The sequence below is a fragment of the Pieris napi genome, chromosome 18 (assembly GCF_905475465.1).
Source record: "Pieris napi chromosome 18, ilPieNapi1.2, whole genome shotgun sequence".
NCBI classification, from domain to species: domain Eukaryota; kingdom Metazoa; phylum Arthropoda; class Insecta; order Lepidoptera; family Pieridae; genus Pieris; species Pieris napi.
In genome coordinates this window covers 9,658,344-9,779,387 of record NC_062251.1, presented here as the reverse complement: position 1 = coordinate 9,779,387, position 121,044 = coordinate 9,658,344, and the positions used below count along the sequence as shown (strand labels likewise).

At 34.5% G+C, this 121,044-nt stretch overlaps 6 protein-coding genes and 1 long non-coding RNA gene across 14 annotated transcripts; 2 read left to right on the top strand and 5 right to left on the bottom strand.

Annotated features, from left to right (window-relative positions):
* Positions 1-3,310: 3,310 nt before the first annotated feature.
* LOC125058257 (charged multivesicular body protein 7) lies at positions 3,311-21,313 on the bottom strand. Of its 3 annotated transcripts, none has more exons than XM_047662291.1 (11): positions 20,846-21,313; positions 19,920-20,139; positions 18,521-18,692; positions 16,786-16,952; positions 14,468-14,604; positions 12,298-12,385; positions 9,934-10,075; positions 9,314-9,487; positions 8,359-8,499; positions 5,277-5,427; positions 3,311-3,689 (listed from the first exon to the last, which is right to left on the bottom strand). In XM_047662291.1, the coding sequence occupies exons 1-11, from the start codon at positions 21,115-21,117 to the stop codon at positions 3,500-3,502; spliced, it is 1,854 nt and encodes a 617-aa protein (XP_047518247.1). In that variant the 5' UTR covers positions 21,118-21,313; the 3' UTR covers positions 3,311-3,499. The 3 variants fall into 3 exon arrangements, with proteins under 3 accessions (XP_047518247.1, XP_047518248.1, XP_047518249.1); XM_047662292.1 differs by having other exon boundaries at positions 3,312-3,689; positions 9,323-9,487; positions 20,846-21,312; XM_047662293.1 differs by having other exon boundaries at positions 3,312-3,689; positions 9,314-9,475; positions 20,846-21,311.
* Positions 21,314-21,410: 97 nt separating this feature from the next.
* On the top strand, positions 21,411-55,177 carry LOC125058258 (pantothenate kinase 3). Of its 3 annotated transcripts, XM_047662295.1 has the most exons (12): positions 21,411-21,583; positions 22,381-22,472; positions 38,236-38,318; positions 39,977-40,086; positions 43,731-43,909; positions 46,221-46,394; positions 47,764-47,898; positions 48,878-49,029; positions 51,503-51,679; positions 52,932-53,067; positions 53,740-53,855; positions 54,373-55,177. In XM_047662295.1, exons 3-12 carry the CDS (start codon positions 38,236-38,238, stop codon positions 54,458-54,460), a joined length of 1,350 nt encoding a protein of 449 aa, XP_047518251.1. In that variant the 5' UTR covers positions 21,411-21,583; positions 22,381-22,472; the 3' UTR covers positions 54,461-55,177. The 3 variants fall into 3 exon arrangements, with proteins under 3 accessions (XP_047518251.1, XP_047518252.1, XP_047518250.1); XM_047662296.1 differs by lacking the exon at positions 38,236-38,318; XM_047662294.1 differs by lacking the exons at positions 21,411-21,583; positions 22,381-22,472 and adding an exon at positions 29,683-29,874.
* A 12,657-nt stretch (positions 55,178-67,834) lies between these two features.
* LOC125058664 (adrenodoxin) lies at positions 67,835-69,612 on the bottom strand. Its single transcript, XM_047662782.1, has 3 exons — positions 69,306-69,612; positions 68,564-68,743; positions 67,835-68,365 (listed from the first exon to the last, which is right to left on the bottom strand). The coding sequence occupies exons 1-3, from the start codon at positions 69,440-69,442 to the stop codon at positions 68,209-68,211; spliced, it is 474 nt and encodes a 157-aa protein (XP_047518738.1). The 5' UTR covers positions 69,443-69,612; the 3' UTR covers positions 67,835-68,208.
* A 626-nt stretch (positions 69,613-70,238) lies between these two features.
* On the bottom strand, positions 70,239-89,399 carry LOC125058433 (modular serine protease-like). Its single transcript, XM_047662505.1, has 15 exons — positions 89,234-89,399; positions 84,579-84,624; positions 83,861-83,971; positions 83,154-83,216; positions 82,185-82,301; positions 80,690-80,824; positions 79,481-79,661; positions 78,658-78,734; positions 78,208-78,410; positions 77,401-77,610; positions 73,778-73,939; positions 72,965-73,086; positions 72,093-72,269; positions 71,082-71,241; positions 70,239-70,444 (listed from the first exon to the last, which is right to left on the bottom strand). Exons 1-15 carry the CDS (start codon positions 89,265-89,267, stop codon positions 70,251-70,253), a joined length of 1,992 nt encoding a protein of 663 aa, XP_047518461.1. The 5' UTR covers positions 89,268-89,399; the 3' UTR covers positions 70,239-70,250.
* Positions 89,400-93,524: 4,125 nt separating this feature from the next.
* LOC125058773 (serine hydrolase-like protein 2) lies at positions 93,525-102,769 on the top strand. Of its 2 annotated transcripts, none has more exons than XM_047662929.1 (6): positions 93,525-93,850; positions 95,524-95,591; positions 97,592-97,861; positions 99,112-99,308; positions 101,364-101,461; positions 102,098-102,769. In XM_047662929.1, the coding sequence occupies exons 2-6, from the start codon at positions 95,528-95,530 to the stop codon at positions 102,387-102,389; spliced, it is 921 nt and encodes a 306-aa protein (XP_047518885.1). In that variant the 5' UTR covers positions 93,525-93,850; positions 95,524-95,527; the 3' UTR covers positions 102,390-102,769. The 2 variants fall into 2 exon arrangements, with proteins under 2 accessions (XP_047518885.1, XP_047518886.1); XM_047662930.1 differs by having other exon boundaries at positions 93,835-93,909.
* Positions 102,770-107,239: 4,470 nt separating this feature from the next.
* LOC125058771 (serine hydrolase-like protein) lies at positions 107,240-114,112 on the bottom strand. 3 transcript variants are annotated; one of them, XM_047662924.1, is made up of 5 exons: positions 113,750-114,109; positions 113,035-113,196; positions 111,191-111,298; positions 109,356-109,629; positions 107,240-107,565 (listed from the first exon to the last, which is right to left on the bottom strand). In XM_047662924.1, exons 1-5 carry the CDS (start codon positions 113,796-113,798, stop codon positions 107,259-107,261), a joined length of 900 nt encoding a protein of 299 aa, XP_047518880.1. In that variant the 5' UTR covers positions 113,799-114,109; the 3' UTR covers positions 107,240-107,258. The 3 variants fall into 3 exon arrangements, with proteins under 3 accessions (XP_047518880.1, XP_047518881.1, XP_047518883.1); XM_047662927.1 differs by having other exon boundaries at positions 107,411-107,565; positions 109,544-109,629; positions 113,750-114,111; XM_047662925.1 differs by lacking the exon at positions 111,191-111,298 and having other exon boundaries at positions 113,750-114,112.
* A 278-nt stretch (positions 114,113-114,390) lies between these two features.
* Positions 114,391-117,066, bottom strand: LOC125058825. The gene is made up of 3 exons (XR_007118536.1): positions 116,934-117,066; positions 115,024-115,114; positions 114,391-114,624 (listed from the first exon to the last, which is right to left on the bottom strand). It is a non-coding gene; the product is annotated as an uncharacterized LOC125058825 (long non-coding RNA).
* Positions 117,067-121,044: the final 3,978 nt, after the last annotated feature.

The following is a 121,044-nucleotide window of genomic DNA, read 5'->3' as shown; positions in this document are numbered from 1 at the left end:
ATTGTACACAGGTCAACGCAGGTTAATAATCACGTGAAGTCGGCCAGCGGTGTACCATGATGTAATGGAAAAACCCCAAAGTCTTAGGTTCGAACAGGCAAATGATCGAGAAAACTGAAGCTGAGAGCAAGGGTTGTAGCGCCAGTGTTAAGCTATTGCATAGATTTTATCGCGGACTTTGACCGCGGCGACCGAATCAAGAAATTCCGTAACGAAAATAAACCTAACACACGATGACGTAATATAGGTGCGGCCAATACGTGTTAGAGCGGGACAGAACGCATGCTGCGTCTCACATCGGTCTGGCGTGACCGGTGACGTAGCGCAGGTGCGTTAGAGTGGGACAGAACGCATACTGCGACAGTAGCCGAGAGCCACACGTTTTTTTTTATAAATATCGTGTGACGTCACATAGCAACACAATCCTAGGTCGAATATTTGTAGACGTCAGTACTATACTTTGACAGCTCTGACTTTCCATACAATTTGTAGTGTGTTTTAGTACCAAATACGCCTAGTGCTTCTGAAGTTAAACACATACAAAAATAACGTTTCGTTTCTATTATGATAGATATTTGATGTTTACGGTAAATTTAAACTAACACATTGTGACCATGCGCAGCAAAATAAGTGACCATGCATACTATTAAAATCAAGTACATATATTTGATGAGAGCTTCAGATTTTTATTGGAGCACCGTAACGCCCAAAAGATGCATTTGTTTCAAGATTATCAAGCCTTCTGTGGGACCAGTAATCAAACCTAGGACTTTAAGAGCCAATTAGCTACAAGGGATTCAATCTACCTTAAATTTATCACAAATAAGCTTTAAACATTACTATACCTCAAAATTAAAAGCTGCTTAAATTGTCAAATATAAGCAACTTTCAAATTTGACGAGTTCAGAGGCACTTACATCACTTTTTTTGTTATTTACATTTTTATACAAATTATACCTAAAATGATTATATAATTCCTTAACAAAATTCATCGTATTCGTATCAGCCGTAGATTATTATATAAACAATAGATGAATAAGATCCATTTAGATATCATAAACTTAATAAACCGATTAAAACGTGTCATCAAACATTTTTATTGTATATTAGCTAAGTTGCATCCGCTAATAATTTTAACAAAATCTCAAGTAGGTGTAAAATACTATATTCACTGAATTTAAAATGATTCATGACTTGCATTAGTGACCATGCAAAGAGCATGGTCATAAATGCACACACTTTTATTTAAAATTTGAAAGTAATTCATCAACCATTGGTAATTAATTAAATTAAATTAGATCATACAGGTTACATTGACACGATAAAGCAAAACTTAAACCCGTTTTAATCGGGTTAAAATTTTTGACTAAGATATTCTAGTTAATTAAATCACTAACATACTATAAGCGTCGAATACCTAATTAATAATTAACTATTTGAGGCCTATTAATTATATTTGCCTTGCACAGTCGTTCATTAAGCCCGCGTTTATTAACTATGTCAAAAATGTATTATTAGTAATTAACAACTATAATAACTAATGAACGACTGTGAGTATCCATTAACATTGTAACTACCTTAAAATTAAAGATTTTTTTATAGTTTTTTTCAAAATTTTCGCATATCTAAAAATACATTTTGTGCACCCACTAAGTTTAATAGCGAAATTATGTAATGTACATATATACATGAATCAAAAATTATCAAAAAACTGATCAAATTCAATAAAAAAAGAAATAAACAACGGAATAGACAAATATGTACACAACCACAGCGATGACGTCACACCTTAAAACGCGATAGCGAAGTAATTCTCGCTGAGTATATATATGTCACCGTAAAATTGTAAACACCGTCAGATTGTAATCTATCTCGCGAGATTGTAAACTGTCGAAAGATTGTGAACCTCAACGAACTGCTTACAATTTAACGTATTATTATTCGGTAGTTATATGAAATTGTTGGGAAGTAAAATTAATCTGTAATTGACCAAAGAAGTTTGAGTGATAACTAAGTTAGTGTAGTACAATCTACCGAATAATAATACGTTAAATTGTAAGCAGTAAGCTGAGGTTCACAATCTTTCGACAGTTTATAATCTCGCGAGATAGATTACAATCTAACGGTGTTTACAATTTTACGTTAACATATACAACCTCTTGACATCAGCCATTGAATCGACTCGCCACCGTCCCGGACAAGACCCTTCGGGAAGAGTAGGCTGCCACCATCCCTACGCTTCCTGGATTGAGAGGTGCCGTGGAAGACGCTGGTCACCTACTTAGGGGGTCACCATTGACCGGCGACTCTCCATGATGCACTACTTCTCTAGTAGGGAGAACCAAGTGGTATACCTATACCAAGGAAACCAACCTCCGAAGACAAAATACCACCTCACAGCGCATCGTGAAGAAAGCCATCATAGCGAGACCTGCAGATGGAGTACATCCAGGAGTTCTTCGCACGGCTCATGGCACTCCAGGCCTCCAGTACTAGCGTGAGCTATTCTCCGCGGGTAATAGCAACACCAGACTCCAAGGGCAAGAACCGTGGCTTCGTCAGCTGGCTGGCCTTCTTCTTTTCACCTTTCGGGGTTTGACCGCGAGCCGGGAGTCTACCCATTACCAGTCTCCGAGTCGAGCGTCACTCCTCGGTCCATACATCAATACCAGACTTCGGCTCCGAGTGGAGCCCTTGTGTCGTGCTGCAACCCTCACCAATGCCATCCTATATCAAACCCACCACCCGAAGGTCGCATAGCCCCGAACGGGCCTACACACATCCTTTGCGTGTGTGCACAAGACTGGTGTGACGTCATCTTGCAAATTATTAACATTTAACATCTTAATCTAAAATGGTTTTTAACTTGTCAAACAACCTATTAGTATTAGATCCCGATTAGATATACAACGACCTTCACCGAGATGCTTATTTAATGAAACGTATTTTATATTTAATTTAATATGTCAATAAATATAATCCATATGGGTTGCCTAGCAAATTTCAGTCATGAGTATGTTTAATTAATATTTAAAAAAAAAAAAATTCTTATAATTTGCATGTAGTAATTTTTTTAAATTTTTTTCAATCAATATTTTTAATGAGGGTAGTATTATACACACATAAAAAATATACACATAAATATTTAATTGATAAAAAACAACCTAACGTTTGCATATTCTATGGTCTTCATACTTTCGATTGGTATAGAATTTATCTAATAATCATACCGGTGAAATGTTTCAAAAAATATTTTTTTTTAAATATTAATTAAACATACTCTGGACTGAAATTTGCTAGGCAACCCATATGGATTATATTTATTGATATATTAAATTAAATATAAAATACGTTTCATTAAATAAGCATCTCGGTGAAGGTCGTTGTATATCGGGATCTTAGACCATATTGCAAATTGCCTCTTGCGGCACGCTTGCAGTGCCTACATCTTTTACCTATTCCGTGGTTTAGTATAGCATCGGGGATGATAAAAATTAAATTAAAAACCTCTTAAATTATTGAGCCGCTTCTGCAGATCTTGCATCTCGTCGGGACTATCCTTCGGGGGCGGGGGGCTATCTGAGGACTCTGGGGAGGTGGTGGGGGAGGGGGAGGAGCGGGAGGGAGGTCTCCTCTCCCCACCCACGGCCATCAGGAACGAACTCTCCGACTTGCCGGGGCTGGACGCGCTGAAATGTAAGTGTTTTTAATTATAACCATACTAGCTGGCCTGGCGAACATCGTACCGCCTAACAGTCGATTCTTTATTTGTTTAAAATACTTATTCTGCTATTCGGGACACCGGTCTAGCTAGTAAGATAAAAAAAAGAAAGTTGATAATACAACAAATACATTATGTCAAAAAATAAAAATTTACCTTCCCGGAACCCCTCCACTAACACAACTTTATGATAAGGTATTAAAGTTCAAATTGCCTTTAAATATTATTACGAATATTTTGTATGGGAATATAGAAAAGTGTTGTTTTTAGACTTAGACTTTTTATTTTTTCTCTCCGTAAGAACCATCCTCGTACTTCAAGGAATATTATTTTAAAAAAAATCAGACAAATCGGTCAAGCCGTTTTCATGTTATGTCGTGACAATGGAAAACGGGTTTCATTTTTATATATATAGATTAGTGGACCCGACAGACGTTGTCCTGCATGATATTTCAAGCAATTTGTAAAGCAAAGTATGAAAGTACCGACTGCAGCGCCATCTGGCGGGCTGTTTTATGTATCTAAACATCATTTCCAGATCCCCTTGAACACACACAAAAAATTTCATCAAAATCGGTCCAGTCGTTTGAGAGAAGTTCAGTGACATAGACACAATTATGCGAGCCGACCCCAATAGCGTTGACCTAGTGGCTTCAGCGTGCGACTCTCATCCCTGAGGTCGTAGGATCCCCGGGACACCAATAGACTTGAAATCCATCGTGAGGAAATGTGGCTTTAAACCCAAAAAGTCGACGTGTGTCAGTCACAGGAGGCTGATCACCTACTTGTCTATTAGATTGAAAAACACAATGTACACTTACGAATGTCAAAAAAAGAAATGTATACAACAAAACTCTAAATATATATCCTAAAACTAAAAAATGTGTAAAGCAAATAGTTCATAAATTTTTACTTACTTTGAACTATGACCAAACAGAAAACCTGCTAGATATATTAAAATAATTTTCACATATGTTCTCAGGCGTGTGCCTGACACACACCCTCTCCCACAATCAACATACACACACACTCACCTACACATACACAACACTCACATACACACACACACACCCTCACATTCAACTGTATTTGTGCTATATTGTATTAATTTGTTTGCCTACCCATAAATGTACGTTCCCTTTGTAAACACTGTGACTTTGCTGTGGAATGGAAGCCTGGTTATCCATATCACAGGTTCTTGCCTAGTTTGGAAACCAGTCTCCCAATACCTTTTCAATTCAATTGTTATCTTATTGTTTTTGGGAGAAAATAAAAATTGGGAGAAATATGAAATGCTTCTAACATACATTTACATTTAGTGCCAGTTCTCAAATCAAGGGCGTAGAACGGAAGAGATGAACTGGCAATAAACTCTCCAGCACTCTTTTTAATCACCATGTTAGCCAACGACATGCCTAAAAAAAGAAGTCATCGCAGCCCATGGACCCATTTTAGTGGGTGCGTTACCGGCCTTTTAGGGAGCCCCCCCCCCCCCGTCGATTCCACAGTTCTCAAAAGAAATTGTAAGACTTCCAGCCATAGCAATAATACTCACCGAGAATATTTGGTGCTGGTGGCGAGATCCGCCCTCCGCGAGTCCTCGCTGTTGAACAGCCACACGCCGGACTCACTTTTGTGGTCGCGCACTTGGAAATCGGACGCGAAATGCCGAGGGGACTGTGTAAAGTCAACTTTCAGCTCTTGGCCTATAAAATAAATATATTTATATATTAAACATATATAGAAACAGGTCACATAAGTTATTGGGAAACGGGCGGCCTTATCGCTAAAAAGCGAATTCAGGCCCAAGTATGAAAAAAAAGACATGTTAACGTAAAATTGTAATCACCGTTAGATTGTAATCTATCTCGCGAGATTGTAAACTGTCGAAAGATTGTGAACCTTAACGAACTGCTAACAAACAAATATGGTGGCGCGGGACATATTCCGTTCAACCAATCAGCGCGCGAGGTGCGATCCGTTTCACAATTTGACGGTTTCACTTCGATAGATTACAATCTACCGAATAATAATACGTTAAATTGTAAGCAGTACGCTGAGGTTCACAATCTTTCGACAGTTTATAATCTCGCGAGATAGATTACAATCTAACGGTGTTTACAATTTTACGTTAACAGACACACCAACTGAGGGTAAAGTATAAGAAGTGCATAAATAATTAACAAAAGAACATAAAATTACATGTAACACTATAAATATAACCAAAACTAAACTAAAAAAATATAATTATAATAATAAATCAATAATATATATGGAATTTTAATCAAGAATTATTTCAATATCACTTAGTTTGCGACAAATCTGTGAACATACATACATTAACCCCCTCAGCCCTAAGGGCATCATTCTGTCAAACTGTCCATCTAATGTCAACTGTCAACCGTCAAAAATCACAAAAAAGATATCTCAAAAGTCATAAGTCAAAAATCATTTAATCATATAGGTAACACATTGTACACTTATGAACGTCAAAAAAAGAAATGTATATGAGCATTTCTAATTTTACATTTAATGCCACTCAAATCAAGGGCAAATAAAAGGCCGGCAACGCACTCGCGAGCCCTCTGGCATTGAGAGTGTCCATGGGCGGCGGTATCACTTAACATCAGGTGAGCCTCCTGCCCGTTTGCCCTTCGTTCTATAAAAAAAGGGCGTAGAACGGAAAAGAAGAATTGGCATTTAAATCTCTGCCACTCTTTTTAATCGCCATGTTTTTGAAGTGAAACTTCTTTATCGGGGTTGGAAAAAAATTTACGCGTCACATGTTTCGGTTACGCGTCACATTTGACCGTTACGCGCGTCTTTTTCTCGTTCCTACCACGGTTGATTCGAAGAGATTCTAAACCATTAATAACAAAAATTTATAATAACTATAACAATGATACTAAAAATTCTATTACAATTTATGAAATTCTGTAATAATCTTAGTGGTAATAAGGTAAAATGAAATAATTGTATTTGTATTCAAGTCTGTGATATTAAAAGCCTTTTGTTAAACATTATCTAATTTAACTTTATTTAACCAATTTCTGTAAAGTTAGTTGCATATAGATAATTTTTCATAAAGGTCATAAAGAAGTTTCACTTCTAACGTGTGTACACTAGTACACGCACATTTTTATTTTGAAGTGAAACTTCTTTACCGGGGTTGGAAAAAAATTGAGTGTAACATTTTTTCGTTACGCGTCACATTTTTCCGTTACGCGCCATCTTTTGAAGTAAAACTTATCGACGTATGGGTGAAATTTTGTAGCAGGTTACGCGCCATGTTGCTTTTTGAAGTCAAACTTCTTTATCGGCGTTGGAAAAAAATTTACACACATTTGTCACCTTTTTCGGTTACGCGCCATCTTTTTCTTGTCCCTACCACGGTTGATCCGAAGAGATTCGAAGCCATTAGTAACAAAAATATATAATAACGATAACAATGACAGTAATACTAATAATTCTATTACAATTAATGAAATTCTGTAATAATCTTAGCACTACATAGTAGTACAGTAATAAGTTAAAATGAAATAATTGTATTTGTATTCGTGTCTATGATAATAAAAGCCTTTTGTTAAACTTTATCTAATTTAACTTTATTTAACTAATTTCTGTAAAGTTAGTTGCATATAGATAATTTTTCATAAAGGTCATAAAGAAGTTTCACTTCTAACGTGTGTACACTAGTACACGCACATTTTTTTTTAACACAACGTTTGTGAGTTCCATTCGCGTCATCTGTCATCTATATATATAAAAGAAAGTCGTGTTTGTTACAACACTTATAACTCGAGAACGGCTGGACCGATGTTAGGTATCTCTTTTTTAGTGGATTCTTCTCCACTCCGAATAGCAGAATAAGTAATAAAATATCGGATAAGTTATCAAATTAAAAAAAAATTAATTAATTTTACGAATGCAAACTGCATGTGGTGCCATCTGTTGACAAAATTACGCATATAAAAGAAACCAATCACATTGTTCTTGCGCCGGATAACAAAACAAAAAATGTTGTACGTAGAACCTCGTTAAGTCGAACCTCGATAAGTCAAAAACCTCCAAATCTCGAAAAAATGTTTTGTTCCCTTCCCTTAAAACACCAAAACCTCCATTACTTGAAATCTTGACCCTCTGTTAATCGAAATAATCACCGAGTCCCTCCAAGCCATTTTGGTACATATTGTCACTCTATAACTCGAAAAATTAAATTTGACCTCTGTATCTCGAACATAGGAACGTTTTATTTTACAACCTTTACAACTTGATCATTTTGAAATCCTCCATAAGTTGAAAACTCTATAACTCGATTACTCGACGATCGACGATCGACTCGCCATTTTTTGGCGTCTCCCTTGATATTCGACTTATAGAGGTTCTACTGTATATCAAAAAGTACTTTAACATGCAGTCTCGCAATATTAGCGCTAGAGAGAGGAGGCCTAATGTGTAAAACCGTCATTCTTTTTTCGCAATGGCAAGCAATAAAACATTTCTGTATTTGGAAAAAAGTTGTATTAATGTTATTACCTCAAATAAATCCTAAATTAAGTTTAACTAAAGTTAAAACGATATTATTAGAATGTTAAGCGGAACGAAGTTCGCTGGGTCCGCTAGTTTCAAATATATACCTGGATGCAGTCTCTCATCCAAGCGCACTTCGGCATACTCCTGACTTAGATCTTGAAGATTCGAGTCCAGCTTTTCACTCCAGTTCCCCTTTTCTTGCGACCATTTTGAGTCTTTACTCTTCCTTTTTGGACTGTGTGTTTCTGAAAAAATTACATTTTAAACTCATTATTCTGTGGGAATTCAGAATGTTCCAAGCCCCATTCGGTATATTTTTGAAGTTATACTTCTTTAGGCGCGTTATGAAAAATTTATGAGAGTGAAATTTTACGATGCGCGCGCAACGTGATACAAAATTATCAGTATGGGCGCCGAGCGTGCGCGAGCGAGATGGGAATAAGACAATCTACAAGTAAAAAGAAATAGAATATGCGTGAAGTTAGCAAAGAATTTTGAATGACCATAATGACATTTATCTTTTAAACAAATAAAGGGGTTTTTATTATTTTTTCAAAGAAATTTAGCAATTCTTTTTCACAAAGACCTATTGTTACTTAATTAAAAGGTTATGAAACATACCAAGTTATTAAATTGAATTATTAATATAATAAAATAATAATAATAATTGTTATTAATATTAATTAATAATTGAATAATATACTAAATATTAAATTGTTTACGTTTAATATTAATTAATTATATTTAAAAAAAATAAAGAAGGCCATAGAAGTATAACTTCTTACGCGCGTACATAAGTACACGCACCCTTTTTTTTAAATCATAATATACAGTGTAAATAACGAATTTGAAGGGATTATTAGTTTTTTTTTATAGAACAAGAGGCAAACGGTCAGGAGGCTCAGCTGATGTTAAGTGAAATCGCCAATGGACAATGCCTGGAGGCAACTGTAACCGTGCCATTTAGCAGCTGTCAACTGTCACCTGTCAGCTGTCAAAATTTTGACTAAGAATTCCTATTTATCTGTGTCCTGTTAAAACAGATGTTTGTGTATTAACCTCTCTCACCTCCTACGACCACGCCCACTCGGTCCTTCCGCGGAGTGTCGTCGAATCCCAACTGGTTGAGGTCGGCCAACATCTGCTCTTCGCCGTCGAACACGAACTCCCTCTCCGACGACCGCTTTGGCTTGACCGACGGCGGGGACGGGAGTTTGACGTCTGGGGAAAAATCTAAATTAATTCAAATTATTTTATTCTGATATTAGTAAAATAAATTTTAGGTAATTAATTAATTTATGTGTACTGTAATAAAAATGATGATAATTAAAAATAAAAACACATACTTTTATACATCTAACTCTGAAAATAGGGCAGAGAAATCTTAGTAAGTCATTACAGACAGTGCGTGTAAAGGAGTCATTATAGTCAATAAAGTTCAGTTTACATTTGAAAAATTAAATAAATAAATATTTATTATTATCTTACATTAAGTGTAACATAAATTCTATTATTATTCGAATATTGTTTTTAAATTATGTCCAATGCCGTAGCATCTTCCGTGGGCAACTTCATTCTGTTAATTTTGTGTCACGGTGCGCGCGCATCGTAAAATTTCACTCTCATAAATTTTTCATAACGCGCCAAAAGAAGTATAACTTCAAAAATATCTACCACACCTTTGTCCTTCTCGGGAGTACCACCGTCTCCTCCACCAGGTCCAGAGAGCAGTTCGTTCAGCTCCTCCTCCAACTCGTTCAGGTCTTCATCGTCGATGGTCCCACCCAAGGCTTTCCCCATTTCGTTGTATGCGTCCATGACCTGCAATTTACCATTTAGTACTCGGTCTGTGTGTATATACGTATATATATTAGATAATAATCAAAAGCGCAGACCATATTACTACGGTCTAACCAATTGCAACAACTTTTTTTAGATTCTACCCTCATTTAGTTTTATAAACAATAAAAATATAACCCGTATAAATATCTAATGACAAACAACCTAACCAATTTGTTAAAGACACTGGAAGGAACTAACGTTTAAGATACAGGCTAGGCCTAGTTTAATCGCTAGTGCACATAGAATTATTTTATGTACGAGGTTGACCAAAATTAATAGTGAAAACACAACGATTCGTTGCATATTGTATGTTTATAACCTTTAGAATGTTACTTACATTCTTAAGGTTATAAACATACAAATGTTTTTCGTCAAATAAAGTGTTTTTTTTTTTATATGTTAACAATCATCTTACACTGTAGCCAATCTATATATATAAAAGAAAGTCGTGTTTGTTACAACACTTATAACTAGAGAACGGCTGGACCGATTGCCATGGTTTTTGATTTGTTGGATTTGTTTCCGTCCCGAATAGCAGAATAAACAATAAAATATCGGATAAGTTAACGAATAACAATAAATTAATTAATTAATTTTACGAATGCAAAAACCATATGGTGCCATCTGTTGACAAAACTACGCATCATTTTACGTCGAATTCGTGTCAGTTCAAGAAATTCCGATCTTGAGGTGAATGAGGAGATGCATAACCATGCTTTGATCCTGATTAAAAGATGTTGGATATCAGAAAGTGCTTAACATGCAGTATCGCCATATTGACGCTAGAGAGAAGATGCCTGATGTGTAAAACTGCCATTCTTCTTTCGCAATGGCAAGTAATAAAACATTTCTGTATTTGCAAAAGAGTTGTATTAATGTAATACTTAACATTAATGAAGTCCTAAAATTAGTTAAATTAAAGTAACAACGATATTATAAGGTTGTAGGGCGGAACGAAGTTAGCCAGGTTACCTAGTAGATTATAAAACATTAGTTTTGGTAATAAATGAGCCCTTTAGTTTTTCATTCATAATATATATGTCGGCGAGGTTGCGTTAAAGCGTTCATAGATGTCGTTATTAGTTATTAAAAAGCGTTCATAGATGTCGTTATTAGTTATTAAAAAGCGTCCATAGATGTCGTTATTAGTTATTAAAAAGCGTTCATAGATGTCGTTATTAGTTATTAAAAAGCGTCCATAGATGTCGTTATTAGTTATTAAAAAGCGTCCATAGATGTCGTTATTAGTTATTAAAAAGCGTCCATAGATGTCGTTATTAGTTATTAAAAAGCGTCCATAGATGTCGTTATTAGTTATTAAAAAGCGTCCATAGATGTCGTTATTAGTTATTAAAAAGCGTCCATAGATGTCGTTATTAGTTATTAAAAAGCGTTCATAGATGTTCGTTATTAGTTATTAAAAAGCGTCCATAGATGTCGTTATTAGTTATTAAAAAGCGTCCATAGATGTCGTTATTAGTTATTAAAAAGCGTCCATAGATGTTCGTTATTAGTTATTAAAAAGCGTTCATAGATGTTCGTTATTAGTTATTAAAAAGCGTCCATAGATGTCGTTATTAGTTATTAAAAAGCGTCCATAGATGTCGTTATTAGTTATTAAAAAGCGTCCATAGATGTCGTTATTAGTTATTAAAAAGCGTTCATAGATGTTCGTTATTAGTTATTAAAAAGCGTCCATAGATGTCGTTATTAGTTATTAAAAAGCGTCCATAGATGTCGTTATTAGTTATTAAAAAGCGTCCATAGATGTCGTTATTAGTTATTAAAAAGCGTTCATAGATGTTCGTTATTAGTTATTAAAAAGCGTCCATAGATGTCGTTATTAGTTATTAAAAAGCGTCCATAGATGTTCGTTATTAGTTATTAAAACAAATGAACGGGTGGCGTAAATTTGACTTGCATAAGTGTACAAATTGTACCTAAATTAATAAATTACTTTTTTGAATTTTTGAACTAAGTATTAAGAAAGACTAAGATACATTAACCGCTAAGGCACGGAGACAATTTTTTTTTTTTTTACAGAACGGAGGGCAAACGGGCAGGAGGCTCACCTGATATTAAGTGATACCGCCGCCCATGGACACTCTCAATGCCAGAGGGCTCGCGAGTGCGTTGCCGGCCTTTTAAGCATTGAAATTATTAAGAAATTATTGTACTAATTTGAAATAAGGGAAATATACCTCTTTCAAATCGTCCATAGTATCGTGGACCAAATCCTCTTCGAGTCCGCCCTCCTTCATCGTACTCTTCATTGCTTTGGCACTCGTCCTGAAATATAATTCATATATGTATTGTCCATCTCAATGGGCAGAATAATAACGCCTTTAGATTGTACAAAAATTTCAAACAGATGGCGCTGATATACGTTACCTAATGCTACACATAGATGGCGCAATTTAAAAATATTTAAATTGGTTTAGAATCTGCGCCATTATGGTGCGGAATAGGCTGCCCGACTCTTTTTTTTAAAGACAATTCACACCAATTGACCTAGTCCCATGCTAAGCTGGTGAAGCTTGTGTTATGGGTGCTAGGCAACGGATATACATACATATTATAGATAGATATACATATAAATACATATTTAAACACCCAAGATTTTGGTGGTGCTCAGGGCACAACACCAAATGCTCATCACATCGATATTCGTCTCAGCCGGGGATCGAACCCGGGACCCATGGATTCGCAGTCAGGGGTACTAACTACTAGACCAATGAGTCGTCAAACTCACTCCATACGATTGACTACCTCCCTAACATCTTTTAAAACTCTTCTACATAAACACTTCTTAACCTTATCCTATCCTGCTCAATCGTGACCCTTGTAATTCTTGTATTTCATATTCTTTTGCATTGCGATGATATCTTAGTTTATTTATTATTGTTTTGGTATTATACTATAATTTTTAAGCTATTGCATTGATTTTATCGCGGGCTCTGAGCGCGGCGACCGAATCAAGAAATTCTGTAACGAAAATAAACCTAACACACGATGACGTAATATAGATGCGGCCAATACGCGTTAGATCGGGACAGAACGCATACTGCGTCTCACATCAGTCTGACGAGATCAGTGACGTAGCGCGGCCGGTGCAGCCGGTACGCGTTAGAGTGAGACAGACTATATAGGCGTGTCAGTCTGAATCTGGTAGAGTGGTAGATTGAATTAGTATCAAAGAAAAATAAATACTGCATAAATAAATAATTATAATTGCATAAGTTGATAAAAAAAATGCTACGCAATAGCTTTACCGCGGCAGTCCCCGCACCTATATTACGTCATCGTGTGTTAGGTTGAACCTTTTTGTATATATTATGTATTCTATATATATCTTTAGTATAATTATTTTTCGTTAGATATAATTTATATTTGCTGTAGGAATGCGAAATAAATCATAAATAACTAGTTTCCAAGCAACCGTATATGTATAGTGTTGACCTAGTGGCTTCAGCGTGCGACTCTCAAACCTGAGGTCGAAGGTTCGATCCCCGGCTGTGCACCAATGGACTTTCTTTATATGCGCATTTAACATTTGCTCGAACGGTGAAGGAAAACATCGTGAGGAAACCGACATCTCTTAGACCCAAAAAATCGACGGCGTGCGAGGCACTGGAGGCTGATCATCTACTTGCCTATTAGATTTAAAAATGATCATGAAACAGATTCAGAAATCTGAGGCCAAGATCTAAATCTAAAGAGGTTGTAGCGCCACTGATTTTTTTTTTATCTTAATATAATTAAATTACGTGTCACGTTGTTTGTCCGCTATGGACTCCAAAACTACCGAACCGATATCAATCAAATTTGCACACCGTGTGTAGTTTGATCTAACTTAAAAGATAGGATAGCTTACATCTCAATTTATACCCGCAATATTATTATATTGCAAAATATTTGTTAATTATTTAATAGTCACAATTCTAACAGATGGCGCTGTGTTGAAAGTACCAACGTTTCACATAAGCTACAATTTCATGGAATAAACACCAAAAAAGCATGGTGGTCCCCATGACTGGTGTTCTCCTACCGTTTCCCTTGAATAGTTTGCTACTATGTAATATAACAAAAACCTTAGCCACAGCAACGCTTGGCCGGTCTGCTAGTTTTATTATATGAATACTAGTGGACCCGACAGACGTTGTCCTGCATGATATTTCAAGCGATTAGTAAAGCAAAGTATGAAAGTACCGACTGCAGCGCCATCTGGCGGGCTGATTTGTGAATCTAAACCATTCCCAGATCCCCTTGAACACACACAAACAATTTCATCAAAATCGGTCCAGTCGTTTGAGAGAAGTTCAGTGACATACACACTCACAGAAGAATTATATATATAAAAATATATCTTACCTATATGTGTCAACAACAGCTGCATTGACATCGACGTCCCTCGCTTGTTCCAGCAGTTGCTTGACATTGTGCAACGCAGATTCGCATTTGTCAACCCGTTTTTGAGCTATGTGCTTCCGACGGAGATGATTCTTCGCCTGGAATAGTATTATATTATGTGGGTAACTCTCTTTCAATCTAATATATAAGATTCTCGTGTTTGTGGTTAAACTCCTACGAAACGGCTCGACAGATTCTCATGAAATTTTGTGTGCATATTCAGTAAGTCTGAGAATCGGACATCTATTTTTCATCCCCTTAAATTGTAAGGGTAGACCACCCCTAATATTTTTTTTTAAATTTTTAGACAAAACTTTTTGTTTTTATTTTTTTATGATACAGCATGCCAAAATACATACAACCCCTTATTTTCACCCCTCTACGATCAACCCCTATTTTTTATTATAAATGATATACAAGGCAAAACGACGTTTGCCCGGTCAGCTAGTAACATATAAATTGATCTAATCAGAGGAGAATTTTTCTTAGGTGCCTGTAATATACCTCAAAAACTACTAAACCGATTTTAATGAAACTTGGATTGTTCCTTTCACATGCTTTAAATTAAGAGAACCGAGATGTGAGTCAATTTTCGAGACATTTTTAAATACACCAAACATTTTTGAAGTGAAACTTCTTTAGGTGCATAAGGGTATAATTTTTACAGATGAAACGCAATAACAATAATAATAATATTAGCGTCACGAAGATGTGCAGCGTTTTTGTCAAAGAAAAGGGAGAGAGCGATTGAGTGAGAGTGAAAAGGGGAACGAAAGTGCTATGGAGCGAGAGGTGGGAAAGAGCTATAGTGAGAAAGATTGAGAAAGAGAGAGAGTAAAAATACACGCTCGATATGTTCCTTTAATAGTTAGAAATTCAGTTAGAAATTCCATATTACAACTTTAGATGGCAATTCTGTCTCATATATTATATTATCATAAGCATATAGCTTATATACAAATACATAGAGTGATCATATACTGGTACATGATCATCTATTGGGTCTTTTACCTTAGTAATAATTAATTTTTGACGTGATAACGTCTTTAAAATCGTTTTAGTCGGGTGACATGTTCAGAAACTTGTGTCACACCAAAACCTCACGAGCGCGATCGCAGGTATAACGAGAGAGAGACGGACCGATCTCCCGTCTCATCTCGAGCGCTGCCAGTCATTCCGTGAATGTATGAAGAAAAATGTATATCATAGTCGAATAAGTAAACTTGTCATTTTACACCCGAAATTTATCATCAAAAGTGTGAATAAAACGATAGATGTAATTTAAAATTTGAAAAAATTGTTATCTTCATTAATTCCTTACTTCCCAAAAACTTATATCACCAATAAGACGTTATCACGTAAACATCTCGATCGTAAACCTACTTTACAAACAACCAATATTTTTTTAAAGAAGTTTCACTTCTAACATGTGTGCGTGAGAATGTAAGTGCGTGCTCCAATTTCACCATGCCTCCTGCTGATAGGGGACAAGTCTTTGTTTTTAATTTATGTTATTATTATTAATTACTTAAGATGTCATGTGGAACATGGTGTAATGGTTGCAGCTCCTTACAAACGTTGTGTAAAAAAAACATGGCGATTGAAAAGAGTGACGGAGAGTTTATTGCCAGTTCTTCTCTTCCGTTCTACGCCCTTGAGAACTGGCACTAAATGTAAAGTTAGAAGCATTTCATATACATTTCTTTTTTTTGACGATCATAAGTGTACAATGTGTTACCTATATTATCAAATGATTTTTCAATTTGAATGACGGATCAAATTGTGTACTTCCATGGAGCATACTCTGATGATAATCAAATATCCTAATCCAAAATCACTTTCATTCTCACAGATAAAAAATAAATAATAGTTAAAAAAACCTAAAAAACACGCTTTTAAAGCACATCAAACTAAAAAGTGAAAAATAATTCCTAATTTAGGCTGAAAATGGTAATGAACAAAAAATACTGGTATTATTGTGAAAAAGCGTGGCGCGCTGTGCTATATTTTTCGTCTATTAGCAACCCACGCTTTTTCACAAATTTAACTATTAATTATTTTTGTTACATTTTTTTCATTTTTTTCGGATTATTGCATTGTCATCGATCTTTGACAGGTGCGCAAAGTTTGAATTAAATCTGTCCGTTAAAAGTGGGTCAATATCGAGTCCGAAGGAGTCGGTTACATACATACATACATACAGGTGAAGCTAATATAAAGCGTGTAAAAATATTAAATATTATTTAGTAATATGAGGGTAGAAGCAAAAATTCACTTACAGCCAGCCTATTCCCAAGCTTCAAAGCGGCTCTGACGTCATTGTCCACCATGAGCACTTCCTTTGTCAATCTGCTCATGTCTTCACACAACTTCTGTTCCGCAGTAATCAATTTCACCAACGCTACGTCCATTTCGGATACGGGAGCGGCTTTTTTGTTTGGCTCAGCTGAAATAATTATTCATAAATTTATATTTGCATAAACGGGCATAATTTCAGGAAGAGAAATGTGATTTAAATTGAACACTGTGTTAGGTGTTGTTCACTCCATCCTATAGTCCTCTATCTATGTTCTCATTTTCTCTCCTTACCGCACCCATTCCCAAAACACCACTCAATCTCTCTTTCTATATTCTAGTGTAGGAGGGGATAATTCTTCATGCTCCCCCGCTTCTTGTACTTCTTGTGCTTACACTTTTATTTGTGGTCTACTCCCACAGAGACAGATGAAGAGATAGAGGACTATCGGTGAGTGGTGTTTCCATATTTTTGCATTTCTTTAGCCCCTCGGTCTACTTTTCTTTGTCTTTGCCACTTTATGGATAGTATTTTATTTATAGGCTACTAGTAGACTCGGCCAAGCGTTGCTGTGGCTTAGGTTTTTGTTATATTACATAGTAGTAAACTATTCAAGGGAAACGGTAGGAGAACACCAGTCATGGGGACCACCATGCTTTTTTAGTGGTTATGCCATTAAATTGTAGATTATGTGAAACGTTGGTACTTTCAACACAGCGCCATCTGTTAGAATTGTGACTATCAAATAATAAACAAATATTTTGCAATAAAATAATATTGCGGGTATAAATTAAGATGTAAGCTATCCTATCTTTTAAGTTAGATCAAACCGCACATGGTGAGTAAATTTGATTGAAATCGGTTCAGTAGTTGAGGAGTCCATAGCGGACAAACAACGTGACACGTAATTTATAAAATTGGCTTTAAATTATTCGGTAAAAAAACACAAACAATTGCCTATTCCTCCACATTAGAGCAGTATTTGCACACTCTCATTCCTGAGGTCATAGGTTAGTTTCTCCACACTTTGCGTGGAAGCTTACACATAATGTATAGAAATACTAGAAATGTGCCCCGAATAAGATATGAACATTTCTTAAATATTTAGAAGATAGAAATTCATATAGATAATTAGGAAAATATAGTGCTACATTACTACTAACAAACAATAACAACTAAATTAATTTTTAAATTATCTAATAGTACATTAAATTTTGAAATATTTGACTACCTACTACTACTAATCTGAAGGTTAGACCTAAAAAGGATGTACATATCTCCACTGGTTTTTTTATACACGATTAGCGTGCTAAAATTCTCATTTGGGTCATAGATGGGCTGGTTTTAAATACAATGTGAACTAAGCAAGGGAACAAGTATTACGTCACGCAATTTTTTGGAGATTATTGACACCCCCCCCCCCATGTAACGCGCCGTAACGTTTTTCTGTACCCAAGTATAATAAAACGTTTTGTGACCACCTAGTGACTCATTATACCTAAAAGTTACCATTATATGGTGTAAAGTACTGGAAAGTCGAAAATAATATTAACAATAACGCGTAATTCAATCCCCGCCCCGCATAGAAACGTTTTACAAAAATATCCCCCCCCCCCTCAAATTCGTTACGTAATACTTGAACGCTCCCCAAGCTGTAAGAATAAAAATGATATGCAGAGTTCAAACAAACACAAGAAGACTTGGTTGGCAATAATTACCTAATTTAACCACATCTCCTTGCTTAACAGCAGCACCCTGAGACACCAAATAACCAAGGAGCAGTTCAAACGTCTCTCGGTTGGTGTTGCCAGTGTTCTTCATATGATGTTCAATGGTGCCTATTCTCTCCACACCTGGAGGGTATGAATTAAGCAATTCTGTAGCCAGCTTCTGGAAAATAAAAATATGTATATGAGTTAAATTTATAATTTACTAGCAGACCGGCCAAGCTTTGCTCTGGCTAAGGTTTTTGTTATATTACATAGTAGCAAACTATTCAAGGGAAATGGTAGGAGAACACCAGTTATGGGGACCAACATGCTTTTTTGGTGGTTATGCCATTAAATTGTAGCTTATATGAAAGGTTGGTACTTTCAACACAGCGCCATCTGTTAGAATTGTGACTATCAACTAATAAACCAATATTTTCAATAAAATAATATTGTGGGTATAAATTGAGATGTAAGCTATCCTATCTTTTAAGTTGAATCAAACTACACACGGTGTGCATATTTGATTGATAGCGGATAAGTAGTTTAGCAGTCCATCGCGGACGAACAAAATGAAACGTAATTTATATATATTAAGATTAAAAAAATTATATATTTTACATATACATATAGCATATCAATGTCAGTTCCATGCACATTTCCAAGAATGCTGCTGTGTAATGGCTTTCTAAAAATAACTTTTTGTATTGAGGGGAATGCCCTACCCACTAAACCACTCCCACCAATCATGTCACGGTTGGGGAAACTTGGGGGACGCTTGGGTTGCGTTAGTATTCTACCAAGAGTCTAACCATAACTTATTGATTGACTTATGAATTTCATTATTTGATTTAATCATCATGGTTATAATAATTTCAAAACGGCTGTAATAACTTTTATCTTTTGATTCTTATAATAGCATAAATTTAGCAACACAATATTATAAATATAAAAGAGATCATGTATTTTGTTCTAATAGATGAAATTTTATCAATTGAGTACATATTTCATACTAATATATAAATTTTTCGTGTTACAATGTTCGTTCCCACACTCCTCCTAAACAGCTTGACCGATTCTTATGAATTTTTTTATGCATATTCAGTACGTCAGAGAATCGGACAACATTTATTTTTCATCCCCCTAAATGTTAAGGGTAGTCACCCCTTAAATTTCAATTTTTTATTTTTAGACAAAAATTTTTGTTTTTATTTATAATACATCATACAAAAATACATATAACCCCTAGTTGTCACCCCTCTACGATCAACCCCTATTTTTTATTATAGTAGATAGTTATTTTTAATAAACTAAAAAAATGTTTCCAAGAAATATAATATGGCAAAACTATGTTTGCCGGGTCAGCTAGTATTATATAAAATTTGTAGACATCATAATATGAAAATACCTTAACAGCACTTTCGAGAACAAATCTCTGTGTGGCATCAATATTACTCTTGGGTAATCCATCATTGTCAATGGACTGTCTGGCTGGAAGCAGTGACGACACTGCAGTTAATGCTAATGCAGCTGGTTTGAAGGCAAGCTTAGCTCCCCACCACATCCATCCTTCTGTGCCGTTGTGAAGTATTTGCGGATACTTTGAGAGTGGACAGAGGTCTCCATTACTATAATTAAAATATATAATTAGTGTTTGTATTTAAGGAATGTCATTGGCTGCCTTATAATGATAGAAAGAGGTTAAATTTATAGTAGTATAAGTAAATAAGTGGTAACAAAAATGTATTAAGAATTTATTCTAAGGGAGAGGAAAGATGAAATTTAGAGCATAATACAGTCATGAGTATTACTCCGGGTTGGATTTAGAATTAGGTGTCTCGGGGGACCTTGATTTTAACATTATTTTTTATTAATCAATTATTGATTTTTCTTGCTAAAAAACAATTGATTAATTAAAAAACCGATTTTTTTATGCAGAATGTCACATCTCTAATTACCAATAGAAAAGTAGAAAATGTACGTTTTTTACGAATTTCAATACATTTCACAAAATTTTAAATCATTTTTTTAAATATTTAGACGCAACTCACTTGGAAAGGCAGCAAAAAATCACTTGGAAGTGTTCCAATCAAGGTTCTCCGAGACACCTACATAATAAGTATCATCAAGTCCAACCCAATCAATGAGCCCACAAAGGAAATGCTTCAAAAGATATCATAGCACTATATGTGTACATTATATGTGTGGTTAAATTTACATAGTTCACCTGTATAACTAGTTGTGTTTGTAAAACATGATAATATACCATAAGTTCAATACGTATACTGAGACTACAACTGCCTAAAATAGGCAAGCGGTCATTTGTTAACTTACCGAAACATTTCTTCAACAACAATGTCGATGCATGCAGCTGTACGACCTTTGCGCTGAAAAGCGCATTTTATATCGGACGCAGATATAATTGGATCCTTTTTATATTTACACCATTGTTGAACTATGTCACACCAAAACTTCATTTTCATCTCCCATGATTCAGGATTCACAGACTTCAAACGGAAGGGCGCAAATAAAGCATTCATTCGCACATCATCCGACCAACAATGTGGAAGTCGGTCTTGCGGTAGACCAATATCATGGAGCCCCATTGTATAATCTTTAATTCAAAAATAGTCACAACATCGCAAAGAGTAACTGCACAATTAGTTGAAACGTTGAATAAGAAAAATATTTATAAAATTATCTTCTTTCAAACACGAGGGATGACAAAAGCAAGAGCAAATACAGAATCACAATAACATATTATGCAAATGACAGAAACATTACCGCATTAGACATCACAATAATTAAAATTAGACAACGTCTATCGATATCCCTTTGACAGATAATTGGCTACTGTCTGTCAACAGTTTAAACTTCAATCTACTGTCTATTCAGGTTTCAGTGCTTTCTGTGGTTCACCTCTACATTCTATTTCTAAAAATAGACGTCATTAAATCGAGTTGGTTTATAATTTCTATTTTACGTTAATCTATTGCATTTATAATCGGCGATAAGTATTTATTTGTTGATCAAGGCTTTAATTCCGTAACGATAATCTCCACAAATTAAGAGGTAAGTAATTGTAAAAACAAGATAACCTTTGACATAGGTTTATGTGTTGACGATTTTATCACATAGCAAATGTGTACCATTTATTGCGAAATCGCTTTTTATATAAAAGTTGGTTAAATAAATACCTAGGTCGAATGTTTTCTTCAAATATGTAAGTATATAAAACTTTTACTAGATGCAATAAAACGCAAATATTGAATTACCCCAGTAACGTAGATGTTTATAATTTGTAAACCGGTTTCATTTAACCGTATATTTTAAGACATTGTAGTTAAACAGTTATTTTTGTGAAAGCACAGTCTTTTGGGTTACACGCAGCGTGTATAGTCATCTTAATTCATACTGATTGTATTATATCTTAATGAAATTGTGAGTAGAAAGTACCAACCATTATCTAATAAGTTCCTAAGCAAATATACTCTCGTATATTTTAAAGTAAATATTCTTTTGTATCTCGGTAAGAACTAAAAATATCTCAGTACAAAAGAAATGTATACAAGTGAGATCTAGATAAACACAGTCTTGTGATATTTAGATTTTTTATCTGAACAGTTTGAATTGAATGTCAAAAGAATAAATAATAAATGGAAGTACAGTTCAAATGATAATTTGGACAAGTTTTAAAGGTTTATAATGTCTGTTTTTAGTTTTTATTCTCACATCAACAGTCACCTAAGACTCATATTGAAATTAATGAGCTCTTTAAAAAAAAAAAGTGTCGGAGCCTGTCTTTGTAGCTGAGAAATTTCTTATCGTATTTTCTATTGCCATTATTGATACATACAAAATATTTTCAGAAATTATGGGGCAAAGGTGACATAAATCTCAGTAGCCGTACACATTTGGTTTTTAGAAGAAATTCTTCACAACTATTCAGATATGGTATTAGGTAAGTGTTTTCGATTATTTCTCATATGATATGTCAAGTTAAATATAAATTGGGACATTTTTAACAATCATATGAGAATTGTAACTAGGGATGCATCGATACGCCTTTTTGCGATACGATACCGATACCGATACTCTTATAGAAATATCGCCGATTCCGATACCGATACTAATGCTTATTGAATTCAAATTAAATTAAGGTAAAATATATCACGTTTGGTTAAAGTTTTTAATTTTTATTATAAAATATAAACAGTCACAAACTTTGAATAAGATTAAAGGTAAATAAAATTAAGAATTAAGAGTAATAGTTAAATTAAAATAAAATAAGTAACTGTTAATAATTAAAATTAACATTGATAAGGTTTTTGTAATTCTGTATTTTATTTAATTTGGTATTGAAAAAATACTACGCGCGATAGCAGTTACAAAAAAACTAAAGTGTCTAACGAAATGGAATACGCGGGGACTAAGCGGGACTAGGCGGAGGCATAGATAGTCCGTGCCTCGTTTCCCACGCCCCAGATCAAACAAGATGCGCGTTTACATTATACACATTACTTTTTTTAAAGCGCGAAATTTGAAAAGTATCGTTGTATCGGCAAGTAAAATATCGCCGATACCGATATATCGGCAAACTCAAAGTATCGCCGATATATCGGTATCGGTATCGGATGCATCCCTAATTGTAATATATAATATATAAAACATATTTGTTTGATTTTGTCAGTTCCTGTCCTTTCCTTCACCATTCAACTCTTGATTTGAGCGTTCCTGTTTGCTCACCATACTCTTACATAAATAATAATTTAAATGTATGTTTCTGTTTACCTCTAATTAAAAGTCAAGTTCTTTACAATTATCCATCTTAATATATATAAAATACGTATCACATTGTTTGTCCGCAATGGACTCCTAAACTACCGAACCAATATCAATCAAATTTGCACACCGTGTGTAGTTTGATCCAACTTAAAAGATAGGATAGCTTACATCTCAATTTATACCCGCAATATTATTTTATTGCAAAATATTTGTTTATTATTTGATACAATTCTAACAGATGGTGCTGTGTTGAAAGTACCAACGTTTCACATAAGCTACAATTTAATGGCAACAAAACAGCATGGTGGTCCCCATGACTGGTGTTCTCCTACCGTTTCCCTTGAATAGTTTGCTACTATGTAATATAACAAAAACCTTAGCCACAGCAACGGTTGGCTGGTCTGCTAGTAGTTACATAGTTTACTAATTGGATGTCTTGTTACAATTAATGAGAAGCACGATTTCCTGTTCCAGGATTCCTATCTCGCTTTCATCCCTTATGTTCCTGCACTCCTCTTGTCCATGTTCTGCAATTTGTAAGCTTTTTAGTTTCAGTTGTAATAACATTTAGCAGTATAAAATAGTTTAAGAAATAAGTAGTTACATTCTAGTTAATTCAAAGTTATTTAAACAGAAATATTTGTATCGCTATGATTGATTAACTGTTGACCAATTAAATTAATAGAGGCATTTTTATTGTCTTTGGTGTCATATTCTCACACACACATAGCATTTAAATTTTCTCACAACACTTATTGATTAATTTATTAAACACTAGCTGGCCTGGCGAACATCGTACCGCCTAACAGTCGCTTCTTTATTTTTTTAAATACTTATTCTGCTATTCGGGATACCGGTCTAGCTAAGATAAAAAAAGAAAGCTGATAAGACAACAAATACATTATGTCAAAAAATAAAAATTTACCTTCCCGGAACCCCTCCACTAACACTTGAACTTTATGATATGGTATTAAAGTTCAAATTGACTTTTAAGTATTATTACGAATATTATGTATGGGAATATAGAAAAGTGTTGTTTTTAGACTTTTTCACTCATTTTTTTTAATTTTTCTCTCCGTAAGAACCATCCTCGTACTTCAAAGAATATTATAAAAAAAGAATTTGCCAAATCGGTCAAGCCGTTTTCATGTTATGTCGTGACAACGGAAAACGGGTTTCATTTTTATATATATAGATTTGTCGCTTGTTTTGGTCGTATTCATTCTGACTGTTAAGGATATTGTTATTCGGACCTGTATACATTATCTTCTGATAATGTTGTCATTGAATTAAATTAGATAAGTTTCGTAAAAAATTCAATGTCATAAAGATTAAAATCGTTATACAAGTATTGTAGGTCCTCGGTCTTTGCACAGTATTATGTATTTTTGAAGTTATACTTATTTAGGCGCGTTATGAAAAATTGATGAGAGTGAAATTGTACGATGCGCGCGCACCGTGACACAAAATTAACAGAATGAAGTTGCCCACGGAAGATGCTACAGCATTGGACATAATTTAAAAACAACATTCGAATAATAATAGAATTTATGTTACATTTGTAAGAGAATAATAATTTATTTATTTTATTTTTCAAATGTAAACTGAACTTTATTGACTATAATGACTTCTTTTCTAGTTTTTATTTAATTGTAATGATTTATTTGCATGCAATAAAAAACTTTTTTTAATAATGCAAAAGAAGTATAATTTCTTACGCGCGTACATAAGTACACGCACCCTTTTTTCTATTACTTTTTATAATTTAGCGATGCCTACATACGACTTTGCGTTAACAAAGTATTTCTGGCTGAGTATATGCCTACCCTTCACGTCATCGCTGTGACTTTGTTAAACTCGTAAACATTGAGTGTTAATTTATTAAACAAACATACAAATGTGTAAGGCACACCTCTAACGCGAATACCCTTATGCAAAGAGGTCATTGCGTTATAAATATTAACGCTTTGATTAGCATTTTTAGGAGAATTATAGTCAATTAATACATATATGAACGTTATTAACAATGTTAAATTGTTATTAACGTTTGGCTTGATCCCTTGGCGCTGCGTAGAGATGTGGGATCTCTCTGCATCTTCTACCGCATTTACCATGGAGAGTGTTCAGAGGAGTTGTTCGGTCTAATACCTGCAGCTGAGTTTCATCAGCGGACGTCAAGGCAAAATACAAAATACCATCCGTATCACCTCGACGTCCGTCGTTCCACAACGGAGCATTTTCTAAGGCAGTTTTTGCCTCACACCACCACTATGTGGAACCAGCTGCCCACAGAAGTATTTCTGATCCAATTCGACTTAGGGTCCTTCAAGAAAAGAGCGTACCAATTCTTGAAAGGCCGGCAACGCACTTGCGAGTCTTCTGGCATTGTAAGTGTCCATGGACGGCGGTATCACTTAACATCAGGTGAGCCTCCTGCCCGTTTGCCTCCTATTACATAAAAAAAAAAAAAATTGGTTTAAAAACTTTTGCCCCATGATATCATGGATTCGTTATTATATATCACCAGCCACTCGCACTACTCTAAATAGGGATTTGTTCTCAGAGGTATCCATGTGATGGATGAACTCTAAAACGAATAATAAGAATACATTTTATTTCACATACTTTACATTTAAATACATTTATATCATCTTATTTTTTCTCATTTGTGTGCCCTTCTTTGGCAAAGGCCTCCTCCAAATGCCGCATTTCTGTCTATACTGTGCCATGTATCACCTGCTGTTTATATTGTGGTCTATGCACCTTCTAAATTGTCTTCCTCTTTTGCGTTTATTGTACCATGGGCACCAGTTTACTTTCTTGTTCCACTTTTATGTTCCTCTTGCCATGTCCGCCAATTTTTAGTTAAGTTTTTTTATTGTTATTGTAACATCTGCTACCTTAGTTGTGCTTTTTAATTATGTATTATTTATTTTATCTATTCTTCTCTTCCCCATACATCTTTCCATCGATCTCTGACACTTGTAGCGATGGATATGCTTTAGTGAGCGCCCAAGTTTGAGGGCCATATGTTAGTACAGGTAGTACACCAGTATTGAAAAGCCTAAATTATGTTATACATACGACAGGAGCGGAGTTTCAATGATTGATATTGGGACGAGAAAAGTATTTCTTTGAGAGCAGTTCAGTTTCGTTATCTTTTCTTTATTTATTTATTACAGCTAACATATATACTATAAAATAAAACCGATCGACAACATAGATAAACAATAAGTAAGTACATTAATAGACAAAAAGACAAAATAAATAAAAGAAAACAGAAAGTAACATTAAACAAACGACAATTAATACTAAATTTCTAAGGAAAAAGTAAATCGTTACTGCTAAACAAAGTCGAAGTTTTCCCGCCTCTTTAAATATTTGCTCACATCCTTTGTAGGGTGGAAAATATCCTGACATGCCGATTATTGTGTCTTGCTCACGATGTTTTTTACAATAGAGTGAATGTTAAATGCGCATATAGAAAGTGCTTGGCTGTCACTTGGTCTACCCTGCTCTTTAGGTTTTTATTAACATTACTAGCGACTCGCCCCGGATTCGCACGGGTATAAAATTAGATTTCCTGCTATCTTTAAATCATAACCTGTAAAGGGCCATGTAGATCTATATTAAATCAATAATGTATTTAAGGTATTTAATTGGATAAGGGTTAATGCTGTATTGGTTAAAATCGTAAAAAGTAAATGACAAAAAAATGATTTTGTGGGATATCTAAAAGAGATAGATATAGGAATACCATCGCGGAGTTTTCTGTAGACCTTTTCAATGTGTACAATACTTAGTACATTAGTTTGATAAATCTCGTAGGGTTCAGCCTGCATTTGGAATGTAAGCGGAAAAAATGTCTATATTTAAGACATCGCATTAGAAACCTCAAAAATAACAGTATTTCTCTACTAATATACATACATATAAACCTATGACTTATTATACATATAAACCTTCCTCTTCAATCACTCTATATATTAAAAAAACGCATCAAAATCCGTTTCGTAGTTTTAAAGATTTAAGCATACATAATAAAATAATATAAAAATAATGAGAATATTGAAGCCAGTTCTTCTCTTCCGTTATACTTGATTTGATAACTGGCAGTAAATGTAAAATCATTTGCATGCAAGCATTTGATATGTATTTATGTACTATTATATGTATTTCTTAATGACGTTCATAAGTGTACATTGTGCTACCTAAATTAATAAATGATTTTTTAATTTGAATTTGAATTGACCGTGTTATTTTGCTCTCCTAAAACATTTATAAGAGAGAAACATGAAACCTGTATAAGTCACAGTCATTTTTCACGCGTGAACCTCTATTTCTACTAATAAATAATATTACTACTAATTCTTAAATTTCAAGATACTCTTATTTTATTCAAACCAATGAACGTCTCTTATTGTTTTCTATACTTTTTTAGACCTCTATATGTGAGACCCTTCTGTATGTTAGAAACTCGGGTTAGTGAGAAACCTCTTTAAGAGAAAATCGCGCTCCATTGAGCCCACTTATCCAGGTTTGACTGTATATATATATATATATATTTAATACATAACATGCACATAACCTTTCCGTTCCAAAAATTATTAAAACCGCGGCGAACACATAATATTTACTAAGTTATATTAATTATTTAGTATTGCGCATTATTTTTTTTTGATTTATCAAAAATAATATTGACTTCCGCGCGCCTTGAGGCGCACATATCACAGTCCAGTGTTACGACCTTCTCATTTGTCTATATTAGAGAGTTTTGTGTACGTAACAAAGTCAAAATAGATTTTATTTAATTTTTTAATCCTTGGCATAAGGACATAGAGCGCGATTTTTTTGGACTCATAAATAGTCAAAGTCAAAATCATTTATTCATATAGGTTACACAATGTACACTTATGAAGGTCAAAAAAGTAATATACATTAAATGCTTCTAAATTTTACATTTACTGCCAGTTCTCAAATCAAGAGCGTAGAACGGAAGAGAAGAACTGGCTATAAACTCTCTGCCACTCTTTCATCGCCAAGTTTTAGTTTTACACAATGTTTGTAAAGAGCTGCAACCATGAAAATATGTTTATTATGGAACATAAGATACAGGTATCACTTATTCCACGTCATTAAATTTGAATCTGTAGGCATCCCTACTCATCGGCAAAGAAGACAGAAGGTGTAGGCCGAGTGAAAAAGCCGGCGTAAAAAACTCTCGGTACTCTTTTAAAATAGCAAATTATTAAACAACACTTATTTTAAAACAAATATCGCAAATTAATTAGAAGTAGCACTAGCACAAGTCCCAGGCCCTTTTATTACCTAGACATATAGGTTCATTTGTTTTAAAATAGCATTTATGGGGACTTATTGAAACGATATTTTTATGTATAAGAAAAACTAATGAGGCATTTGAATTGCGTCTGGTTTTGAATGTGATAATTAAGTATTTGTATACATATTTATGTTAAATATTCACCGAGTGACCCGTTTGGTTCACTTTCCTTATCAATGTGCGTGCGTAATATCTATTTCTGTGTTGCAACATGCCACGAAATGGCCAAATGTGAGCGAAATTATTTTTATTAATTTTGATTTTAATACTGTACGGTGTATTGAGAATTGCATTTCGGAAGCACGATTTGTTTGACGTTTTATATTCAAAACAATAGCGCTGCAAACTGCAGGTCTTGGCCTCAGATTGCTCTAGATAGACAAGTAGCCAAGTAGGTGATCAACCTTCTGTGCCTGACTGCCCCACAGCCTGACTCACGATGTTTTCCTTCAGCCTATATGCGAGTGTTGAAAGCGCACATTGAAAAGGCTATTGGTACCGTGGTCAAACGCTTTAGGGTTGAGAGGTTCAAGCAGGCTCAAGCACTTAAATTAAAGTAAGATTATACATATTTATTATATACAGTCGAAATCTGTTATAACGACGTCGAAGGGATTCATATTTGTTCTATAAAAAAACGACGGGTTGCACTCCGGGAGTACCGGCAGAAGTGAAAACTTGAATATTAACGTTGTGCATTTTTGGTATTTTGGAATAGTTAGGGAATAATTTTGTACAAATTGCTTTAATTATCAGTGTAAAAGTTTCATTTATGTAGTAAAATACAATATTTATTTATTGCGCTATTGTACACAAATATGACAATTTATATTACATTAAATACGCCGCGCCAGCTGTCTACTCTCCATCCGTCTTACGAATTTTCGATCAGGTCACGTGCCCTGACGCGAGTTTAACATTTTTTACCCTTTGCAAAAAAAAAATTGTTCGTTGAGTTTAATAAAAATGGCGGTTTGTTTACTTGTATCTGGCAACACGGTGAATTGTCATTCACAAAACGTTCGGCGCTCGCGTCGCGCGCTCCTGTATGTTAGATTTACGTGTAGTTATAGAAGTATGGTGTGTTCTAGTTTATTATAATTTATTTTTATGTTATATTATTGATTGTATATTAATTTATTTATTACGTAAACTTAGTGAATGCTGTGATATATAGTGATTATTATATCTGTGATACGAAATGGAAGAGAAGAGCGGCGTTATAGTTATTCATCAAGTAAGTGTGTATGTTTGTTTATTGCGTAAACATTTCCGTAATGAAAAGATTTTTACAATTGTCACCAGTATTGAGATGGTGATTAAATCAAAACGACGTATTCGCGGCGACCTTTCAATGATTTCTATTGATTTATATCTTACTTGATTTGAACTTTGTAAGTTAGATAATGCAAAGTACGTAATACTAATTATGTTTTCAATCAATGATGTTATAGGAAAATTGTCTTTGAGCAAGGTTACTCTGTAAACTATGATTTCACTGTCTTTGGAATCGCATAGCATATGTTAGACTAACCGAATACCAACGTAGAGCGTGTCATCTGTTAAAAGGCCGGCAACGCACTTGCAATGTAAGTGTGCATTTGCCCCGTGTTACATTAAAAAAAAGGAATCAGTCTAGCCATTCAAATGAGTATCAAAATACTGTAACACGATAATTTTTATATAGATAGTGAAAACGTTCTTTTCTCATATAAACAAGCTTATATTCCTATTTATAATAATAATTAAAATCCGTTTTAATTCCAATTATTACAGAAGTAAAGTATCTCTATCCATGGCTTCTTTCTTTTTTGAGAATCCCTCTTCTTCTTGCCCTTGCTCTTTTCCATAGTTGTCCAATATACTTAGTTAATAAGTAATAACTGTAGTTAAATATTATATTTAACGGTTAACAGTCTAAAGGTCACCTTGAGTTTATTATAATTCGCGTTTATATTAAACGAGAATATTTAACATAATTATTAAAATCTTCGATATTTTTGTAAAAATATTTACTTACTAGTGTCCGCGACTTCGTCTGCTGCATTAAAATAATATTTGTCCAAATGGTGTAGCCTGAAAGATATATTTTATCTACTTTAAATACCAGAAGCGATAAAAGTATCTATTTTCATTTAGGAATCAATTTATTACTACCAAATGTGCATTTGATATAAATTATCAATTTTTATTGTAGTTATTGTTCACTATTTTGGCTATAATGACTTACACATCTAATATATAAAATTCTCGTGTCACAGTTTTCGTTGCCATACTCCTCCGAAACGGCTCGACCGATTCTCATGAAATTTTGTTTACTTATTGGGTATGTCTGAGAATCGGACAAGATCTATGTTTCATCCCCCTAAATGTTAAGGGTAGTCCACCCCTAAATATTTTCTTTTTATTTTTAGATATTTTTTTCTGTTTTTTATGATACAGCATTAAAAAATACATACAACCTTTAATTTTCACCCCTCTACGATTAACCCCTATTTTTTTATTATAAATGATATACATGGCAAAACGACGTTTGCCCAGTCGGCTAGTAAGATATAGATATATGCTGTGGCGGGATTTTTTCTAGGACTATTTAAGATATACATTTCCATCATACATTACATATATTATGTAACTCTAGCGGTTTTGGCAGCGCACGCCAGAATAGCTCGCAGATGGTAGATTTTTTCCTACTTGATATTTTGGACAATTCACACAATATCTTTATAAATTGTAGCCTATGTGTTAGTCTGATATGTAAGCTATATTATTGTAAAGTTTCATTAAAATCCATTCAGTAGTTTTTACTTGAAAGAGTAACAGACATCCATCCATACTTACATTCGCGTTTAATGTTAGTAGGCTATAAAACATACAGTGTAAACTCTCTATAACGTAAAAATGAGTTAAATTTATTTGGTTTAACCTTATGCCCATACATTAATTCCTACCTTCCTATAACGCTACTTCTCTATAACGAATAAAAAAGGCTGCCTGTACTTATGTACGCGAGTAAGAAGTTATACTTCTTTGGCATTATTAAAAATAGGTTTTGATTGCATGCAAATAATTAATTACAATTAAATAATCAAAGACTGGAAAAGGAGTCATTATAGTCAATAAAGTTCAGTTTACATTTGAAAAATTAAGTAAATAAATATTTATTATTATTCTCTTACAAAGGTAACATAAATTCTATTATTATTCGAATGTTGTTTTTAAATTATGTCCAATGCCGTAGCATCTTCCGTGGGCAACTTCATTCTCTTAATTTTGTGTCACGGTGCGCGCGCATCGTAAAATTTCACTCTCATCAATTATTCATAACGCGCCTAAAGAAGTATTACTTCAAAAATCCCTTGAAATTCGTTTTAATGAGATTACACTGTATTTCAAACTATTTTAGATGAAAATTGACCGCTGCTGCTCTAAATGTTTCCAAGGAATTTGTAGACATACACTTAGGTTTTGACTACTCATTGGTCTAGTGGTTAGTACCCCTGACTGCGGATCCATGGGTCCCGGGTTCGATCCCCGGCTAAGACGAACATCGATGTGATGAGCATTTGGTGTTGTGCTTAGGTCTTGGGTGTTTAAATATGTATTTATATGTATATCTATCTATAATATGTATGTATATCCGTTGCCTAGTACCCATAACACAAGCTTCACCAGCTTAGCATGGGACTCGGTCAGTTGGTGTGAATTGTCTTTAAAAAAAAAAAACTTGAAGTTTAGCAGCAAATCTCTCTATCTCTCTTCATTCTGTAGCTCATGTTGTCATCGTGGTCGGCAATGAAATCTGTGTCAAACAAAATCTCTTTGTAGTAACTTTTTTACTTTTAAGAATTGGTTCGCTCCTTTCTTGAAGGGCACTCAGTCGAATTGGTTCGGAAGTTATTTATTTATTTACACTTTGTTGCATTATGATATAAAAATTTAACAAAATTACAAGTAAAGGAAAGGCAACTGGCGGCCTTATCGCTTTCGAGCGATCTCTTCCAGGCAACCACTGTGAGAAAAGAAAAAAGAAATGTATTAAATTACATGACGTAGGCAAAAAGTGTACATGTATTACATATACTTCTAAAGAAAGAGATACTAAACAGGAACAAGAAAAAAAGAAAAACAAACTAAACTAATAAAGGATACATTTCAAAAAAAACAAATTAACAAACAAGTTATTGACAAACCAAGTAAAACGTGAGTTTTCGATGTTTTAAAAGGTTTTATTCATTCAGTAATCATTTAATTATGTAATGTTTAATTGAATTAATTATGTATATGACGCAGAAACTAATTAAAGGTCGATTTAGATGTATTGGAAAATGTTTAATGCGAAATTCCTCTAACTAGTAATTTCTAATAATTATAAAATGTCCCTAGTGAACCAGAGACAAATAGATATCGTAATGAACAACTTGGAAATTATTTTATTTTATCAAATTCAATTTCGAGGTAACAAGATAACCATGGGCTCGGCTCTTATCATTGTTGATAACGATATTTTGCACTTCGGAACACTCTTTTATAAAAAATAAATAAATAATCAGTGTTTTTATTTATTTTGTAATAACAGCCTTTGTCTTCCTTTGTTTTGTCTTAAATCTATATATATAAAAATGAAACCCATTTTCCGTTGTCACGACATAACATGAAAACGGCTTGACCGATTTGTCTGATTTTTTTATATAATATTTCTTGAAGTACGAGGATGGTTCTTACGGAGAGAAAAATTTAAAAAATTGAGTGAAAAAGTCTAAAACGACACTTTTCTATTCCCATACAAAATAATAATATTTAAAGGCAATTTGAACTTTTATACCACATCATAAAGTTCAAGTGTTAGTGGAGGGGTTCCGGGAAGGTAAATTTTTATTTTTTGACATAATGTAGTTGTTGTATGTATTATCAACTTTTTTTTATATATTATTAGCTAGACCGGTGTCCCGAATAGCAAAATAAGTATTTAAAAAAAATAAAGAATCGGCTGTTAGGCGGTACGATGTTCGCCAGGCCAGCTAGTATTAAATAAATATACAGATATATAACAAAAAAAAACTGGCAACGCTCTCGCGAGCCCTCTGGCATTGCGAGTGTCCATGGGCGGCGGTATCAGTTAAGATCAGGTGAGCCGCCTGCCCGTTTGCCCCCAGTTCTTTAAAAAAACAAGTTAAAACTCTCTCTTTATTCACATTCATGACATTCCATGCTCGTCGACGGCGTGTATCAGCCACCGGAGGCTGATCACCTACTTGCCTATAATATTAACAAATGATCATGAAACAGATACAGAAATCTGAGGCCCAAACCTAAAAAGGTTGTAGCGCCACTGATTATTATTTATTTATTCACATTTCGTTGCAATAAAAATAAAAGAAACTCAAATAAAACAATACATAAAAATTATAAGGGATGCAACGGGCGGCCTTATCGCTAATAAGCGATCTCTTCCAGGCAACCCTAGTAAGAGAAAAACTAATAAAAGAAACATGATGAGTGCGAGAAGTGCAGAACCAAATGTTATATAAAAAAAATATTACCAACAAACTAAAAACTTAATGCTAATCTTACAGATTCATGAACAGCGAATAGTGATGCAATGCAAAAGAAAAGGAAACATTTTTTATGTAATAGAGGCAAACGGGCAGAAGGCTCACCTGATGTTAAGTGATACCGCCGCCCATGGACACTCACACTGCCAGAAGGCTCGCAAGTGCGTTGCCGGCCTGTCGAGAATTGGTACGCTCTTTTCTTGATGGACCCTAAGTCGAATTGGTTCGGAAATACTTCAATGGGCAGCTGGTTCCAACATTCTTTTATTATTGTTATTATTACAAGGCCTACTCAACCGCACTTCACCATCCATCACCACCATTGTATATCTCCTGGTTTGCTGCTTTTCATTCATCCACGGCCAAATCACCTATTATTTATAACATTGTAATTATTCTAACGTAGTACAATTGAAGTGACCTTCGACATGGGAATAATAAAAGGTTCATTATCACTTCCACTGACGTTTGAAGCGTACAGAATTTTATAAGTCCGTCTCCTGTGTCGTTAAGGGAATCGTGGGGTAAGGGGTCAAATGTGGAACATAAAGATCATATATTGGTACCCAAGAAATAAGAGAAGAAAACGAGGTAGACAGTTTCGAAGGTGGGAAGACGAAATAAAAACCGTAACTGGGAAAATATGGACAAGGAAAGAACAGAACAGAGTGGAAAGAAATGGAGGAGACCTGTGCCAAAATTGGGCAAACAGATCGGTGTCACCGACTCTCTAGAGACAATAGTGAAGATTAAAATTATGTAGAATTTCTGTCTGAATAAAGGCTTATATTATTATTAAGAGAAAATTGCTCACACATTAAAATGAGGACAGGTAAATGTTTATTAAAATATAAGTGTGTGTGAGAGAGAAAGAGAGTGTGTGAGTGTGAAAATGACAGCGCTAACCAAATCCATTCTCTTCCTCACAATCAAGTAGCCCGCAATGTCGCAGCACAACTCCTGAGGGAACTCTCTGTATCGAAGAATTCGCATTTCTCCGCCAAGCATCCGCGAATATACACTGTAAATTCATAGTTATGTTAGGATAAAGAAAATAATAGCCAGTATTTAATACAGCATGGTTGATAAACAGAACAAATCTAAGCGCTTATATGGAAATTGTATTCATTTTACAACAAATTCCCAAGCGAAATTAGAGAATTATCACTGATTATTTTTCCGACCCTAATGTCGGCCAATAGAATTGCACCATTCGACGTCACGTGGTACAACCTACATGGTATTATACTGAAAATTTTTTGTGAAAATTTTCTCTGGTCGTTGCTTCAAGAAAAGTATTAAGTAGTTGTTTTATTCATTATGAAATTCTTATTTGTTAACTGTACATTTCGTCTCATGGTGCAATTCTATTGGCCGACATTTGGGTCGGAAAAATAATCCCCCGAATACCACTCGAGCTTCAAAATTATCTGGTATTTCCCTCAAGGTTCGTTGCAAACAAATGTAGTCGTCATGACGACTGTCGTCGTCATGACAACTATATTAATTGTTTGCAACGAACCTATCGGGAAATACCCGATAATTTTGAAGCTCTTGTGGTATTACATATGAATAAATTCAAAACTCGTTAAAAGTACATTATCAATAAAGCTTTTTAAAAAATTTACGATTATTTAAATTATCCTAATCCTTGTGATTGATTTGCTCCAGTTCAAACAATTTGTATGAAACTTGGCGATTAAAAAGAGTGAATGATGAAAAATAACAACCCTCGATAGAAAAGAAAGAAGAGAAAATCAAATAAACCTCCCCAAATAGTGATTACGTAATACTTGAACGGCGGTGATAATATAAATAAATAAAATAAAAATATACACGTTATATTTGTATAATTTTTACGCTAAGAAAGAGATACTTTGAAGCGTGGCTAATGTGTTGACCCCGTTTGAATGAACGGCATATGAAAAGGCTTTTGGAGGTCGCGCGGATTCCATGTTAAAAAATATGTAAGGAAACCTCATAAATAGATTCCAAGTTTTGATTGGTCATGTCCCTCTTCATCACAGCGTTAAAACAATTTGTTAGAAAGAGACAAAAGGTCTACAACATGCATATATAATAAATTAAATAGGCTGCTTAATATCTACCCGCTAAGATATTAAAAAATCGTTAAGAGACTGGCTTAGGAATACATACACTATATGCAGAGTTGGAGATGCTCCTGAGACCTAACATGCACCCACACACTCACTCATTCTCCCACGTAATAGTTTTTTTATTAAAAAATTGGGAGATGTAATCTGTTTAAAAAAAACAAAATTGCAATCAGAAAAACAAGGAAGAGCTGGGAACCCTGACACATTTTTTACTTAAAAAGACTCGCATCTTATAATGAATTGTTTATAATTAATAAACACATTTTATTTTGGGTAACAAGGGTGCAATTAGACTCATTTTCGTTTTTAAAGCAATTCGCAAAGTTACTTACGAATATACAAGTACTTTCGCCCTAACCCAATAATCAATCTGAGATCAGACTGTGACGGTGGATCGATCTCCTTTCTGCATCCCAATAACCAAACTCTACGAAAACAATCAATTTTTGGCGACGGATAAATCATCACTCATATTTCTTAATCAATGTAAACCAATAAAGTAAATAAAACCGTACAAATAACATTAAAATATAAATATGTATGTTTAAAACATAACAAACAGTTTTTTAATTATTTAAAAAACTGGTGTAAGTTAGAATCTGTTAAAATAATTAACTGTTGAAATCGAACTTTCGTCAACATTTTCATACAAAGATCTATCCACAGACACCGATACGACCTCCAATGGATAGCTTGTATCGAAAGATGGCTATGACAATCCGTCGATTGGTTATTGGCACACTTGTAACAACATTTGGATTAAGATTACTATCTCAGATGGTGGATTATGGATTCAGATAGGTTATCAGGTTCGGGCGTTAGTAAAATCACATTTGATAGAAGTATGAGGCGCTAGTATAATAAAACTTCAAAATAAATTATAGTTTTCAGCTTATAATTTACTATTATATATAACGCCTTTTTTACGTATTAAGTCGGCCATTGACGATACGTCCATTTAGTAGACTTCCTTTTGGATGCACTCCAAATGGAAATTTATCGAGATATTCACGATACTTCCATTTGGATGCATGGCGTCACTTCGAACTTTGCAATCGTACGGAAAGGAAATAAATAATACTATGGATAACAACACTTTACTGGTGGCAGCAGTTGTGTGTATTTTATTAAAAAGACAAAAAAAACCTAAGAGAAGGTGGATGAAGGATTGGTTGAAACAAAGAAATACTTTTATTTTTTTGTATTACTTCCAACACAAAGTCACGCGCGGACAAAGACATAATAAAAAGAAAATGATAACGCTTGACAAATACACAGCACATGCACCACCATCGACATCAAAACATAAACTGAAACAAAAACCTCAAAAAAATGGACGCCGTTTCGCCCATTCACGGACAATTCGGACTGCTTCCATATGGCGTGGCGCACGTTTCTGCCATTGACGGACGGCCACGGATGACGTCCATTTGGCCTGGACGCATGGATTTCAATCCTTTTGGAAATCCAGAGCTGGCTGACGTCCATCCAAATGGAATACTTTTTTACCATTCATGGGACGATTTTGGACGACGACTACTCCATTCGGATTAATGGACGTATCGTCAGTGGCCGCTTTTAGAGGCATTTGGGCAGAAAGCTCACCTGATGTTAAGTGATACCGTCCATAGACAACTCACTTTACAAGAAGGCTCGCATGTGCTTTGCCTTTCGCCGGCCTTTAAAGAAGTACCCTCTTTTCATTAAGAACCCTAAGTCAAATTAGTTCGGAAATATTTCAGTGGGCAGTTGGTTCCACATAGTGGTGGTGCACAGAAAAATGCCTGTCCATAATTAATACGAAATTCATGAACTCCGCTGGCCCTGCGATCCAAAAGAGTCTCCGAAATAAGAAACTTCCAGCGCCAATTCCCGCCAATCAGCTGATGAAATTTCGTAGTTTATTAGATTTTATTTTGATTTCAGATGCGCCTACACCGGTGTGACGGTTGCCTCGCGGCTTGCCGACCGGAGCGCCGCGTCGCGCACAATAAACATATTATTACCAGGTAATCTTTATATATATAATTCTTCTGTGAGTGTGTATGTCACTGAACTTCTCTCAAACGACTGGACCGATTTTAATGAAATTTTTTGTGTGTGTTCAAGGGGATCTGGGAATGGTTTAGATTCACAAATCAGCCCGCCAGATGGCGCTGCAGTCGGTACTTTCATACTTTGCTTTACTAATCGCTTGAAATATCATGCAGGACAACGTCTGTCGGGTCCACTAGTCTATATATATAAAAATGAAACCCGTTTTCCGTTGTCACGACATAACATGAAAACGGCTTGACCGATTTGTCTGATTCTTTTTTTATAATATTCCTTGAAGTACGAGGATGGTTCTTACGGAGAGAAAAATTAAAAAAAATTGAGTGAAAAAGTCTAAAAACAACACTTTTCTATATTCCCATACAAAATATTCGTAATAATACTCAAGTCAATTTGAACTTTAATACCATATTATAAAGTTCAAGTGTTAGTGGAGGGGTTCCGGGAAGGTAAATTATTAATTTTTTGACATAATGTATTTGTTGTCTTATCAACTTTCTTTTTTTTATCTTACGAACTGGACCGGTGTCCCGAATAGCAGAATAAGTATTTAAAAAAAATAAACGATGTTCGCCAGGCCAGCTAGTTAGCAAAAAAATATATATTGATTTGGTCCCAAATGGAGCTTGACCTTTTTTCTACGACTATGCCAATTCGACTACGCACGATGGAGGAGGGTCTGCGCAGGATTAATATTTGTCCAAATGATGTAGCGTGAAAGACATTTTATCTACTTTTAATATCAGAAGCGATAAAAGTATCTATTTTCATGTAGGAATCAATTTATTACTACCAATGTGCAAATAAATTATCCATTTTTATTGTAGTAATTGTTCACTCTTTAGGCTATAATGGCTTACACATAAGATATAGATATATGCTGTGGGGGGCTTTTTGTAGGACTATTTAAGATATACATTGTCATCATACATTATATATGTGTAACTCTAGTGGTTTTGGTAGCGCACGCTAGAACAGCTCGCTGGTAGCTCACGATTTTGGGTGAGGCTCGGGTGTAAAATGACAAGTTTACTTATTCGACTATGATATACATTTTTCTTCATACATTCACGGAATGACTGGCAGCGCTCGAGATGAGACGGGAGATCGGTCCGTCTCTCTCTCGTTATACCTGCGATCGCGCTCGTGAGGTTTTGGTGTGACACAAGTTTCTGAACATCTCACCCGACTAAAACGATTTTAAAGACGTTATCACGTCAAAATCCATTCAGTAGTTTTTTCGTAAAAGAGTAACAAACATCCATCCATACTTACAAACTTTCGCGTTTATTTTTATTTATTTCAAAAAGACAATTATACTATATATATATATATATAGCCAAAGGTGGAATACATAATACAAAAAAGGTTCTAACATTTACAAAAGGAAAAAAATCAATAAAAATTATTTAACACTTACCTAATTCGGCTGTGTTGTGTGTTGGTGTGTGAAGTGAGTGTATGTATGTGGGGTGGGCTCATGATGCGGATGATTCACCGCTATGGATATTTTTAAGTCTCTTAAGCATATTCCGCGATAGCTTAAACAAGTCAAGGCAAATACGCAGAATTTATAATCTATGGTCTTAGTGAAAGTTTTCTCTACCCGCAGAAGTAATCACTTGAAGCGAGCGAGACGGGTACCATACAGCCCGCTGAAAGAAACCCACGTGATGGCAAACCTGCCAACACTCCCGACGCCGCCCGACCGCGATGCACCGCGTGAGTATACACACGAACATACATAAGTCCCTTTTTGAAGTGAAACTTCTTTAGGCGCATGAGGGTAAAATTTTACGGATGAAACGCAATAATAATAATATTAGCGTCACGAAGATGTGCAGCGTTTTTGTCGAAGAAAAAGGAGAGAACGATTGAGAGAGAGTGAGAAGGGCGAATTGCCTTATAGAAATTGTATTGAAGTCTCAAATGACGAATTGTAAATTAAAATGCCACGTATTTTTAATATCGGAGAAATAAAAGAATAAAAATTTATTATTTGCCTTTTCGACACTTTTAATATTTTAATGCCAATTAAATTAATTAAATTCCTAACATATCTTCCTTTTTCCGTCCCTCTAAGTCTCGGAAATCTAAAGTTCTAGATTTGTATAAATATAAACAAGACTTATGACTTGCCAAAGAAGTTTCACTTCTGACATGTGTACTTTGTACGTGCTTACGCAGGCCCGCGTCAAGGACGTTGAGCTTGACGCGGGTACTGTGGGGCTGGGCCTACACTCAAATCCCTCTGCTATTCAGAGAAGAGAGACCCCACCCACTAAAAACACCTCAGCTCTTCACACGCCCTTAAGACGGGCCCTCGGGGTTCGCCAGGCATTGTACACGGGCTTATATCAGATATAGAGAGCTCATTCCAGTACATAACTCCCTTAGAGGAAGTTGTCCCATTAATGGATTTTAAGTGCTAAAAAAGGATAATGCCCGGCATACATATTTGCGTCTTTGACACACCCCTGCCACGCCCCTTGCTCAGCAAGGCGAGACGTCACTTCACTCCACGCCACCGCTTGCAGCTCCATTACAGCCCCATATGGAGTACTGTTCTTACCTCTGGGCAGGAGCTCCCCAGTACCAGCTCCTTCCCCTTGACCGTATCCAACGAAACGCAAGCTTGATCTGGTGGCGTTGGCTAGAGATGTGGGGTCTCTCTGCAGCTGAGTTTTATCATCGGACTTCAAGGCAGAAAACGGGTTTTGCCGCGTACCACCATTTGTGGTAACAGCTGCCCATTGAAGTATTTCCGAAAATTGTTAAAAAACATTAACTAAACTATTGTTTTATTCCTGTGATTTGTATTTTTATTTGTCAGTTTTTTAATTATTCTTATTTTTAACTTTTAATTTTATTTTATTTACTATACGCCTTTACACAAGACTTCATAACTTACACTGCTAACTTTTACTAATTTTTTTGTTCTACTAAGTATTATTGCATTCCTTTTCTTTCTATTTTGCGACTGAGGCGCAAACTAGCTGCTGTGGTCTCTGACAGAATGACCAGAGCTTTGGAACATTCTGCTCCTCAGCATAATGCTGAGCCAGTGTCAATTACAACCACAGCACACACGCATTACACACTTGAAACGAACCAAATGGAAAAAGGGTTTTTTTTTATCTGTCTCATTCTATTTTTGACGTGACAACGTCTTTTAATTCGATGGAGCCGGCTGCACGCACGAAAATACATGACTCATGCGGCGTTACCTCTGAGGCGTTCCATTTAAGGCTTGAAGCACTTGTTCCGCGCTCTCGCTTGCACACAAAAATTGACATAATTGTATTTATGCGTACAAATAAATGTAACTCGATTAATTCAATTGTGATTTCCATTTACCTCCTCTATATCCATACAAAATATCTATCAAACAAATAAAATTAAAATTTTCTAATGAAAAATGCAACCATTCCATCAGTATTTTCTTATGACGTTGTCACGTTCAACTATCGTCAGTAAACCGACTTTACAGACAACCGATTTTTTTTCTTTGATTATTGTTATTTTGTGTGTTTAAGTGTGTGTGTTTTGTTAATATGTTATGTCTATATCTATGTATATGGTGGATTTCTATGACTTACTATTAGAAGGTCATAGACGTGATGATGTAATGGATACCGACCCGAGTTTGTCTTTGTCTTCGCGAACATCAAATAGCGTGTTATTAAATAATGAATTACGCAATTATTTCCTTAATATAATTTCCTTAATCGGTCAGTAGCATTCTCAATGTCGACTCGACTAGATTCAAATGAAAATTTTGTTATGACAGTGTAATTTAAATTCACATTAAACAGTGGTCATAACATCTATTGAAACGGTACGGTCTTAGATCAGGTTCTTTTCAGAGCACCAGTTAGTTTAGTTAGCTTTTAATATTTATTTAATTTAATTCTAAACATTTTATGAAACATATTCTTAAGAATTTTCCTACAAGTGCGTGTGTGCAATAGTTACTCATTTGACTCGGTCGGTTATTTACGAATTGACTCGTACAGCCCTGCGATTCTGTAACTCACTTTTCGAACTCACACAGCGGTTTTCGCATCGGCGGTCGCTCTCAAATCAGTCGTGAAGCAGTCATTTTATGATTTGGCATTCTGATAAACAATAAACTACAGGCTCCCACCTTTTCAGAATGCCAAATCATAAAATGACTGCTTCACGACTGATTTGAGAGCGACCGCCGATGCGAAAACCGCTGTGTGAGTTCGAAAAGTGAGTTACAGAATCGCAGGGCAGCTACCCGAAGTGGGATGGTCGAGTCGGAGTAGGGAATGGATTATAAAAGAGGTTGTAACACATGCGCACGGGCAATTCCTTTGTTCAAGTTTGAAGTTATACAGTTTACGTAATATCAGTGAAGTGAATCAAGTCATCATTCGAGTGTTTAATTTCCTACCCTAAGGGGGCGTCCATAAATTACGTGAGGTGTTTTTTTTAAATTTCCTGTGACTCCCTCCACCCCTGGTGAGATGTCTTGAGATTTTATTCAACTCCATCCCCCAACCCCCAATCTCACGTGAGTTTTTTCAAAATGTGGGTTTCTTATGTAAACGCGTTTAAAAAATGAAAAAAAATTGCTTCGTGCTTTTATTTACGACTAAAACAAAATAAGTGCAATGTTGAGCGTTTAGGTATGGAGTTAGCGGGAAGTTGCAGAGATGGCCTTTAGGGTCAAGCGTTTTCCTAATTTTTTTTTTTCAATCAGAAAAAAAATTGCGTGATATTTGCCGAGACCCCCCTCTCTCTCCAACGTAAGATTAAATGAGATTTGACTCGACCCCCTCCCCCCCTTAAACACCTCACGTAATTTATGGGCGCCCCCTAAGAACTAGATCAACTAGCCTTTACATTACACACACGTACGGTGAAGGGAAACTTGGACCCAAAAACATGTTCAGAATGCCGATCTACTATAAAAAAAGAGTGTGTGTACTTATGTACACGCGTTAGAAGTTATACTTCTTTGGCGTATGGAAAAAAAAATAACTAAAATGCAGTAGTAATTAATTAATATTAAAATTAATAAATAAAATTATTATTAGTAAATACTATCACCGTCGTATATGAAATTGATTTAATAAAAACACCAAAATAATATTTATTTATTCACACTGTTTAATTGTACTGTTACGAAACACGTGTTCTAAATATAAAAATACAAGAATATACAATTTGAACATAGTTATTATCGATTTTCATGCCACCTAGAACTAACTTCATACTGATAATTTTGTGTCACGGTGCGCGCGCATCTTAAAATTTCACTCTCATTAATTTTTCATAACCCGCCTAAAGAAGTATAACTTCAAAAACTACGTTTTAAGGTAAATTTCTTATTTCAGCCATGCCCTGGTTCGGTATGGACATTGGTGGGACGCTCACGAAATTGGTGTACTTCGAGCCCAGAGAGACAAACCGGCGGGAGATAGATAAAGAGACGGAGATATTGAAGAATATACGGCGGTACCTCACCAGGAATTCTGCGTATGGCAAGACTGGGAGGAGAGATGTGCATTTACAGGTGATTTAAAATAATAACTAGCTGATCCGGCAGACGTCGTTTTGCCATGTATATCATCTTATATATATATAAAAAGAAAATGGTGTTCGTTTGAGGCTCTTTCACGCTTAAACCACTGATCGTATCGACATGAAACTACCACCATTCGATGCGAAATTTTTCCTAGATGGTTTAATTAATTCCAACGTTCCTTCATTTTTTTATTTCTGTTTTACTTTTATGAAAATTTTTCCCGCTAATAAAAACAAAAGAGGCTTCCTAGAACCGCAAAACGTCAACATCTGTTAAAAACTCGATTTTCGAAATATTTCAATTTTCTTAGCGGGAAGTTAAAAAGAAGAATAATAAAAATATGAAAAAAAATAAAATAATGAAACATAAAATTTATTTTAATTCGTCCAGCAAAGCGGGCGCGAAACGGCTAGTTTATAATAAAATAGTGGTTGATTTTAGAGGGATGAAAATTAGGGAAAATTAATTGTATGTATTTTGAAGTGAAACTGCTTTAGAATCGTTGTGATTTCAAACCGGATGCAACGGAAAAAGCGACAGTAAAAAGAGACAGACGCATAAATTCGTAGGATTTAGCGTGGGAGAGAATGAGATGGGAAGAATTGTGCAGTGTATAAACTTTAAATTGGCGTGTATTTGATCATTTTCTGAATTAAAAAAAATAAGATATGCAAAAAATTTAATAAGTAATCATCGAATTTCAAACTTCCATTATTTTAGTTTTCATCAAATTAAAGATTGATATTGATATTAAACTTATAAATTAAAATTTAACATAGTCCTACATTTAGTTAGTGAAAAAAGTATAATTTACATATTATTCATTATAAAAACTTTGTTTTTGATGGTTTCACTTCTACCACATGTGAATTGCACAGTGCACACATGAGTTTTTTTTTTAATGCTGTATCATAAAAAAATAAAAAATTCTAGAAATTAAAAAAAAATTAGGGGTGGACATACCCTTAACATTTAGGGGTAAAAATATATGTTGTCCGATTCTCAGACATACCCAATATGCACACAAAATTTCATGAGAATCGGTCAAACCGTTTCGGAGGAGTTTAACCACAAACACCGCGACACGAGAATTTTATATATTAGACTAGCGACCCGCCCCGGCTTCGCACGGATGCAATGCTGATACTAAATTCAAAGTGCTATAAAGTATAGGGAGAACCGCGGCCTCCGACGCGCTGCGTCCCGCAATTTTTAAATTTGTAATATCTTCGAAATATTCATTTAAATCATATGCTGTAAAGGGCCATATAAATCTATATTAAATGAACAATGTATTCAAGGTATTTAATTGGTTAAGGATTAATGCTGTATTGGTTAAAATCGCTTCGAAAATTAGCCATTATTTGTCGTAAAAAGTAAATGACAAAAAAAGTTATTGTGGGTTATCCATAAGAGATAGACATATACCATCACGGACTTTTCTGTAGACCTTTTCAATGTATACAATACTTAGTACATTATTTTGATAAAACTCGTAGGGTTCAGCCTGCGTTTGCAATGTAAGCGGAAAAAATGTAATTATTTACGGCATCACATTAGAAACCTCAAAAATAACAGTACTTCTCCACTATTTAATGGATGTTATTATACATATAAACCTTCCTCTTGAATCACTCTATCTATTAAAACCGCATCAAAATCCGTGGTGTAGTTTCAAAGATTTAAGCATACAAAGGGACATAGGGACAGAGAAATCGACTTTGTTTTATACTATGTAGTGATAATTTATTTATTGCAAGAATATGGTACGAAAATGTTACGGTGGTACAGTCGTAAATCGTTCGCATATTTTGCCACACACACACACACAATGACACGCAAATTTGTCTTAAGGAATTTTACATTATATTGGTCAAAGTCAATTCTTATATTATCTGTTACGTACATATCATACTTTATTAAATTTATGTCAACTACAGTGATAATGATAATGCGCTGGAGTTTAATCATATCACTATATGCTATCAGAAGGCGCTTGAATTTTTTTGCGTGTTTACAAGCATGCTACGTCATAAGACTGGTGCGACGCCATCTTGTTTTGAGAAGCGTTTTGGTTTTCTTCAAATTAAGAATGTTTCATTTGGAATTTTTAAATTCTTCTCAAATTAAGTGAAATTTCACCTTGTATAGGTTCGTGGTCGTTGCTATGTTTACAACATTGTGACGTCATTATAGTTCGTTAGAACTCGATCAAAACTTATGTATTTATATTTTTTCGTAGACTGACTAAAAATATTCCATAAAGCGCGGTTAATAAATGTCTTTTTGACATTGTCAGATGGACAACGTGACAATCCGCGGCCGCCGCGGCACACTCCACTTCATCAGGTTCCCCACGAGCGAAGTCGGCTCTTTCCTGCAACTCGCTCGCTCCAAGGGAATGGCCACTCTCCTTAGCACCATTTACGCAACTGGTGGTGGCGCTTACAAGTTTGAGGAGGACTTTATTAAGGTATTTGTACTGCGGTTAAACCGCTGCTGGTTTTAAAGTGACTAAGATGTTTGGTGTGGGGAGCGTTCAAGTATTACATAATGAATTTTGGGGGTTGGGGAGGGGGGTCATTTTGTTAAACGTTACGATACGGGGCGGGGATTGAATTACGCGTTATTGTTAATATCATTTTCGACTTTCCAGTACTTTACACCACATAATGGTATAAAGAGTCACTTTGGTCGTCACGAAACGTTTTACTATTGGGTACAGAATAACGTTACGGCGCGTTACATGGGGGGGGGGGTTTAATAAGGATATTTCATTTTTCTCCGTGGATCGATCCAATGCGAAGCGTTACACGACGATTTCTTTCTTGACAAGTCTTCTTGCTTAGGATTCTTTTGTATCATTCCATCACGTTTCCGCGCGAATAGTTGTAGGTGAAGGAAAGGGATGGGAATAGTAAGAGTAGGATATTACGCGGCGCAACCAATGTTTATTTATCGATTCTGCTGTTACACCGCTGAGGCTAAATTACATTAAGAACATCCGGAAGTGACTTCAGATGAATTTTATTATTATATTTAATCGCACTGTGGTTTAACAGCTGCGGTTTTAAATGCAATGAAACATAAACTTTGCGTTCCAGAATATATTAGAAATAAATAGAAAGTTTATATCAAAACAATAACTGTGACCCTAACCGCTGCGGTTAATACGGAATGCGGTTAAACATAAGCATAAGCTTGTAAGAGAGGGTTGTACTTGTTTTAATAAAAAAAAAATGTGTGCGTGTACTAGGTGTACCTACACACGGAAGAAGTGAAACTTCTTTATGACCTTATTTTTCGAAAAATGATCTACTATATGCAACTTTACAGAAATTGGTTAAATAAAGTTAAATTAGATAAAGTTTAACAAAAGGCCTTTATTATCATAGACATAAATACAAATACAATTATTTCATTTTTACTAAGATTATTACAGAATTTCATTAATTGTAATAGAATTATTAGTTGTACTATCATTGTTATCGTTATTATATATTTTTGTTACGAATCTCTTCGGATCAACCGTGGTAGGGACAAGAAAAAGATGGCGCGTAACCGAAAAATGTGACAAATGTGTGTAAATTTTTTTCCAACGTCGATAAAGAAGTTTGACTTCAAAAAGCAACATGGCGCGTAACCTGCTACAAAATTTCTCCCATACGTCGATAAAGGAGTTTCACTTCAAAAGATGGCGCGTAACGGAAAAATGTGACGCGTAACGAAAAAATGTTACACTAAATTTTTTTCCAACCCCTATAAAGAAGTTTCACTTCAAAAATTATCGGAAATAAAATGATTTTCGTGTTACGTGCGTTAACCGCAATTTTTTTTTACAGGAAGTGAACATGCGACTGTCAAAATTGGACGAATTGGACGCGTTGATAGCGGGTGTTCAATTTGTCGACTCGATGAACCCGCACGAGTGTTATTACTGGGAACCGAACCCTGACACCACGACTGACAATGACTCGGTGTGTATTTGTGTGTGTGTGTTATGTATGTAAATTTATTAGGGCCTTGTGCCGTGAAAAATGATGCTAATTTTTGTACCTATATTAGTTATCAAACTTGAATAATGAGGGTAGTTAAAAAAATTGTGCTCAGTACATTTATTATACACGGAATATGGCATAGATAATAGAACACTGCACCTGGCAACAAACCATAATAGAAACATAATTAATTATATAATTTAAATGCATCTTGACTTCACTTGTCGATTTTTTTTTAAATACATTAGTACTACAATGGCATATAGTTACGATGTCATTTGTTTTATTAGAATGGCAACACCACACAATAACATAGACATCTTACAGGTTGTAAATTGCCAATCTGTCTGTCTCAACTTGAGTTCAGTTGCTCTCTGATCGGCTCCTAGTTTTTAAAATTAAACTAAAATTTCGCTAGTAAACTATTAACCGCTCCGTATCTGCGATATATATTATAATGACATTTTATATTTTTAAAACAAACTTATATAATATTAAAATAGCTTAAAACTGATTTGAACATGAAGTTTGATAGGTCACCTCATAATCAAAAGGCCTGGCCTAGTCTAGACATTTTACCATAGCAATAATTTTAAATCAAAATTATATTATTTAATAATATATATAGCAGGACAATTTATAATTAGTAAATATATAGCAGGACAATATATAATTGGTAGATATATAGCAGTACAATTTATAATTAGTAATATACAGCGGGACAATTTATGATTAGTAATATATAGCAGGACCATTTATAATTAGTAATATATAGCAGGACAATTTATAATTAGTAAATATATAGCAGTACAATTTATAATTAGTAATATACAGCGGGACAATTTATAATTAGTAATATATAGCAGGACCATTTATAATTAGAAATATATAGCGGTACAATTTATAATTTGGTAGCCAGGTTTTCTTCAATAATTGAGGTTTTATAATTTAATTGCAGCCGCCATACTTGGAGCCGTGCCTCAGCCAGTACGTGCGGAAACCCTTCGATTTCTCATCGCCATATCCATTCCTGCTGGTGAATATTGGGAGTGGGGTCTCCATGTTAGTCGTCAGTTCGCCCCTTGACTATAGCCGAGTCAGTGGGACCAGGTATGTTTTAAAAAAAGAGCTACCAATCTATCTCAAACTACTGAACATATTTATATGAAATTTGGATTGTTCAATTGAGATAATTTTGAATTAAATAAAAAAAAAAAAGGGTGCGTGTACTTATGTACGCGCGTAAGAAGTTATACTTCTTTGGCATTATTAAAAATAGTTTTTGATTGCATGCAAATAATTAATTACAATTAAATAATCAAAGACTGGAAAAGGAGTCATTAAAGTCAATAAAGTTCAGTTTACATTTGAAAAATTAATTAAATAAATATTTATTATTATTCTCTTACATTAAACAAATAAAACACTATTTATCTTTAAAACATTTTTATTTCATTATACTATTTATTTTTAAGTGACTGTCTTCATCAGAATTTCGGTTTGTAATTTTAAATTAATCATTACTTGGTTGTGCATCTACGAGGCTTCTCCAAAACTACTTGCTTTCTGCAACAAATAAGAGAATATTAATTTAAGCTCTGTCCATGCAAAACTTAATTTTTTTTATAATTCATATTATAAATTTTTTAACACATTTATATTAATATAATTATATAAATGTGTTAATAATATAATTTGTAGCACATGCTACAGACCTGGATAGCAACTTTCTTTTATTCTATTTAGAGATAGAGATAATTTAAATATAATACCGGTGTCTTCCTTGTAGGTTTCTTTGGAGTTGTTTGGGGATTCTTGTTGTTCAGTTCGACATGATTTTCTTTAACCTTTCTTTAATCCTACAAAATAATGAAATTGTTAAGTTATGTTGTCACTGTTGTGCACACCTTTGTTTGGCTTTTTTAGTATTCAAGTTATGTCAAAACTGATTTATTACCTTGTCATTGTTGGCTTTATTTGCTTTTGGGATATCAATTGTTTCCAAAATGATTTTATTTGTAATAACCTGAAATATATAAATAATATCTATTAATTTAAGTATCATGGTGAGTGGTTCGCACTCAGGTATTAAGGTGTATTATACCCACTGTCCATTATAAGTGGGAATGGGCTCACTTCTGGCTGGACAGAGTTTCGGTACTACAAGTGCAACATGGATGTTTTGAGGTATTACAATATCTCTAACTACCTGTAGGGGAATAAAGTACTGTTGTGAGCATATGCCTATGCTTGAAAGGTTGAACCTTGAACATTACCATACATCATATTTATAATTAACATTCCTACCTCGACACCATCACAATCAAATTCATTGAAATCTACTTCAAACCGTTGCGGTATCATCTCTGCCATATCCATTGTGTCTCGAGAAGGTGATGGTGGCTTTGTTCCACCTCCAGTTTTAGATGTTTCACGGCGATAAGATGACAACTCTTTTTTTGTATTCAATTTAGTGCACTTCCACTGATTCATCAATTGTTTTTTGTCTCTTGTCCTTATATTTGCTAGATTAAATCTGAAAAATTACATGTTTTGATTAAATAATGTGGTCATTTTTTTGAGATGCAGGTACTTATTAAAATGTTTACTTCTCTGTTATATCGCTCCAAGCCTTCATTTTCTCCTTATTAGTATTCGTGCTTAAATCTTTGTTCTCAATTATTGATATATAGAATATTTCTAAAACGTTGCTGTAACAAACGCAATAAACATAAGCAATGAATAATGGTTCATGTTTCAGTTTTAATCAACAATAATACTCGATAATACCTACGGATAGTTAACCTCAATTGTATTGAAGCACTCAGGAAGGTTGGCACAGTTTTTTCACAAATATTTTATCATATTAATTAGTTTTGATTTAGATATTAAATTTAAATCACTTCTGATTATAATTCAGACGCACATATAAAATTCGCACTTGTATAATGAAAATAACTAGATACATAGATAATCTTTTATTTTAAACAATAATTCAAACTCCTATATTTGTTTAAAAGGTAAATGTCAATGTCAGATGTCAATTGTCATGGATATTCAAAATTCTTGTTAAGCTGCTAAGCTAAGAAATAGAATATGCGTGAAGTTAGCTTATATTCTATTTCTTTTGTAGATTGCGCACGCTATAATCACACTCCGAATTTTGTGTCATAGGTGCGCGCGCATCGTAAAATTTCACTCTCATCAAATTTTCATAACGCGCCTAAAGAAGTATAACTTCAAAAACGTTTGGCACTCGGGGACTGCCGCGGTAAAGCTATCGCATAGCATTTTTTATCAACTTATGCAGTTATAATTATTTATTTATGCAGTATTTGTTTTTCTTTGATATTAATTCAATTTACCAGATTTAGATTAAAACGCCTATATAGTCTGTCCCGCTCTAACGCATATTGGCCGCTCCTACATTACGTCATCGTGTGTTAGGTTTTTTTCGTTACGGAATTTCTTAATTCGGTCGCCGCGCTCAAAGCCTTTAAAATCTATGCAATAGCTTTAAAAAAATCCGAGATATCTGTTTACCAACATATTAAATAAGTCTTAAATACTAAAATAATTTAAGCCTGGGTGGTGGGACATTCCTCGGTCTCTGTTGCCTGCTCACCGGCTGCAGCAGTTTCGAGGAAGCCATCGCGTTGGCTGCCTCCGGCGATAACACGACCGTCGACAAATTGGTTCGAGACATCTATGGAGGGGATTACGAGAGGTTCCATCTGAGAGGGGATTTAGTCGCGAGCAGGTATTTTTTATTATTTTCAGAAAAAAAAAAACTAACTTTGCATAGTACTTCTTTTTTCAACACAGTCGGATAGTTGGATAGTTCTTGACTCGCAATAATTTTATTAATAAACTAGCTGGCCTGGCGAACATCGTACCGCCTAACAGTCGATTCTTTATTTGTTTTTAATACTTATTCTATTAATGCTATTCGGAACACCGCCGGTCTAGCTAGTAAGATAAAAAAAGAAAGTTGATAAGACAACAAATACATTATGTCAAAAAATAAAAATTTACCTTCCCGGAACCCCTCCACTAACACTTGAACTTTATGATATGGTATTAAAGTTCAAATTGCCTTTAAATATTATTACGAATATTTTGTATGGGAATATAGAAAAGTGTTGTTTTTAGACTTTTTCACTCAATTTTTTTAAATTTTTCTCTCCGTAAGAACCATCCTCGTACTTCAAGGAATATTATTAAAAAAAAAATCAGACAAATCGGTCAAGCCGTTTTCATGTTATGTCGTGACAACGGAAAACGGGTTTCATTTTTATATATATAGATAATATATAGCATAGACATTAATTTTACATTCGTTATTTTAAGTATATACTTACGTAATAGAGTCAGGCTAATGACAGAAGATAACGAAAAAGCGCGGTAAATTACAGAAAAATTAGTATGGTATCCCAAAAGTTTGATATGATATATTTTGTGGATCAAACTTACTTGATACTTGTTTTTATTTTATTATTTTTTACATTGATAGTAACGTATTTCGTCTTTTACTATTGATACTTAAAATGACTATCATTACATGGAAAACTAAAACTATATTTATTATAAAACACAACTTTATTCGGAATAATCAAAATCAGAATCCAAAAAATCGATAAAACAAAGTTTAGGCTATTGTACCTGTTAACTATACTGAAAAAATATATAATAGAAATAAAAATGAGTAATTGCATGAAGTATCAAGACAATAAATCATACTAACCTAAGAAATTCAATGACATCTGTGTTGCCATCCGAAAGATTTCAAACAATTCAATTATCTTCTTTCATTAGCCAGACTCTAAGATATTGTAATAATAGTACGATATCATTTATTAGATTGGCAACACCACGCAATATCATAGACACATTACAGATTGTACATTGTCTATGTGTACGCACTGTCCAAGATCAAAATGGCGCCTCGACCTCTCTCGAGGCATTTGATTGGTCGAAACAATATTTTTACTTATTTTTTTTTAATCTTCTAGCTTCGGACAAATGTGTTCGGCTGATCGTCGTGCGAAGGTCTCCCGCGAAGACCTGGCTCGGGCCACCTTGGTCACCATCACCAACAACATCGGCTCCATTGCGCGGCTCTGCGCGTCCAACCAGAATATACAGCGGGTACCAATAAAATTCTCAGATTTTTGTATTTTTCGTGATCATTTCCTTTACAGAGTATGTGATCAGCCTTTTGTGACCGACACCAGTGATGCCAACTTCTGCAAAATGTTCCCCAACCAGGACTAACTTCAATTGCCCCTTAGTATTGATCAAATGATTAACCCTAAATTTAGGGGAAAACCAAGTTGGCATCACTGTCCCTTTTTGGGTCTAAGGCCAGTTTCCTCTTTTTTTTTTTAATAGAACGGGGGCAAACGGGCAGGTGGCTCACCTGATGTTAAGTGATACCGCTGCCCATGGACACTCTCAATGCCAGAGGGCTCGCGAGTGCGTTGCCGGCCTTTTAAGAATTGGTACGCTCTTTAAAAAGGTCTCCTTCACCGTGCGAGCGAGTTTAATTACCCACACGACCAAAGTAATATTTTGAAGTCCATATATGAATACAAGAGGCAAGACTCAAGTTCCACTAGTACAGGCCGGCAACGCACCCGTGACCCGGCACCTTTTGTAACACTTCTATCTATATGAGATTGCATAAGCCGCTTGTTCGAATAATTTTATATTGGTTATTGGGATATTATATAATTCTACATTTACTTCGGTACCGCGTTTTAGTATTTTTTAATAAATGTACAGCGCCATCTATCGGTTTAGTGATAATCAAAATTGCAGGTGGTGTTTTGCGGCAACTTCCTTCGAGTGAACCCCTTGTCGATGAAGCTGCTGAGCTACGCCATGTCTTACTGGTCCAAGGGGGCTTTGAAGGCGCTGTTCTTGGAACATGAAGGGTGAGTTCCAAGTGGACACAGAAGCCTGATCACTTGGCTATATGATGTTACCTGATTAAATCATGGTTTTTGAAGTTATACTTCTTTAGGCGCGTTATGAAAAATTTATGAGAGTGAAATTTTACGATGCGCGCGCACCGTGACACAAAGTTGTCAGTCAATGTGATTATAGCGTGCGCGAGCGAGATGGGAATAAGACAATCTACAAGTAAAAAGAAATAGAATATGCGTGAAGTTAGCAACAATTTTAAATGACCATAATGACCTTTGTAGTCACATAAATGAGTTTTAATTATTTTTTCAAAGAAATTTAGCAATGCTTTTTCACAAAGACCTATTGTTACTTAGTTAAAAGGTTATGAAACATACCTAGTTATTAATAATATAATAAAATAATAATTATTATTAATTATTTAATATTTAAAAAAATAAAGAAAGCCAAAGAAGTATAACTTCTTACGCGCGTACATAAGTACACGCAGCCTTTTTTTTTTAAATCTTAATCTGTATTTTTTAGGTACTTTGGCGCTGTGGGTTGTCTACTCCATTACGAAAGTAAAAGCGATAAACAAAATTGCACAGAGAACGCTCAGACGGATAGGTGAATCTGTAGCCTTATATAGGGTGTTTTGTTGAAAAGCTGAAAATATCAAATTTGTTAACACCTGTATAACAAAACACCTGTGAATAATGATATTATAATGTTGTAAATACTTAGAGAATCGTAATCGCCAAGCACGAGTTTTATCGTCTCCATAACGTTTTGATAACGTTGCTGAAAACAATCTATAATTAGATTGTCTAAAACCTTTTTAAATAGACAACTTGAGCAAATCAGATCATTTGATCACTCCATGGGCAGTGGTATCACTTCAGGTGAGCATTCTGCCTATTTGCCTCCTATAACATAAAGAAAATACATAGCAGGCATGAAGCTTGTGATAATTACGTCAAGTATTTGTCAGTGATTTCAGATTTTGACAGCTTGAAAGTATCGACTTTCGAGTATTCTATTTTTACTTTACGTATTAACAATACTATATGTATTCTATTAGAATTCTTTACTATATTTTCATACAAAAATGTATGTTTTCTTTTACACTGTTTGGAACGGACCGTAGTAGACGTTTAAAACGATAAATCTCGTGCTTGGCGTTATATCGTTTTTGTAAACCAGTATGCATTATGACGAATGAAGCCAATATTGCCACATTTAAAAATATAGGCGTTACTTTTTGTAATAATATATTATGAGAAATATATACAGGGTGTAACGAAATCTAGAAAGTTATTTTGGCTAAGAGTTTTATAGGAAACGGAAAACTATTCGTTTGTTTAATCTATGGTATTGAGCGCTGAACAGTGTATAGCAACTCATCATCGACGGCGTGTGTCAGGCACAGGAGGCCGATCACTGACTTGTCTATTAGATTGGCAGATCCAGAAATCTGAGGCCCAGACCTAAAAAGTTGCCATTGGTAAAATTTTTTTTTTTTAATTTTTATATATCTATATCTAAGCTATAAAATTTATTTTTAACTTTTTGTTGTGTTAAGTTAAGTAAAAGAAATATAATTATATATTAGGACAGCAGCGGGTGATCGTTTAAAAGCGTTCTCTTCAAGGCAAACCTAATTAAAGAAATACTATATAGTATTGTTAAAATTAATAAGAATAATTAAAAACCAGAATATGATATTTGTTACACCCTGTATAAGAGTAGTTAATTGTTTCGCCAAGAGTTTGGGTTTGAATCTTTGGAAAAAGTTAGAGAAAATGTTATGGGTATAGATTTATTCAATGTTTTAGAAATCATTATAATGTATGCACAAATATATTTTATAGTTAGGCTGTTTATACACGAGCGTTTATCATGCAGTTTTTTTTAAACAACTCAAATATTATGTTTGCCTAACCCATTATTTACGCAACGGAAAATAATAATAATTATTAATATTAATCCAGATATATAATTATTCCGTTAAGTTATTGACACTAAAGACTGGAGAAATCCAAGAATCTCGCTTTTCAGCGTGTTCAAAAAAAAACAACACTCCTTGTTGCGACTCCTCTTTTCGAAGACACTCTTCTTAAAGCCACAGCCAGCATCGGAATACTGGGTGTTAACATATTGAATGACGTTCAGTTTTGCGGTCATTTGGAGGGAAAGTCTAAATTAGCCTCCAAGAAGCTTGGTGTGCTCAGCCAGGCGAGACGGTGCTTCACCCCGTTTTACTGATCTCACTTCTGGCCGTATGCTCCCCAGTACCAGTTCTTTCCACTTTCCGAGCGGCTTGATCCCTTGACGCTGCGAAGATGAGACCACATTTCCCATGGAGAGTGTTCCGAGTTGTTCGGATTTATACTTGCAGTTGAGTTTCATCTAGGCAAAATACGAAATTCCACCCGTATCACCTCGACGGCCATTGTTCCACAACTGAGCGTTTTTTAAGGCATTTTTTGTCGTCCACCACTGTGGAACCAGCTGCCCACTGAAGTATTTCCGAACCCATTCGACTTAGGGTCCTTCAAGAAAAGAATGTACCAATTCTTAAAAGACACTTGCTTGGTATCACTATATGGTAATCTATATCTCAGGTGAGCCTTCTGCCAAAAAAAAAACATCCTAAAGCTGCTACAAACCCGTTCGTGTCTAAAAAGCCTAACAAACTGATTCTTCCTCGCTGTATTTACTAGATTAGTTTAATTTATTTTTGATATTTAGGGGCACGGTGATAAAGGGGGCTTATTTAAGTATTCACGAAGATAGAGATATACATGATGAATTGATTTTGATGAATATGCACAAAGTGTCTTTCTAGTTTCGTGAAGCGGTAATTGTTACTTACGTTTTTATTGGGTTAAAACTGGTGTTCATTGTATTTATTATATTTCTCAAAACTGTCATTCTACTTTGTTAAGATTAAACTATATTTATGCTATAAAATATATATATTTTTTTAATTAAAATGATATTTTTTAATGTATAATTTTTTTTTTTATGTATTAAAAGTACTTTTGTATAATGTTAAGTAACAATTAATCGCTAAAACATATAACTATGATGAATTGTATTGGTTTTAAGTTGTCCGAAATAAAAAATATTTGGTTTTTTAGTGTTTTATTTTTCCCCGCATTTGTGAAATATTTTTTTCATATAAAAATTAGTTGCTGTTCGGTTGTCTCGCTAAAACTCGAGTATATCTGGACTGATTTGGCTGAATATCTAGAAATATTTGTGGAAGTTCGGGGAAGGTTTAAACGGTGGGAAACAATAAGTAAAGGAAAATACTAAAAACAATTTTTCCGAGACGTTTAGAGGGAGGGAAAAACGAAGAAATGTTAGGAATTTAAAAAATTTAATTGTCATAACATTATTAAAAGTGTCGAAAATTAATATAATTTTTTTTTAGTTAAGTTCTTTGATACTAAAAACACGTGGCATTTAAATTTGAAATTTCAATATTAATTATTTTGCAATTTCTGTACAAAATCTTAATTTTAAAAATAGAATTTTTATAATATATTCACCCTTCTCACTCTCTCCTTTTACTTCGACAAAAACGCTGCACACCTTCGTGACGTTTTTTAAAAAATTTACCCTCATGCGCCTAAAGAAGTTTCCCTTCAAGAATACGAGGATGTCTTTATTCTACGGAAACAAGAATAAATAAAAGAATACTTTCGTAAAAAGTGTGCAGCTACGGAAGCGAATGACAGACGCTAGAACAGTACACATTATTTATTAACAAATTAATTAATAATTTCATCGTGTACAATGAGTTTTTGTATAGTAAGACTATCTTAAGGTAATTTCTGAATGAAACCAGGGTTGTTATTTAAAACTATATGAACTACAATACTAATTCGTTGAAATCAAATTCTATTCTTCCCATATCACGATTCTTTCTCAAATATTTATGAGATTTCAATTCAACAACATCATTGATTAACTTATTCAATATTCTGTCGGAGTTTTCCCTTGGTTTCGTTAAAAATAACATTTTATTCTCATCAAAAAGGTCGCCTCGTGGTGTGTTCTTCCGTATTTGCATATTTTCTAATGAAGTCGCGTGGTGGTATTTATTGTTCAGTTCAAGTGGGGAATGCCAATAGCCTTTGCGTAGTCTGTTCCGTTTGTGAATTGTGAGGCGATTGCTCAAGGTCAGTTCAACTGAAAATATATATCTTAATATATATAAATTACGTGTCACGTTGTTTGTCCGCTATGGACTCCTAAACTACCGAACCGATATCAATCAAATTTGCACACCGTGTGTAGTTTGATCTAACTTAAATATATATATATATATATGATATGATAGCTTACATCTCAATTTATACCCGTAATATTATTTTATTGCAAATTATGGTGTTCTCCTACCGTTTCCCTTGAATAGTTTACTACTATGTAATATAACAAAAACTTTAGCCACAACAAAGCTTGGCCGAGTCCGCTAGTAGATATATATTATTCTGGGAATAGCATTCTCTCTCTTTAAGTGCGCAAATTAAAGATTTAAGTTGGTGCCTGGAAGATAGTACCCGTGACCCGAGAGCTGGTGCTTTCCTCGCTAAACAATAAGTACAGATACCGGCAAACTTCTTGAACATTGTACAAGGGAGTGGGGAAAAGTTTGCGCATCTGGGACACAAACGTCGTCGCGCATCACCGCACCCCCTCCCAGTGATACCTAAAAATAGCTTCTGCGCAGGCAAGGACATTTGTTAAAGATGTTTGCCGGTAGCTGTATCACAATACAGCGTGAAAATGCTGCCAGCGTTAAAGGTATACTGCCATAGGGACCAAACTTGGTGAAGTTCCGTTGGAATCTTTGGTTAGAATGATGTCGTCGTGTTACGTTACAGAACTGAGAATTTTTAAGGCAGTTTTTGCCGCGCACCACCACTATATGGAACTGCCCACTCAAGTATTTCCGAACTAATTCGACTTAGAGTCTTCCTCTTAAATAAAAAAATACCGTACACAGTTCTTTCCTAGTTAAGAACCTTAAATTAGCGTTTTCATGCATTAGATATTTTTAATATATGTATTTAATGATTTAGGCATCTTCGTAAGACACATAAATTATTTTCATTTTCATAAACTATGGGCAAACGGGCAGAAAACCCACTCCGATGTTATTTATAGACAACTCATGGGTGACGTCACCCAACGTTACATTACGGCACCGCCTTTCTAGGAAACCTAAGCCTAACAACCGTAAAATGACGGCACCGCTTCTCTAGGAAACCTAAGCTTTACATTGCCAGAAGGCTCGCATGGGCTTAGGCCGGCCTTTAAATAAGTACTCTATTTTCTTTAAGGACCCTAAGTCGAATTGGTTCAGAAATCCTTCAGTGGGTAGCTAAATCTTAATTTTGTGTAAATATTTTTTTGTTAATGGCTCTTGAATTATTCTAATCCGCACTGTGTCAATTCCAATTGCACAAAAGGCTTTCTACATATATTTTTAGGAATTTTACATTTACATTATTAGTCAAAGACTATTGTAAAATGTAAAATTCCTTGTGTGTGGCAGAATATGCGAACTTACGATTGTACCACCTTACACATTTTTGTACCATATTTTTGCAATGAATAAATAAATTATTATTACATTAAAATGTACTTACAAAACAAAATTAACATCAAACATATCTTGTACATATTCGTAAAGTTAATGAAATAAGCCTTAAATCGTAAACCTTATCTTAATTATATTTAGTTAATTAATTTTAACTTCAGTTCACTTTGTATTTTACTTACGTTTTAATTTTAGTATTGTTTTTATTATACGTGTATATCTTAATATATATATTTCTTGTGTGCGTGTGTATGTGACTGAACTCCTCCTAAACGACTGGACCGATTTTGATGAAATTTTTTGTGTGTGTTCAAGGGGATCTGGGAATGGTTTAGATTCACAAATCAGCCCGCCAGATGTTAAGGGTAGTCCACCCCTAATTTTTATTTTTTATTTATAGATAAAAAAAAATTTTTCTTATGTTACAGAATTAAAAAATACATACAACCCCTAATTTTCAACCCTCTACGATCAACCCCTATTTTTTTATTATAAATGATATACATGGCAAAACGACGTTTGCCGGATCGGCTAGTAATATAAATAAAAAAAGGGTGCGTGTACTTATGTACGCGCGTAAGAAGTTATACTTCTTTGGCATTATTAAAAATAGTTTTTGATTGCATGCAAATAATTAATTACAATTAAATAATCAAAGACTGGAAAAGGAGTCATTAAAGTCAATAAAGTTCAGTTTACATTTGAAAAATTAATTAAATAAATATTTATTATTATTCTCTTACATTAAACAAATAAAACACTATTTATCTTTAAAACATTTTTATTTCATTATACTATTATTTTTAAGTGACTCTAATGTCTTCTTCAGAATTTCGGTTTGTAATTTTAAATTAATCATTACTTGGTTGTGCATCTACGAGGCTTCTCCAAAACTAAAACTACTACTTGCTTTCTGCAACAAATAAGAGAATATTAATTTAAGCTCTGTCCATGCAAAACTTAAATTTTTTTATAATTCATATTATAAATTTTTTAACACATTTATATTAATATAATTATATAAATGTGTTAATAATATAATTTGTAGCACATGCTACAGACCTGGATAGCAACTTTCTTTTATTCTATTTAGAGATAGAGATAATTTAAATATAATACCGGTGTCTTCCTTGTAGGTTTCTTTGGAGTTGTTTGGGGATTCTTGTTGTTCAGTTCGACATGATTTTCTTTAACCTTTCTTTAATCCTACAAAATAATGAAATTGTTAAGTTATGTTGTCACTGTTGTGCACACCTTTGTTTGGCTTTTTTAGTATTCAAGTTATGTCAAAACTGATTTATTACCTTGTCATTGTTGGCTTTTGGGATATCAATTGTTTCTAAAATGATTTTATTTGTAATATCCTGAAATATATAAATAACATCTATTAATTTAAGTATCATGGTGAGTGGTTCGCACTCAGGTATTAAGGTGTATTATACCCACTGTCCATTATAAGTGGGAATGGGCTCACTTCTGGCTGGACAGAGTTTCGGTACTACAAGTGCAACATGGATGTTTTGAGGTATTACAATATCTCTAACTACCTGTAGGGGAATAAAGTACTGTTGTGAGCATATGCCTATGCTTGAAAGGTTGAACCTTGAACATCACCATACATCATATTTATAATTAACATTCCTACCTCGACACCATCACAATCAAATTCATTGAAATCTACTTCAAACCGTTGCGGTATCATCTCTGCCATATCCATTGTGTCTCGAGAAGGTGATGGTGGCTTTGATCCACCTCCAGTTTTAGATGTTTCACGGCGATAAGATGACAACTCTTTTTTTGTATTCAATTTAGTGCACTTCCACTGATTCATCAATTGTTTTTTGTCTCTTGTCCTTATATTTGCTAGATTAAATCTGAAAAATTACATGTTTTGATTAAATAATGTGGTCATTTTTTTGAGATGCAGGTACTTATTAAAATGTTTACTTCTCTGTTATATCGCTCCAAGCCTTCATTTTCTCCTTATTAGTAAAAAAAATAAAATAAAATAAAATAAAATAGCCTTTATTGCTGAACTTATTTTTACAGTAATTTTTCTTACAAATACGTTTATAACTTTTAACAGTTTCTTTTCTTTTCATAAATCCGGTATCGGTAAACGGTCGTTTCTACATTTCAGCTTGTCTTTCGACATAGGCCTCCTCTAAAGATTTCCACTCTGTTCTATTTTTCGCTATGCGCGTCCATATTGGGCCCGCCACTTTTTTGATGTCGTCCTCCCATCTTCTAGTCTGTCTGCCTCTGTTTCTTTTACTATCTCGTGGTTGCCATTCTGTTATTATTCTCGTCCATTTCTCCTTCTTCTCTCTTATCATATGTCCAGCCCACCTCCACTTTAAGCACCTGTATGTTGTGTATGCATTCTTAAATTTTGTTTTGTTTTTGATACATTTTAGTTTAACTCGGTCTTTTCTTTTAATTCCTATTGTGCTTCTCTCCATTCCATTCTGACAAACTTTTATTTTCCTTGCTTGTTCTTCTGTCAATGCCCATGTTTGGCACCCATATAGTAAGCATGGTAAGATACACATATTGTATATTCTCCTCTTGTTCCTCATAGACATATCCTGGTTCTTCATGACTTCACTGAGTGACCAATATCTCTTCCAAGTATTAGTTATTCTTCTTTCTATTTCTTTTTGCATACATTCCTCAGTAGATATTAACTGTCCCAAATACACATACTCCTTTACATACTCTATTTCTTCATCATTTACTGTTATGGACTCTGTTTGTGAGGAGTTAGACATTACTTTTGTTTTCGTTAAGTTCATTGACAGGCCTGCCTTCTTACTTTCTTCCGCTAACTGTTGCAACATTTCCTTTAGGGTTTTCGGGTTTTCCGAAAATAAGATTAGGTCGTCTGCAAAGCGTAGGTGACTCAGATTTTCGCCATTTATATTTAGTCCTTTATTCGTCCAATCCAGATTTCTGAATATCATTTCCAGAACTGCTGCAAATATTTTTGGTGAAATTGGGTCTCCCTGGCGTACACCTCTCTCAACCGGAAATTCTTCGCCTATAGATTCTAGTTTTACTTGTGCGGTGCTTTTTGTGTATACGTTTTTCAGTATCCGTATGTATTTTGCATGTACGCCTTGATCTTTTAATGCGTCCCAGATAAATCTATGTTCAAGTGTGTCGAATGCTTTGTTGAAATCCACGAACCCTATGTAGTAAATTTTGTTATATTCTTTAAATTTCTGGAGTATTTGTCTAAGGGCGTGTATGTGGTCTATTGTTGAAAAATGTCTACGGAATCCAGCTTGTTCTTTGGGTTGATTTTCTTCAAGTGTGTTTGTGATTCTAGATAATATTATTTTTGAAAACACTTTGTAAATATTGGACATTAAACTGATTGGTCTGTAATTTGCTATATCTCCTTTGTCACCTTTTTTATGTAGTAGTATAATTGTAGATTTTGTCCAATCCTCTGGAATGTTTTCCGTTTTGATAATTTCATTAAATATATCTGTAAGTCTTGGAGCGATTACTGGTAACGTTGCTTTTAGAAGTTCGTTTGTAACAAGATCAGATCCAGGGGCTTTATCGAGTTTTTGTGTATTTATTGCTTTTATGGTTTCTTCCTTCATTATTTCCGGTATATATTCTTCATTAGTTATTTCGTCGTTTTCTTTTATAGTGTCTTTCTCTTTTTGACTTCGGTATAAGTTTCGGTAGAATTCTGTAGCGATTTTTAATATTTCGAGTCTTTTACCTGTATTATTGCCATCTTTCTTTCTCATACTTGGTATCCAGTCCTTTTTGTAGTTTAACTCCTTCAATGCCTTTTTTATTCCTCCTGTCTTTTCTATGTAACTTTTCATTGTATTAGATCTTTTAGTTTTTCTTTCTTTCCTAAGTTGTTCACTGATCTTTTTGCTTACTTCTGTTACTCTTTGGCGGTTTCCTTTAATTTCCTTTTGTCGTAAAAGTTCTTTTCGTTCTTGTAATAATTGTTTGATTGTAAGTGAGACTTCTTTCTTGATACTTTTGTTTGTTTTTCTGGTTACTGTTTTTAGTTGATTTAGTAATAGGTTGTATTTTTCTTGTATCGATGGATATTCTTTCTTCTCTAATTCCGCGGCATCTAGAGATGTTTGAAGATTATTAAGTAATAGTTTAGGGTCACCTGAGTATTGTACCGCTAATTGTTTATTTTGAAATCGTCTTGTTTTCTTGAACATTCCTGACATCGCAACTCGAACCATCCTATGGTCTGTGTGGAAGTTTAAATTGTTTATGATCGAAATGTTCTTGAAGGCTTTTCTATTATTAGACATAATAAAATCGATTTCATTCCTATATTGTCCATTGGGTGAGATCCATGTCCATTTTTTTGATGGTTTCCTTTTATAAAAACTGTTTAGAATACTTAATCTGTTTTCCAGTGCAAAGTTTACTAGTCTTGTTCCGTTTTTGCTTCTATTTCCATACCCATAGTTTCCTATGGTATTTTCTTCCCCACTATTTTGAATCCCAATTTGTCCATTAAAGTCTCCCATCACGATGACGTTTTTGTGTGCGTTATCAATAGCGTTTTGGAGATTTTCATAGAATTCCTCAATTGTTTTTACGTCCTCTTTTTTATCAGATTCAGTTGGTGAATATGCCTGTATAATAGACCATCTCTCTTCTTTATCTCCGTTCACGGGCAGTTTTATATTAAGGATTGCAATACGTTCCGAGAATCCACTAAGTTCTTCTATGTTGTTGACTAGATTTGCTTTCACCATGAATCCAACTCCATACAGCCCGGGCGTCTCCCCTTTATAATGTAGTACGTATTTGCCATGGTTTTCTATACCTTCTCCAAATCTGCGCATTTCGCTAATACCTATAATATCCCACTTTAACTCTTCTATTGCCAGCTCTAGTTCTTGGAGTTTTTCAGGTGTTCTAAGAGATCGACAGTTAATAGTTGCTATGTGGATGTCATTTACTTTGTTTTTCATGTTAGTGTTATTTTTCATGTTAGTGTTATTTTTTTCCTTTAGAGGGTCGTGGTCATTTTTCCCCACGATGACCAGTCGGCTTGGGGAAGTATTTTGTTTTGTTATTTTATGTTGGTTCATGTTGAGCTGTTTATTTTTCCGTTTACCGACAGTTAATTGTTATTCTTTGTTAGTTGTTGTCTTAGCGGGAAAAGACGAAAGAGAATTAGCTCTAATCCTCATTACGTCGAAAGCATTTGGTCTATTGTTAATCGGCGGCATTAGAGTTTGTTGTTTCCTTGGTTGAGCATTGTTTTGTGGGGATGATGACGTTTCTCTTTTGCGCTTTTCCTTATTTATGTTAGTATTTTTTTCTTTTACTACTAGTTTGTCAAATTTCAGGTACGCGATATTTCCCTTTTCTCTCTCCTCTTTTAGCTGCGCCTGCAACGTTTTCCTTTTCTCTATTACTTCCTTTGTGTAGTCTTCTGTAACATATACATTTTTGAAGTTTTTCTTCTTTCCCATAACTTCATTCTTCTTCCATTCGCTCGTAAAGGAAATCAGAATTGGTCTTGGTTTTCCAGAAGACTTTCCCTTTCCTAGACGATATATTTTGTTTATCTCATGTTCTTGTAATTGTATGTCAAGGTCAGTTTTGAAAATATGTATTGTATTTTGTATTAATTCTTGTGTAGACCTTTCGCCTTCATTTACTCCAAACATTATCAAATTGTTTTGCTTCTTTCCTCTTTTTAAACTTTCTACTTCCTTTTCGAGATTTTCTACTTTTATTTTTAAGTTTCTATTTTCTGTTATAATAGGTTGAAGTTTTTCGTCTAATCTCTCCATTATATTATTTGTTATCGAATCTTTCAATTCTATTGTTTGGTTCAAGATTTCATTCTTCATTTTATCAAACAATAGTTGAAACTGATCTTCCATTCTTGTAAACTAAATCTGCGTGTTATGGAACGTAATTAGTGGTAGTTTTTATTTACTTGCTCTGGCAACACTAGTTAGCTGTTGCTGTGACAAGTGTCAATGTCATTGATCTTTTGTCTATGCTCAATATGATTGGTGAATTTCTAACCTCTAATTATCACTTTTTGGAGATACTTTTGTTGAAATTCAAGAACTTACGTGATATTGTGTGAAATCGGTAGTTCCACTACACGGACGACACTTCGATTTGTGTTTTGTGACGTCGCAGTCTCAAGAACAGTGTACGAAATTATTTTTTAGCACTCAATATTACGGAGCTACACAATTACGATGCTTACAGTATGACAGCCCGTGTAACTTATTAGTATTCGTGCTTAAATCTTTGTTCTCAATTATTGATATATAGAATATTTCTAAAACGTTGCTGTAACAAACGCAATAAACATAAGCAATGAATAATGGTTCATGTTTCAGTTTTAATCAACAATAATACTCGATAATACCTACGGATAGTTAACCTCAATTGTATTGAAGCACTCAGGAAGGTTGGCACAGTTTTTTCACAAATATTTTATCATATTAATTAGTTTTGATTTAGATATTAAATTTAAATCACTTCTGATTATAATTCAGACGCACATATAAAATTCGCACTTGTATAATGAAAATAACTAGATACATAGATAATCTTTTATTTTAAACAATAATTCAAACTCCTATATTTGTTTAAAAGGTAAATGTCAATGTCAGATGTCAATTGTCATGGATATTCAAAATTCTTGTTAAGCTGCTAAGCTAAGAAATAGAATATGCGTGAAGTTAGCTTATATTCTATTTCTTTTGTAGATTGCGCACGCTATAATCACACTCCGAATTTTGTGTCATAGGTGCGCGCGCATCGTAAAATTTCACTCTCATCAAATTTTCATAACGCGCCTAAAGAAGTATAACTTCAAAAACCAATGGTGCTACAACCTTTTTAGGTCTGGGGCTCAGATCTGTATCTGTTTGATGATCATTTGTCAATCTAATAGACACGTAGGTGAGCAGCCTCATGTGCTTGACACGCCGTTGACTTTTAGGGTCTAAGCAAGCCGGTTTCCTCACGATGTTTTCCTTCACCATTCGAACGAATGTTAATTGCGCATAGAAAGTCAATTGGTGCACAACCTGGGATCGAACCTACGATCTCAGGAATGAGAGTCGCCACTAGGCCAAGAATCCTGGTGTGTATAATATTGTTAAAGAAAAATATATTTATTTATATTAACTATACACTGCGATATTCAAAGTCAAAACTACGCCCTAATTTTGACTCGTAGGTCAAGATCTAACACGTATTGAAATACGGGAGTTACACTTGTCTTGCTTCAGAATATTACCTCAAGTCTTCCGTAGATTATGTCATTTATATCATGGATTAACAAAACTTTTAGTTTCCGAGAAATCTGTGAATAACAAAATTTAATAAATGCTTGGAAGTTTAAATAGACCATACTCAAATCTTATCCAATTCCATCAATATCAGAGGTCATGATAACCGTCAGAGGACTTTGATGTCGGTAAAAAAAATTGCGACGAATTGAGCACCTTTTTTGGTGTCAGTTAAAAACATATGGTGCAATATACATTGGAAAGCCTAAAATGACCATTATAATCAAATATTATCCAATTGCTTCAATATTCAGGTAACATTTTTGAAGTCGGTAAATAAAAAATTTATTATGAAAAGTAATTTATTAAAATCTTCTAAATATTTCATATATTATTTTAACTAATAAATTATGCGCAATAACAAAGATTTTTGTGTTAGGAAGACAATTCAAAGAATAAATATCTCATACAATACTTGAAGTACTATAAAAATTACAGGTTATCATCGACGTCCAACAAAAATTTCAATAAAATACAAAAAAAGACTAAAAACAAATGAATAACGTTTATGAATATTAACTCTTATACTAACGACATCTTTACGTAACACTGGTAAACTGATCAGCGCCATCTAGTGGCCGACTTTTTAAACAAGTCAAGTTTGTGAAATTCCAAAGACAAAAGAATATGTCGTGGCCCAATCACAGAATAGTTCACTGAGATGTCTTATTTATAATGCTCAACTGAAATTGGCCTTTTATTGAAGATAAACAACTCCAAGATCAGTTCACGATATAAATATACATATATATAATACATAGGTAAAGAAAAAAAAATAAATTCTTGAAGAAAATCATCCATGTTTTACGATTTGTCAATTGATATCACAGGAATGAAAAATATAATGTTGCTAAGTGTCAATAATGATCATAATTATTATCAGAATTCAATATCCTGAAAGCTAATCACAGATTAAAAAATATTGTGTCAAAAGAAATTAATGATTTAATTTCAAGTATCTCAATAATAAAATTATTAGTTATGAAAATTGTGAACACATATTGGAGATTTTATTAATACATAAATAATTGGGAATTTTCATATAAAACTCGATTTCGAGATTTATAGTTTAGGAATGTTAATTTTCAATTAAACTTTAGTTTAATTTGTCCACTTAACATTCTCCTTACACTGAGACTGATTTGAGTTAAGTATCTAAGACAGTTTTTTTAAAGATGAATTCACACCGATAGTATAATAATGAATAATTCATTCTTCTTTGAAATGCCCTTCTCTAATTTGCTATTTAATAGGCATGAAACAGACACACTTCTGCACCTAATTTTTCAATTTCTTTTTAAAGAACAGATATGTTTAAACATAAATAAATTTTTGGGTTCGTCGGCACAGAAACTATCACCTACTTAGAATAAAAAATAAATACAACAGATGCAAATGTGCCCGCCACAGTCCCAATACAATCGTAATATATCAACTGCGTGCATCATATGTTCCTGCTGGGACTTTCACTACCAAACCGTCCAAATCTTTAGTTAAGGTAATCTGGCAGCCAAGTCTTGAAGTGTCTGTGAGACCATAGGCCAGATCAAGCATGTCACGTTCCTCATCACAAGCGTCGTCTGGTAGCCTGATAAATAAGAATAATAAGTGAGTTAAAATTCAATAATAGAACATTATTGTGTCTATTGAAAACCAGAAAAAATTAAATCCATAAAACGACTAATTTTGATGCAGGAAGATCCAATTACAATCAATTTCCTTAATATTTAAAAACAATTATCCACTAAAATTTAATATCAGAATGGGATTTATTAAATAAACATACTTGTCATAATCTTCTTGCTTAAGCACAACATGACATGTTGAGCAAGTCACAGTTCCCTCACATGCTCCATACCCATCAATATCAAGGTCATTGTTCACCACTACATCAAGAAGACTGTCGCCAACTTTACCATCAGCCTCCAGACTCCGTCCATCTGGCATTACAAATGTTACTTTTATCCTGAAAATGGTTTAATATAAAATACTTAATAATTGTACTTTAATGTTCCTATTATAATTTAAAAACTATTAATATAAATATTGTTTACTTAAAATCAAGCATCATGTTGGAAATTAGGATGACAAAAACGTTATTTACATGCAAACAATTTAAAGCCTAATTTATTTTAGATATTGCCATATTTCAATTATAAGACAACTATGTGCTATTTTCTCACATCTTCATTACAATTAATTTATCATTCTATAATATCTATATCATTTTAGAAGAGATCGCCCAGTTGCCCTCCTTTTCATTTAATTATGTCAATTGTATTGTTTCTGTATAAATATATCTTTGTGAAGTCTATTTGAAATAACCCCAATATTGCTCAGTGAATAACAAAAAATTTTGAAGAGGTACTACCATAACTTATATAAGTTAATAAGACAAGTAGCTCAGCAGGTTTCAGCAAGTGGTTTTGAAAATTTACATTACTTAAGTGTTGTGTTAAAATACAGCGACAGAGTGGAAGAGAAATTTGTAATATAATATAGGGACTTAAGATTATTTATCTACTTACTTATCTTCTTGCAAGTGAAGTCGAGTCGTTGATAAAGGCACAATACTTCTGTAATTGCCTAAACTTAATAATTTACCGTTAAATCTAGTCGAAACCACTTTCGACTTTGCCATAGTCCTTAATAAATGTCTAAACATTTTGAAATGTTTTTCGCTACAAATTCACTTAGACACAACAAGATACCGTTAGCTACACATTATATATTATAATTATCAAATCTCAAAATCGACTTGACCTTGAATTTATGAATCCTAATTTTTTATAACATTTGGCGATTCTTACTGCTGATAACGACATTGACAAATTACAGGTAAAGCATAAACAATGACACGTTTCGTAATGAGTGACAGTTGTGCCAATGGTCTGTGGTTAACTTTTAGTTTTTTATAATGTTTCTTTTATGTAATTTCATGTGTTGAGTCGTAAATTTTAAAATAAATCATAATAAATACAAGTACTATATCATACTAAATTCGTAAAAAATAGAATTTAAATTTTGACATTGCTATACTCTTACTGTGCTACCTAATCTGTGCGTAGTTAGGTTTTTAATACACTGTTTGTTTAAAAACCAAACATAATATAACCATAAATTAAATGTATTTTTGCGGATATTCATTATTTGCCGTATTTAACAAGTCAGTATTTATCCGCCACTCGATATCACTAGGTACAATTTCTGATTACAAGCTTTTGAACACTGTAGTTCTTAACTATGTGTTTTATTTGCATTATGGTATTCGTAAATTAAAAGAGAGAGATTTTTTATTTTTTTACCCAACCTGTGTACTTAAAAGTTAAAAACATGAGATTTCGAACATTTTGCCCATGAGTAATCACACTACATCGCGTGTGCTTTTCCACTGTTTAAAAATAGGACATACTGAATCGTTTTCATAGCCATATTGTCTGGCTGAATAAAAGAAAAACGTCATAAAAATAGATTTATTGTAAAAACTCCTTAATAAAATGTTCGTGTTTGATAATCTGTGTGAATGTGACGTAAGTGCGTGCGTTACAGAGGTCTTCGTTAGTCGGCGCAGTTGATACAATCCCTCGGAGATAAAACCGTTCAACTCCCATTTCCCAGTCGGGGAAGGCCAGTCCACCGCCACTGTCTCCCTTGCAGAGAGTAGTTCCTGCGTGAGAACAGAGACTATAGAATAGAAATTAAAAATCAATTAATCTATATCTACTATATAAAAATAAGTCGGGTTTTCCTTCCTGACGCTATAACTCCAGAACGCACGAACCGATTTCCACGGTTTTGCATTTTTTGGAAAGGTCTCAGGCTCCGTGAGGTTTATTAGAAAATTCAGGAAAAATCTCAACAGAAAAGCGGGATCACCAAACGAAATGTTACATAAAACGAAGCCATCTGGTGGCGAAACGGAGTTCGCCAGGTTTGCTAGTTCTATAATAATTCTATGGAATTCAACGGTCTCGTGCATAATGATGAATTATAGCATGAGGTATGGGCCATGGGGCAGAATTCAATCACATACGAGGAACAAAATTTGCAATGTAATCATAAGTAAAGCATTATTTATAAAGAACAATATAATTAGTGGGCCATGGGATAGAACTTAGAGCTCGAATCTTATACCAAAAACAAAACTTGCAATAGAAAATTACTACATCGCTATTTATGATATTAGTGGGGGCATGGGCCATGGGGCACAACTCGGTTAAAAACCATATATACAACATACAATGTCAGAAAACCCCTACATCAATATGTATGGAGAAACATGAATGGGCTATGGGCATACTCACCATTAGTATATCCGGCGCAGAATTTGTCACTGCTAATATACTCTCTAAATCCAGGCGGAGATGCAGCGATGCACCTATTCAAATCCACGTAAGGCAACTGTACCACCTGGAGGGTTGGGGATGGCTTGCCGTTTTCACCTGTGAGTCCCCAGCCAGCGATCTGAAGGAATAAGAAAAATATTTGCTAATGTCAATAAATCTATATATATAAATGAAAGTCGTGCTTATTACACTATTTTAAATCAAGAACGGCAGAACCGATTTGGCTGAATATTGGTGGGGAGGTAGCTTAGAACCAGGTGATACTTTTTATATGTGGGACGTAACATAAAAAACGTGGTATAATAAAACGCAACATACAGAAAAGCGAAAAATTTATCAGTCAAAACATTCATTTGTTAAAAATGGTATAACAAAACGCAACTGACAGCTAAACGTAATGTTATCTATGGTTAAGTATGATTGAAAATTTGACAATTAGAGGTTTTGAAATTGATTGGTTGATGTGTTTTTAACACGGCCAAGACGATTGAATCTTTTCCGACAAAGCAATAAATGGGTGGACCGATTTTGATGAGTTTTTAAGTGGATTCGAGAATTATTTACAAGTTTGAAATTTTGTAATTAACATGTGTACAGGGCAACGTCTGTCGGGTCCGCTAGTAACTAATATAACCTGTACCATATACTTTTTTTTTTTTTTTGATTGACCATTTCACACCAATTGACCTAGTCCCATGTTAAACTGGTGAAGCTTGTGTTATGGGTACTAGGCAACGGATATAAATACATATTATATTTTTACATAGTATAGATAGATAGACATATAAATACATATTTAAACACCCAAGACCTAAACACAACACCAAATGCTCATCACATCGATGTTCGTCTCAGCCGGGGATCGAACCCGGGACCCATGGATTCGCAGTCAGGGGTACCACTAGACCAATGAGCCGTCTAACATATATAGTATAGCATTATATTATGTGGTAAACTTTAATATATCACCTTTCCAAGTTTCCCGTCACTGAGCTGCCGCTTATCGAAATTATAGTCAAAACTTAGGCAGACAGGTCTCACGTAGGTCCTATACTGAATAGATACAGTCAGTATCACGATGGCAATGTCTTCTTGGAAGTTGGCAGCCGAACCCTGGAAGCGGACCGGTATTTCTATCGATCGGACCTGGAAATAAAAATATAGAACCTCTTCAACGGATATTATAGGAAACAATAAAAAAAACGTGTGTTTACTGTGTACTTATGTACACGCGTTAGAAGTTATACTTCTTTGGTGCAACAAGATAAAAATCTTTTGTATCCTACGTTTGTAGAAAAAACGACACTATCAATAGAAAAAAGGTATTTAATACAAAGTTGATAGTTTTATTATAACGCATTAACTAGTTAAATAAAGTATATTTAAATATCACAACAAAAAAATTCTACATAATTAAAGAAATTGACATTTTTTATCGGTACTTTGTGCGCGCTCATCGTAAAAATTTCTCTCTCAAATTTTCCCTAACACGCCAAAAGAAGTATAAATTCAAAACAAGCTTTCGTATTTTTTAAACTGTTGCCATGTACAAAATTATTATAAATGATTTTCGAAAATTATTGCAATGTAATGTGCTAACATTGTGTGACATAAAAATATGGCGCATTTAGTCTGAATTAGAAATATCGTGAGAAAACAAAAAGGAATAGTCTACAATCTTTGGGTTGGAGGCTGCGGTGACATATGTCAGATAAAAAGTGAGATAGTCAGTCTTCGAGAATGAGACCCATCGCCATTATTATTATTACAAACAAACCAAAATTAAATTATTTTTCTGGGGTTATCTAATCTAACAATAACTAACTCCTATAAATCCTTACATCAGATTTCTGGGCGTCTTTATCCATTTTATCATTCCATGGCCGATACAGCTTTCCAACTGCGACGGCGTATTTATTGGCTGGCTGCTTCTTTGACAGGTCGTCCCAGAAACAGTGAGCAGCTGAAATGACAATTAACATATCATAGATTTATTTATTTATTTTATTTTAACGGGCAGGACGATCACGTGATGTTAAAGTAATAGCGCCATCCATGGCCTCTCACATTTCCAGAAGGCTCGCAAGTGCGTTGCCGGCTTTTAAAGACGCTCTTTTCTTGAAGGACCCTAAGTGAAATTGGTTCGGAAATACTTCAGTGGGCAGCTGGTTCCACATAGTAGTGGTGCACGGAAAAAACTGCCTTAAAAACGCTCAGTTGTGGAACGACGGACGTCGAGGTGATACGGATGGTATTTTGTATTCTGCCTTGACGTCCGATGATGAAACTCAGCCGACATTCTTATATATTACTATGTATGTATTTCTAAATTCACAGATGTAACTGTAAATCTAAATTCTAATACAATATTTATATTTTATATTAATATGTAACACTAGGTGCATTCATATTACATAAAATATTAAACTTTATGGCTTCTAATAATGTTTGAAAATTAATCAAAATTTGGAATAGAAAAAATGTAAAATAGTTTTAAGTGACTCCTTATGTATCATAATCTATGAACTTATACATGAAATAAGAAAATCAGCTGTTAAACTAATATGCAGAGTGCATATTATTTTATATTACATATTATATTATATTGATAAGATAATAAAATAATATTTTCAGCTTCTATGGGCTTGACTTACCAGAAATAATAACGGTGGTGCTCACCAAGGAGCCACCGCAAATCTGCTTGTATGGAGTGTAGTGTTTGCTGAAAATGCCTGCATGCCACGGAAGCTCACCACGTTCAGCCGGCAAACCACCAATCGCCAATTCCACCCCAGTAGGAGTGGCAGTACCACACTCTGGAAGATTTTTTTTTTTTAAAGACAATTGACCTGGTCCCATGCTAAGCTGGTGAAGCTTGTGTTATGGGTACTAGGCAACGGATATACATACATATTATAGATATAGACATATAAATACATATTTAAACACCCAAGACCTAAGCACAACACCAAATGCTCATCACATCGATGTTCGTCTCAGCCGGGGATCGAACCCGGGACCCATGGTTTCGGAGTCAGGGGTATTAACCACTAGACCAATGAGTCGTCAATATTCATTCGTATTCAGCCAATTTACTCATTGAACTTTGATACTGTCTTTCACTTAATCCTGCGATATAATGAATTCTATCAAGCTGGCAAAACTGTCATAGTATATACATACTATTATATTATATATAGAATAAAAAATAAATAAATCAGTGGCACTACTTTTTTAGGTCTGGGCCTCATTTTTCTGAATCTGTTTCAAGATCATTTGTCAACCTAATAGACAAGTAAGTGATCAGCCTCCTGTGCCTAACACGCCGTCGACTTTTTGGGTCTATGGGCAAGCGTTAGATGTTTTCCTTCACCGTTCGAGCGAGTGTTAAATGTGCATATATGTAGAGAGAAAGTCCATTAATGCAGCCGGGAAGCAAACCGACGACATCAGGCATGAGAGTAAGACGCTGAAGCCACTAGGCCAACACATATATTGTTAGATTCATCGCGTTGACGTAATCTGTATTTTATAAGCGTTAAAAAATATGACAATTGACTTCTTTGTGAAAATGTTTTGAAGCTATTGCATAGATTTTATCGCGGGCTTTGAGCGCGGCGACCGATTCAAGAAATTCCGTAACGAAAATAAACCTAACACACGATGACGTAATATAGGTGCGGCCGATACGCGTTAAAGCGGGACAGAACGCATACTGCGTATTCACATCTCTCTGACGAGATCGGTGACGTAGCGTAAGCGCGGCCGGTGCAGCCGGTACGCGTTAGAGTGAGACAGACAATAATATAGGCGTGTCAGTCTGTGTCTGGTAGAGTGGTAGATTTAATTAATATCAAAGAAAAAAAATACTGCATAAATAAATAATTATAATTGCATAAGTTGATAAAAAATGCTATGCAATAGCTATACCGCGGCAGTCCCCGATTGCCACACGTTTTTTCGCTTTTGTAGCTATACATCTATTAATAGCATTAAGAGGATGGAGGATAGGGTAAATAAAACAAAAAATAAATAAATAAAAATATTTTATTATCATCCATCCTATTAATACATAAATTTTTGTCTTAAAGTATCATTATATACCTGGATTTTTCCAGAAGTGTTTGACAGAAGAAACTTGTTTTGCGTATATAAAGTTCAAAAATATTTTTTTACAAAATGTATATACAGTAGAAAACTTAATTAATTAATTGTCTCTTCTCAAAGCGTAATCACAATGAGAAGGAGACGAAAGAGTACTTTAGTTAAATTCAATTAGATTGTCCATTTTATGGATTTCTCTTTGGTATATGTATCTTAAAATGAGTAGATATTGCTAAATTTTGAATTTGGCGCCATAATTCTAATATGGAGCAAGATTACCAAATTGTCAAAGTTGACATTCGAAAATGACACGTCAATTTAAACTAAATCTATATTCTTGTAGTCTGTCGGAATGACAACCGCCATTGTTATGCGAAATAACAGTTGTTTATTATAGACATTTAATTGTCACCAATATGATTATATACTATATATAATTATTATATATCAAGATAATTGCTTAGGAACTATAACTATAAACCAGTGTTGTCAACTTAACAAAAAAGGTAATTTGGCATAGCTGCAACTTCTTAAGACTTATTTTCGAACATTCTGAGGTAGCATGTTTGGTAAAAAAAATGTCTGTCTGTAAAGTCGGTTTACGGACGATAGTTTAACGTGACAACGTCATAATTAAATGATTGCATACTTATATTAGTAAAATTGATTCATTTTTATTGAATTATCACTATTTTGTTTGGATACAAAGAAGGAATGAATCCTCGGACGCATAGACCAATCGAGTGGAAGAGAGATAGATGCGTACAATGAGTGTAACAGGACAATGAGTCATCCTTATTCGTGCCTGCCGCCGGTGTTCATCGTTTTGTTCGACGTTGTCAATAAAAAAATATTTAAATACATTTTTGAATATAAAACTAGTCAAGGTTCGATTTCTAGAAAAGATCCTATTTAGCTATTAACAAAAATGATGTGAGAGAAACGCAGATACGCTAAAGCTAAGATTCATAGTCAAGACCTCACGCTATGTCTGACTCCTACACGTCAAAAATTTTTAGGAATTTGATAAACGAGAGTTCTCGTTGTTTGGATTCTTAATCTTACCCGAAGTCGACATTTACTGTCCCCGTTAAACAGAGCACCAACTTAACAAAAATATTGTCTACGGTAAACGTTGTGTAGTTATGGCAAATCTTGGTTTACACAACTTTACAGATATCACAAAACCATGACAGGTGTCAAATGGAGAATTCCCGCCAAAACGTAAACGTAAATAAGGAAAGAGTATTAATTAGGAACACAGCAATCATTATAGGAACAAATAAGCTTACAGTATTTTCTTGTTTTACCCGTTTATTGTAAATTTATTTACTTTCCCATATTTGGCACCATCTATAGCGAAATCAGACATTACAGAAACTTTCGTACGTCAAAATCCAAAACAATTTTGACGTTGGCCACACTTCGGCTGTTTTTTAAAAATAATTATTTAGAAAATATATCATTTAATGTGTGAGTATTTATGTGTAGTACGTTATGTTTTCAGCTTGATTTTAAATAAACACAATTGCCGACTCCGGCGCATGTACATACACATCAGAATAATTTGAGCTCAAAGATATTTTAATTTTATTATTTTTATCTTTTTTTTTTGACGACCCCATTCTCCAATCAGCATAATCTATGTCATAATCCGGCCCTCGCTTTGTGCTTTCTAAGTCATTAGGTTTATTATTAGTGACTATACTGTTTTGCCCGTCATTTTGATTTGTAATATTTGTGTTACTTAACGTGTAACTTGTGTTTTGTATTGGGGTAATTACATCGGTCGGGAACGCCCAACTACTTTGTGAATTGTGACCACTATTCACTGCATTGTCAAGACTATTCACTGAATTGTGACCAGTATTCACTGAATAATGACCACTATTCACTGAATTAGTACCACTATTCACTGAATTGTGACCACTATTTATTGAATTAGGACCACTATTTACTGAATTGTCACCACTATTCAGTGAATTGTGACCAGTATTCACTGAATTATAACCACTATTCACTGAATTATGACCCATATTCAGTGAATTTTGACCACTATTCTGTGACTTATCCCCACTATTTTGAAACGCACTCGCATACAGAAAGCTCGAAACGTACAATTCGATCTTGTCCCCGATAATGACAGTGATATTAGTTCCATTTTTGGCCAAACCTGGTTGGCAGAGGACGATGGTGTCCCAGCTTCCTTCGATGCACCGCATGAGGGGCAAGACGGAGGGCGAATAGTAGTTTGGTTTCCGGCATTCGGGACGTACGACGGTGCCCGACGGTTCGTATAGGGTGCAGGGCTTGGTGCCCTCCTGCTCTCCAGATAATACGCAGCGATATTCCACGCTCTCGTGGGGGTTGAGACGGCAAAACTCTGAAATTAACAAGAAAATAATATTATTATTGTATTAAAAACTAAACAATCGAGAGACATTACCAAAAGTGGGGGATACATTTCTGTGTCTGTTTTTGATACATTTGTATAAAACCAAACAAATTATATACAATTTAACTGATTGTGCACTAAAAGTGATATTTTTGAAGTTATACTTCTTTAAGCGCGTTATGAAAAATTGATGAGAGTGAAATTTTACGATGCGCGCGCACCGTGACACAAAATTAACAGAATGAAGTTGCCCACGGAAGATGCTACGGCATTGGACATAATTTAAAAACAACATTCGAATAATAATAGAATTTATGTTACACTTAATGTAAGAGAATAATAATAAATATTTATTTATTTAATTATTCAAATGTAAACTGAACTTTATTGACTATAATGACTCCTTTTCCAGTCTTTGATTATTTAATTGTAATTAATTATTTGCATGCAATCAAAAACTATTTTTTATAATGCCAAAGAAGTATAACTTCTTACGCGGGTACATAAGTACACGCACCCTTTTTTTTTAAATTACTCAATTATAAAATTACAATAAATATAAAAATCCAAACATTTTCTACTTACGAATACACTCCGGGAGGTCATCAGCCCACGAACCATCGAAGCAGAGCACGGTGCTCTTCCCTTTGACCCGGAAGCCCCAATTGCAGGTAACGTTGAGGTTGAGAGCTTTGAACCGTTGGCCTGGACGAGCCGAAGGCTGCCCCACCACTGAGTATACCCCGTTAGGGGGGGAAGGTGGGACTATGCAATTTCCGGTACCCATCCTGAAATATTATATAAAAATCTACTTGAAAAAAAATGTGGGTATTTCAAAAAAAATTGCAGTAGTTGCTTCAGCGTGCGACCTCGTCCCTGAGGTCGTAGGTTCGATCCCCGACTATGCATCAATGTACTTTCTATGTGCGACCTATACCAACCAAGGGTTGTTACTTAACTAAGCAAGTGTATTTAATATTACTAATCAGAAATATTCTATTGTTACACTATTGCCTTAAAATTGTCTGTACGTACGGAGGTCTCGTTGTGGGAGCGGCGATTCTATTGCACAATTCATCCGATTCGTCAGAGCCGTCCGCACACTGCTGTACCTGTAATTTGGGCCTGATTATAAAATATTGCTCCAATAGTTTAAGATTTTCGTAAGAGATCATTTTTATATTTAGCGTTCGTGTCTTTTATTAAACTCCCCCAAACGGCTGGACCAATTTTGGTGGAATTGTGAGTATTAAAGTGGATTCGAGTATAATTGTATAGTAGACTGTCGGGTCCGCTAGTGTATTTAAACTCTTTCGAGAAGGCTTTAGAGCGATTTTAGGTATTTTTTATGTATTATGGTAGGTTTATTAAATGATTTGATATGAAAAAAATATTGAATAGAAAGAATTTATATGGTAAAGCAATGTTTACCTCAGGGTCAGGGTCAGCTTTTATATTTAGTAAAGAACCTCCCCTTAATAAACGACTATTATGATAATAGTTATGATTTATGCTTATTTACGGGATCTTAATAATTACCCTCTTAGCAAAAGTATCAAAATCCTTCATTCCAAATTCTACTAATCAATCTGTGAAACTTACTTTTAGTAAAAAAACTGTGATTCCTAATTTAAAGAACCTTTTCACTCAGTAACCAAAAATTTAATTGCAAGTATCAAAATCTTTAGGCACCCTAGAACGTTCACTCAAACTTTGACGCACTAACCTCTGGCCATAATTCACAGAACACTTTAAAAGAAATACAGGATTTTTGGGCGTTCCCGACCAATGTAAAATCCTTAGTCACTCAAAACTTTCACTTAAACCTTGATGCACTAAAAAGTATCAAAATCCTTACCCCGTCACAATTTGATCCCTCATCGACACAAGCGCCATACGCGCATTGAAAAGCGTACCCGGGGCACTTGTTACCCGCACAGCTGCGCACGGTCTCGTCCGAGCCGTCGTTGCAGTTGGCCGTGCCGTCGCAGTGATCAGCCGCGGGTATCAGCTGCCCGTCGTCGCATCGGAATTGGCCTCTGAAAGGTATATGGACACTTTTACATACAGAAGTACTCAACTGGTTCCCAATTTAGAAGATGGATAGACCAGATCAAGGAAACAGCTGACACATGGAAGAGAGTGGCAGAATGCAATAATGACATAAAAATATCAATGTGTTTAAGTGTAAAGTGATTTTATGAGCCATTGTTTCATGTATGTTGTAGGTGTTAGGGGAGCGTTCAAGTATTACGTCACGCAATTTTTGGAGATTATTACCCCCCCCCCCATGTAACGCGCCGTAACGCCTACCCAATAGTAAAACGTTTCGTGACCACCAAAGTGACTCTTTATACGTAAAAGTTACCATTATGTGGTGTAAAGTACTGGAAAGTCGAAAACATTATTAACAATAACGCGTAATTCAATCCCCGCCCCGCATCGTAACGTTTTACAAAAGGACCCCCCCCCCCCAAATTCGTTACGTAATACTTGAACGCTCTCTAGGGCGATATTATTATTACTAAACACAATTTGAGACAAAGGGACGATTACTTCAGTTAGGGTTGTTATCGTGGCCCCACCCACGCGAGCGATTCATATAATAAATAAGATTTCAATCCAAGTGGACCTATTTCTTTGTACACTAGAGTATACAAGAGCTGTTTGCTATGTTATTAGTTAAAAGATCTATAATAGGTAATATCTATCTTAATTGTATAATTATAGGTAGGTATTATTGGATGGATATTTAACATAATTATGTGGGAAATAAATAAAGAATTCAATTTTAGTGAAGATGGAGATGGAGGACCTGAGCGGAATCTAACATAATTGGGAAAGCCAAAGACCAGCCCTGCGATTCTGTAACTCACTTTTCGAACTCACACAGCGGTTTTCGCGTCGGCGGTAGCTCTCAAATCAGTCGTGAAGCAGTCATTTTATGATTTGGCATTCTGATAAACAATAAACTACAAGCTCCCACCTTTTCAGAAAAGTGAGTTACAGAATCGCAGGGCTGTCATCTTCAGAGAATAGAATATTAAGAAGTTCATCAAGTGCATACCGAATCTCTTCAGTCTCATTCCGACACCGTGGCAGCAGTTCGTCGGAGTCGTCTGCGCATTCCTTCACTCCGTTACACGGAGCTGTGCCGTCCACGCACGCGCCGTACGTACAACGGAACCAGTTGCTCTGACATCTGAAATTTTCATAGGAAATCTTGTAATTATTGAAGTGAAACTTCTTTATCGGGGTTGGAAACAAATTTAGTGTAACATTTTTTCGTTACGCGCCATCTTTTTCTTGTCCCTACCACGGTTGATCCAAAGAGATTCGAAACCTTTAGTAACAAAAATATATAATAACGATAACAATGATAGTAATACTAATAATTCTATTACAATTAATGAAATTTTGTAATAATCTTAGTACTACATAGTAGTACAGTAATAAGTTAAAATGAAATAATTGTATTTGTATTCATGTCTATGATAATAAAAGCCTTTTGTTAAACTTTATTTAACCAATTTCTGTAAAGTTGCATATAGTAGATCATTTTTCGAAAAATAAGGTCATAAAGAAGTTTCACTTCTTACGTGTGTACACCTAGTACACGCACACATTTTTTTTCTTCATTTATTTAACATATCATTTCATTTACATTCACACCATAACACAGTCGAATTAGGTATTACTTAGGTTTTTTATAGAAAAGGGGGCAAACGGGCAGGAGGCTCATCCGATGATAAGTGATACCGCCGCTCATGGACAACTCACATTGCCAGAAGGCTTTTTAAAAAACAGGTTACTGGTACACTGCCACAGAGTCCAAACTGTTTAAATTTGTTCTATTTATATTTTTTTAATTATTATTATTACTATATAGGTTAAGAAGATTGTAAATACTGTAAACAATATTAGTATTTTAATACAATAAATAAATTGTATATTATAAAAAAGTGTGTTTGTGTCAGCTACGACGCACGATTGGAGTTTACTCCTTACGAACGATAAAATGGCGATAATGTTCTGTGGCTGTCGACCATATTTTCATACTAAAGGTGGTAAGAATATATGTTTTTATAATATAAATGTTTGTAGTAGTAATAAAACGTACCTACATCATCTATGCCCAAATAGGATTTTCTTTCTGTGACCAAAGTTACCTTTATAGTAAGAGAAGAATAAGAATGAACAATCTTTTTAGTTTTAATTTCACTGACCATTACTATTGACAAAACTCTATGGCACGCTAGACAATCTACTTTTATTTTTTACACCTGTCAACACTGACAATGTTGTAACGTGGCTGTCAAAAGTTTCTACATAACGCCTCAACTTTTCGTGTTACACTTGATTTTACTCCTCATAAAATTTCCGTACCGGGCCTTATAACTCAAATCGTTTCTTAAGGAGTAAACTCCAAAAAACAAAAAAGGTATAAGGTGGTATCACTTAACCGTTTGCTTTCTATTACATTAAAAAAGCCATTGAAGACAGTTGACACTTAGCTTCGAACAAGGTGCATCGTTTCTTAGTCCAAAAACTTTAGTACTTACGGAGTATTCCTACACAGCGGGAAGGTCTCGTCGCTTCCATCTGGACAGTCGGTGACACCATCACACTTTCCATCCAGGCCTATACAGGTCCCGTCACGACACTGCCATTGATTCCGTCTGGAATTGTTTATTTTATTTATATTTCGTGTACGAGAAACTTTATGGGCTTATGGAGAATGACGTATTCCTCCTAGAGTTTTGATACACTCCAAAACTAATGTACTAACTCAACAATTCTTCTGTAAAACCGGTTTACGGATCGTCCGTTTAGTTTAACGTAACAAGGTCATAAAATAATCATTAATGAAATGATTCCATATTATATATTTTATTAATAAAATTAATTCATTCTTATTGAAATATCACTATTTTGTATGGATAGAAAGGAGTGAATCCTCGGACACATAGGCCAATCGAGTTGAAGAGAGATAGATGCAGCGCAAGCGTACAATGAGCGTAACGGGACAATGGGCGTAACGGGCATTGATTTATTAGACGTTGTCACGTTAAAGAATATGTCCCTTTGAGAGCCTCTGTTTAATTAAATTTCGGGGTCATTTTGTACAGGTTGAGACTGTCTTGCGGATGGGACCACAATTCACATAATTAATATATTTTCTTCAGTAATTATTAAAAAAAAACTCCAAATATCTTTATATATATAATTATACGGTACGTGTGTATGTCACTGAACTCCTCTTAAATCGCTGGACCGATTTGAATGATTTTTTTGTATGCGCTTGGGTGATGCTGCAGTCGGTGACTAGGTTATTTATCTAAACAGCAAATAAACAGCTGGTATAAATCTCCTATGCACTCCTAAACGGCTGGACAGATTTTGATTAAATTTTTCGGGTGTTCAAGTGGAAACAAGAATGTTTTACATTATTACATATTTTTTGTTGTATGTAAGACGTGTGAACAGGACATATATATATATATATATGTGTGTGACTGACGAAGACTCACCTACATGATGTCGACTGTCTCCGAGTGCGATGTAAAATTAAATCGTCAGCATTGAAGTCAGGTCTGGAATATACAATTATTTATATATTGGCTGCTAGACGACGTTTTTACTTAAAGCATTTCTCAAAGTGATGACTGTTTTGATGCTAAAGACAAATCAAAGACAAGACATACAGACAAATTGTAAGACCGCTATAATCGTTGTATAGCTCTCGGTGGCAACTATATTAAATAATGAAATCAAATGCTACCCATTACGGGGTAGGTAATGGGTAGCCAGGGTGGGTAGAAGCATCTGCCATCCTAGAGAATCTAGAAAAGCTTTTTTATAATTAATTTGTCAAATTTTTATTCCTTATACGGGTCACAGTTTTCTGAGTCCAGCCTTCTGGCAATGTAAGTGCCCATGGGCGGCGGTATCACTTAACATCGGATGAGCCTCCTGCCCGTTTGGCCTTGGTTCAAAAAAACGTGTGTGTACTTATGTACACGCGTTAGAAGTTATACTTCTTTGGCGTAACAACATAAAAATCTTTTCAAAATGTTTATACTACGTTTGTAGAAAAAACGACACTACCAATAAAAAATACTGAAATGTTAACTATAGCTTCAGGGTGTCGGTTTTTTGTGACGTTGTATCAAAAAATTTAATCATTTTTACCTAACGCGCCAAAAGAAGTATAACTTCAGCAGATTAAAATACATACGATAATCCATTACAGGCGATTTCGTCGCTGCCATCTAGACAATCCCATTTCCCGTCACACGCCTGATCATAGGTTATACACGCTCCATCACTGCACGAGAACTCGCCAATACTGAAATACCAATTTTGGCTTTTTATAGTATAGTGGATCAAACCAGCCCACGGGAGGCCCAAAATGGGTAGTTATCGCAGCCCATGGGCACCCATTTAGTGGATTCGATGCCGGCCTTTGAGGTAGTATGTTTTTTAAACAATAGGTCGATTTTACACAGTACCAACGGCAATTTCATTAAAAATAATAGCGGCCAAATTTTGATAGGCAACTGGTAGATATACATTCTCCTAATAATAAATATACAGAAAAATTGGGTTTTTAGCAAATAACCGATGAACGCACTAATCCTGCAGCCGGATCTCGTACTAACGGCTCGCAAAATAAAGTGTCTTGTGAAGCTGACCGTGGAAGAGTCACAGAAAGTATTGATTTGGTATAATATGATCTAAATATTGGTGTGTGTGTGTATGGTGTGTGCGACCGGTTCCCCGTGCTTTGCATCCAATGCCATCCCTCCATCCACACCAGATCATCACTCGGACAGTCATCTGTCCAACCAACGCTTCTCCTACTGGTCCTCGGACTCCATTCCAGGAATATTTTGCCCCATTCTTACGGACAGAATCGCTGGCGAAAGCCAGTAATAATAATTAAATATATTTACCTGCATGAGTTTAGGATTCCCTTATCGTAAATCCGTGCTGATGTAGCTAAAAATATAAATAATATATTAGATATGGCCAAAAAGTCGTGGATCAAACGCAACTAGGGGATAGATGAGGTCATCAGCTGCACAAAATTGTTCTACGGGAGGTCTCTAAGCTCAACCCCTGCAGAGTTATAATTTATTATGTGTTTTCATAAGAAAATTGACTTTTTATACTAATTCTTATAAAAATTCGAAATAATTTACATCCTGTATCTTTTTCATAATATCCACTAGATTGGTACTGATGAGTTCTTGCGTTAGAGATGCTATTTATAGTTGTTTATTGAGTGCATTGAAGATAATATTAAGTTATACAGTCATTATTTCGAGTTAATTGCGCACATAAATCATTGTATGGGTGAGAATACACGACCTAACTGATTAGGCACGCTTGGCTTGGGTTTAAAATTCAAGATTTACTGCGCCTCAAGGCCGTCGTCTGCCAATTGTCAGATTGGGGAGTCGAAATACATTTCATCAATTCAATCATTACAAGGGTTTCTTCGATTCGCTATACACCCATACGAATAACGTCCGAAAATATATTTAATAATTATTGATAAATTAAAAACAAAGACGCCTTTTTAAAGTTCACTCTTTCTGTTTAAAAATCAAAATAAATCAGTGGCGCAGTGGCAGTTTACTGAACATTTGTCAATCTAGGCAGGTAGGTGATCAGCCTCCTGTGACCCACGCCGTCGACTTGTTGAGTCTAAGGCAAGCCGGTTTCCCCACGAAGTTTTCCTTCGAGTGTTAGATGCGGACATAGAAAGAAAGTCCATTGCTGTACAGCCGGGGTTCGAACCTACGATCTCAGGGATGAGAGTCGCACGCTGTAGCTTGTGTGTACGCTGCGATATATAACATGTGTATTAAAGTTTAACGGTACTTATTTTTTAAGGGAGTAAATGTTACATCATACCGTGATAGCAGGTAAAACCCGCTCCGTTAAAACATTATTGAATAATAGTCTAGAAATGGGAATTGATTCAAAGTTCTCATTATAAGACGTAATAATGAGGAAAATGAGTTTTAATTGATAAGAGGAGGCTGCAAGGTGATGTTAAGGCCACGAGAATTCCAACAAATGCTATCATATTTGATTGGCTTTCTACAATATAAAGGGTCTGTTTCACAATGTACGGATAAGTTCTACATAAGTTCCAAATTAGCTATTTATTACTTATTGGTAGGATAAACACTATTGGTGCGTTTCACGACTGTCAGATAGCGCTATTCGTCACATAAAGTCCAGCATAAGTTATGAGTCCGATGAATGTCAAATAGCACAATTTATCTTTCAAATAATTAATGTGTTGCATAAATTTGGTACTTTATCCATACATTGTGAAACAGACCCTAATTCTATCTATTATATAAAATTATCGAGTCACAATGTTCGTTTCCATACTCCTCCGAAACGGCTCGACCGATTCTTATGTATTTTTTTATGTATATTCAGTAAGTCTAAGAATCGGCTACTATCTATCTTTCAAACACCTAAGTGATAAGGGGTGTCAACCCCAAATGTTTATTTTTTATTTTTTAGACAATTTTTTGTTTTTAATGTTTTATGATACAGCATACAAAAATTCATACAACCCCTAATTTTCACTGTACAATCAACCCCTATTTTTTTATTATAGTAGATAGTTATTTTTATTGAAATAAAAAATGTTTCCTACAAATAATATACATGGCAAAACAACGTTTACCGGGTCAGCTAGTTGCTAGCTAGTTGTTGTTATTATTATATTATATATAGTTATATAATATAATAATCACAACAACCACATAATAATTACAAATATTTAAAATTTTCCGACCGAGACCGGCGTATAATCTCGTTGAGCGAGGCGTGGCGAGAAAAACTACCGACACTCTTTAAGGTAAGAAAAACACGTAGCGAATGACTGTCGTATGTCCAAATCGTAAACTTTGACATATGGTCAAACTTACTCTCAACATTTACATGTCAAACACAAAAGAAATATCACAAAAAAGTGCGTGCGTCACATGTCAGAACTCAGAAGTGAAACTTCTTCGGCAAACTAATTTTTAACTCTTGTTCATATTTATTAAATCTAAAAATTTCCGAGACTTAGAGGGAGGCAAAAAAGGAAAGAAATGTTAGGAATTTAATGAATTTAATTGTCATTAAAATATTAAGTGTCGAAAATTAAAACAAATAATAAATTTCGTCGGTAATAAAAACACGTAGCATTTTAAATTACAATTCGTCAGTTGAGATTTCCATAAATTATTTTGCACAAAATATAAAATACTAATATTTCATAAATTCTCTTTACGAAATTTTAATTTTATAATAGAATTTCTATAACGTAATTCGCCCTTCTCACTCTGTCTCAATCGGTCTCAATCGCTCTCTCCCTTTTCTTCGCCAAAAACGCTGCACATCTTCGTGACGTTCCGTAAAAATTTTATCCTCATGCGCCTAAAGAAGTTTCACTTCAAAAATATTAAAAAATGTTTAAATAACTGTCTCCAATCCTCTCCTCTCTGGCTTATCATTTAAACAAAACAAACTCACTACACGCAATATTCGTCGAGCGAGTTTGCTTCTTTAGCCGACGCCGCGTACAAATTATTTGAAGAGGTCGATAAAGTATGAGGGTGAGCAATTATTTAATAAATTACCGTCTAAAATTCGTTATATTAGCGTGTTTAACCAATTTAGCATTGGGAGACAATAATTTGGGCATTAAAGATCAGAATAAAGCCGAACGTCCACCGCCGGCTAAACTAACTGAAAACTAAACTGAGTGAACTAAGCTAAGCTAAACTAGAACTACGTTGTCTGTCCACCAATAAATAAGCTAAAACTACGTTAGTGATAGCCAGTTTGTGCCAGAACGTCGAGTTAGAAGACGACACGAGCAATGACGACACTTTAGAGGAGGACTATCGTCATAGGAGAAGAAGACTGGATACTGGATATGACTTATCCAGTATCAGTCCTGGAAAACAAGTAGCGAATTTGACATTTTGTTTAATGAACTAGCCGACGAAAATTTTAAGATGTACTATCGTGTATCTAGACAACAGTTTGATGAGTTACTGTCACAACAATGTCGACAGGCGTCAGAGGGGTAAGGCAAGGGGGTGAGAGGCGCTTAGTTTAGCTCAGTTAGTTACGGATCGGCATTCGGCCGCACAACTATGTTAGTTCCACTTAGCTGGCATAGTTTGCGGTGGACGCACATGTATGAAAAACTGGCTCAACTATGCGAGCTAAGCTAAACTAACTTAGTTTAGCCGGCGGTGGACGTTCGGCTTGAGCCAAGTAGACTAGAATCTCGACTCGAGTAGAAATTTAGTTAATATATTAAGTTTTTCATGTAAATTAAAACATTTTTGTATTAAGAAATAAAGTTCTACGTTAAATATGCCTTATTGGATTAAAGGAAATTCAGAAAGTAGGAATACAAATAATTCAAACACCGAATAAACCATCGGTATAATAAATAAATAAAATTGTTATTAATTAACCTTATCGATGATTCTAGGAATTGGTTTTGGCATTTTCCTGTTATGATAGTTAGTCGATGTTGAAAACACGTTTTAATAACCACAAATTTACCACTAACATACCACGACAATTAAAACGCTATTACAGATTCATAAATAAATGAAAAAAACTTAAATATTTTTTATTCAATCAGCCATTATTGTTTCACCAATCGATATTTTTATACACAACTAGCTGGCCTAGCGAACATCGTACCGCCTAACAGTCGATTCTTTCTTTTTTTAAAATACTTATTCTGCTATTCGGGACACCGGTCTAGCTAAGAAAAAAAAAGAAAGTTGATAAGACAACAAATACATTATGTCAAAAAATAAAAATTTACCTTCCCGGAACCCTCCACTAACACTTGAACTTTATGATATTCTATTATAGTTCAAATTGACTTAAGTATTATTAGGAATATTATGTATGGGAATATAGAAAAGTGTTGTTTTTAGACTTTTTCACTCAATTTTTTAAATTTTTCTCTCCGTAAGAACCATCCTCGTACTTCAAAGAATATTATAAAAAAGGAATTGGCCAAATCGGTCAAGCCGTTTTCATGTTATGTCGTGACAACGGAAAACGGGTTTCATTTTTATATATATAGATTAGCACTTGCTCGTACGGGAAAACCTCGTAAAGAAACTGTCTAAGTCTAAGATTTAGAAATATAAGGAATATTATTTAAAAGCACATGAATGTGTCTGCAATTCGTTGAATGATATCATACATTAAATGTTACATTCCGAAATGATACTTGGCGCGAACTATGAGATCGGTAAGTCAAAGTTAAGTATTCTAATTTCAATACATTTTTTACGAACGCAATTCATATTACACATCATTTTTGAATCTCACCATAAGAATATAGATAAACAAATGAGATCCCTACATTAATAACGACTATACTACAATTAATGCTAAAAATAATAATTGTTTTACAATAAGTAGGCAATTAGGTACCTAATGTATAACCAAAATATTATTTTGACAATTCAACAAACAAAACTTTGATAGTTAAGTTTGATGAAAACAGAACCAAGAATAACGTCAAGATTAAAACAATAAACTAACTTACCTAATATTAAACAACACAAATAAATCCAAAACATAGTGTACTATCCTAAAACACTAATTAATTTCAAACATTGACTAGATATCTAAGCAATAAGCATTATAATGTCAAGAAACGAGATCTCTGCTTGGAAAAACCGAGCGTACTATACAGTGATACCAGTTGCAATAATTTTATATTGACCATATTGATATTTAAATGTCTTTCATATTATTTTATAAAACTTAGTGAAGTACTTCAAATTCTGAATAATTTATTTTTATTTTTATTATTCATAAAATCTTAAATGCATATCAACAATTATTGAACTGATTTCGCTGAATTTCGAAAGTGGGTAAATAGCTAGTATTTCGTTAGTGTATAAATGTCGAATAATCATTTATTTTGTTAATAAGTTAAAGTCTCACAAACATTCAACGTGTTAATGTAGATTTAAAATTGATTCAAAAGTTTTAAAGTTTTTACTTACTTTACTTTATTTACATGAAACACATGCATTTTATAAAGTAACTTTTTACAATGTTAGGTTCGTTGTAAGGTAGTTTAGTTGTGTACATCGTGTTATCAAATTATTAGAAAAAAATGTGCGTGTACTAGTGTACACACGTTAGAAGTGAAACTTCTTTATGACCATATTTTTCGAAAAATTATCTATATGCAACTAACTTTACAGAAATTGGTTAAATAAAGTTAAATTAGATAAAGTTTAACAAAAGGCTTTTAATATCACAGACTTGAATACAAATAATACAATTATTTCATTTTACCTTATTACCACTAAGATTATTACAGAATTTCATAAATTGTAATATAATTTTTAGTATCATTGTTATAGTTATTATAAATTTTTGTTTAATTTAATTTAATTTTTGTTTTATTAATGGCTTAGAGATTCTAAGCCATTAATAACAAAAATTTATTCGAATCAACCGTGGTAGGGACGAGAAAAAGACGCGCGTAACGGTCAAATGTGACGCGTAACCGAAACATGTGACGCGTAATTTTTTTTCCAACCCCGATAAAGAAGTTTCACTTCAATAAGCCATATACAATAAAAAAATTAGTATAAATTAAAATTGATTCGCTAAAATAATAACTAAATTTTCAAAACCTATATATAGATGTATTTTATAAATTCTATAGATTCACTAGTTTTTTGGAATCTATAAATTTTTATTTATTAAGTAAAATCCATATAAAACCGAAACTATTGAATATTAGTGTTATGACAAGGAAAAATGTATAAACTGGTAACACCAACGGTAATGACCTAAGTACAGGTTGCGTTGAGATTATGTTGATGAAACGGTCATTATAAATGTTTGGGCAACGGGTCTTTTCTGATGCGTATAAATGACGTCACGACGAAATGTCAAGTTAACCAAGTTTGAGGTCAAATCCACAGATTAATATAAAAGTTAGCGCTCATAAATTTCAATGATTATCTATACTAATATATAAAATTCTCGTGTCACAATGTCAGTTACCATACTCCTCTGAAACAGCTTGACCGATTTTTATCAAATTTTAAATGCATATTCAGTAGGTCTGAGAATCGGCTACTATCTATTTTTCATACCCCTAAGTGATAAGGGTTGTCCAAGGGTAACATTTTATTTATATTTTTTGGACGAAAATTTTTTTTTTATAATGTGCCATTCAAAAACACATACAACCCTAAATTTTCACCCCTCTACGATCAACCCCTACTTTTATTGAACTAAAAAAATGTTTCCTAGAAATAATATACATGGCAAAACGACGTTTGCTGGGTCAGGTAGTACATATTTAATATATTTTTAGTCCCCTAACTAGGGACAAAAAAAACTTTTCGCAAGGCGTAACTCATTATTATTATTATCAGTGGCGCTACAACCTCATTAGGTCTTGGCCTCAGATATCAGAATCTGTTTCATGATCATTTTTAAATCGAATAGGCAAGTAGATGATCAGCCTCCAGTGCCTGACACACGCCGTCGATTTTTTGGGTCTAAGACATGTCGGTTTCCTAACGATGTTTTCCTTCACCATTCGAGCAAATGTTCAATGCGCACATAGAAATAAAGTCCATTAGTGCAGAGCCGGGGATCGAACCTACTACCTCAGGTATTAGAGTCGCACGCTGAAGCCACTATGCCAACACTGCTCTCCGGGCGGAACTCACTAACGCCAAAATTTTAAAAGATTGCTAATAGAAATAATACAGGAGTTTTATAAATAAATTATTTGGACAGGCGCTAGGTCTCTCTCCTGAGACGTGGTTTTGCGCTTTGACATTAAGTTACATAAAGAGGCATAAACCTGTATAGATTGCAAGAGTTCAGTCGTGTTGGAACTACACGAGGTGGTTTTAGTTGATCCGCTACTTAGAGCGGATTCCTGTAGATTATCACATACCCCTAATAGTCTAGTCGACAAGTTGAAAATGGAACAAAATAGAGATACTACTCCTAAAATTATGTGCGATAGCTCATTGGAACCGGAATGACGTCTAGAAAAATGTGCTAAAAGCGTGTATTAGCACATAAAAAATTGCAAAAGTTATAGACCATTAAAGATGAAAAAATAATGGCATTTAGTTTTTTGCCAATATTTAATAAACTATTAATATTTAAGAAATTTCAAATAAAGATTCTGAAAGTGGAGGAAATTTCCAATAAAAAACTCCCAGCTCCCAGAACTTTATCTCCATTATTTATAATGTTAATTTAACGCTGAAAATAGGTCTGCGGGTGACATTTTTAGGATTCGCGCGTGGCGTCAAAAGCGACTACGGCACATTAATTAATTTATTTAAGGTATTGAATATTTTTTTTAAATTTGAAAAAATTATGGTGTGTTCTGAACACTATAATTAATTTATTCCCGTTGAAAATTTTACTTAAAGTTAATTTTTCAACAAGTTAAATAATTGTTAACTAACGAAATTTTCTCGAACGACCGTCTTAATTGTAAGTGAAAAAAATGTTTAAATAATGGTCGTAAAAATATTTCGCTTCGTAGAGCCTTTCTTACATACATACTTAACAAGATCGTGCCATAAAAGTTAAAAAAATATTTATACTTTGTTTATAACAATTTTTTTACTTAAACAAAAACTTAAAAATCCATGTAATGATGTTAAAAAAAAAAATTTTTCTCAATCATCATATAATCGTTTTTTTATTAATACAAGATATTTATTAATTTGCAAAAAAATAAATTCCCGCCATTTGTTGATAATTTTTTTTTAAACAAATTGATTAAATCAATATTTAAAAAAAAAAATGTTTCCTTAATAACAATTTTTAATTGTTTATAATCGTTTTTTTTTATTTTCTATTGTTTAAATAATTAGTTAAGAATTTTTTTTTTTCTAAAAATCATAATTGACAGTCTTCTATAAAGTAACAGAATTTTTTTTTTTTATCAACAATTCTATTGTTTATTAACTTACCAATTTGTTATAAACAAATATTCAACTTTTGTTTATTTTTTTTCTAAAATTTCTATATGGTTTATATATGGTTGTTTTTGTTAATTTTAGAAATTTTAGAAAAAAAATAAACAAAAGTTGAATATTTGTTTATAACAAATTGGTAAGTTAATAAACAATAGAATTGTTGATAAAAAAAAAAAAAATTCTGTTACGTTACAGCGTTAAATTAACATTATAAATAATGGAGATAGAGTTCTGGGAGTCAGTAGTTTTTTATTAGAAATTTCCTCTTCTTTCAGAATCTTTATTTGAAATTTCTTAAATATTAATAGTTTATTAAATATTGGCAAAAAACTAAATGCCATTATTTTTTCATCTTTAATGGTCTATAACTTTTGCAATTTTTTATGTGCTAATACACGCTTTTAGCACATTTTTCTAGACGTTATTCCGGATCCAATGAGCTATCGCACATAATTTTAGGAGTAGTATCTCTATTTTGTTCCATTTTCAACTTGTCGACTAGACTATAATGGTGGACGATAGACGAAGTACCATAGTCGTAGTAGAGTAGTAATAACTTATTTACTGAAAGAACAGAACAATAATCTTAATAATAGTAATGTAAATATAATTTTGCGAATGACTCGTCATGGATAGGTCTAAATATGTCTTTTTAATCTCATGTGTAATGCGAGTGAGTGAATGAGAAAAAAGACTGAGAGATCTGCAATATATTGTTGCGTCATTCTTTACTCTCAGACAACTATGCTCTATCAAATATCAACTATGAACATTCAACATCAAGTCATCAAGTATCAGGTCAGTTGGACATAAACCACCGCATAATGAACACGCATTTCATTTGCCGCCATTCTGATACACTAAGATAAGCACCATTATCTAACGGCAAATTCACAGTCGATTTACGAAGTATAGGTACATCGCGATAAACGACATAAAATCAAGACAGACAAAGATTAGAAAAATTACATCATCTTCAATAATCTGTCAACATTATTAACGTAACTAAAAATGCGCGGCAAAGAGTAATTGATTTTGGGTTTTCGAGAAATTTGTGGACACATTTTGAGTTATGATATTATTACGGACTGTTGGACTTTAACGTTGATAACGTAATCTCATTTTATCTAAACGTTACGTCATAATTATTAGAAACAAAAGCGTGTTCATTGAAGCAGGTTTGTGTTGTAATTCTAAAATGTGTTAATATGAAGAATTTGATGTGTCATTTAAAATCGTAAGTTTTTTAATTGGATTTATGACGGGTATTCTCCTATCTATACTAACAATTATTTCTTGTATATAAATCGATTATATTGGATCTTTATCATATTGGTATATTACATTGACTAAATATTACGGCTACATAAAAAAAAATCCATGTGTTTTAAATTTCAAATTAATCTGATGGATTTGATAGAAACATGTATTTTTTCTAAAAAACTGTTAAATTTAATGTTATTATTTTTATTTTGTTTCAAAACAAACCCTTTTGTTTGTTTGTATACCAATTTTCATAATAACAGAATATGAATTAAAATAGTTATGACAAAAACTAACATAATTATATTATTTAGAAATGCCCTGTAAACTTTACTATTTGTCAGATTCGTCATTATTCTACGACTATGACGAAATGATACTGACTGACTGGTTTCAGTTTACGTTGCACATAAGCATTGGATTAGCGGGTTGAGCTTGCGACTCTCAATCTTGAGGACGTTGCGTTTGAATCACGGCTTTGCACCAATGGATTTTATTTCTAAATGCGCATTTACACATGAAGAAAAAGATCGTGAGGAAATTGGCATGCTTAAAACAAAGTTAACAACGTGTGCTGGTCACCTACTTGCCTATTAGACAAATGATCACGAAACAAATGCAGATATCTGAGGCCAAGTCCTAAAACCATGGAAAATAAAAATGTCTACGCCCAGACCTGGCAGTATATGAATCTATACTAATATTATAAAGAGGAAAGGTTTGATTTTTTGTTTGTTTGAAATGAATAGGCTCCGAAACTACTGGACCGATTTCAAAAATTCTTTAAGCGTTGGCAAGCTACACTATTCCCGAGTGACATAGGCTATGTTTCATTTTTAGGGAAGCTTACTAAAACTTGAATAATCTAACCCAAGGTGTAAATAATTAAACAAAAAAACTGCGAAAACTATTAATGATAGAACAAAATGTTTTTTTTAAGTAAAATACCACCGCTAGAAAAGGCTCTGTATTCGAACCTAGGTATTGATCCTTATCAAAATAATTACCAACGTTTCACATAAGCTACAATTTAATGGCATAACAACCAAAAAAGCATGGTGGATTGGTGTTCTCCTGCCTTTTCTCTTGAATAGTTTACTACTCTGTAATATAACAAAAATCTTAGCCACAGCAACGCTTGGCCGAGTCTACTAGTAAACAATAATTTCATTTTATTATATTTGTAAGAGGCGGTCGGCGTTCGAATAATGGCACATTCCGTACGTACATTACGTACACTCGGTCGTACGGTAAACGAAAAAGTCGACCTAATATAGACAGTGTGTCAGGCACCTTCTTGCCTATTAAAATTTTAAAGAAGATTTTAAGAAGGAAGCCAGTTTGTACCTATTATGACAATTTGTAGGATTTGTACCTAACTAACTAACTACTAAATTTCCGTACTTAGACGCTCATTTGGTCCGTTGTGCGTAAGTACTGGGTAAGTATATCTCCTTTGAAACGCTCAGAAGATTCCTGGGCACTTCGCACCTCAATGACGTGGATTTCTGTTTGAAAGCCATATTTTTACCGTTATTAAAATAACTTAGGATTAGTTTTTCTATCAATTACGTCTTTTATTTTACAGAGCCATGAGTACACTAGCGAATACAGAAAAAAACATCACGATTAAAGCTCAATGGGGCAAAATAGCAGGTGAGTAGATTTTCATATAATTCACTGAATAATTTATTTTAATAAAACGTATTGCTACTCGATAATAAAAATGCTATTATATGCGTTATATCGGGTGTTTTTTTTAGAGGTATAGAACTTTAAATTGCAATAAAACAACGATGGATTATTGGACTGACATGATTTTTTTTTATTTGAAAGATAATCTTGTGGCAATACATTTTAAATATGATTTCTGGCATATGACTGCCACGGCTGGCTCGGATATAGTCCAATCTGGACGTCCAATTTTCGATGACTTTTTTCAACATTTGTGGCCGTATATCGGCAATAACACGGCGAATGTTGTCTTCCAAATGGTCAAGCGTTTGTGGCTTATCCACATAGACCAATGACTTTACATAGCCCCACAGAAAATAATCTAGCGGTGTTAAATCACAAGATCTTGGAGGCCAATTCACAGGTCAAAAACGTGAAATTAGGCGTTGTCTTTCAGTAAATCGATTGTGGCACGAGCTGTGTGACATGTTGCGCCGTCTTATTAAAACCACAGCTCTTGGACATCATGATTGTTCAATTCAGGAATGAAAAAGTTAGTAATCATGTCTCTATACCTATCACCATTGACTTTAACATTCTGGCCATTATCGTTTTTGAAGAAGTATGGACCAATGCTGCCACCAGCCCATAAAGCGCACCAAACAGTCAGTTTTTCTGGATGTAACGGTGTTTCGACATACACTTGAGGATTAGCTTCACTCCAAATGCGGGAGTTTTGTTTGTTGATGTAGCCATTTAACCAGAAGTTTCCAAGAACCAAACTTCGCTTATGAAAATCGGGAACAACGGACGGGAAAATTGGACGTCCAGATTGGACTATATCCGAGCCAGCCGTGGCAGTCATATGCCAGAAATCATATTTAAAATGTATTGCCATAAGATTATCTTTCAGATAAAAAAAAAATCATGTCAGTCCAATAATCCATCGTTGTTTTATTGCAATTAAAAGTTCTATACCTCTAAAAAAAACACCCGATATATTGAAATATTGAGAACTTTAAATATAGATTCTCAGACAGAAGTTATATATTGCTACACAAAAATACAGTATATTTACAATATTCTTAACCTGCATAGAAATAATAATAAAAAAAATATAAATAGAAAATTACAACAATTTAAAAAGTTTTGTCCCTGTGTGTACCTTTAATGCTGGCATTTTCACGCTGTATTGCAATACTTATTCGTTGAGCTAGAAGACCACCAGCTCTGGGGTCATCGGTGCTTTCTACCAGGCGCTAACTTAAATCTTTAATTAGCTGTGCACCACCGGCCCCAGAGTCAACTCCAAAGGGAACAAATGGAAGTCACTAACGATTCAAAACTATACATTCATTAAATCTAAAACAACATCTCAACCTGTCCTTTGCTCAAAAAGTATTCAACTAGTGCAACAGTAGTTTAATAATAAAATTGTAAGTGTTATGTAATTATTACGACAAGTACTCTTAATATATGTCAAACTAACTGTGACAAAAAATTCTCAGGCGTGTGCCTGACACATACCCACACTCACACACACGTACATACCTTCTTCCTCTAACACATACATAAACACACAAACTCACACACCCACCCACACATACACCTTTATTTCTAACTTTATGGGTACATTTATGGGTACTAGGCAACGGATATACATACATATTATACATAGATAGACCTACACATATAAACATATTTAAACACCCAAGACCTTACAACACCAAATGCTCATCACATCGATGTTTGTCTCAGCCGGGGATCGAACCCGGGACCCATGGATTCGCAGTCAGGGGTACTATCCACTAGACCAATGAGCCGTCAATTATTATCATCCTTTTTTATTGTGTGCAATAAACTTCTTTCTTTCGTGCTGAAGTATCTCTATATGTTTTCCTAATATAGACAAGAAATTTTGAAGGTCAGAATAAAAATTAATCGTGATTTTACAGTGAAGCAATATTTTTCCCGTTTTACAGCCATAACTTGGGGCAATTCGTCAAATCCACCCGTGCTTCTGTGCCCTGGAAGAATGGTCCCTTGCTCCAGCTTCCGACCGCTCATCAAACGAATGCCTGACTGCTTCTTCTACGTAGCTCTCGACCTGCCTGGCAGCGGCTGGTCAGACCATCTACCACCAGGCATCCGGTACACTGTGTTCGATTTAGTGCCATCAATTGTGAAGGTGGTGGAACACTTCAAATGGGAGAAGATTATGTTTATAGGACACTCTTTGGGGACTGTTCTTGGTGAGTTTTATTTCGGCACAGTCAATGACCGTTTGCCTCGGGCAGCACTAAGCACTATTTTTATCATCATATTTGGTGATTACGTCAACTGTAATTATTTACTTTTTACACATATTACCCACACATTGTCTATGCTTGAAATCGAAAGGAATTTTCGAGGATTCCTACAAAAAATTAATACGTTTATGTACTACTAGCTGATCCGGCAAACGTCATTTTGCCATGTTTATCATTTATGGTTATTGTGCCTCACTCGACATAGATAGGTATAGTGTGTCGCGGACTTTTTTGTAGATATTTATAAGATCTACAATTACTTAGAACATTTTATGGTTCTATCTTTAATAGTTTAGGCAGGGTACGCAAAATAAATAACTTTTTTGGTTGATTTTTTACACCTTGTGTACGAAAAACCCTAATATCTTACGGAACCCTATTTTTGTTCAAAATGAAATATAGCCTATATTACTCGTGGATAATGTAGCTCTCGAATGGTGAAAGAATTTTTAAAATCGGTCCAGTAGTTTATGAGCCTATTCATTACAATCAAACAAACAAACAAACAAAGTTTTCCTCTTTATAATATTAGTGTAGATTATTTTGCGACTGCGCTCATGTGACAAAGAAGACCTAGCCGCCATTTGAGGTTATTTTGCTGTTATCGGGATTTGCAATTAGTATAACTTTTGCCTCGGAGTAGGTCCGATGTTCAAGTTTTAATCATCAGCTGTTATCAAAATCTATCGATTGCATATATAAATATATTTATGAACAACACACGGCTTTTTTGTATTTTTTTTATTAAACTAATACTTTTTCACTTCTACAATAGTTGTATTCGATGTTGCCTCTGACGGTTTTAATAAGAAATTCGGTCGACAGTCATGTTGTCAGGAGGTTCGCAAACACGTTGTCGGCCTTTTAAGAACGCTTTTTTTTTATAAACGGGTAGGAGGCTCACTTGACGTTAAGTGATACCGCCGCCCATGGACACTCACGTTGCCAGAAGGCTCGCAGTTGCGTTGCTCGTCTTTTAAGAATTGATACGCTCTTTTCTTGAAGGACTTGACTTTTATGGTGCGTGGCAAAAGCCCAAGAAATACCGTCACGGTCAGTGAAAAGAGTATTTCCAGTGCTGTCATCCGCATAGCAATCTATTAGAAGCACCCTGAATATAATTGGTCCCGAAATACTTCGATAGGAAGCTGACACAATAAAAAGTGCCTCCAAAATCTTTAATAAATTTTCAGGAACATACTTTAACATGGCGTATCCGAACCGTGTAACCCGTTTCGTCCAACTGGACCCCATACCCCTGTACCACACGGTGATCCCGGAGACCTTCGAGGCCTGGTACCAGGAATACTATCGCAGCAATTATGATGACAATCAGTACGTAAAGCATACCAGTGGACGGCATACAGCACCCCGATATAGCTTGGATGATGTAAGTATGTCTTTCGGGCCAGTCAGGGGTTCGACTGCTAGAGGATATTCATCAATCCAACCACACGATTCCAACCGACCGCGAACTATGCGACATCCGCTTGAGACTCAATCTCTCTTAGACAACCTGGCACTGGCAAGGATCACCCTCAACACAACTGCTTCAAGCAACTTCATCGAACTTCGGAGGAGTTCTAGCGACAATAATCTGCACATGCGCATACTCTTTCAACTAAGGATATACATATACCTAAGCTACTGGGTCCATCAGACCAATCAGTGGTCACCATACTTCCTTTAGACATCGTTTGATATTAAGTATACACGAGTAACGCGCAGAGGCGATGAGAACTTGGAGGTTCTTGGTTGGTCACACAGACGGTGAAATATCACGCCGTTCACCAACCAGATGGACCGATCAAGTAACAGACTCATCGTCCTCAAAACATTGTAATAAGAGAAGTGCTAGACAGAAACCGGTTGAACTTAGTAAGATTTATATGACAAATGTTTACAATAACCTTTTTGAGACTTTTGAAGTGAAACTTCGGAGTATGAGGTTAAAATTTTTACGGATGAAACGCAATAATAATAGTATTAGCGTCACGAAGATGTGCAGCGTTTTTGTCGAAGAAGTCGTTTGAGACCGATTCGATTGAGAGAGAGTGAGAAAGGGCGAACGTGGCATGAAGAAAATAGCTATTTATGGTGCGAGAGTAGGGAGCAAGCCAGTTAGAAAGATCGAGATAGAGAGTGAGATAGTAGTCCATTGAAATGTTACATTTTTTAGGCCTAACCTTGCGTTTTTTAGAGGACGCAATTTTATTTTTTTGATGTGTAGGGGGGGTCAGTGTAAAGCTAAAACCAAGTTTGTGGGGTCGCCACCCTTGTCCCACGGCCGCCATCTTGGAAAAAGGGGTCCAAAAACCACGTTTTTGGCTATATCTCCTAAACTATCCATCCTACATTTAACTTGTAAAGACACATTTTGTAGCAAATCGCTGTGCCTACAATTATGTTTATGTAACTTTTTATCATAAATCCAAAATTTAAAAAGTTATAAGTAAAAAAAGTGAAAATATTTTCTATTTCTAAAGTTGACTAGGTGCGTCAATGCTCATGACAAGCCGATCAAAACAGCAGTTTTACCTTACTTTTAAGATCTCTCGTTTATTTTAAACAAATTTTCCAAATATATATTTTTTTTTTTTCCTACAATTTTACTTATTGGTATTCCTAGTAGGCCTATTCCACAGACAACTTGCTGATATGGTAATCTTCGACATAATTATATTATCAATCAGTTATTAGAATGGTAGCTAGCTATCACTTTTTTATTTATAACTTTTTGAATTTTGGATTTATGATAAAAAGTTACATGGACATAATCGTAGACACAGCGATTTGCTACAAAATGTGTCTTTGCAAGTTTTATGTACGATGGATAGTTCAGGAGATATAGCCAAAAACATGGTTTTTGGACCCCTTTATCCAAGATGGCGGCCGGGGGACAAGCACGCCAACCCCACAAACTTGGAGTTAAGCTTGTATTGACCCCCCCTACATGTTCCATAAATAAAATTGCGTCCTCTAAAAAACGCAACCCCAAATGTAACTTTTCAATGGACTATAGAGCGAACGTCGCATCACGCACAATGCCATGGAGCGAGAGGTGGGAGAGAGCTATAGTGAGAAAGATTGAGAGAGAGAGTAAGGGAGATCGAGAAAAAGTACACGCTATTGGCTGATCTATTCGTTTAGTAGTTACATATTACAACTTTAGATGGCAATTCTGTCGCCTAACATCTTGTAAACGCAGATTTTTTTATATTATCATTAGCACGTGTACTGTATCTAAACAGTGTGAATATGCCAATACATGGAGTGATCATATACTGGTACATGATCATCTATTGGGGCTTTTACCTTAGAAATAATTAGTTTACAAAAAAGTTTCACTTCTGACAAGTGTACTTTGTACTTTGCTGCAAAATTACCCAAAAATCAAGGAATTTTTTAGTAGACAATTTTGAATAATAACAGTAAATATTTTCAGATAAAAAGGCGACTGATGACAGCCCATAAAATTAATGAGGAAACCCTAGAGCACGTATTAGACAGATATATCGAACCAGCCGGAGATGGCTTGTACAGGTAAGCATTGCACGTGATGGTTTGATTTAGGGTGCAAATTGGCAGGAGGCTCATCTGATGTTAATGTGATATCGCCACTCATGTCCACAACGCTCGCGATTGTTGTCGGCCTTTTAAGAACTGGTACTCTTTTCTTGAAGGACCCTTAGTTTAAAAATAAATCAGTGGGCAGCTGGTTCCACATCAGCTCAGTTTTGGAACGACGGACGTCGAGGTAATACGGGTGGAATTTCGTATTCTGCCTCGACGTCCGAAAGCATTAAAGGCTCACTAACTGAGTGAGTCTTCTGTGACTTTATACGTTTATATTTAGATTTTCTGGATGTTTTCTTTCACCGTACGACCGAGTGTTAAATCAATTGCAGCAAAGGAGTTAGTAAAATAATAAATTGGCGGTACTACAACCTTTTTAGGTCTAAGCCTCAGATTTTTGTATCTTTTTCATGGTTATTTTTCAATCTAATAGGCTAGTAGGTGATCAGCCTCATGTGACGCCGTCGACTTTTTGAGTCTAAGACATGCCTCACGATGTTTTCCTTCACCGTTAGAGGGGATCGAACCTACGACCTCAGAGATGATAGTCACACGCTGACTAGGCCAACACTACTCAGTTATTGGAGTAATAATTATTTTCAGGTTCACCTACGACCAACGCATGAAGAACACCACCACGATGCCCTTCTCACCGGACAACTTAAAATTAATCTTGACATCAGCGAAAATCCCCATCCTCGCAATTTTCGCCAAATTTGTCATAGACGCGGGAGCATATTCCAAAGTACCCTTCGCATTTGACACAAAAGCGTGGCCGCATAATAATTACGGGTACAAAATAGTGTCCGGATATCACGACGTGCATATGAGTAGCCCTGAGTTAATGGCTGATGATATAGCTAAGTTTTTATTACAATCAAAAGCTAAGTTGTAATTAGTTGGAGGTTTTTGGTAGCCCAGCCCAACTGGGGTCCTTTGGGGGCATGGGCCAAGATCGGGCTGTGAAGGAAGGTTACCTGAGCCGGCCTGGTGGTCGGGGACCAGTAGGTCGGTCCAGGTACTGCTGGATTGACAGTGTGGCCAGCAGTTGTCGGGAGTTAGCTCAGGACAGGGAGCGCTGGAAGTTTCTCATTTCTGAGGCACTGTGTGAGTGGAGATTTTTGGTTCGATGAGAAGTGATTATTCATGTATAGCATATTATTCATAAAAACAATGCAGTCAATCTCTTATTATTTATTATTCTTATTCTCGTAGCACAATTAGATAGAAAGATATGAAAGAGTGCTTTACTGCAGTGCAGGATCACATATTGTATGGCATATTAGAATAGATAAATCATTTTTTTATAATTAAATTGTTGTCTCATTTCAATTCAAAATTTCATCAACATCACTTGATGGCTGGAAGACATCCACAGTCCGCTTCACAAGACACTTCCTTTTGCTAACTAGCGAACTGTGGACTCGAATCCCGCGCGGTGGGGGATTTCCCTGAGAGATACGATCTTCAATTGTTCTAAGTAAGAGTATACTCCTCCGCCGGCCGGCAGCGCACCTAAAAATGGCCGTCCATGGGCTGCGATGATTGCCCTAAAATAACAAAATCATTACACTGATGATGACAATTACACAACAATTATGATTTCCAGTGATAATCCATACGGTTTGAAAAAGACATCACGATAACCAATAAAATAATCTACAATATTTGTGTAATAAATTGTTTAACGACGAAAGAGTATTTGTGTAAAAGCGTGCAACTAAACAAACAGTGCGAGGCGTTTGGTGGTCATTGACCTCAAGTGAATGACCGAGAAGCTCCCACGGATATGTGCGACTGCGAAAGGGAGCGTTCAAGTATTACGTCACGCAATTTTTGGAAATTATTGAACCCCCCCCATGTAACGCGCCGTAACGTTTTTCTGTACCCAAGTGTAGTAAAACGTTTTTTGACCACCTAGTGACTCTTTATAGTTAAAAGTTACCATTAAGGACCAAACCCCCCCCCCCCCCAAATTCGTTACGTAATACTTGAACGCTCCCAAAGCCAAGGTAGTTTGCGATAACAAGGGCCAGAACCAGTCAGATCCTTGTAAAGATGTTGGGCTTACTGAATGCTGTCTCCGACACAATGGACATCTTTATATGTTCGCAGAGTGAATTCACAGTAGCGATATTGTGTATCTTATGTATTTAATATTATATATTTTATTGATAGTTTCGGAATAATCGTATTAGATTAGTACTGTAAACATCTTGTAAGTATTTTTTTAAAATAAATAGACATGATTTTTTTTTGAAAATGTACACGTGTGAAAATGGCGATTCTGTAACTCACTTTCATAACATTTTGAGGAAATCGGCTTGCCTTAGACCCGAAAAGTCGGCGTGTCAGGTACAGGAGGCTGATCACCTAGTCAGATTTACGTATTATTTTGAAACAGACCACTGAATTATATAGAAAATCAATCAAAATTCATTTATTAATTTAGGTAACACAATGTAAACTTATGAACGTCATTAAGAAATACTTACTGAATGCTTCTAATTTAACATTTACTGCCAGTTCTCAAATCAAGAGCGTAGAACGGACGTTAAGAACTGGCAATAAACTCGATATATCAATAATCATACCTGTAAGAATATTACTATTTATTTACAATAAGATTTTTCATATTTCCATAATTATTTTTCCAAGGATCTTTCACTTTTGTATATAAGCTACTAAGCTACTACTTTTGTCTACGAAGAATGATGTCATTGAAGCCGCAACAAATGAAACAAAATTTTCTAAAACATCTTTATTACCACAAACCCCGTAATGTAAATATACTGAATTAATACAATATTTTTAATGTCTTTATTTATATTAACAATTACGAAAATTAAATTATTTACTAGGTATAAATGTGTTTTAATACAATCTGATTTATTCTATAACGCTTATTTGTAACGTAAACTTTACGGAGAGGCATTTAAAAAAAAAATGACAAAATTTATGTTTACTTCTATATTATCTAATAATATAATTTATTTCACCGAACTCGCATATTACTATTAATTGTACAAAACCACGTTGAAGTTTTCACTTCCTTAATACAAATTTTCCCATTTCCTGTACCTAATGTACTGGCCCTTCGCCAGTTAATCGTCTTACGTCAAACTTTTCAATATATTTATATTGAAAATTAGAAAAATCCTGGTTTAAATGCTATTAAGATTTATAGGGTACTAGCAGACCGGCCAAGCGTTGCTGTTGCTAAGGTTTTAGTTATATTACATAGTAGTAACTTATTCAAGGGAAACGGTAGGAGAACACCAGTCATGGGGACTAACCACCATGCTTTTTAGGTGGTTATGCCACTAAATTGTAGCTTATGTGAAACGTTGGTACTTTCAACACAGCGCCATCGGTTAGAATTGTGACTGTCAAATAATAAACAAATAATTTGCCATAAAATAATATTGCGGGTATAAATTTAGATGTAAGCTATCTTATCTTTTAAGTTAGATCAAACTGCACACGGTGTGCAAATTTGATTGAAATCGGTTCAGTAGTTTAGGAGTCCATAGCAGACAAACAACGTGACACGTAATTTATAAAGGGTATTTCAACAAGAAGTTTGTTTTTCAATTGTGGCAACACCGAGAACGTGATAGTTTTGACATTTAGTTTTTGGCGGTATTCGTAGCAGGTGCTTTGGCAATTATTACAATGAATTCAATTTCGCTCGAAAATCGCATTAAAATAATTCAAATCCACTATAAAAATGGTGGTTCTGTTAAAGTTACATTTCGTAAAATTCGTGATATTTTCGGCCAGCATAATCGTCCTTCTGAGACCGCTGTTAAGAATTTGGTCGCGAAATTTGAGTCGACAGGCTCGGTACAAAATGTGCCAACACCAACACGTGTTCGACCGGGTCGTTCAACAGAAAACATCGCCGCCGTGAGCCACAGTGTTGAAGAAGATCAAAATTTGTCAATTTCACGACGTTCTCAACAATTGGGGTTATCCAAAAGCACAACATGGCGAATTTTGCGAAAGGATTTGGCTTTGAAGCCTTACAAGATTCAACTGGTGCAGGTATTAAAGCTGATCGACCATTCAAATCGCCGCAGATTCGCTCAGTTCATTCAGGAACAACCTGCTGGTTTTTCTGAAAAAATCATTTTTTCAGACGAAGCCCATTTTCATTTGTCAGGGTACGTCAACAAGCAAAATTGTCGCATTTGGGCTTCTGAAAATCCTAAAGCAATTATTGAGAAGGCTTTGCATACTCAACGTGTTACTGTGTGGTGCACTATGTGGTCTGGAGGCGTGATTGGGCCGTTTTTTTTCGAAGATGAGGCTGGAAATGCGGTAACAGTCAATGGATCACGGTATCGCGAGATGTTAACCACTAAATTTTGGCCTATTGTTGATGACATGGATATCACTGAAATGTGGTTTCAACAGGACGGTGCCACATGTCACACAGCCAATGAAACGATCAATTTATTGCAAACCAAATTTCCCGAGCGCATAATTTCGCGAAATTCAGCTGTTAAGTGGCCAGCCAGATCGTGTGATTTAACACCACTGGATTATTTTTGTGGGGCTATGTTAAAGACAGAGTCTATACGGAGCCAATTGAATCGATTGCAGCCTTAAAACTCAAAATCCGTGATGTCATTAACGAAATAGACCCTCCATTTTGCCAAAAAGTGATTAAAAATTTTGATGAAAGAATCAACATCTGTCAGCGTGGTCGTGGTGGACATTTGCCAGATATCATTTTTCATTCATAATTGCCAAACTTTTCTCTTTGTAATACAATAAAAATTTTATTCATTTTCCTCTAAATTCTTTGTTTTATTTTGTTTTAGAAAACAAAGTTCTTGTTGAAAAACCCTTTATATATTAAGATTTAATAAATAAATGCAAATACTAGTACCTAAAACTATCACGGGTATTATCGTTTCGTGTGCCCAGACTGTCGCAAGTTAATAAATAACAATGTTGATTAATAATTGATATTAGCGCCATCTATTGCCGCGAAATTGATGTTATTTGGCCTCTCAAACCTCACACATGTTTAACTTTTCTATAACACATATTTATATGTATCTAATTGTAATATATAAGTATCAAAAATAAATCAATTAATATAAAAAACTTTTGAGGTAGTCTGACCAGGTATTTAGCTAAACGCAATAAACAAACTATACTCTGATTTTTAATTCCGTAGAATTCTGACATTTCATAAGTGTTGCTACTAAAAAAGTCCTCCACCGAAAAAGGAACAAATTTGACTTATTTGTGGGCAATAAAAAATGCTACGTATTTTTTATGTTTTAACTACAAAAAGGTAAATCTAAATATTTACTTTACTCAAGTGACCTAATACAAAAATCACAAATATTTCAATATCACGAACAATAATATCGAATTAACTTTATTTACTTTATTTTATTCTTTAGCTGGCATCACTGCCTACTAATTCCAGGTTTAGTAAACCTTTAAAAAAAAAAAGTTATCTTTACTTGTGCGTTTTTTACCATTTGTGACGAAAAGGGACGTAATTATCACTCGCCGTAAAACCACTTTTAATATGAGCTCGGCACTTAATAAAATGGATACATTAACTAACAATAAAATTTATGTATAGACTCAGATGTTCAGACTCGTATGGAAATTGAAAAATGTGCCTGGCCAAAAAGGTTTGCCATCTCTGACATGTCAAAAAAAGATAGCTGTCAGAATTCTACAAAAATTAAAAATCTGAGTATATGTTCGTTTTACAAAACTTTTACATAAAAATCTATAATTTCGAAATAACAAAATCATTATCCAAAAACATCAACAATTCATTTATAAACCTCTCTGGATTCGTCAAATGGACATCATGGCCGCCTTCGACCCAAATGACATTGACATTCTTATTCTCTTCTGACATATGGGACATAAGTTTGACAGATAGATTTGACTGCTGGTAGTACAAATCTGTCATGACGCTGGCACAAATAAATAACGACGGCGTCCGATGTTGGGAAAATAAATCTATATAAAATTGTTGTGGAAGCGAATTAAATCCGGGGGTGATTTTGTAACGCCTATCCCAGGATAATCTGGAACAAATATTTATTTCTTAAAGTTAATATTGAAAAGTGTATTAAAATTGCTCTCGTAAAAGGATGTCCACATAGATGCCCATGGGCGGCTGTAAACATTTATTTTAACTTTAAATTACTCGCCTCCTTAATTGCCCGTTGCATTATTAAAAAAAACTATTGTCATGTTTTAACTGTCATCTGTCAAAAAATATAATTAGAAATCGTACCAGTTAGACGCTTTTCAAATATATTTCATACTAGCTGACCTGGCTAACTTAGTTCCGCCCTACAACCTTATAATATCGTTGTTACTTTAATTTAACTTATTTTAGGATTTCATTAATGTTAAGTATTACATTAATACAACTCTTTTGCAAATACAGAAATGTTTTATTGCTTGCCATTGCGAAAGAAGAATGGCAGTTTTACACATTAGGCATCTTCTCTCTAGCGTCAATATGGCGATACTGCATGTTAAGCACTTTCTGATATCCAACATCTTTTGATCAGGATCAAAGCATGGTTATGCATCTCCTCATTCACCTCAAGATCGGAATTTCTTGAACTGACACGAATTCGACGTAAAATGATGCGTAGTTTTGTCAACAGATGGTTACCATGGTGACCATATGGTTTTTGCATTCGTAAAATTAATTAATTAATTTATTGTTATTCGATAACTTATCCGATATTTTATTGCTTATTCTGCTATTCGGGACGGAAACAAATCCAACAAATCAAAAACCATGGCAATCGGTCCAGCCGTTCTCGAGTTATAAGTGTTGTAACAAACACGACTTTCTTTTATATATATAGATTGAGGACGGCTTAAATATAATTTATTCATACATGTAACGTAATTCACATACACTTCAGTGATGGTACAACTTGAGGGTTTCCCCCAAATTTAGGATGAATCAAGATGTCTTGGGGGTTTGGGGGGGATAATAGAAATTTATTATTTTAAACGCACGATCCGATGCTATTTATATTACCAACGAAAAAAAAAAAACTCATGCATGGCTATAACTGAAATATCTAAAAGATAATACTCCAAGATCGAAATTTAACACTATTTTATACTACTTGAATATATATTTGAAAATACCTCTCAAACCGAGTGTACAACAGAAAGTTTAGTGGTATTTGAAGTTGGTTTTAAGGGGGAATATCATATCATATTATCGCAGGTATTAAGCACGACGACTAAATCAAGAAATTCCGTAACGAGAATAAACCTATCACACGATGACGTAATATAGGTGCGGCCAATACGCGTTAGAGCGGGACAGAACGCATACTGCGTATTCACATCTCTCTGATGAGATCGGTGACGTAGCGTAAGCGCGGCCGGTGCAGACAGACTATATAGGCGTGTCAGTCTGAGTCTGGTAGATTGAATTAATATCAAAGAAAAATAAATACTGCATAAATAAATAATTATAATTGCATAAGTTGATAAAAAATGCTATGTAATAGCTTTACCGCGGCAGTCCCGAGTGCCACACGTTTTTTTTTAATATTTCTTAGACTTAACATTTACAAAAAAAAAACTTTTTTTTTAAATCTGCTAAAAATAGGTACTTGTATTTGAATAATTTGTATCTATACATTGAAGGATTCTGGAGGGGATTCTAATAAAAATAATGCAAGAGCGTATCGATTCTTGAAAGGCCGGCAACGCACTTGCGAGCCTTCTGGCATTGTGAGTGTCCATGGGCGGCGGTATCACTTAACATCAGGTGAGCCTCCTGCCCGTTTGCCTCCTATTACATAAAAAAAAAATGCCGGAGATTTATTCTCACCTATACAAATTGGGCCCCGTTTCCACCAGGCACCTTGACAGTACTATCTCCGCTTCCTCCTCATTAATAGCCCTCGCATTAAGAACGGACCTCATCGCCTGCTCTTTCGTGTATTCCCTCTCACTATCGTATTTATGGTAATTATCATAAAAATTCTGATATGACTTGAAAAATCGTTTATAATTTACCGCATTGCAATATTCGAGCGACGGTCCCGGGTCTAAATAGACCGCTTTTTTCACTCGTTTTGGGTAAATCGAAGCGTAGAACATTCCTGAAAATAAAAACATTTTATACGCCATAAACGTAAGTCGCGGATCCGACAGACGTATTAATAATAGAAGTATTATTATTAATTCTTTGTTTAATATCTTAATCGCTTGAAATATTATTTAGGATATTAAACAAAGTATGAAAGTACCGACTTCATTCAAATCGGTCCAGCTGTGTAAGAGGAGGTTTGTGACATATACCCGCACAGTAGAATTATATATATAAGCTATCCTATCTTTTAAGTAACATCAAACTGCACACGGTGTGCAAATTGATTGAAATCGGTTAAGTAGTTTAGGAGTCCATAGCGGACAAACAACGTGACGCGTAATTTATATTTATTAAGATAATGAATTACATACAAAGAACAGGTATTGCATGGGGGGCCTAAAGAATCTTGAGTACAATCATTTCTTGACAAAATTTAAATAATTTAAAGATAATTTTAGTGAGAGACAATTATTGCAGGTTGCAAAGTCCTAATCTTATCTAATCTTCGCTTTTATACAATGTGTTTTATAGGTAATCACATTAAAATGATAACGCACAAGATTCAAAATTTTAATTAAATCTATTAAGGCGTTCAAGTATTACGTCACAATTTTTGGAGATTATTGACCCCCCCTCCCATGTAACGCGCCGTAACGTTTTTCTGTACCCAAGTATAGTAAAACGTTTCTTGACCACCTAGTGACTCTATACCTAAAAGTTACCATTATGTGGTGTAAAGTACTGGAAAGTCGAAAAAAATATTTATCCCCGCCCCCCCTAGCAACGTTTTATAAAAGGACCCCCCCCCCCCCCCAAATTCGTTACGTAATACTTGAACTTTGAATTCCCTAAGCCGTTTGGTCACAATAATGTTTTTTTGTTTTTCGATCGATCGATTTTCACGATCTTTTCATTTCAAAATTTCTTTGGAATACTAATCTTTAAGTGTTGTTCATATTTATACAAATCTAAGTTTATATTTCCAATACTTAGAGGGACGGAAAAAGGAAGATATGTTAAGAATTTAATGAACTTAATTGTCATTAAAATATTAAGTGTCGAATAATAAATAATAAAATCGGTTGTCTGTAAAGTCGGTTTACTGACGATAGTTGAACGTGACAACGTCACGAATCGCTCACTCAAGTAGGAGAGAGACAGAAGTCGAACGCTGAAGAGCGCGGAGTCCGATTGTGCCTCTCTGTCGCTTCGCGCTCTCGCTTGCACTTCAAGCCTTTATTGGAACGCCTCAGAGCGAGGTAACGCCGCATGAGTCATCTTTTTTCGTGCGTGCAGCCGGCTCCATCGAATTATAAGACGTTGTCACGTCAAAAAATGTGACGGTAATTTTTTTTCCAACGCCGATAAAGAAGTTTGGCGCGTAACAGAAAAACGTGACGATTTACTACAAAATTTCTCCCATACGTCGATAAAGAAGTTTCACTTCAATAAGCTTTCTTTCTTTCATTAAATTTCGAAGAGATTGCTTTCAGATTGATTTCCATTGCCTTATAAACTAATTTTCTTTAAATTGTATTTTATTCAATAAATAAAATATCTTTTAATCTTACCCTGTTCAGAACCAAGGGAATGGCCAATATAAGTGAACTTTTCCCATCCCAAATGTTGCACTACTAAATCTATGATGGGTACACCAATGAAACGGGAGAGGACCATTCCTACAAATAAAATATAATAAGACATATTATAGCAAAAAGATTCCTTTAAGTAATCATGCCTGATTGGCTTATAAGTTATAAATAACTAGCGACCCGCCCCGGCTTCGCACGGGTGCAATGCTGATACTAAATACACTACAGAAAAACTGTGCGGCCGGCCGGTACCGCCGCAAACGCTACGTCCCGCAATTTTTAAATCTGTAATATCTTCGAAAATATTCACTTAAATCATACGGTGTAAAGGGCCATATAGATCTATATTAAATGAACAATGTATTCAAGGTATTTAATTGGTTAAGGATTAATGCTGTATTGGTTAAAATCGCTTCGAAAATTAGCCATTATTTGTCGTAAAAAGTAAATGACAAAAAAAAGTTATTGTGGGTTATCCATAAGAGATAGACATATACCATCACGGACTTTTCTGTAGACCTTTTCAATGTGTACAATACTTAGTACATTATTTTGATAAAACTCGTAGGGTTCAGCCTGCGTTTGCAATGTAAGCGGAAAAAATGTAATTATTTACGACATCACATTGGAAACCTCAAAAATAACAGTACTTCTCCACTATTTAATGGATGTTATTATACATATAAACCTTCCTCTTGAATCACTCTATCTATTAAAAAAAACCGCATCAAAATCCGTTGTGTAGTTTCAAAGCTTTAAGCATACAAAGGGAAATAGGGACAGAGAAAGCGACTTTGTTTTATACTATGTAGTGACTATGCATCATTTAGAGCAGTGTTGGCTTCAGTGTGCGACTCACATACCTGAGGCCGTAGGTTCGATCCCCGGCTGTGCACCAATTGAGCATTTAACATTTGCTCGAACGGTGAAGAAATGTGAGGAAACCGACATGTCTTAGACCCAAAAAGTCGACGGCGTGCGAGGCACTGGAGGCTTATCACCTACTTGCCTATTAAATTTAAAAAATTATCATGAAACAGATACATAAATCTGAGGCCAAGACCTAAAAGAGGTTGTTGACTGATTTTTTTTTATATGCATCATTTGAAAATGTCATAATTATTTGGTGTTTGTTATAAATATTCCAAACTATGGAAAATATTAAATCATAATCAGAAAAAATGTAATAAAATATAGTATTTGTTTAGAGTGGAAAATTGTGAGTCCATTTGAAAATGGACAAAAAACAAATGAATATTTCTTTCCATGAGGTAATTGTCTTGTAACATGAAGAAGTGTATCCAAATCTAATATGTCAGACAAACATATACAGGTCAGACACAGATGGCCGATCACCTTCTTGTCTATTAAGAAAGATGGTGAATGAAACTTTTATTTTTCACATTTATTATTAACTACTTTTATATTATTACAAACTAGCCTGCTCCATCTAATTATTTTTAAAATATTTCTTAAATAAAAATAGCATGTTACTTCTTTATAATGTTTTTTTTTTTTTTTTTTAAAGACAATTCACACCAATTGACCTAGTTCCATGCTAAGCTGGTGAAGCTTGTGTTATGGATACTAGGCAACGGATATACATATATATTATAGATAGATAGATATATAAATACATATTTAAACCCCCAAGACCTAAGCACAACACCAAATGCTCATCACATCGATGTTCGTCTCAGCCGGGGATCATTGTACTTGCAAAAGACTTTTTGAAACAGCTTTTAAGTTTATTAATTACTAATATACAAATAAAGACAGCAGACAACCTTGCACTGTTAACACAATAAAACGCATTACCATACCTTTTGGGAAAGGATCTGACTTGCCATTACCTGGCAAGTCAACCAGGACACAATAATACTTTGCAGGTATCAACTTTAGTAGAGGTAGAAATGTTGCTGCACTGTCCAGGCGACCATGAACTAATAATACTGGTTCTCCACTGGTATTGCCACGTGATAGCACTGAAAATTAAAATTTCATATAAATGTAACTGTTGCAACAGACTCATAACTCATAATTAGATCAATCATATATATTTTTGTAAATTTATAGTGGTTTCATATTCCGACTTTATTTTGAGGTTTATTTTCTGATTTTCTCTTTAACAGATGAATCTTATTTGCCACAGCAGAATAACGGCATTGAATAAGAGAGATCTTTTAAATAATATCTCTAAGAACTCTAAACCTCCCGTGTATTTGCCCTTCATATTTGTTAATAAAAGGTTGAAAAACGGAAGTAGGGGATATTCAGTAGCTTTTAACCTGAAATAGTTATTGTTTCACAGTTAATTAAACCCTAGGCTGCTACATAATGCTATATGTAGGCAGAAAACAATATTATTATCAGTTAAGAGGAAACATATTTTATATAATATAAGAAAAAATAATAATACCTGTTAAAAGCATAAAATTATTTGTATGCATTGTACAGGATAAGACTTCTATAGCATAATGTCTAGTAACAGACATAATAAGATTTAAAGAATAATAGGTACTGCATTATGTTACTTACATGCAATATTTCCCCATGGTACTTTTAAATTCCACTCCTTCAATTCCATATTAAATACCGTAATTATTTTCCAACTTTATACAGTTATTTTACGCATTTTAATTGAGTTTGGTCACCAGGATATCATAGTATTTGTTTTTAAATAATGAGGAAAATGTTCGCTGTAGTTCTTACAGCAGTGAGTAATAAATAATTATATTATATATGTAATATGCAACAGACACAATTAGTTTTTAAGTCAAAGATCAAACTACAACTGCTTAAGTACACTAAATTGTTCTGTCATTTTCATACAATCAAGGTCAATTTCAGGTAGTAATAGAGTAGGTAATGTTATAAATTTTACTGCATTAAATTATTAATCATTTGTTTTTATAAAGTTCATACTTCATTCCAACATGAAGTATGAACATAGTTGATAGTTCAAAATCCATCAACCATGAACCAATGAATAATGATCAAAGATCAAAATCCTCATCACGGAATACGGATTCCCGCATTGTTTATTTCATTACTGTCAAATGTCCAATATATATTATCAATGTCATTCTTGGTTATGCGGGTTCTAGAAGACTAGTGATTACAATTTAATTTTAGTGAATACATAATTTAAATAAATATTATAAATAAAACAATAAAAATAGAGCTTTGACCGTGTATTTTGTAAGTAATATCTTAATAACAATCGATCTAGAAGCCTTAAATCCAATTCTGTTATAGCGCCATCTGTTAACATAGAAATATTATTTTCATGTTTAGATTTCCCGCGGTTTTGGCAATCTTGAAGTAAATTTGGGATAAAATTATTAATATTTTCTTCGATGTACAGGCCTATTTTCATTTTGTCATTTTTTACTTCTTTAAAGTAAGTTGACCTGCAAGAAACAATACATTTAGTACATTATTTACTATAAATACATAGACTCGATTTTTTAGCAACCATGCTATTGCCATCTTTATAAAAATCTAGCATCTTGTCCCTGTATGAATTATTTATCAAGGTGAATAAATAATAAGGTTGACATATATCAGTGTAAGTATGTATATATATACATATAAAAATAACATATTTATAAAAGCAATAAATTTTTTGACGTAGTTTTAATTGTTTGTACAATTTTTTAGACAGCAATTGCTTTTGTTTGTAATCAGTTCCTTTTCATGTTTAAGATAATTGTTAATCACGCGATTATATTTTACAACTAAACTTTCTTTTAAACGTCGCGAGTGGCATTTAACGAGAAATATTATATTGAAAGCAAAATATATTTCACCTTTTTTTTAAGCATCTATCAAATTTTGACAGCCAACTGTCGAAATCCGTGTACATCTCATCAAAACTCAACTTCTGTGACGCTGTTGTATCTGCAATATAAATAGATAAACATCTTATACACCAAGAGCTTCTTAAATTATCTACTATATAAAAATAAGTCGGGTTTTCCTTCCTGACGCTATAACTCCAGAACGCACGAACCGATTTCCATGATTTTGCTTTTGTTGGAAAGATCTCGGGCTCCGTGAGGTTTATAGCAAATTCAGGAAAAATTCAAAAGAAAAGCGGAATCACCAAACGAAATGTTACATAAAACGAAGCTATCTGGTGGCGAAACGGAGTTCGCCGAGTTTGCTAGTTGTTTATAAACTTCGATTTTACCATTACTGCTATTACTATGATGTTCATTAATTTTTACATAATTAATATTCCGAAGTAAAATCAACTCGATTTTACCTGATTGGCGCGCTGCGTGATCCGCGTTTTAAGCACAAGTTCCCCCCGCGCTTCCCTTCAACCCTTTCTCTAGTCTGCAGGTACGCGCGAATTTATATTATAGATTAATTTGCCGCGCAAAAATGAGACGTCAGTACGAATCCTCTATAATGCGTATTACGTAGCTATGGTCCAGCTGTATTACGAATATGAATGTATGTATGTATGTATGAATAATAAAATTATTTGAAAAAGGCTAGAAGGTGCTTGTCTGTGTGTTTTGTGCATCAGTTTGTATTTAGGTATTTGTGCTGTGAATTGACGTTTAAAGCAACTGCTTCGTTTCATGGAGTTATTGTTGCAAAATTGGGAAAAATTATTTCCCTTTGAGAGCTTCCTTTTGTTTTATTGAAGAGATCTGTAGTCTTGAGATCGATCTCAGGCACACAGTTGGATAGTCTAATAATGATGAAAGTTATAATACCGGCGGTAGTGGCTTGGGCGATGGCCTCACTATCTTGAAATCGTTCTTTCGAATCACAGCTATAAATGGAATTTTCTAAGTGCGCACTTAATAGGTACGTTACGGTAAAGGAAAACTTCGTGAGGTAACCAGCACTCCTTAGACCCTAAATCGGTGTGCCAGACACAAGAGGCTCATCTAATTGCCTGCCTACATAAATCTGAGGCCCAGACCTAAAAACTGCAGCGTCACTGTATTTTTTATAATAGTGGTCTATAGAAATAACTAAGGTATATTATCACATTGAATGGTGTAAGAATTTTCGATATCGATAAGTTTTGGAGAGAATTTGTTACAAACATGCACATTTTCCCTATTAATCATACTAGTATAGATCGGACAGAAAGCAGGTGAGACCGCAGAACACAGCTAAGCCAATAAATGCAAATTATCTGTTAATCTGTTTTATTTATAATTTATAGCAAGCACTTTAATACCAATCTCGGAACATTCTTTTGTCGGTAACTGACCCCGTTTATATATAGTTAATTAGTCTATAGTGTTTACGAAGGACAAAGGACACTCAACTGCCATACAGACACAGATTATAGTCGGGATCAAACTTGGGTTGGTCGACTAACTACAAATAATAATAAAGCCTATCAAATATAACATTGATTTAATTTAAAATCTTCTAATTAGTTATTAAAATATCGTAAAGTAATTTTCGAACTGTTTTTATGCCCGCAATTGACAAAGGAATACATTTTGTCCGAAACAGAAAATACGAAATCAGAAATGAAAAAGAAATTAATTTAAAGTGTATTTTATAACTAAACACATTTTCTCAACGCAAAACCCACAACCGTATTTTAAATAAACAAAGAAAATAGAATATTTTAAAAATGGAATCGTTATGTCACCGAGACAACAACAAAAATACACAATTAAAATTCGATATTCAAAAAATTTTTAAGGGCAATGACAGTTGACATTCAAAGATAACTCACCATCAAAACACAATTCCATTGTGATTTAAAGAAATTATAAACAACAACACACGCCACGGAGATTTTGTAAACACTGATGTGATAGTAACAAAGCGCGATGATTGTGCACTAGTGAGGTCATATTGTGCTGTGCGACTTGTCGATAAAATTATTTAAAATAAATAATTATAAATGGTCAGAGGGACGACTTTTCTAAAATTTATCATAGTTTTATAGTAATTATTAATTAATGTTGTTTAGTTTGACAGAAGAAATAAGACATATTGTCTATGTTTTTTTTAATTATAAATTTTGAATTTAATTAACTTAATATTCACTGAATTACTATGGGAAGTCCTAAGTTTAATTCGGAACGAAATACTAATTCGTCGGAATGCATTACATATTACGCTAGATTGGAGAATTAAATTAGAAAGTGAATACTCATTGGCTCTAGGTAATCTGTTTAGGTGGGGTGTTACCTAATGTATAATTTATTTCGTACTCCTACAGCGAACATAATTTGTATGTAAAAGATATAGCCAAATATGAAAAACTGAATACAAAATGGTTCAAACATTTATAGAAGGAAAAAATCTGTAAAAAATATTAAATACATTTCACTAAGTATGTACTACCTACTTATGGTGTGAAAATTAGGGTAAAAGGAAAATTAGTATGTACTTACGTAATTTTTAGCGCTATGGATATGTCACCGTAAAATTGTAAACACCATTAGATTGTAATCTATCTCGCGAGATTATAAACTGTCGAAGGATTGTGAACCTCAGCGTACTGCTTACAATTTAACGTATTATTATTCGGTAGATTGTAATCTATTGAAGTGAAACCGTCAAATTGTGAAACGGATCGCACCTCGCGCGCTGATTGAACGGAATATGCCCCGCGCCACCATATTTGTTTGTTAATTCATTTCATTTCATTTCCAACACTAACTTAGTTATCATTCAAACTTCTTTCATTCACATCAATTTACATTCATCAAAACAATCAATTATTTACATTAGTCAAAAAACGAATTAACATATTTGATAATAATTAACACACAATTAATGTGACGGTACTACTAAGTACCCTCAAATAATTTAAAATTTTAATTATCATGTTCTTTATCCCTCTTACTATTTAATTTTTTTGTATTCAGTTTCACGCTTTTACAACTCCTTTTCTTTAAATAGGATCCCCTGGAAGAGAACGCTTAATAACGATAAGGTGTGTGGCACCATGTTTTTGTCTGTTTCTTTTGTTTGTTATTCTGCCTCGCGGTCTTTTGCCTTCCACCTTGCCGGCGACAACCAGCTTGTCCAGTTTACTGCTAGACTTTTAAAAATAAGGTTAACAGTGTGATATTTTTGGAATTTGATCTGATTTCCAGAGAATCATCACTAAATAAATTCAAAACCCTCGTTAAACGTAAATTTATCAATAAAACTTTTGCATAAATTAAAGACGAATATTTAAATGATCCTAATCCTTGTGATTGATTTTTTTCAGTTCAAAATATTTGTATGACTCAAAATTTAGCCAGTTCTTCTTGACCGCTCTACGCCCTTGACTCGCAAACTGGTAGTAAATGCAAATTTACAATTAATTTAACTTTTTTTTTGACGTTCATAAGTGTACTTGTTTACCTATATGAATATAGTTATTGTGAGTTTGAGATCCGTTTGAGTTGAGTCCAGAAAGTTCTCAAGTCATACAAGTTTCATCAAACTCACTGCGACGATCCCAGAGGTCGTTGAGGACTTTCTAGGTGCGCATTTAAGGAAAGCGCCGTGAGGTAACCGGCCTTAGACGCAACTATCAACATGTCAGGCTCCGAAGGCTGATCACTTACTTCCCTATTAAAACAGTTGAACAAACAGATAGCAAAATTATTCAACATAACATATTCTTTTTTTATTACTAGCTGTATTGACAATATTCTTAACCTACATAGTAATAATCTATATATATAAAAATGAAACCCGGTTTCCGTTGTCACGACATAACATGAAAACGGCTTAAGCGATTTGTCTGATTCTTTTTTTATAGTATTCCTTGAAGTACGGGGATGGTTCTTACGGACAGAAAAATTAAAAAAAATTGAGTGAACATGTCTAAAAACAACACTTTTCTATATTCCCACACAAAATATTCGTAATAATATTTAAAGGCAATTGGAACTTTAATACCATATCATAAAGTTCAAGTGTTAGTGGTGGGGTTCTGGGAAGGTAAATTTTATTTTTTGACATAATGTATTTGTTGTATTATCAACTTTCTTTTTTTTATCTTACTAGCTAAACCGGTGTCCCGAATAGCAGAATAAGTATTAAAAAAAAATAAAGAATCGACTGTTAGGCGGTACGATGTTCGCCAGGCCAGCTAGTAGTTAATAAAAATTAACAGATAGAAAATAAAAACAACTTAAAAAAGTTTGGTCCCTGTACCTTTAATGCAGCATTTCCTCGCTGTATTGCGATACTTATTCGTTGAGCGAGGAAGGCACTAACTCTGGAGTCAAGCGCCATCCCCTCCGTGCCTCGTCCCTAATAATGCCTGTTGGCTCCAAAATGGCTGGAATATTGACACAGGCAAGAGAGCAGCATATGATGTCTTTTAGCGCGGCGTGGCGTGAAAAACGACCTGCACTGTTTTACCAATGGAGGCCACGGTGTCCAATGCTACTTACTTCAATGCAGGGACACTTATGGGGAGTACATACAGGCATTCCTAAGCAAATGCTGATGGCAACTCGAAGTGATTCAGGGTCCAAAAGGGTGCCATTTGGCGAAGGATAAGCAAGCCAATGACCAGCTTCCCTACCCCACTGTCAGCCTTTGGAAGTTGATTAAAACAGAAATCTCTTTCATTACTAAACCTTAGTTTAAATGTCATTACGTTCAACAGTAATTACGTTCTTATCGCAAAACGATTTCTCTTTGCATTCTAAATGAATGAAAGTCTTATTTCAACCGTATTCCTTTATTAAGAGTTACAGGGTCTGGGTTCCATACGTCCAAAAGAAACTTGTGCCAGAAGGCATTGAGAGTGTACTGCCCGTGCCTTTTAAGAATTGGTACGCTCTTTTCTTGAGTGAGTGAGAGTGACTCCAGAATACAAAGGGCAGCCTGTGCGTCCGCCACTGAATGCTGAATGCTCCAATGGTCCCCATAGGGGAACTCTCCACAGCGTAAGCGTGTGATACCCCCGCGGGGTACAATTATACTATTTAGGGTCAAAAGTCAAAAATATTTTTTTCATATAGGTAACTCATAAACACTTATGGACGTCAAAGAAGAAATATACTTACTGCCAGTTCTCAAATCAAGGGCGTAGAACAGAAGAGAAGAACTGGCAATAAACTCTCCGCCACTCTTTTTAACAACTCTCGGTAACATTTTCAGTCGAGACTTAGCACTAAGTATGACAATCTATGGATTTGACATATGACAGTTAACCTACTTCAAACGAGAACACCTTCCTTCACCTGTCATTGAGAATAAAAAGAAGGTTTCATTCATTTTCAATTTATTATTAGTCAGAAACGGGTGGATGCCCATATCTTCAAAGTATTGAACCGATTCCGATTTCCCGAGTTTCCTAAATTAATAATAACGATATGACTTATTTTCCGACAATTTTTTAAATAAATCGCAGGTCCTTCCTTATTTGAGGTTTAAATTAACAGACATGAGCTTTATAAGTACTTATTAATCAAAGGAAAGTCAACGTTCAGTTGATGATGCGAAGGTCGCGAGTTCGATACCCTCGAATGTTATTGCGATTTCCTTGCACTGTTTCAATTATACCTAATTTAAAAAGTAATAAAACTAAATAAAAACTTTTTTATTTAATTTTTCAATTTCATACCGGTACAGCTTGCCAGGCTGTGAAATGTGTATATAAATTTATATGTATTAAATGTTTGGAGTATCTGTATAGTATATGTTGCACGTATGTATGAGCAAGTTGTACTAGACAACTTAATATATGAGAGGGTAAGATCTAAGAACGTAACAAGCCCTAAGCCCTACAGATGTACCCTAACACATAAATAGTGAATTTATAAATACATACGGGTTGTACCAAGAGAAGTCTGTTACCTTAGCTGGTAACAGACGGAGCC

Coding starts and splice junctions, on each gene's coding strand:
- LOC125058664 (XM_047662782.1), bottom strand. CDS start 69,442: ATGTTTAGACATTTATTAAGGACTATGGCAAAGTCGAAAGTGGTTTCG. Junction 68,744..69,305: donor CTTCACTTGCAAGAAGATAA/GTAAGTAGATAA, acceptor AACCATTTTCAG/GATAAAAGTAACATTTGTAA. Junction 68,366..68,563: donor AAGCAAGAAGATTATGACAA/GTATGTTTATTT, acceptor CTTATTTATCAG/GCTACCAGACGACGCTTGTG.
- LOC125058771 (XM_047662924.1), bottom strand. CDS start 113,798: ATGGAATTGAAGGAGTGGAATTTAAAAGTACCATGGGGAAATATTGCA. Junction 113,197..113,749: donor ACCATGGGGAAATATTGCAT/GTAAGTAACATA, acceptor TTTAATTTTCAG/TGCTATCACGTGGCAATACC. Junction 109,630..111,190: donor TTCCCTTGGTTCTGAACAGG/GTAAGATTAAAA, acceptor TTTTATTTTCAG/GAATGTTCTACGCTTCGATT.
- LOC125058773 (XM_047662930.1), top strand. CDS start 93,881: ATGAAGAATTTGATGTGTCATTTAAAATC. Junction 93,910..95,523: donor TTGATGTGTCATTTAAAATC/GTAAGTTTTTTA, acceptor TTTATTTTACAG/AGCCATGAGTACACTAGCGA. Junction 99,309..101,363: donor CCCGATATAGCTTGGATGAT/GTAAGTATGTCT, acceptor AAATATTTTCAG/ATAAAAAGGCGACTGATGAC.
- LOC125058433 (XM_047662505.1), bottom strand. CDS start 89,267: ATGTTTTGGATTTATTTGTGTTGTTTAATATTAG. Junction 82,302..83,153: donor AGACAGTCGACATCATGTAG/GTGAGTCTTCGT, acceptor AAACAATTCCAG/ACGGAATCAATGGCAGTGTC. Junction 73,940..77,400: donor CATCGTCCTCTGCCAACCAG/GTTTGGCCAAAA, acceptor AAAATCTTCCAG/AGTGTGGTACTGCCACTCCT.
- LOC125058258 (XM_047662294.1), top strand. CDS start 29,839: ATGGAAGAGAAGAGCGGCGTTATAGTTATTCATCAA. Junction 38,319..39,976: donor AATAAACATATTATTACCAG/GTAATCTTTATA, acceptor CTCTACCCGCAG/AAGTAATCACTTGAAGCGAG. Junction 46,395..47,763: donor TTGAGGAGGACTTTATTAAG/GTATTTGTACTG, acceptor TTTTTTTTACAG/GAAGTGAACATGCGACTGTC.
- LOC125058257 (XM_047662291.1), bottom strand. CDS start 21,117: ATGGGGCTCCATGATATTGGTCTACCGCAAGACCGACTTCCACATTGT. Junction 16,953..18,520: donor AGGAGATGTGGTTAAATTAG/GTAATTATTGCC, acceptor TAATTATTTCAG/CTGAGCCAAACAAAAAAGCC. Junction 3,690..5,276: donor ACCAGCACCAAATATTCTCG/GTGAGTATTATT, acceptor CTTACATTTCAG/CGCGTCCAGCCCCGGCAAGT.